This window comes from Oryctolagus cuniculus, chromosome 18 (assembly GCF_964237555.1).
Source record: "Oryctolagus cuniculus chromosome 18, mOryCun1.1, whole genome shotgun sequence".
In the NCBI taxonomy this organism is placed as follows: domain Eukaryota; kingdom Metazoa; phylum Chordata; class Mammalia; order Lagomorpha; family Leporidae; genus Oryctolagus; species Oryctolagus cuniculus.
Genome location: NC_091449.1, coordinates 66,189,178 through 66,312,078, shown reverse-complemented (window position 1 = coordinate 66,312,078; position 122,901 = coordinate 66,189,178). Strand labels below are relative to the sequence as shown.

The 122,901-nt window shown below is 58.0% G+C and overlaps 2 protein-coding genes across 4 annotated transcripts in view; both read right to left on the bottom strand.

Moving 5' to 3' along the window:
- Positions 1-29,188: 29,188 nt before the first annotated feature.
- On the bottom strand, positions 29,189-97,250 carry USP10 (ubiquitin specific peptidase 10). Its single transcript, XM_051847334.2, has 14 exons — positions 97,113-97,250; positions 68,323-68,391; positions 60,491-60,551; positions 56,078-57,097; positions 46,394-46,485; positions 45,815-45,924; positions 45,369-45,424; positions 45,094-45,197; positions 41,139-41,238; positions 40,535-40,709; positions 38,886-39,051; positions 36,824-36,968; positions 34,651-34,716; positions 29,189-30,197 (listed from the first exon to the last, which is right to left on the bottom strand). Exons 1-14 carry the CDS (start codon positions 97,131-97,133, stop codon positions 30,010-30,012), a joined length of 2,373 nt encoding a protein of 790 aa, XP_051703294.1. The 5' UTR covers positions 97,134-97,250; the 3' UTR covers positions 29,189-30,009.
- A 19,960-nt stretch (positions 97,251-117,210) lies between these two features.
- Positions 117,211-122,901, bottom strand: part of KLHL36 (kelch like family member 36) — a 19,028-nt gene continuing 13,337 nt past the window's right edge. For all 3 annotated transcript variants that reach the window (XM_051847336.2, XM_008251504.4, XM_051847337.2), the window contains exons 3-5: positions 121,913-122,901; positions 119,762-119,919; positions 117,211-117,909 (exon numbers count right to left, since the gene is read on the bottom strand). The exon at positions 121,913-122,901 is cut by the window's right edge and continues 85 nt beyond it. In XM_051847336.2, the coding sequence (XP_051703296.1) occupies positions 117,354-117,909; positions 119,762-119,919; positions 121,913-122,901 (1,703 nt within the window). In that variant the 3' untranslated portion in view covers positions 117,211-117,353. The remainder of the gene's footprint in view (positions 117,910-119,761; positions 119,920-121,912) is intronic.

Sequence of the window (122,901 nt, the reverse complement as noted above, 5' to 3'; positions counted from 1 at the left end):
CTGGGCAGGTACAGTCGGGAATCAGTGCGGAGCCAGAGGGCATGATGCAGATCATCTTCCCCAGAAGAGCCCAGGGCCCCGGTGTCCTGACGTGGGCCACCGTGTGCAGCCCTGGGGTCCACGCCGCTGATGGTGCAGAAGCCCCTGCAGCGGCTGACCGTCACAAGCCCCTCCTACACACTGGCCGGCGGCGGTGTCCCTGGGAGCCAGGCCCCGGGCTGCACCCTACTGGTGAGCAGGCGTAGGCTCTCTCTGGAATCTCAGTGTCTGGGACACCCAGGTGGGTCAGAGGACACGGCGTGGCGGGAGGATGTAAGGACAAAGACCACCTGTGTGACACACCAGTTCCAGCCAGGCGCTCTTGCCCAAGACTGCAGTGCAGTCAAAACACAGCGCTGGCGCCGCGGCTCACTAGGCTAATCCTCCGCCTGAGTTCTAGTCCCTGTTGCTCCTCTTCCAGTCCAGCTCTCTGCTGTGGTCCAGGAGGGCAGTGGAGGATGGCCCAAGTGCTTGGGCCCTGCACCCGCATGGGAGACCGGGAGGAAGCACCTGGCTCCTGGCTTCGGATTGGCACAGCGCCAGCCATAGTGGCCATCTGGGGGGTGAACCAACAGAAAAGGAAGACCTTTCTCTCTAACTCTGCCTGTCAAAAATAAATAAACAAACAAACACAATGACCTGGCCCACGCTGTGGGTAGCGGGTGGGGCCACTGCCTGCATGGGTGCCAGTTCGAGTCCCGGCTGCTCCACTTCAGATCCAGCTCCCCGCTTATAGCCTGGGAAAGCAGTGGAAGATGGCCCAAGTCCTTGGGTCCCTGCACCCGCGTCGGAGACCTGGAAGAAGCTCCTGGTTCCTGGCTTTTGATCGGCCCAGCTCCAGCCACTGTGACCATTTGGGGAATGAACCAGTGGATGGAAGACCTTTCTCTGTCTCTCCCTCTCCTTGTCTGTAACTCTACCTCTGAAATAAATAAATAAAAATCCTCAAAAATAAAGAAAGAAAACCAGACAGTGAGCACCCCGGAAGCCAGTACCTTCCTCATACGCGCGTCAGAACAGCTCACTCAAAAACTCCTCAGTGGACGCTGTGTGAGCCCTGGTGACTAACACGCTATCCCTCACCCAGCTCTCCCTCTGCTCGTCGTCAGGGACCCAGGCCACGCTCTCCCTCATGGGGCCCCTCAGGGGGCTGCGGTCAGTACTGCCCGGGGCTGGACGCCCACGCGGGGCACCCCAGGGTGGGCAGGCGGTGTGGGCTGTCTGTGGGGTCGCAGCGGCGCGGTGGAGCGCATGCCTGCGCTGGCCTTCCCTGCAGGGCAGTCTCGGGGTAGTCAGAGTTTTTATGTGTGGCTGACTCCCTGGCACAAGCCTCCAGAGAAGCAGGTGGCAGATGCGTGACCCGTGACAGCCCCGCGGGTGGGCTGAGTCACCACGCCTGCCCAGCGCCCAGGAGGGGAGACACAGGCACACCTCGGTGCAGGCAGCGAGCCTGCTGTGAGAACACCTCCCACCGCATCCCCTCCTCACGGGGCTGGGCTAGGCGCCCGTCTTTGCAGCCTTGAGTTTGCATCCTGACCCCCACCCAGGCCCCAGCCGCGTGTCCCCACTCACGTCACCTGAACTCTGAGCTACAGCTGCTGGCCGGGCTGGATCACCCACAGGCCAGGCGGAGTCCTTGGCCTGCTCGCGGCGCCAGTTAGGCTGGGTTCAAATGCCAGCGCCCCCTCTTCCCCGCTGTCCGTCTTGAGCGGTCAGTTGCTCTGTGTTCAGTGTCCCTTCCGTAGAAGGAGGGCCACAGAACCGCCCCCCTGCCCGCCCAGCTTTAAACGCTAACCATGGAGGCTAATAAGAACAAGGCCAGCGCGCACCAGCGCCAGTTAATCTTAGCTATTAGGGCCAGAATGCAAAAAGAGAGAAAGGTTAGTTTGATCAGCTTTTCCATCATTTTGCAATCTCAGAATGTAATTTCCCCAAAAAAATCCTGTGAATTTGGACGAGACGGTGTGTCATGGGCCATGCAGAGCTCCGGGCAGTCCTGGCTGGGAAAGGACCAGGAGGCTCCTCGGTGTCCCCCGGGGAAGGGGGCAGTCCCCAGCAGCCCGGGAAGTCCCAGCCCAGGGCCCTGTCACCACGCAGGGGGGACTGCAGTCATGGGGACTTTGGGACAAAAAGAAAAACCCCTCTGGTCACAGTGAGGAGCCCGGGCCCGGCCACTCTCCCTGGCTGATGGAGGGACCACCCGCCTCTGCTCCAGGTCCCAGGTGCGTCACCATTCGACACCTCCAGCCTCCCCCTCCTCCCTCCGGGTGTCTCTGCGGGGCTGACGGCCCTCGTCCTCACACCCCTCCCTCGCTCACCAGGTATTTCCGCCAAAAGCCCTTGAACTGGACCTGAGGAGCCGTGGCGGAGGGCGCCAGGTTCCCGCTCATTCCCACCATGCCCACCCGGCAGCTGCTGTCACCAGGCCTCGGCCCGGCATCAAAGACCATGAACAGCTGGGTCACAGAGACTGGGCGTACCAGGCTGCTGGGCACGCGTTTTAGAAGGAAGACGGGGCCGGCGCCGCGGCTCACTAGGCTAATCCTCCGCCTTGTTGCGCTGGCACACCGGGTTCTAGTCCCAGTTGGGGTGCCGGATTCTGTCCCGGTTGCTCCTCTTCCAGGCCAGCTCTCTGCTGTGGCCCGGGAGTGCAGTGGAGGATGGCCCAAGTCCTTGGGCCCTGCACCCCATGGGAGACCAGGAGAAGCACCTGGCTCCTGGCTCCTGCCATTGGATCAGCGCGGTGCGCCAGCCAAAGCACCGGCCGCGGTGGCCATTGGAGAGTGAACCAACGGCAAAGGAAGACCTTTCTCTCTGTCTCTCTCTCTCACTGTCTACTCTGCCTGTCAAAAAAATAAAAAATAAAAAAATAAAATAAATAAAAATAGAAGGAAGACGGAGGAGCAGGGACGGTGGCAACAGCCATGGATTGGCAAGTGCCAATCGTGTGCCGCCTGCTGGGGGCAGGGGAACTGGGCCGGGCGGCACACCTTACACTGCCACGCAGCTCTTGGGGTCCCGGTCAGTGAGTGGACCTGCGTCAAGATCCCAATGCGCTGAAGCTGCAACCGACAGAAACCCACCCACCTGAGCCCCCGCAGAAAAGGGGACCCCGGGTTATGGGGCAAAGCAAGAGCAGCCCGACAGCGACAGCAGCACATTCGGCCGGGCGGAGCCGGCACCCTGCAGAGCGCTTCCTGTCCCGCCCCTGCCTGTGGGTGTCCCACATCCCCTGGGTCCTAGGGGCCAGTGCAGGCTGTGCCTCACCACCTCCCAGTCCCAACCTGCGGGAGACAGAATCCGCGTGGCCCTGCTGGGAGCACAGCCCTGGGAGAACAAGGAGACGTTGACGGGTGGCACCCACGCTGGCCCAGGCCAGATCCCGGGCAACACCCACAGCCCAGAGCCCACGCTAGGGTCTAAACACGCTCCCCACAACTCGGACATGGACGAGGGAGGCTTTCGGGAGGCGATGGAGCCAGGGTGAGGACCCCGTGCTGGTCCCTCTGCAGGTGGCAGCCCCTCCCGGGAGCCCAAGCCCGCCGGCACCGTGAACTTGCCAGCCCCAGGACGGGAGTAAGGAAGTCTGTCATCCTCAAATTCCCCACCGTCAGGCATTTTTTGTTACAGCAGCACACATGACTAAGCCCGCGAGCCTGGTGGCCAGGAGGGCCTAGGATTTAGCACCCCCTCGGGACACGGGCAGGAGGTGTGAGTGCCCCAGACCCGTCATCTTCGGCTGGGATGACGCAGTTCGTTCCCTCTGCTTCCCAGAGGGACTCCGGCCGGCCAGGCGCGTGCTGGCTCCAGTAACGCGAAACATACCCGCCCGCTTCCCTTCCCGGCTCACAAACCGTCTCTGCTGTTGGCCACCCCTCCGAAACACGCGCTGCCCCGCGAGCCCAGCCCCCGGCCTGCTGCCGCGGAAGCAGATCCAGACAGGCCCCTGAGACCCCCGAGGGGAGACGCAGGCAGGCGCCGGGGAAGGCACCGCGGCCGCACAGAAACTGGCTGTTCGCAGGAACACCCGCGCCAGCGGCTGAGCCACCGAGACACCATGACTCACGGAGGAAACCCGCACCGGCTTCGCGCGGGGCCAAGCGGAGGAGCTCCGTTAGCCCACCGCGAAGGGGGCATGTACCCAGCAAGGCACAGAGGCGGGACACCAAAGCCGATGTTTTCCAGCAAATGAACAACAGGGTCTGGGAACCGGAGCGCATTTCTAACTGGTGCCACTCACGGAGGCCTAGGCTCCAGCTTTGCTGGAGCGGTGCTGAGCGAAAGGCAACGACAGAAGGTTCCAGAAGGCGGCCAGGCCTCACTCCCGGCTCGGTCCGGCACGTCCAGCACGGCGGCCTCGCCGGCGGCCCTCCCCTGCCGCCCGGGGCTCTGCCCAGCCCCCCGCTGGCCACCTGCAGCCTCCGCGCGAGCCCTCCAGCGCGGTGCCCTGCCTGGCGCTGCCCCCTGCCTGGCGCTGCCCCCTTGCTTTCCACGGAAAATCAAAATCCCAGGGAGGCGCTGGCACCGTGGCGCAGTGCCTTAAGCTGCGGCCTGCAACGCCAGCGTCCCGTACGGGCGTCGGTTCGAGTCCCGGCTGCTCCACTTCCCAACCAGCTCCCTGCTGTGGCCTCGAAAGCAGTGGAGGCTGGCCCAAGTGCTTGGTCCCTGCACCCACGTGGGAGACCCGGACGAGGCTCCTGGCTCGAGCCTGGCCCAGCCCGGGTGGTTGTGGCCATTTGAAGGGTGAACCAGCTGATGGAAGATCTCTGTGCTCTCCCTCTCTGTGTAATTCCTCCAAATAAAATAAATGTTAAAAAAAAAAAAATCCCAGCGAGAGGCCCCGAAGGCCAGGCTCAGGTCACGCGCCCTCTCCAGCAGATGACGCGAGCGCTTGTCCCCCAGTGACGTCACATCGCCAGCACCCGTGTCCCTGGGCCCCAGCGCTTCCGCCATTTCCCCACGCATCGTGCCACCGCGCCAGCCAGCAACAACTCAAGGCACACGGGGGATCCACGCCTTGGGGCTCCCCTTCCCTGGCTCCCCCCTCACGCGCCTTCGGCGAGGAACCCAAAGGCCGACAGCCAGCCAGGCCAGGGGGATGGGACTGCCTGATTGGCCGGCAAGGGCCACGTGCTCCTTGCAAGAGAGTCTGTGATTGGCTGTGCCGGTCACATGATCAGAGGGCGGACACCCCACACACACAAAGGCCACCGACGAGCCAGGCCAGGGGGTGGAACCACCTGATTGGCTGGCACAAGCCACGTGCTCCCAGTGAGCGTCTGTGATTGGCTGTGCTGGTCACATGACAGAAGGGAGGAGCAGCTGGGAAGGGCCTGGCCAGGAGACTGGCGGGGCAGGGGAGGAGCCGCGGCTGTGAGGGTAGAGGGCGACGCACGTTACTGCGCTGAGCTGCAGGCCCTCGGGCAGCTGGGGCTCAGGGCCCCGGGGCCCCACAACGCCGGACCTGCCGTCTGGGAGGCGGCTCCTGGCCCTAAGGGGGTGGTCCCCGCTTCCTCCCGGGCGCTGCGCGGAGAGTCGCCTCGCAGGAGGCGCGGGTGCAGCCGGCGTGGCCGCCCCCAGCACGCTGCCAGCCGGGTCCTGAGCGGGAGGCCTTGCGCGTGTCCGCATCCCGGCGCGGACACGGAGCGAGCGCGCGCGCCGCGGGGTCTGGCCTCAGATGCCGCAGCAGCCCACGGGGACACCGGCGCACTCGGGAGTCTCCCCGCCGGGGGAAGGCAGGGAAAAGCCAGGAGGCGCCCAGGGACCCTGCTGCTTCCCTGCCTGCCTTCCCCACCCAGCCCTGGCCGTGGCAGACCGCTGGGATGGCCCTGCACGAAGGCTCCTGATCTCCGGTGACAGCGCTGTCACTCACGCCAGAGGCCGAGCTCCCGCCTCTCAGCTTCTGTCCGCAGAACTTGTAGGCAAAGAGAATGGGAACTGGCACATGGCCTCCCGGATGTCTCCCTAGAGGGAGGAGGACATGGGCCCCTTGTTCTGACTCCTTTCCTGGGATGTGCATATGACGGCTGGAGTAGGGCAGCCATCTGGGACCATGAGCTGCCTTGGGAGCAGAAGCCAGAAGGGCGGATCCGTGAATCCCTGGCACCGGGTCTCTAACTGTGTGGCTCTCCTGGAGAAGTACTTGTTGACGCCTGTTTAGGCAGGGAAGGCGTGGTCTTTGGACTCAGCGGATCCGGATCCGCCTCCGGTTAAAAGTGGAGACAGAGCCTGTGTTTGTTGTTGTTTCTCCCTCTGCCCCGAGGTCCGCATCTGTTCCTCTTCCCCACGGGGACCCGCGGAGCGGAAGCTCGGTCACATCTGCACGGGGAGGGGGGGGCGGCATTGCACAAGCCCCTCGGAACCTCCCGCTCACGCTGTGTTGTCATCACCGCCCGGGACAGCGCACGGCACCCAGGCCTCGCCACACGCTGCGACTCGGGGAGCCAGGCAGAAGGCCCCGCCGGGCGCCTGCAGCACCGCGGCCACGCCCGTGGCTTTCTCCCGTAGGGGTCGAGCCAGAGGCGTGCACGAAGGCGGGCCGTGAGTTTCACGCCCAGCGTGTGGTGTTTCTAGAAGGTTCTTTTCTGTTTTTTAATGAAGCTGGATGTAAGTCCAAGATGCCAATTTTTCTTTTCTTTTTTTTTTTTTAAGATTTATTTATTTATTTGAAAGAGCTACACAGAGAGAGGAGAGGCAGAGAGAGAGAGAGAGAGAGTCTTCCATCTGCTGGTTCACTCCCCAATTGGCCGCAACGGCCGGAGCCACGCTGTCTGAAACCAGGAGCCAGGAGCTTCTTCCAGGTCTCCCAGGTGGCTGCAGGGGCCCAGGGACTTGGACCATCTTCTACTGCTCTCCCAGGCCATAGCAGAGCTGGATCAGAAGTGGAGCAGCCGGGACTCGAGCCGGTGCCCATATGGGATGCCGGCACTGCAGGGCGTTAACCCGCTGCGCCACAGCGCCAGCCCCTCTGGAAGGTTCTAGGTCTCCAGGCACAGCCCACTTCCCTTGAATGCCCCCCCCCGGCCTCCAGCAGTGCCCCCCACGCAGTTCCCAGGTCCCTGCTGGGCCTCAAATCCCAGCTGCACCCCTTCCGGCTGCAGACCCTGACTGGCCCCTCGGTCTGTTCACATGTGGGCGTGAAGGGAGGGGGCCCCTGGGAGCCCTCGGCTGCCAGCGTTTCCCCTCCCACCTTGTCCTCCGTGCAGGGGACGCCCTGACCCCGCCGCACACCGGGGGAGCCTGGCTCGTGGGCAGGTGCAGGTGCGTGGGGCCGTCCCACAAACACAGGCTCTGCACCCCGCACCCTCGGGACGGGACCTGCGCGCCCCCAGGCCCTGGGTTCTCTCCTCTCCCCAGGCCCCCAGCCCGGCCTCCTCTCACAGCTCCCATCTACAAAGACCGGGCTTCCGAGTGCGCACACTCTGAGGCTCCAGCCCCCAGCCGGGACCTGAGCCGGCGGTGCGCCCCAGCCAGGGGACGTGGGGGACACAGCTGAGGTGCTCAGGCAGAGCGCCGCGTGGTAAGCGAACACAAGTGGCAGCAGCGTGACCATTACCACAGAGCCAGAGCAAGGGGGAGGGGGAGGGGGAGCAGGAGCCCCTCCCCCCACCCACAGAAGAGCCGGGCCAGCGCTGGGCGGGGAGCGCGGCCGACCCATCAAAGAGTCCCAGAGTGGGGCCCTGGGGTGCCCCGTGGGGGAGGGGGAGGCAGGCACCCAGGGCCCGCCCTCCGCTGCCTGCACTGCCTTGAGGAGCAGCCCCAGGAGTCTGACCTTGGTCTCCGGGGAGGTGCACTGGTGCCCCGCCCCCACCTCTGTGCCACGGGGCTCCTGCTCTCCCCCGGGTGGCCCCGAGGCAGGGTGCTCTCCAGAGGATGCTGGGCCCTCCCAGTCGGGGCTGCCTGCACCCCAGACACCTGCACGGGACCCAGAGCGGCCTCGTTCTGGGGGCCAGGACTAGGAAGGAGCCATCAGCTCCCTGCTGCCCCAACACGGACCTGGGCATCCAGTAGGCGCTCCCTAAATGTTTGCTGCCTGGGACTGAGTCCTGGGAAGGCATGAACATGCCTGGGGCGGAGCCTGCACCAGGACAAGCTGAGGTCTCTTTCTGGTGACGGAGCGGCTCCTGTGTCCCCACTGGCCGGGCGGTACTGGCCATGATGGGAGACAGACCCCTGGGGCCCAGGCAGGCTCTTGGGGGGAACAAGGCGGCGTGAGGCCTCCACACACGCACGTGCCCACGGGTGCTGTGACCTGGGCACAGCTGCGAGAGTGACCTCGCTCTGCTCCCTCGTGCTCCAGTCCCGGGCATCATGCGAGTCACCGCCATCTGTCACTCACTTGGTCTTGCTTTGGCCAAAGCCAGAGACGTGTCTCCAACCGCAGAGACCGCGTGGTGACCAGGGACCAGGGACCCCCCCCCCCACCAGCTGCCTCCGTGTCCTGGCCTCCGCGGTGTGGCTGAGCCCCTCGGCCCCGTCTCCAGCCCCTCACACCGGGGTTGGCCCTGGGGGTGGAGCCCTGAGACAGTGGCAGCGCCACCTAGAGGAGGGGCGAGCAGGCGCGAGGGCACTGCAGACAGTGGCAGAGTGGCAGCCCTCAGAAGGCGACCATGGAGCGTCACTCACGTCTGGGCTCTTTGTTGCCCGGCAGGGACTGACATCACGTCGTGTGATGACAAACCTTATCAACGGCAGAAGGTTCTGGAAGCCACACCTTTCCCCTGTGACCGTCCACTGCGAGGTGCTGGGGGTTTCTTTCATGGGCTGGACTGTGTCCTCCTCACATTTCCCATGTTGGGGTCCCAAGCCCAGGCCAGAGTGTGCCTGTGGCACAAAAGCAGGAGGCTGGGGGGCTGGCGCTGCCTCCGCCGTCATCCCACACGGGCGCTGGTTCGAGACCCGGCTGCTCCACTTCCCATCCAGCTCAGTAGATGTCCTAAGTCCTTGGGCCCCTGCACCGCGTGGGAGACCCGGAAGAAGCTCCTGGCTCCTGGCTTTGGATCGGCCCAGCTCTGGCCGTTGTGGCCTCAGTGAGGAGTGAACCTGCACATGGAAGACCCCCCCCCCCCGCCTCTGCTTCTCTGTAACTCTGCCTTTCAAATAATCTTCTAAAGACAATCACAGGAAAGCGCTGTCCTGCAGGGGTCAGAGGTCAGAGGGTGGGCTGGCTGTGGAGCCGCTGGTTAAGCCGCAGCCTTGGCAGCCAGCATCCCTCATCAGAGCGCCAAGTCCCGTCCCAGACACTGCACTTCTGATTCAGCGTCCTGTAATGTGCCTGGGAGGCAGCAGAGGTGGCCCGACCGCCTGGGCCCCGGCCACTCACATGGGAGACCCACATGGAGCTGCTGGCCCAGGTCTGGCTGTTGTGGCCATTTGGGGAGTGAGCCAGAGTGGAATGTTTTCTCATTCTCTCTTTCTGCCTTTCACATAATAAAACAAATCGTAAAATAAAAAGAAGCCTGAGATGAGTCTCGCTGGTCCCTCCGTGGCTCCGGCGGTCCGCTGTCCCCGCTGTCGCAGCCCCTAGGGCGGCCTGTGCGCCGTGGCTGGTGGCCCCTCCTCCATCTCCCGTGCTCACGCCACCTCCTGACTCAGCCTCCGCTCCCGCACAAGGGGCTGCGTGGGTCGGCTCCGCCTCCTCTCCCCAGCCCGGGGGCGATGCCTGCGTCACTGGACACCCTCCTGCAGCCTCTGGAGGTGAGCTCATCGGGTGCAGGGTCTGCAGGTGTGGTGGGGCGCGGCTGGGAAGGAAGGAAGCCGCTCCCTGCCCAGAGGTTAAGGTCAAGACGAGCTCAGATGCGAGGGCACAGAGGCGCTGGCCAGGGTGTAGCCTGGGGCTGAAAGCCCTGGTAGTCAGAGCTGCCGGAGCACTGGGAAACGCAGCCCTCCCAGGCCGCAGGCGAGGCCCGGCCGGCTCATCCCTGCGTCCTGTGACTTCCCCGCCCTCCCTCTGGGCCGGCGTGCATCCCAGCCTCCTGCACTTTTTTTTTTTTTTTTTAAGATTTTATTCATTTATTTGAAAGGAAGAGTTACAGATAGGCAGAGGCAGAGGCAAAGAGAGAGAGAGGTCTTCCATCACTGGTTCACTCCCCAAATGGCTGCAATGGCCAGAGCTGTGCCGATCCGAAGCCAGGAGCCAGGAGCTTCTTCCGGGTCTCCCACGAGGGTGCAGGGGCCCAAGGACTTGAGCCATCTTCCACTGCTTTCCCAGGCCATAGCAGAGAGCTGGATTGGAAGTGAGCAGCTGGGACTCGAACTGGTGCCCACTGCAGGCAGCGGCTTTCCTCACTACGCCACAGCGCCGGCCCTTCATGTAGTTTTAAGTCACTGTGTTTGTGGGGCCTTCTCCCTCCTGTCTTCGGAAGGTGCTGCCCGGTGCAGGGCGGGAAGTTTAGGGTCTCCATGGCTTCCCAGGAGGAGAGGAGGAGCCGCCCCCAGACTCTCCTGTGCAGCACGGGGGCCAAGGTTGGTTTCTGGGGCTGCCCTGCCCGAGTGGCCCAAGCCTGGCGGCCAGCAGCATGCTCTCATGCAGACCGCAGGGCCCTGCGCCTCCCGAGCTCAGGGGGTGCATGTGGGGGGGCTTCCTGCCACCGGGGGTGCCAGGGGATCTCCCCGGCAGCCCCCCTCCTTGGCGTCAGGCCGCCTGGCCCCACGGCTGCTCTATCGTGAACACTCAGGCCGTGTCCGTGGTTTGGTGTGAAGGAAGGAGTCGCTGGCCTGCTGCGCGAGGGTCTGGGGCTGACGAAGGGCTGCGGACACGGGGGACCGGAGGGCGAAATCCCCAGCGCTGCAGGTCCCTGGTGTGGCGCCTGGCTCCACGGCAAGTGCGCCTGTGTCGCGTGCTGTCCCTGTGCTGTGACCAGGTCCTCCTGTTGGGCTGGGACGCAGGGGCGCAGCCAGCCCGGGAGCCGGCGCTCGGCTCAGGACGAAGTGGTCAGAACTCTGCTGCCTGCCTGACGCCCGCTCCCCTCCCCTCCCCCGGCTCTGCCCCAACCCAGCAGGACCCAGACCGCGACAGAGGCGCTTCCCTTCCCTCCTCACACTCACTCTCCTGGGCTCGCCCGTGGCTGGCTTCGCGAGCGGCCTGGTCATCTAGGAACTCCAGGGGCCGACAGAGGAATGAACGGCAAAGCTCCCACCGCGCTCCTCCGAACAGCCCGCTCCACAGCAGAGCCCTGCCCGGCACCGGCCGGCGGCCGCACGCTCAGCAGCTGGCTGCACCCCTTGCTCTCTCTGAGCTGACTCCTACCCCTTCCACCTGCAAAAATCCTCCCGCGGGGGCCCGGGCAGCGGGCAGCAGGTGCACCACGGCCCGCATCGCCAGCGTCCGCATCTCAGCAGACAGCTCGGCCTGGCCCCGCCCCGGCGGCTGCTGTCTGTCCTTTGGGGAGTGAGCCAGCAGATGGAAGGCCTCCCCCGCCCCGTCTCTCTCCCTCTGTCACTCCCTTTGAAGTAAATAAATATACCTTTAAAAAAAATCCTGCCGAACTGCTGGGCAGAAAGAGTGCATTTTGCTTGGAGACTGTTCTTTCCCAAGACCGCCGGCGACCCCGGATGCACCTTTTCCTGCCAGCAGCGTCGTCTCTGGTGAGCTGGTGGCCAGTGGCTGGGGCCTGGTTTTGTCCAGTGACATGAGGCCCTTCCCCCAGGCCTTGGCCCCCCCACCCCAGGAAGTGCAGGCTGACCTCACCTCCACACCCTCCACGTGATGTGCACAGACCCACGGTCCACACTCCCGTGTTCGGGGCAGGGTTCCATTCAGAAGTCAGGGGCTCTGCCTCTGGCCAGGTGTCCCCCCCCCGGTCACGCCAGGAGCTGGGGCTGCCCGTGCTCCCGGTGACGTGTATGTGAGGGGCACCCCCCGGCCCCCCACCCAGGGAGTGGACCCAGGGGCGCCCGCTCAACGCCCCCAACACTGCTGGAGCCGGGGCAGGGTAGGACCTTGCCCCCTCCTGTGGTCACTGGGCTTTACTTCGTCCCTGGCTGGCAGTAAGTCGGAAGGTCAAGTTCGATCGCTGACTCTCGATGCGGAAGGCGGGACTACAGGACGCCGGGCAGCCCCTTCTCTGCCTCGCAGCTCTCGGGCTGCTTCCCTCCCGCCCCAGCTCCAGCCGCACGGGCCCTCAGCGGGTCGGCTCCCTCAGACAGCGGGAGGAGAGCAGGTCTCTGGGCCTAAACACCACGGCCCCTGCCACCGACCCAGGCCTCCCTGGCGGGGGGATTCCTGGGCAGCACCCAGGCTGAATGCACAGCTCAAGGGGCTCTCACGGCGGCCTGTGCGCCCATGACCACCAGCTCCGTGGCCACACGCAATGAATGCTCCAGCCCCTCTGCCCTGCCCCTGCCCCCCCACCCTGGGGATTCCCGCCCACCTGTTTGGCTGCACTGCCCCCTGTTCGGTAGCTGAAACCACACGGCACAGTCAGGGGGCACTCAGTTCCTTTCTTTCCCCCTGCACCGACCCCCGAGATGTCCCCAAGTCCTGTCCACCGGACGTGGGAGAGGACACCAGCTGCTCCCCTCCCTGCGGTCTGCTGTACCCTGGGGGGCCGCAGAGTGGCGCCGGGGCGGCTGCAGCTCCAGGACCGGGTCCCAGCCCACGAGATCTGGCCATGTGCCTCAGTTGGCCTCCTCTGGAGCATGGGACTACCAGAACCAGCCCCGATGGAGGAACAGCCCCCTGCGGGGAGTGCACCACAGCTGCCGCCAGCCACCACATTGCCGCAAGGTGTGAACGCAGGTCTCCAGAGATGGGGGGTGGTCCCTGACTGTCCCTGTGCCTCCCCTTCAGTCTTCCCTCTGCAGCCAATCCCAGCCAGGCAGCCCCCTGCTCCCCGGGGTCTTCTCCCGGCCAGCACCCAACTCCCTGCCCCGCCCCATCCCCGCCCACACTCCATTCTCACCGGACGTCCTCTGGGCCTTGGCACCGTCCTTCCTCACCCAGGCAGCTGCACGCCTCTGTGCAGGCGTGAGGCTGGCGAGCCAGGCAGGTGCTCAGTGCCGTCGGCCATCTTCCACGGCCACAGCTGCTTTCTGCCTCTCTCTCTGCACGGATCACACGGATTCTGATGCTCACAGGTCACAGCTGAGCGATGGGTTCCAGGGCTCTGCTCTGCAGGGAGATGCGTGTTCCCAGCCCCGGGGTCCCGCGGCCTCGAGGCAGGCAGGCGGTGGCCTCCGACCTCCTGACTTGCAGCTTGGTCATGTGACTCGTTCTGACCAATGGGCTCTGCCAAGGTCACAAGGGGAACGCGCGGCAAGTGACCCAGCAGCCGCAGATCTGCAGCCTGGAGGCCAGGCCAGGCCCAGCAGAGCCCAGGGGACCCCACACTCTCCCCTCCAGAGGACCCAGGTCAAGCAAGAATGAGGCCACAGACGGGTTTGTTACTGGGTGTCAGTGTGGCGACAGCTAACTGGGCCACGGTTCCATCTCCTGTCGCTACCAGCACCTACAAGGCAGAGACCCTGTCTGCCTGGCCACCCCCAGCCCCAGCACAAGGCTGATGTTGAAGGAGAAGGAAATCCAGACACAGGAAGTGCAGGCCTGGGACAGCTCAGGGCCCCGCCTTTCCCAGCTGCCTGCCTCGGGTCTCCTTTGGTGAGTTCATCAGATGCCGCCATGGTGAGCTCAGACAAGGAAGTGCACTCTGGCCCAGGGGTTACCCTTTTCCAGTGGTCATCAGGGACAAACCAGAAGTGCGCTGTCACTATTCGGCCTTTCCTGAACCAGCTGCCTCGTGACTGCTCTCAGGATTTTCTCTACATCCCTAATGGAGCCCTGGAACCGATCGCTCAGCTGTGACCTGTGAGCATCAGAATCCGTGTGATCCGTGCGGAGAGAGAGGCAGAAAGCAGCTGTGGCCGTCGCAGATGGCAGACGGCACTGAGCACCTGCCTGGCTCGCCAGCCTCACGCCTGCACAAGGAAGTAACGCAGATTCATGGGAATGAGATAAGCTGCGCAATTCATCTACAAGAGGCCAAGAAATACGCAAGGAGGAACGAAGAAAAGACAAGTTGAAAACAAGTAGCACGTTGGTAGGTTTGAACCCAGCTGTACTGGGACTTGCATTAAACGTGAACGTTCTAAACACCAAGTAAAAGGCAGAGACTTTGTTAGACTGCCAAGAAGCAAGGCCCAGCTACATGCTGTCTACAAGAAACCAACACTTTTTTTTCAAGATTCATTTATTTGAAATTCAGACTTACACACACAAACACAGAGAGAGAGACAGAGACAGAGAGACAGAGAGAGGAAGATCTTCCATCCACTGGTTCACTTCCCAAATGACTGCAATGGCCAGGGCTGGGCCAGACCAAAGCCAGGAGCCTGGAACTCTATCCAGAGACTCACACATGAGTGCAGGGGCCCAAGGACTTGGGCCATCTTCTGCCACTTTCCCAGGCCATAGCAGAGAGCTGGGTCGGAAGTGGGGCAGCTGGGCCTTGAACTGGCGCCCATATAGGATGCCGGCATCACAGGTGGCAGCTTTAGCAGCTATGCCACACTAGAACGCCAGCCCCAGGAAATGACAAATTTAAACAGAGAAATTTATGAGGCTGAAAACAAACTAATAGGAGAAATCAACAAACCCAAAAACTTATTCTTTAAATCAAATCTCCAGGCTGGCGTTGTCGCCCACTGGGACGAACCTGCAGCACCAGCATCCCATAGGGGCACCAGTTCAAGTCCCGGCTGCTTCACTTCCGATCCAGCTCCCTGCTATTGTGCCTGGGAGAGCAGTGGGCCCAAGTGCCTGGCATCTGCCACCCATGGAGGAGACCTAGAGTTTCTGGCTCTGGTTTCAGTCTGGCCCAGCTCCGACTGCTGTGGCCATTTGGGGGGCAAACTAGTGGATGAAGACCAGCTCACTCATGCTCTCTCTGTCTTCCTATGTCACTCTGTCAAATAAGTAAATAAATATTTAAAAAAATAATTTGAAAAAAAAATAGCCCCTTATAAATTAAAGCAATTGACATTGTAGTTAAAACCCTCCCCATAAGGAAACCCCGTGAGTCACTGGTGAATTCAGCCAGGCTCTCCAGGAAGAAACCACACCAAGTCCGACCAGGTGTCCTGGAGTCGCGGTTAAGCCACCCGGGATGCACGCTCCATATCAGAGTGCTGGTTTGAGTCTTGGATTCTCCATTTCTGAGCCAGTTTCTGCTAATGCACCCTGGGAGGCAACAGGTGGTGGCCCGAGTGCTTGGGCCCCTGCCACCCACGTGGGAGATCCGGATGGAGCTCCAGGTCCCAGCCCTGGCTGTTGTGGGCATCTGGGGAGTGAAGCGGGGGATGCAAGATGCTGTCTAGGCCGGCGCCGCGGCTCCCTAGGCTAATCCTCCACCTTGCGGTGCCGACACACCGGGTTCTAGTCCCGGTCAGGGCACCGGATTCTGTCCCGGTTGCCCCTCTTCCAGGCCAGCTCTCTGCTGTGGCCCGGGAGTGCAGTGGAGGATGGCCCAAGTGCTTGGGCCCTGCACCCCATGGGAGACCAGGAGAAGCACCTGGCTCCTGCCATCGGATCAGCATGGTGCGCTGGCCAGAGCGAACCGGCTGTAGCAGCCATTGGGGGGTGAACCAACGGAAAAAGGAAGACCTTTCTCTCTGTCTGTCTCTCTCACTGTCCACTCTGCCTGTCAAAAAAAAAAAAAAAATGCTGTCTTGTCCTGTCTCTCTCCCTCTCTCAGCTGCTCTGCATTTTAAGTAGATGAAAATAAATAGGGGCCGGCACTGTGGCGCAGCAGGTAATGCCACCGTCTGCAGTGCCAGCATCCCATATGGGCGCTGGTTCAAGACCCAGCTGCTCCACTTCTGATCCAGCTCTCTGCTGTGGCCTGGGAAAGCAGTGGAAGATGGCCCAAGTCCTTGGGCCCCTGCACCCGCGTGGGAGACCTGGAAGAAGCACCAGGCTCCTGGTTTTGGATCTGCACAGCTCTGGCCATTGCGGCCATCCGGGGAGTGAACCAGCAGATGGAAGACCTCTCTCTCTCTCTCTCTCTCTCTCTCTCTCTCTCTGCCTCTCTTTCTCTCTCTGTGTAACTCTGACTTTCAAGTAAATAAATAAATTAAAAAAAAAAAAAGAAATGAAATTCTGTGAAGATAATCCCCCCACTTGCTACCAAACCCAGACGACGACACATACCAGAGAGGGAAGAACTACAGCCCGGGACCCTGTGCAGGGACAGATGGCAGGGCCCCCAGCAAACACAGCAACCCAGCGCGGGGGTGCAGAGCAGCAGCCGGCCCGCACCCCACCCTGCTCCACCCGACACCCGCCGGCAAAGTGCAGGGCTTCCCAGAGAGCGGGCTCTGCCGTGCCTGGACCTCTCGGCAGCACCGGAAAGCAAGGGCGCACGCAAGGCAAGCACAGCCACGACCCCACCTAACAGCCCCCGAGCAGAGAGGCGGGGGTGTGTCCCAGGACCCCCACCAGAGATGGGGGCGTGTCCCAGTCCCCAACCAGAGAGGCGGGGGGCGAGTCCCAGGACCCCCACCAGAGAGGTGGGGGCATGCCCCAGGACCCACACTAGAGATGGAGGCATGTCCCAGTCCCCAACCAGCTAGTCTGGGGCGAGTCCCAGGACCCCCAGTAGAGATGGGGGCGTGTCCCTGTCCCCCCACCAATGGGAGACATCTGAGATCCCCCACCAGAGAGGTGAGGGCATGCCCCAGGACCCCCACTAGAAATGGGGGCGTGTCCCTGTCCCCAACCAGCAACTTAGGGACGAGTCCCAGGACCCCCACCAATGAAGCAGGGGGGCATCTCTCAATCCCCCACCAGAGAGGCGGGGCACCAGTGGCCAGGGCGGGGCGACACGGGCCTGGATTGCAAGACGCGGAGCAGACAGGACTCTGCAGCACCTTTGCAACTTCCCCGCGAAATCTAGAAGTTGTTCCACGTCTCGGTGCTCACTAAAGCCAATCAACACGCTTCATGACACCCACGTGGGCCACACAGGTCGGCCCGACCCGCCCACTTGTCAGTCAAGGCCCTGCCTTCCCGTAAGGCACCTGTTACATCCGGGCCCGGGGGCCGGGAGAGCCGCCGTTTGCTCCTTCTGCCTCGGACCTCGCTGTGAGGGGCCCTCGGGCCCCACCGCGTGCTGTGCAGTGCGAGGGCCCCGGCCCGGCCGACGGCCGCCCCCGAGGTAGCGGGCTGGGCTCCCGGTTCCCCGCGGGGTGTGGGCGCTCGCGGCTCCCGTGGGCGTCTCGGCGCGGGGCGGCCGCGGGAGCGCGGAGGGTGCGTGTCCCCGCGCCCCCGTCTCCGCGTCGTGTTCCTCCCTGCGCGGGGCACAGGTGCGTGGGTGAGAAGTGCGCACACTCCGTGCCCGCGTGAACAGGAAGGGCCCGGGGCCGCGGCGGCCGTCCGCGTCAGCTGGCCGAGTGACCCGGCCGCCCTCGGTCGTGTCCAGCCGCGAGGACCAGGAAGACGCGGCCAGCACCGTGGCCGCTGCGGGCGGACCCAGCCTTGCGGGGTGGTGCGGGAGACGCACGGCGCAGGGCGTCCCGGGGGTCTACAGGGACGTTCCAGAACCGGCCAGCCTCGGCGGCAGGACACAAGCAGGGGCCCCGGCCGCTCCTGGCCAGTGCACCGGGAAGGCAGTGAAGGACGGCCCAGCGCCTCGGGGCCTGCTGCCCACGTGGGAGACCCGGATGAAGCTCCCGGCTCCGGCCTGCCCCAGCCCCAGCCGATGTCTCCATTTAGAGAGTGACCCAGAGGACCGAAGATCTTTGTCTCTCCCTCTCTCAACTCTGCCTTTTGAGTAAAATACTCTTAAAAAAAGAGACAAATGGGGGGCCGGCGGTGTGGTGCAGTGGATTAAAGCCCTGGCCTGAAGCGCCGGCATCCCACATGGGCGCCGGTTCTAGTCCCGGCTGCTCCACTTCCGATCCAGCTCCCTGCTATGACCTGGGAAAGCAGTAGAAGATGGCCCAAGCCCTGGAGCCCCTGCCCCCTCGTGGGAGACCTGGAAGAAGCTCCTGGCTCCTGGCTCCTGGCTTGGGATCAGCTCAGCTCTGGGCATTGAGGCCATCTGGGGAGTGAACCAGTGGATGGAAGACCTCTCTCTCTGTCTTTCTCTCTGTCTCTACCTCTCTCTTTAACTCTCTCTTTCAAATAGATAAAAATAAATCTCTTTTTTTTTTTTTAATTTATTTGACAGAGTTAGACAGTGAGAGAAAGACAGAGAGAAAGGTCTTCCTTCCGTTGGTTCACCCCCCAAATGGCTGCTATGGCTGGAGTTACGCCAATCTGAAGCCAGGAGCCAGGTGCTTCCTTCTGGTCTCCCACGTGGGCGCAGGGGCCCAAGGACGTGGGCCATCCTCCATATGTAAATCTTTCACCATACACACACACACACACACACACACACTTCTTCGGCTTACATTAGACTGGAGATAGGCAAGGCTGAGCGTGACCACTACAAAGGCCCCGAGTGGAGGTGAAAACCTAGTGGGTGGGCAAGCACACTGCCCCTCGGCTGAAGCTGAACGTCTCCCCAGACGATCCATACAGAGCGCAGCTCCCGCCAAAATCCCAACAAGCTTTTTTTCTTTTGTAGAAACTCAGTGGAGCCTAGAATCCCCAGGGGAATCTAAGGCATCTCAAACAGAGCAGCTGGGCAGGGGGTGAGTAGGCGGGCATCCTGCGTCAGAGCTCCAGTTTGAGGTCCGTCTGCTCCATTTCCCACCAGCTCCCTGTCAGTGCACCTGGAAAAGCAGTGGGAGCCGGCCCAAGCGCTTGGCCTGTGCCACCATGTGGGAGACCCAGATGGGGTTCTTGGCTCCTGGCTCCTGGCTCCAGCCTGGCCCAGTCCTGTCTGTGCAGCCATTTGAGGAGTGAACCAATGGATGGGAGATTTCTTTTACTCTTTTCTCCTTCTCTGTCATTCTGCCTTTCAAACAAATCTTTAAAAAAAGAAAAATTCAGTTCTACATGCAGATGGACTGGCGTGGAGCAGTGTGCCCGGCCCGGGAAGCAGTGTCTCATGGCAGACCTCTCAGCGCTGTGGGGGAGGGAGTGTGTGTGTGTGTGTGTGTGTGTGCAAGGAAAAGAGAGAGAGAGCTCCCATTGGCTGGTTCACTCCTCAATTGCCCACAACAGCCAGGAGCCCAGGAGAGCCAAGAGCTCCATCCAGGTCTCCCGCATGAGTGGCAGGGACCCAGCCAGGACTCCTGCCTCCGGGGGCGCATATTAACAGGAGCAGAGCTGGGGCAAAGCCAGGCATTGTTATATGGGATGTAGGTGTCCCAAGCAGGGTCTTTTTAAGTATTTATTTGAAAGAATTAGAGCTTCCGTTTGCTGCTTTGCTCCCCACATGGCCCCAGCGGTTGGGGCTGGGCCAGGCTAACGCAGAAACTTCGTCCAGGACTTGGGCCATCGGCCACTGCTTTCCCAGGCACGTGAGCAGGGAAGTGGATGGGAAGCGGAACAGCCGGGACTTGAACCGGCGCCCATGTGGGACGCTCACAACGTTCGCAGCACAGGCGGCGGCTTACCCTGTGAGGCAGCAACTCGGTTCCTCCCAGCGTGTCTGCACCGCTAGGCCAGACACCTCCCTGGGAGGACCTGATTGGCTTCTGGGTGCCTGTGACACAGTGCACTGGGCTGCCACCAGCTCCCATGTGCTACTGTCACTAAGAACGGAAGAGTTCATTTTATGAGGCCGACACAAAGACCATGTCCGTCAGGAACAAAGACGTGAATATCTACAACAAAATATTAGTAAGTGAAAATATTAGTAACATGAATCTATAATGTACTAAAAACATCAGTGAAACCTCATGCCCAAGCTGGTTTATCAGGAGCAAGGCCGCTGGGATATTTTTAAAAATCAGCATTACCCATCCTTTTCCCAAAGATGAAGAAAACCGTAAGATTATAAACAGACAAAAAAAAAAAAAACAGGCGAAGTTAATATCTAGTCATGATCAAGACTCCTAGGAAGCAGGAGGTGGGCATTTGCGGCGTCCCATGGGTAAAGGGCCTCAGGGGACAGATGGGAAGTCAAGCCGGGGTGTTAGGAGACAGTGACCCCCAGAGTCACGCAGACCGCAAGCGGAAGACGGCTCCCCACTGGCCCACGGCGGGGCTGCCTGTGCAGGTTGTGTCGAGGGCCTGATCCGGGCACAGCCTATCACATTTCCACGTGCGGACAGTTGTAACAGACAACAAAACCTAGAAGACCATTTGCGGTCAGATTTAAGTCTGATGGGGGGGAAGCCATTGTAATCCATAAGCCGTACTTTGGAAATTTATATTCATTAAATAAAAGTTAAAAAAAAAAAGAAATAACACTTGACAGAGAATCATAAAAAGTCATTACAAAATAAATTCCAATATGGCAGTAAAAAAAAAAAAAGATTTAAGTCTGGTAGAATCACCGAAGGCCCGTGAGTTCAAGCAGAGTCGAAGAGACCGACTGAACGAGAGGCGCGGTGTTAGCGAAGCGTGTGTCCTCCCCAGGTGGGTGGATCGGGCTGGCAGTTCCCTCCAGGCTCCAGCCTGTGTAAAACTCAGTGTGCAAAGGCAAAGGGCCTGGGAGTGGTTAAAAAAATATATGAAGAAGAAATCTGGAGGCGTCCTGCCCAGCCCCCGCCCTGCTGCGGGCTCACCTGGCCCGGGACTCGGTCGGTGCCTCCAGGCCTCCCGCGTTGTGCCTCGGTTGCTGGCTCACGCTTCCTCCCCTGCCAGCACACCCTTCCTGGAAGGAGCTGTTGAGATCTGATCTCCCTGCAACTACAAGCGAAAACCAGGTCCACTCAGCGCCCAGTAAATGCCTGATGAATGAGTGAACGAGAGTGCTAGATTCTGATTCTGGTACCGGTGGACGGTGCGCTTGGGGCACGTGGCTGTGGAAAGCGAAGTCTGCCGTGTGGTGGGGAAAGCTTGGCCAGATGGGGTCCCTGGTGCCCCCACAGCCGGCTTGCACGAGAAAATGCTCCAGTTACCGTCTCCTGGCTGTGGACAGCACGCCCGGCCTGAGTGCGCCCTGGAGACGGCTATTAAGTACCAATTAGGATTCAGGCCGCACCATGGAGGGCTTGGAAACTGTTTTCACATTATTTTCCAAGTGTCTGATGAAACCCAAGACATATTTCCCAGACATAGTTTCCCCTGAAGTTAAAACCCGTAGTATTTAAAGGAGAATTTAATCCTTAGGTTTAGGTTTGTTTGTGCTGAACTCATCTGGATGGAATGGCAGCAGGGCCCCAGCGCTGGGCTCCCTGTAATAAACGTGGAATGAGACGCTTGCGTTGGGATGCCTGCCACTGAGCCTCCCGTCAGTCCTCAGCCCAGTGCTTGAGTTTCAAGAGGGCATAAACTTGGCAAGGGTATTCCTCCATTATTGGAATTGAGATAAGTCTCTGGGTTGCAACAAGGCCAGGCCGCAGGCCTCAGAACCCACGGCCCTCGGTCTGCAGAGAGGTGGGTGCAGGCAGGGGCTACGCCAGCGCCCCGGCACTCACAGCACCTGGGCACAGCCACACAGGAAGAGAAGGAAAACGCCCATTGTGCAGAACTTCCTGGAAGACAAACCGGACAGCTGGGCACAGCCCGGCCCCGACAGGCACAGGTCCCAGGGAGGGTCCCGGCTGGGGCGTTTCCGTTCCTCCTGCCTCCCGTGGGGCTGAAGTGAAGGCGGGCTGTGCGGTGGCCTGGCCAAGGCCCCCTGCCAAGGCTTCCGGTGCAGCCACGGGGCAGGGTCCCCCCAGCAATCAGAATCCTGCACTGGCTGCAGAGCCATCCCGGGGATGGATTCTGCGAGTCCTGCGTCTCATGGTGACCCGGGAGTCACAGCTGAGCCCCAAGGCCTCATTCACCCGGGGGCTAATCCCGCCCCCCTTAAGATTTTAGTGATGAGAAGATGGTTTGCAAAAGCTTAGGTCAGCCTTTGTGTTCAGCACCCACTAACCGGGGAGGAGCACTTGGTCCAGAATTATTCGCGTGTCTTTGTCGGTGACTTATCCGTGGATATGAGGTTACCACAACAGGCACATTGTCTTTTTCTGGGAGCACCAACACCCTCTACTCCCACCAAGCACACATCTGCCCCAGACCGCAGTGAGAAACAGGACGCAGGACACCAAGAGTGTCTGAGGCTCAGGGAGCCCCAGCTGGATCCCAGGGCTGCCCACCACAGGGCTAGGACGGCACACGGGGAAGGAACTGCTCACCTGTGACCTCGCAGGTGGACCTGCGCTGCAAGGACCACAGTCGTGATGGGCTGTGTGGCGGTGAGAAGTTCTCATCGGTCCTCTGGCTCTGCTTCCCACTAGGGCTGCCTGTGCCCACAGGAGGGGGCAGCATCTGGAGACATCCTTGGTTACTGCAGCCGCAGCGGGGAGTGCTGCCGGCTCCGTGGAGGGAGGCCAGGGGTGCCGGGAAACCTGCAGTGCCCGCCCGGGACGGCCCCACCACAGGGCCCCACACTGGCAGTGCTGGTGCTGAGAACTGCCACGTGCTACCAGGGTAGGGGAGTGGTTGCTGCTAGGGGCGGGGACCGAGGCAGGATCCAGACACGTGCTGCATTCCCACAGGTGTGGCAGTGGGTCAAAGCCAGCGAGCTGCGCACGCTAGGAGCTTTGCGCAACGCTCTATCTCAGCGAGGCGCGGCTCGCAGGCCCGGGCCCCGCCCTCCGCCTCACCCTGCCAGCCCTCACTTAAGTAGGCCAGAATGTGTGTGAGTCAGTGGACCACTTTATTACAGAGAAAGGACAGGGTTTGGCTCCTGGCTGTTCCAAGGCAAATACAAACCATATGAACGCCGACTCATGGTAGCCGCTTCGCGCTCTCACGTCTCCCAAACCACTGTGTCGCAGCGGGCACCAGGCAGCGCGTTCCCGGCTCCCGGCTCCCCTCACTCTCCCGCCCTGGCATCACCGCTGCGGACACAGCCTTTCCCCGGGAAGGGCGCCAGCCCCACCCACCCCTGCCGGCGCGTCCACGGCAGGTCACTGTGCAAGCCCCACTGGGCCAGTGGGTCAGTCCTGGACGGCGGCGGAGCCACGGTGGGGTGAAGCGGGGCGGGTGCCCTCTGAGGTGCAGCCTGGGAAGCAGCGGATGATGGCTCGAGCACTTGGGTCCCTGCACTCCCACAGGACACCGGGGTGTTGTTCTAGGCTCCTGGCTTCTGCTGGCCCAAGCTCTGTCGTAAGCTCCTGGAGGATCTCCCCCCCTCTTTAGCTGTCTGCTTTTCAACTAAAAACTAACAACATTTTTTTGTTAAGATTTATTTATCTTAAAGGCAGTTATAGTGAGGCAGAGATCTTCCACCCGATGGTTCACTCCCCAAATGGCTGCAACAGCCAGAGCTGAGCTGATCTGAAGCCAAGAGCTTCTACGTCTCCTATGTGGGTGCAGGGACCCAAGGACCCGGGCCATTTTCCACCGCTTTCTCAGGCACATTAGCAGGGAGCTGGATCAGAAGTAGAGCAGCCGGGCCGGCGCCACGGCTCACTAGGCTAATCCTCCGCCTTGCAGCACCGGCACACCGGGTTCTAGTCCCGGTCGGGGTGCCGGATTCTGTCCCGGTTGCCCCTCTTCCAGGCCAGCTCTCTGCTGTGGCCAGGGAGTGCTTGGGCCCTGCACCCCATGGGAGACCAGGAAAAGCACCTGGCTCCTGGCTCCTGCCATCGGATCAGCGCGGTGCGCCGGCCGCAGCGCGCCGGCCGCGGCGGCCATTGGAGGGTGAACCAACGGCAAAAGGAAGACCTTTCTCTCTCTCTCTCTCTCTCTCTCTCACTGTCCACTCTGCCTGTCAAAAAAAAAAAAAAAAAAAAAAAAGTAGAGCAGCCGGGACTCAAACCGGTGCGCATATGAGATGCCAGCATCACGGGTGCATCGCTGACACCAGGGTGGTGGATGAAGGCGCTTATCTTCGCAAAGAGCGAGGTGCACAGACAGCAGCTGCTTCAGGCCGAGGGGTGTGGTCGGCTCATGCAGCCTCCGGTGGTCTGCTTCATGCCGAGGGTGTGGTCGGCTCATGCAGCCTCCGGTGGTCTGCTTCATGCCGAGGGGTGTGGTCGGCTCACGCAGCCTCCGGTGGTCTGCTTCATGCCGAGGGTGTGGTCGGCTCATGCAGCCTCCGGTGGTCTGCTTCAGGCCGAGGGTGTGGTCGGTGGTCTGCTTCATGCCGAGGGTGTGGTCGGCTCACGCAGCCTCTGCTGGTCGGGGGCTCTGCTTCCCCTTTCGTCACTGACAGGCCAGCCACTGTGTTCTGGGATTTCGGAGGTGGCAGAACGGGCTGCAGGCAGTCTGGAAGCTATGTGCAAGTGGCCGCCACGCTGCTTACTCAGGGCCTGGGGTTCCTGTGGGGGAGAGCCTTGAGCTGGCCCGTATGAAGGCTGGGCCTTCTCTGCTCTCTGCGTAGAAGACGCACGGCCTCATGAGTCGTGTGGTTTGGGCCCTAACGCACCCTTCGTCACCTCAGGGAGCCAGTCTATGCAGTGGCTGATTTGTAGTCACCAGAGAAGGCCAAAGGCACTGCTGGAGGCTGGGGAGTCACTGTGGCTCAGGGTACAGGACCCAGGGAGGGGCTCGGATCAGACCTCACAGCCTCGCAGGCTGGGCTGCATGGGGCCTGGTGTTGCACTGGGAGGTGTGCATACCCCTACCCATCCACCCAGTGCAACAACCTGAAGCCACAAGTGAATTTTGCCCACTGCACAGCTAACTTACATCTGTTCAAAACGAGGGCAAAGTTTGGGGCAGGTCTTGTAGCACAGACCTGCCGCAAGTCGGGATGCCTGCACACCATGCTGGAGTGCTGGCTGGAATACTGGCTGCTTCACTTCTGATCCTGCTTCCTGCTCGGGCGTCCTGTGAGGCAGACGCCGCCTTAAGTATTTGGGCTTCTGCCACGCGACGTGGGCGCTCCTGGCTCGCCTCACCCAGCTCTGACTATCGTGGCTGTTGGGGATGAACCGAGGGATGGAGAGTCTCTTCTTTCCATTGCTCTGCTGAGTAGATGAAAATAGACTTTTTCGAAATGTGACGCATTTTAGGGCCGGCACTGTGGTGCAGCTGGTGAAGCCGCTGCCGGTGGTGCCCGTGCCCCACACTGTGGGGAGCAACTCGGACTAGACTAAGTTACTGGAATTAAGACTTATTCTATGCATCTGCTCTCCCACAATATGGCGCTGGGAGAGGAGGAAACAACTTCTACGCAGCTGCCTCTCGCCAATTTGATGAGCTGCAGGAGCTGATCCTGCTCCTGATTGGAGGAGAGCAGCGTACTCGGCGTGTGGGTAGCAGAGTTGGGATTGGTGGAAGAGGACTATAAAGGAGGAGAGAGACGGCATGCACGAGGAACATCCGGATAACATCTGAGCAGCCCCCGAGAGAGCCGGCCGGCGGTGTGCCGCTCCCCTGCGGAAGTGGGGAAAGTGGCAGGGGGAGCCGCCCCTCCACGGAGGTGAAGGGACGGTAGCCAACCCGGGAAGGACCAGCAGCAAACCCGGGGAGGGCCGAGCAGACGAGGGAACAGCGCAGGGTCCTGTGTCGTTCCTCCGCGAATGGGGGAGCGACACCACACTAGAGCGCTAGTTTGTACTCTGGATACTTTGCTTCCAATCTGGCCAGCCGCTAACGCACCTCCGAAAGCTATGGAAGAGGCCCGAGTGTACGTGGCCCCCGGCCACCCACGCGAGACCTGATGGAGTTCTGCTCCTAGTGCCGTCTGGCCCAGCCCTGGCTCCTGTTGCGGGTATCTGGGAAGTGAAGCAGTGGATGAGAGACCTGTCTGCCTTCCAAACGAATAAATAAGGAAACCTGGAGCCTCGACTTGAGGCCCAGCTGCTCTACTTCCGTCCTAGCTCCCTGCTAATGCACCTGGGAAGGCAAGGCAGCAGACGGCCTGAGTGCTTGGGCCCTGGAAATCCTGAACTCACGTGGGAGACCTGGATCTCAGCTGTTTCAGCCATCTGGGGAGTGAACCAGTGGGTGGAAGTCTGTCTCTCCATTTCTGTCACTCTGCCTTTAAAAAACCTTGCATGTCACTGAAGACAGCCTCTCTGGCCTCGCGTGTGGATGTCGGAGGTGTGAGTTCTGGAGAGCTGAGCAGAGCCAGCCTACTCCTGCGCACAGGGGGACGGTGGGGCAACTGCAGCTGGCACTGCACCGCCAACCTGAACACGCGGCACGCAGGGTCAGAGTCTGCAGACACAGAACTGCTGGTCGCCTGTCACCGAGTCCCCAGACACGCCGAGGGCACCCACACGTTCCTTGGGAAGTGTGCACGGGACAGGGCTTCACACACACACAGGCTCAGCGGTGCTGGTGTGAGAGAGAAGCGGTAAAGGAAGCCCCTGAGTAGGCCCCGTAAGACCCAGCAAGCCCTTCAGTGGAGTCTACAGGGAACTGGAACAACCTGAACACAAGCGCTCGGCGTGGAACTTGAGCCCAAAGAACCCTGTAACGTAAATGCCAGAGCAGCCAAGATAGCGTCAGTTTCCTTCAGCGCAAACAGTGACTCAAACTCCGGCTTGCCCTGGCTGCTGCTGAGGACGGCACGGCTGACAAACTGCTACTGTGCAGGCAAGTGACCCCTGTGATGGCCGCAGCGCACAGCGAGACAAAGCTCCGAGTGTGAGGAGCAAAACACAGGCACAACTGCAGAGCCAATTTGCAAAGTGTGGGCTTCCAAGAAACCCGCACCCGCTAATGCAAGCACGGAGCACCGCTGTGGAGCGGTCGGGAGGAGCAGAGGGCAAGGCGGTGCCTGGTGGGTGTTCACCCCTGAACCGCCTCACGGCCGGGTCAGCAGCTGCGAGCAGGCCAGGGACTTTTTCCAAGCAAGTGAAGGGCGATAAACGGACATTTCAACAGAAGCCTGGTGAACTGCTGGGTCCTTCTGCGGCACCAGCACCGGGCCGCGTGTGTGCTAAGTCCACCAACTCTGCAACGTGCACGGAGGACGCTGGCCTCAGCAGCCATGGACAAGGTCTTTTCTCTCAAGCTGGGAACAGGGCGTCTCAGGTCTCGTGTCTGCTGTTTTGCCCACAGACTGAGCACTCGCAGAGGAAGTGGGACCCGGCTCACCAGCCGTGCTGGCACAGCGCAGGAATCGGTCACGGGCTGGCACACACTAGTTGGTGGCTATACAATACCAAACCCACCAGTTTAATCAGTGAATTCAAACAACCCAAAAGCCACTGGCTGTGAGTACACTGAGCTGGCCTGAGGCAGCAGTAACTACACGTGCCCCAGAGGAGGATGGTTCCACAGGGTTCCTGTGACGACCGTCACACTGAGAAAGCAAAGCCAGCCACTTGCTCACTCTGACGTCAGACAAGCGGCACTGCATCCTGTCCTGCCCGCCCGGATGTCGACACCCAAGCCTTGCAGTTACACAGGAAAGGCAGGCCTGGAGCCATGGAACCGCTCAGCTGTCAGCGTCACTCTTAGAAGCACCTACAAAGCTGGAAGAAATGCTAATGAAGGGAAAACTCCAAGTTCATGGGCCAAGTCCAGAGAAGCTCAGTGTGAGCGCCCTGAGGGATTCACAGACTGAGGGAGCACAAGACACCGACGTCGGGTGCGGAACCTCGAGAACGTGGGCGGTCGGAAACGGGGGGCCCTGGGGAATACCTGGATTTGCTGGGTTACCACCTTCTCTACCCCTGGCCATTCACTTCAAGCGTCACATGCTCACTTTCCAGCTGGCATTCCTGCCCCCCCCCCCCGTGTTTCCTGTCCCTTCCCGGTGTCCCCTCCTGTCCACAGCTGCTGGTGTGCAGTTCTGCTTCAGCAAAACAGAGCCAAGGAGCCGTGTCTGGCCCAGACGCGGTGTCCAGAGCCGGGTGGCACGGCGTCCTCAGATTCCCCGAATCCGCAGGGGGTGCTGTCAGGTGAGGCCCTGGGGAGTCCTTAGACTTGATGAGGTCAGGAGGGTGCAGCCCTCACCGTGGGCCCAGAGGTGAGCCCTGCAGCGTGAGGAGTGCAGGGAGGCGGCAGCTGTCCATGGGGCAGGAGTGGGCCCTCGTGGGACGCCAGCTCTGCTTGCTCCATGGCCCTGCTCCTGCAGCCTCGCTAACTCTGAGCAAGAAACACGGCTGCCTCAGCCACCTGGCCTGGGCTTCGTGCCATGCTGGCACAGACACGGACTCTCCACGCAGTCTTGCCAGTGCAAACTTCCACCTTTCTACCACCCCGGCCACATGCGAGGCAGGAGGATCCTCAGCTGACCAGCAGGGGGCGGGAGGAGGCAGCCCAGCCATACTTCCCCAGGGCAGCGGCCTGGGGTGCAGCAGCACCACAGCCCACAGGCCGGGCAAGGCACCCCCGCGTCCCAGGGTCTTTCCAAGGCACTTTCTCAGCATCTCCAACATCCCAGAGGCCTGACAAAATACACACCTTCGCCACTGGAGACAGCCGGGGGTTTTCCCGCTAAATACACAACATGTTCCCCATGTGGAAGCAGACTGCGTACCCCGGAACCCATGCCCTGTCCAGCCCCTCCGTCCAGCTGCCTGGGAATAGGCACTCCCAGACCAGACCAGACCAGACCAGAGGGCCCTGCTCTCGCTCCATGCCGTGGCAGAAGACAAGCCGTCAAGTCCTGCAGGCGCATGGTCTGGCTGCAGGGTCACGGTGCGTTCGTCTCACCTCGGGCTGGGTCACGGCTCGGGTGGGTGGCTTCCCCCAGAGCCAGCGTGCTGTCCTGACTCCACGCGCTCCACAGCACTGCGCACGGCGTTTGTGAGCCGAGCAGAACTGGGCCGCAGCAGGCCGAGGAGGCTGAGGGGTGGCCTCAGCACCCAGACTGTAAGCAGGCACCTTGGAGCCTCAGAGTGGCAACACCAGATGCTAGGGAGGAGCGTGGGAAGGTGGCCCAACCACACTCAGACCAGTTCCCGTCAATTCCAGCACACGACTGGGAAGGCCGCCTCACGGCCACTTGAGGGGACTACACTGCCCTCGTGGCAGCGACTGAAAGGATGCCCAGTCTGCTAGGACACGTGAGGTGGGAAGGCAGGAAATGGGAGAGACCCCCTAGCCCATAACTGAAGACTCGGAGCCTCAGCTGGCCCCGCTCCGCACAGCACACACACACCAAGGCCATCGGCACTCTCCCTCTGCAGGCCAAGTCCAGTCCCCTGGACCCGCCACAGGGAAGGGCACCTGCAGTCACAGAAACACAGCCACTTGAAACCACCGTTGTGATTTTTATTGATGGGCGACAACTTCATACTGGCAGATATCACTGAACTGTGTACAGGCAGGGACGCAGCGTTATGGAGACAGCAGAGTGAACACAGCAGACCCAGGACGTCCGCCTCGTTACGTTGCCCACTGTTCATCACGTGTACACAGAAGAACGCAACTGGAAATCTGTTAATGGCAATAAAGTCACAGTCACCCATCTACGGAGACCGACACCGGGCCCCACGCGTGCGGGCTGCGTGTTACGGGAGCAGGTTCTCGTCGCCCAGCTGTTAAAGGTGCTTCTCCCGTCAGGAGCCAGCAACTGCTTTTCTGTTTGTTCATCTTCTGAAGTGAGAACTATTTCTTCTCTGATAGCTGGCTCATTTTTATCATTTATCAAAAACTAAAGGGTGAGGAGGGAAAGTGTGATGGATTAAAAAATTTATTTTTTAAGGAAAGATAAAATTCATTTTCACAAATTTACAAGTGTTGCTGCTGGTGCACGGACTGGAGAGCACAGCGAGCCCCCTTCTCATGGCAGGAACCAGCACTGCTTCACAAGTCAGGTGTGTGTGTGTGTGTGTGTGTGTGTGTGTCTGGACCAGGCAAGTCTGTCTCCACCACACGATTTTGATTTGGAAGTTAGAAGTCGACATAAACTATGTTGCGCAAAACCCCGAGGCGTCTCCTCTTTTTCCCAGCCCATTTCTGCAAAAGGGAGCGAGGTTTTTTCTTTTAAAGAGCCACTAAAGAGAGGCAGGCAGTTGGTGAGAACTGGTGTTCTACAAAGCGGGCGTTGGGCACACACAGCACACGCAGGGTTACAGCAGGTCCACGCGGCGGTAGTACAGGAGGTAGGCCGTGCGCTCGGCGGCTGGCTTCACCACCTGGTACTGGGTAATCACCCTGACCGACTGGTCATCGATGCGCAGCCAGCCGTTCAGCCCAATCTGGAAGACATCGGTGGTGTAATGACCGCCCGTCGCGCTGTTGCCATGATGGTAGACCACTGGAAGAGAGCACACAGACTGCTCAACGGCGCCCACGGGACCCCAGGTCCTCCCACATGCGGCTGTCTACACTGCAACCACGTCCACAGCTCCCAGTCACGAGGGATGTGGAGCGCTCAGGTAGGGGTAAGAGATCTCCATTCAGAACACACTCCAACGTCCCCGCCAGCTCTGGGGACCACACAGCTGAGCCCCCGGTGCCAGCCCCACTTCCAGGCTGTCCCCTGGAGACTGTGGGAGTCTGGGACGAAGACTCGGAGCCGATACAAACAGCATTTGTATCAGAAAAAAGCTGGGAAAACTTAATGATCCACTAGAAGAAGGAAGACGGAAAAGTCAATTTTGTTCTGCCATGACTTTCTCACAGCAGAGGACGGCTGGTGCTGGGTCCTGTGCGTGCTGTGGCCCCACGTCCACGGCAGGGGACACCCCCTCCACACACACACATGCCCACACACCAGCAGGGGCGCTGCAGCAATGGTATTAGGAATTACTTTTTTCCTTTTAAAAAACTACCCATTTTTCTATAACAAAGTTTTAATAAAAAAAAAAAAAACCACTTGCTATTTTACCTTAATAAAAAAAATTCTCTAAGTCAGCCAAAAAGATCCAGCGAAGGCCTCAAGCACACACAACTGCTGCCGGAGGTGCTGGGAGGCACAGCCCCAATGACACAGGGCGGCGGGAGAGTTCTGGGGAAGGCAGTGTGGCCCAGCGGCTTGTCCCACCAGCACCAGCACAGCGCTGAGCTGAGCCCTCGCAGGGACTGCAGGGACTGCGGGAGCACAGGCCTCCAGGGCCACTCTGGCCAGGGCCTCCCGTGGCGGACGACAGCACTTGCACAGCCGGGCAGCTCCCGTCTGGCCAGGCCCATGCACGCGAACGTCACAAGGGACCTGAGAGACCTGACTAGTCAGCCCGGGGACAGCAGACTGTGAGGATGACCGTGGGATGGGGTCAGCTCCAGGTCAGCAGAAGTGACCCAGGGGGCCGCCACAGAGCACAGGGACGAGCTCGACACCAGCACCCCTCTCGGGTCCCAGGTCCACCTTGAGGACTTGCCCGGGATGCGAGAGGGGTTTCAATCACTGGTAGTTCTTGTGCGACGGCTGCAGTCCGCACACACCCTCACGAGAGAACTGCACTCCACACACACTCACGGCTGAATCAGCAGGCCAGGTGACGGCGCAGGAACAGGGCCTGCAGCTGTAAAGGCCACCTGGCGGGAGCACAGCCAGGTTTTCTGAGAGGCTTCAGGTTCTCAAAACACATTAAGAGTACTCCATCTCCTTGGTCCCAGAAACAGTCATTTTTAAAGCACTTCTTAGGAACGATGCTGCGGTGTAGTAGGTTGTGGGGAGCAATCTGGACTGGACTGAGTTACTGGAATTAAGACTTATTCTATGCATCTGCTCTCCCACAATATGGCGCTGGGAGAGAAGTAAACAGCTTCCGCACAGCTGCCTCCAGTTCAACCAATAAACTGTAGGACTTGCTCCTGATTGGAGGAGAGCAGCGTACTCGGCGTGTGGGCAGCCGAGTTGGGATTGGCGGAGGAGGACTATAAAGGAGGAGAGAGACGGCATGCACCAGGAACATCTATGGGGAACATCTAGCTGAAGGAACACCTGTGCAGCCCCCCGAGAGAGCCGGCCGGCGGTGTGCCGCTCCCCTGTGGAAGTGAGGAATGTGGCAGGGGGAACTGCCCTTCCACGGAGGTGGAAGGGATAGTAGCCAACCCGGGAAGAACCAGCAGCAAACCCGGGGAGGGCCGAGCAGACGAAAGAACAGCGCAGGTTCCTGTGTTGCTCCTCCACGAAGAGGGGGAGCGACAGTAGGTTAAGATAACCCAGGTGCTTGGGCCCCTGCCACCCATGTGGGAGACCCAGATGGAATCCCAGGCTCCTGGCTTTGGTCCAGTCCAGTCCCGGTCATTGTGGCTATTTGGGGAATGAAACTAACAGATGGAAGATCTCTAACTCTGCCTTTATTTATTTATTTATTTATTTTGACAGAGTGGACAGTGAGAGAGAGAGACAGAGAGAAAGGTCTTCCTTTGCCGTTGGTTCACCCTCCAATGGCCGCCGCAGCTGGTGCACCGCGCTGATCCGATGGCAGGAGCCAGGTGCTTCTCCTGGTCTCCCATGGGGTGCAGGGCCCAAGTACTTGGGCCATCCTCCACTGCACTCCCGGGCCACAGCAGAGAGCTGGCCTGGAAGAGGAGCAACCGGGACAGAATCCGGCACCCCGACCGGGACTAGAACCTGGGGTGCCGGCGCCGCAAGGCGGAGGATTAGCCTATTGAACCACGGCGCCAGCCTCTAACTCTGCCTTTCAAATAAATAAATCTTTAAAAAAGAAAGTATTCCTTTATTGGCATTTTTAAAAATATTTATTTGAAAGGCTTAATTTCAAAGGCAGAGAGAGAGAGAGGGAGGGAGGGAGGGGCCTTCCATCTGCTGGTTCATTTCCCAGATGGCCACAGTGGCCGGAGTTGCGTCGATCCAGAGCCAGGAGCTTCTTCCGCGTCTCCCATGTGAGTGCAGGGCCCAAGGACTTGGGTCATCTTCTACTGCTTTCCCAGGCCATAGCAGAGAGCTGGATCAGAAGTGGAGCAACTGGGACTTGAACCGGCACCCGTATGGGATGCTGGCACTGCAAGTGACAGCTTTACCTCCCCTCTGGCATTTTACAGAGTTCTAACCATGCAATGACCTTACTGGCAGACAGGGTGCGCTCACACAGGGCCCTTGCCCACAAGACAAGAACTCCCAAGGCCACCCATGACTACCAACCTTCCATGCAGGCCCCAGGGAGGCTGAGGCAGAGAGAGGGCAAAGAAGTGCCCAGCTCCTGCCGGGACTCCATGCCAGACTGCCGGAAGCCAGGCTGGACCCTGGCTGGTGGCCAAGCCTGAGCATCAGCCAAGGCCTCGAGGGGAGAAAAGACGGGACCAGCTGCGTGGGCATGAGACAGTCACAGAGTAACCGCTGGGGAGGAGAGAGAAGACGCGCCTTCCAGTGTGGCCCAGGGCCCTCGGCCCTCAGCCGCAGGCCAGGGGCCCGATTTCCTCACATGCTAACAGGGCCTGGGGCATGCAGGAGCCGGAAGCCGTCCCCTGGCCCTCCAGGTCCGATTGGTGACTCCTAGAGTTTTGGTTTATTTTTCATAAGATGAGGATGGCACCACTCACCTCTCAGGATAGTTCTAAGGAATAAAGAGCTGATATACAAAAGGGCTCTAGTACGCAAGTTCAATAAATGCCACAAAAATGGCCAGAAAAGCCAACACTGCCGCAAACGGCAACAACGGAAGTCTCGGGCAGGCACCTGGGGCCGTGGTGAACGCTGCGCCCCACCCTGCAGGGCCTGGGGCCAACACCACCTCTGGCTCCTGACTCCAGCTTCCTGCTAAGGCACAGGGGCAGCAGTGATGGCTCAAGACACTGGGCCCTGCCGGTGCCGTGGGAGACCCAGATCCCCAGCTCCTGCGGTCAGCCTCAGCCTGGCCTCAGCTGTCAAGTGGATTTAGAGAATGAACCAGGAAGAGAGCCCTCTCGTGCTCTCTCTGCCTATCAGATAAATAAAAATAAATTTTTAAAGCAAGACTCAAGGGCATTCAAAAGTAAGATTATAAGAGGGATGGGTCAGTTCAAGTGCCGGCTGCTCCACTTCCGATCCAGCTCTCTGCTGTGGCCTGGGAACGCTGTGGAAGATGGCCCAGGTCCTTGGGCCCCTGCACCCATGTGGGAGACCTGGAAGAAGCTCCTGGCTTCAGATTGGTTCGGCTCCGGCCATTGTGGCCATCTGGGAAGTGAACCAGTGGATGGAAGAAAGACCTCCCTCTCTGACTCTCCATCTCACCGTGTGTAACTCTTTCAAGTAAATTAATCAAAAAGAGAGAAAGATGGACAGTAGGGAAGACAGAAGAAAGGCAGAAACTTGGAAGACGTGGCACTGCAGAAGCCAGGAGCTGGGCAGGCTGGGCAGGCTCTCGGGCAGGGGCACATGTGCCCTCCCGAGGGCTGCCCATGTCTCCCTGGGGTGTCTGGCAGCCAGGGGCCTGTGAGGTCCAGGCACCTGTAAGCATCGCTGCCAGCACCAGTGACGAGAGCAGGAGCAGCAGCTCGGGCTGCACCCACCTCACCGGGCCAGGTACAGACACCACAGCAGCGGCCACAGCGCAGACCTGTCCTCAGGTGACCAGCAAGGCCGCCTCTGGCCAGAGAACGCGCACTGGGAGAGGGTGTGGACGCTGGCTCAGCTCAGGGCCTCAGTGACACTGGTGCAATCCCAAGCACTGAATTTCAGATGAGAGAAACGCTCTCAAACGACTCAGTGCCTTACAAAGCCCTCCAGGCTGACTAATCCAGGAGGCGGCATCGCAGCCCCAGTGGCTGGGGACACACCTTATCACTGCTGTAGTAAGGAGCAGGTCACACGTGTCACTTACCTGCAAACAGCCTATAGGTTCTGTGGCATTTAAAATTCTTGTTTTTAACCCCTGGAGAAAGCAGTTCTGAAAAACAAAATATTAACAGCTCCAATCCATAGGGGCACTTACAGAAGGCTCAGGACAGCCCAAACACACGGCTAACACGCACCCGATCAAGTAAACCGCCCCGCAGACCAGTAACGAAACAGAACTCCACCCCCTGCTGGCATAAACACTGGTCCACGACGCCAAGCGCCGAGCAATGCGTACTAACACGCCCAGCACACAAGCCAGCGGCTCGGGGAGGAAGTGAGCAGTGCACAGTCCCCGCGCGGCTTCCTCACAGAATCCCTGAGCACAGAGGTGCCAAACACGGAGAAACACAGCAACCAACCAACCTGTCCCAGAAAACCCAAGGGCTTTGCACTGTGTCCCCATGTCCCTTCTCCGATGCGGTTTCTCGGAAGGCAGCTGATACAAAAACACCCTTCCCAAGCCCCCAGCGGGCAGGGGCGGGGGGCAGGGGCGGGGGGCGGGGGGCAGGGGCGGGCTGCGGCCGGGGAGGCCTCTGGCGAGGCTGCCCCCAGGTTTCCCGAGAGACAGAGCAGGCGGGAAGGATGATCCGCACAAGCCGATGCCCCGGCCTCCTTCCCTGGTCCTCAAATGGGATCAGAAGGCCTGCTGCCGAGGGCGAGGTCCCGGCTGCAGATCCAAGAGGAGCTGCGCGGCAAAACGGGCCCAGCAGCAGCGCCTGCTGGCTGAGTCGGGGCTCCGCGAGCGGGCCTGGAAGACACTGCCCGAATCTGAAACTGACGGCAGCACGAGGGGCTTCTGGAAGTTCACAGAAAACGTGCATCAACAAATCAGGTACCGTCTCCTGAACTTTCTTCAACTTTTATATATTTACTTGAGAGGCAGAGAGAGGTCAAGGCCCCAGCAGCCAGGACGGGGCTGGGAGGAAGCCAGGAACCAGAAACACCCAGGTCTCCCACGTGCCTGGCAGGAACAATCGCATGAGCCACCACAGCTGCCTGCTTTGAGCTCTGGGTTAGCAGGACGGTGGAGGCCGGAGCCGGGAATCAAACCCAGGCACTCCCACGCAGGACGTGGGAGCCAGCGGGCCAAGCACACGCCCCTTCCCAAGTGCCTCTGGGCAGGGTCCCTAGGGTACAAGGAAGCTGACCACACACAGAGGCCGGCAGCAACTCAGTCACCTGCACTGGGAAGTCCGGGGAACAGGTGTGGGCGCTATGCTGGGGGAGGGAGCCTCCACGCTGCGGCTTGCTCCTCCCAGATGCAGAGGGACGGCGGTGTCCCCGCCTGTTGCCCAGGTCCCCTGCCAGTCTGGGCGTCACATTCCCAGGCAAGCCCCAGGCACGCCCCACGCACGTCCCACAGCTCTGAGGCTTTCCAGTTTCCCCTCAAGCTGTGCTGTTATCAGGAGAACTTCAAATGTGCCAGACCTGCTGAGGCCTGACTGCCTGCGGACACCAGAGGGCAGAAGGAACTGCCAGTCTACGGAAAGCGTCCAAATTCACCGGTGTCCATTTGACCAGGCCTGTCCCGCAGGCGTCAGTACCTCCTACGAGGGAAATTATCACATTCTACTCACTCATAAAATGCTTACGACAGGGCAGGTGCTGGGACGTGGTGGTCAGGCTGCCCCGTGGAACTGGGAGCCGGCTTCGGCAAGTTCCGGCCGCTCTGCCACGGACCCTGCTTCCTGCTGAGTCAGCTGGGCAGGCAGCAGACGAGGCCAAGGGAGCGAACGGGATGGAGCTTCTGGCCCCTGGCTTCAGGGTAGCTTAGCCCGGCGGCTGCAGGCATCTGGGCCGCGCACCAGTGGCTATCTGTATCTCTATCCTGCTGCCTTCGCAAGCCAATCTTTGCTGAAAAATTGCACACATGGTTCTGAAAAACCTGTCAAAAATGCTTATAGAAAACTGCTCTTTTGATGTACAAAGCCTGTTTTATCTACAGAGATTACAGGACTGTTTCAACTTTGCCTACCTTTTATCTAGCTTTTAATGAGAACTTTAATGTAAAGTTCTACTGAAACAAGAGAAGACTTTTTACAAAAGGACCAGCCAGCTTCCTAACACGGCCCTGCGCAGCGCCAGCGCCAGTGCCGAGCTGAGCTTGCTGGCCCGCAGGGGCGCAGCCCACACACGACTCGCTCCTGAGCCATTACCTTTACTGATCTCCAAGTCCACAGGATAGTCAATATTTTTGATCAGCTTCTGACAGCCACCCGTCTTCTCGTACACAAATCGTTTCAGGTGCAGCACGAGAACAGGCGGGAGCTTCTCCAGGGTCACTCTCCGACTTATCTCCACCTGACAAGGCACAGAGCACACCAGGACGCGCTGGACGGCCGGGAGCAACAGACGCCCGTCCGAGCCAGCCCCACGGCGCGTGTCTCCCACCCTTCCCTGCAGCCGGAAGCTCCCAAGCTTCCACCCGGCTCTCCCTAGAAAGCACCACCCCCAAACCAGCAGGGAGCTCACGGCAGGACTCCACTCTGGGGCCTGAATGACAGCCAGCAGTACCTCCATTACTCGTGTTCGCCTGCTCTGCAGGAACTGTCACGGGCTCATATGTGGGGGACAGACACTTGAAAGTGACAGTAAGAAGGCAGCACACGGGACACAGAAACAGTATCGGGACTCTAGAGGGGCCTGGCTGCGTCTCCCAGGGCATCAAGCCTCAGGGAGACAGACCATGCCCCGCACTGGCTGCACTCACCCACCGCCACGTCCCAGCCACCTCTCAGCTGGCTAAGGGAAGGGCAGCCGACGCCAGGCCCTCGCTCTGAGAGAGGCTGGATCACGTCACCTCCGGGACGCTGTGTGGGCTTCGGGATCTCAAGCTGCACCACTTCCTGCCACTCCTGAAATGCCTAACCCCACACCCCCAAGTGTGCACGCTGGGTTTCTAGCAACTCGAGGCGTACTTTCTTATCGCCCAGCACAACCGGACATGCTCCACACAGCAGGTACTCTGTAAGCCCTCCTTCACACGTTCCCACAGAAAAAAGTGTTTGACCTAAAAATCCAGTAAAATTAACCCAGGATTTAGAAGATAAATTTCAGAAAAATCTCATGCTATTTGCCTTTTCTATGTACATCCATCCAAGCTGTCCAGTCTCTCCTCACCCGCTGCGTTCCAAGGCTCGTGGTCTCGTGGTGCACACACACCACCACATCCAGCACTACGGGCGCCCGCGGCGGCCTCTGGCACACGGGCTGTCCGGGAGAACTGCCCTGGCCTGGCACACTCACTGCGGCCGCCTCAGGCCTGCCCGCTCCACCCCTGCAGTCCTGATGTGACCGGCAAGGGCCAGGGGAGGAGAAGCACACACCACAGGAGGGCAGGGAGCCCTCTCCAGGGGTCACAGCTGCCGCAGCAGGGAGCCCACAGCCAGCCACGGCTGCCCCGACACAAACCCTGCCCCGCCCCCCGTGAGGTCCCAGCGCCAGACTCTCTCAGTGTCCTCCCTTAAGCCAGCAGCCACGTTCCTGTCTTTGGCTCCTACCATGTTTATTTTTCAAACAAAATCACCCGCGAGAAGCAAGTCAGGAGACACAGCGGAGACTGGGCTAACTCCTGCAGATCCCGAGAGCCGGGCCTCACGGGACGCAGTGGGACCCTCTGTGCCGGCTCTGCGCTCGCACGCCGGGGGCACAGCGCAGTCTTTCTGAGCCGGGCCACTGCGTCTCTCCCGGGGCCAGCACACACTGCCCACAAGCTGCACGCCTGCCCCTTCCCCAGCACACCTCTGAGCGCTCCCTGCCGGAGCCACACAGGGCGGAGCCTGGCTGTGCTGACAAGGACACACGGCTGTCCTCTGCCCCGCCACCACTGAGGATGGAGCCTCGAGGCGTCCTCTTTCTCACAGGAAACCGGAGGACACAGGTGTCGGCACACTTTTCTATTTTTCAGTGCCCTTAAAGATCTATCATAAATACAAAACAAGTGTTTAAAACTCCTTTTATCCTAACCCATCTATTAACAACTGTACTCCAGATCATGGACTGGAGTAAGTGTCCCAGACTCCGGGACGGGCAGTACTGAGTCCCGAGACGGTCAGACGGCAGCTCGGGGCCAGCGAGTGCGGAGGGGCGGGAGCACTGCTGGGCTCATTCTGGAACCGTGGGAACGTTCAGTCCAGAGCTCAGCAGAGCTCAATGCCACCGCCGATTCCCAAGCCACAGTGTTCGGCACACGGGGTTCAAGGTCCACGGTGAGTGTACCTCTTGTTTGGTTTTTGTGGTGTACCCTTGGACAGACTCCCTGGCCACCAGGCTCTCCAGGGCGTCCTGGACTGTGCGTATCTTGTCGGACTGGATGTCCAGCTGCAGCGTGAAGAAGGGCTGCAGAGTGGCCGATTCTTTCGAACTCTGCTGGTAAACCACAGACCTGAGAATGGAAAGCAAAACAGAAAACTCAGGAGACCACTGCCTACCATTTTCCCTCAAGATGAACCAGAAGAGGAATAAACATGGGAGATCAGATTATTCAGTTTTACCCTAAGACCAGAGAACAGAAAAGCAACAAATCATGAATTTAAAAATAATTCCGCTACACTCCACTGCCTACACATTTCCAGTGACTACAGCTACCAGGGATAACCTTCCCAGCTCAAGTGCTCCGTGCGTCCCCTCCTGCACGCTGTGTCCCCTGCACAGGTAACACGTGAGCCCCTCCACGGCCTCCAGGTGGCTCCTTTCAAGTCTCAGCTGTTCCAGCACACAGGAAACCCCAGCGTGAGCCGCCTATTTTTAATGGCATTTTCCCCCTATAAAAAGTGACTTACAGACAGTGGGGGCGTAGGACGAGTGTGATAAAAACAAGTTAGCACTGCATTCCCGGAGAAAAGGGTTACAGCCTTCCAGGAAGGGTGCTGGCCCAGCCTTGTTTTCCATCTCGTTTTCTCCAGTGTCCATGTCTCCGTGGGAGCTCGACAAGCGCTCGGCAGTCTGCAGTGAGGGGCCAGCAGGTGTGGCCAGGTGCCTGGGCTCTGCCCAACAGAGGCTGCCAAGACCATGCGGCCAGCTCCTGTACCCAGGGTCAACAGAGCAAATCTTTGCTCTGGAATGCAAAGATCTGAGTGTGGCAGGCCCAGGAGTTTCAGAAAGGCACAGTGGGGAACCAGCAGTGAGAGCCAGCGAAGACACTGACAAGTGGGCTCCGGTCTCCGAGATCCCGTGTTTTCTCAAAACACAACAAAACAGAAAAACCAGAAAGCCAAATCTTGGAAGAAAGTCTTTCAACTGGCCTGAATAAAGAACTGTGGCTGACGACCAGAGAGCTGGGGACCTATAAGGTTTCCTTCCCTCTACTTTACCACGTCTTAGAAGATTCATTTATTTATTTGAAGGGCAGAGTGACACAGGAAAGACAGAGAAAGAGAGAGGTCTTCCATCCACTGGTTTACTCTACAAATGGCCGCAACAGCCAATCCGAAGCCAGGGGCTTGTTCTGGGCCTCCCGCGTGGGTGCAGGGGCCCAGGCTCACGGGCCCCCTTCCACTGCCTTCCCAGGCGCATTCTACAGCACTGGATCGGAAGTGGGGCGTCGGACAGGAACTGGCGCTCATATTGGATGCCAGCACTGCATGCTTTGGCTTTACTGGCTGTACCACAGCAACGGCCCCCACTTTACCATTTTTCAAAAAGAAATACTAACAACCATGACCACAAAGACAACACAGAGGCTGAGGCTGGCGGCCACGACAGAGCCCTCAGGGCAAGCGAGTGGACGCTGACGCCTTCCATCTGGCCTCTGAAAAGCTGAGGAGTGGCGCACAGGAGCAGAGACCCCCCCCCCCCCCCCGGCTCAGGCCCTTCATCCCCTGGCAGCACAGCAACGCCCAGACCCGCTGTCCCCGAAAAGCACAAACCTGATGTGTCCACCGAAAATGCAGGTGATGGGCGTCTGAACAAAGTCGGCCTGCCGGGTGACCGAGGTCTTGTTCCTGGGGCCCACCTGCTCCCACTCCTCCTCACTGCCTTCGCCTTCTTCCTCCTGCTCCTGGGTCCCGGGGCGGCTTCTGGGCCCATTGGGAATGGCCAGCTCTGAAAGGAGAGTCTGCTCAGGCGACTGCTTGCAGCAAAGACCACAGGAAGCGAGCAAGCCGGGAGCCTGCGTGGCTGCAGGAGGAGGCCAGGGCGCTGCCCACGCAGGGCCGCCACCAGCAGGGCAGCGGCCGAGCCGGCACCACAAGACCTCGGAGAGACGCAGGGCGGTCTGGAGACCAGGCCGCGCGGTGCGGCCACCTCTGGCTTCCCAGGACGCGCCTCAGCACCACGGGACTCGATTCCCGACCAGCCGAGGAGACCGCACACACGCCGCGCGCGTGCGGCAGGCGATGCACAGGTAACCGGAGCCCCACCACCAAGTGAGCCCGTGAATTCTGGCTGTTGGGGGAGGGGCCTACACACAAGCGAGGGACACGCGTGGAGACACCGCTCGCGGGGGAGGGCCCTGGCTCCCGCGGGACTCACGCTCGCCGTGCGCCGCCAGCAGCTTCTTGAGGCCCAGCATCTCCTCGTGCAGCCCGTTGAGGATGAAGCCCAGGTACTCCTCCGCGTCCTCCTGCCGGCCCTGGGGGCACACGAGCACCCCGGTGTCAGCCGCACGCCCGCGGCCTGCGGGCCCGGCTCCCCCGCCGCAAACCGCGCCTCCACCGCCATTCTTAAGCCTACACACAAAGTACTTCCGAAAACTGGCCTCTGCGGAGCTGAGGGCCTGGGGACACGAGGCACACTGAGCCGTGGGGCAAGCGACGTCACCGTTAGCTTCTTGGTTTTTGCTTTTTCCATAGTTTCCACGCTATTTATACCTTATAGCAAAAATGGTATTTAAATGAAGAAAAAAAATTAAAAGGCTGGAGAGGGGCAGGTTAGGTTAGGCTGCCGCAGGGAACTGGCGCCCCTGTCACAGTGGGAGTCTGAGCCCGGTTACTGTGCTTCCAACTCAGCCTGCCCGGCTAGCTGAGGAAGGCAGCAGGTGACGGCTCAAGTGCTTGGGCCGTGCCAGCCACCTGGGGGACTGCTGCAGGCACTCGGGGAGCGAGCCAGGGATGCGGCGTGAACCAGAGGATGCCGGATCAATCTCTTTCAAATAAATAGATCTTTTAGGCCGGCGCCGCGGCTCACTAGGCTAATCCTCCGCCTAGCGGCGCCGGCACACCGGGTTCTAGTCCCGGTCAGGGCGCCGGATTCTGTCCCGGTTGCCCCTCTTCCAGGCCAGCTCTCTGCTGTGGCCAGGGAGTGCAGTGGAGGATGGCCCAGGTGCTTGGGCCCTGCACCCCATGGGAGACCAGGAAAAGCACCTGGCTCCTGGCTCCTGCCATTGGATCAGCGCTGTGCGCCGGCCGCGGCGGCCATTGGAGGGTGAACCAACGGCAAAGGAAGACCTTTCTCTCTGTCTCTCTCTCTCACTGTCCACTCTGCCTGTCAAAAAAAAAAAAAAAAAAAAAATAAATAGATCTTTTAAAATAAATAGTTTCTTTTTTGCTTAAATGAAGTCGAAGACCAGGAACCAGGTGCCTGGTGCCACCCCCCGTACACCCCCGAGATGGGTGTTCAGGAGGAGCTATGACGTCAGCAGCCCGTACGTTCTCTCCTGTCTCTGACAGGCACCTACGAGAGAAAGGACTCACGACGTATGTGAGAAACGTCCAGCTGCTAGGGCTGGCGCTGTGGTGCAGCAGGCTAAGCCAGCATCCCATAGAGGGCCAGCGGCTCCATTTCCAGCCCAGCTCCTTGCCAATGGTGCAAGTATCTGAACCCCTGCGACCCGCGTGCGAGACATGGAGTTCCAGGCTCTCGTTTTTGGTCCGGCCCAGCTCCGGCCATGGTGGCCAGGTGAGGAGTGAACCAGCACACAAAAGGTTTCTGTGTCCTCCTCTTCTTGTCACTCTGCCTTCAAATGAATAAACAAAGACTCAGGGGCCGGCGCTGTGGTGCAGCAGGTAACGCGCCACCTGCGGGGCCGGCATCCCGTATGGGCGCTGGTTCCAGTCCTGGCTGCTCCACTTCTCACCCAGCTCCCTGCGGTGGCCTAGGAAAGCAGCAGAAGCCCGAGTGCTGGGGCCCCTGCGCCTCTGTCAGGGACCAGGAAGAAGCTCCCAGCTCCTGGTCAGATCAGCTAGCTCCATCAACTGCAGCCATCTGGGGAGTAAACCACTGGATGAAGACCTCTCTCTCTCTCTGCCTCTGTCTCTCTGCCTTTCAAATAAAGAAATCTTTGAGCCGGCGCCGTGGCTCAATAGGCTAATCCTCCACCTTGCGGCGCCGGCACACCGGGTTCTAGTCCCGGTTGGGGCGCCGGATTCTGTCCCGGTTGCCCCTCTTCCAGGCCAGCTCTCTGCTATGGCCAGGGAGTGCAGTGGAGGATGGCCCAGGTGCTTGGGCCCTGCACCCCATGGGAGACCAGGAAAAGCACCTGGCTCCTGGCTCCTGCCAGGATCAGCGCGGTGCGCCGGCTGCAGCGGCGGCCATTGGAGGGTGAACCAACGGCAAAAGGAAGACCTTTCTCTCTCTGTCTCTCTCTCTCACTGTCCACTCTGCCTGTCAAAAAAAAAAAAAAAAAAAAGAAAAAAAAAAAGAAAAAAAAAAAGAAATCTTTAAAAAAAAAAAAAAAAAAAGGCTGAGCTGTTCTGTACAGAGGCACAGAGCAGCAGGCTCCCAGGAGTCGCGCCAGCTCCCCACCGCACTGCTGTGTTTGACTCTGCAGTTTATCAGGAGTTCGCGATTTCCTTCTTCAGCGCAGACCACGCTCCCGGGGTCGGCACGCTCCCTGCTGCCGGGCCCTGGGGAGCTGCGCAGGGGTTTATCTGCACTCCCCGACAGGGACCACGGGCACAGCCCACACGGCCGAGCTCCGGCCCAGGGCTGCCCTCTCTGGAAAGGCCTTGGCCTGAGAACCTGGAGTTCAGCAGAGTCCCTGCCGTTCCGAGAACGGTGAAGAGACCGCGCCCACCCCGTGTGTGCAAGCAGCGTGCTCGCGCTTCCTCCCGCGACCGTGGCGTTCTGCTTCAAGCAGGGAGGGGCACTCGTGGGACTCCCCTCCCGAGAAAACCCAGGGCGCCAAGTCTCCGACCGGCTTGCCTGGCACACAGCATGCGGAGCTGCCGCTGAGGCCCGGCAGGTGAAGGCCGTCGCTCTGTGAGGCATCCCATATGGGTGCTGCTTGTGTCCCAGCTGCCCGACTTCCAATCCTGCTCCCTGCTAACGGCCTGGGAAAGCAGCGTAAGAAGGCCCAAGTGCTTGGGCCCTGCACCCACGTGGACGCCCAGAAGAAGCTCCTGGCTTCAGCCCAGCTCCGCCCTGGCTGGTGCAGCTACACAGAGTGAACCAGCAGAAGAAGATCCCTGTCTCTCCCTACTGTCTCAGTGACCCGTTCAAACAAACAGTAAATCTTCAAAAAGAAAAACAAGACAACACACTGGGCGTCACAGGCGGGCCTGTGGGGCTGCCCCAGCAGAAGGGTCCGGCGTGCCCTCCAGCCCTCACCCCGCGTCTTCTCGCTTCTGGGTCCGCTTCATGCTCTACTGCAGCACTACAGTGCGCCCACCGCACGCCGGCTGCAGTCCCCCGAGAGCTCCCAGTGCCTCAGCGAACTCTACCCGAGCACAGTGCCGCGGGCGCCGCCTCAGGAAGCCCCGCCCCGAGCTGGGCAGGCCTCCTCTGGCTTTTCAAGCACCTGGGTGTCGTCCATCTCGCGCTTCTCTCATCTGTCCACGCAGACGACACAGTGACCCCCACCAGCCAGCTCTCCGGGCCAGACGACAGACCGGATTCCCTTCTGCATCCCAAGCAACACCGCACATTCCCAGGGCCAAAGCTGCACAATGGGCCCTGGAAAAGCTTGCAACTCGACGCTGCCTGGTGGTCGCCCGCGACGCTGCCCAGGACGGAGCCGGGAGGCCAGGGAGCCTCACTGAGTGGAAGGGCGTCCTCAACGCCCCTTCAGCCGCAGGCACTCGTGCGCCAGGTAAGCCCATCCAGAGGGAAGAAGGAATGCCTCCTGAACCGCGTCAGCACGCTCCCAGGCCTGCGTGCTCCGGCTCCCAAACACTACGGTAAGGAATCCGGGTAAAGGACACCGCGCGCCCGAGGCCTGGGCTCGAGGAAGACGGAGCCAGTGACCGTCCCTGTCCTCCGGGGCCCACACTCCACTCCACCTGAAAGGCGGGACAGCACACTGGTCAGGGCCTTCCCAAGAGCCAGGCTCCCTGTGACAAGCAGACAGCGCCGTCACACGCGCAGTGAGGACGCAGTCCCTCCGTAGAGCGCCCGCCCTGGCACTTGGCACACCGTAGAAGCTCCATCAGCCGGCAGCTGACTCAAACCCAGATCTACTCTGGCACTCCCAGGAAGTGTGCCCTCTGGTGGCGGAGGGCAGGCACGGACCAGCGACAGTGAGCGGACGACGGCAGCAAACAGCTCAAACCTTTTCCGACAGGCTGGACTTGATGACGGTGAGGAGTCGATAGATGTACGTGGGTTCAAAGGCAGCTCCAGGGCGGATGTCCCTCACGATTTTATCCCCAAGAGCTAGAAAGCAAACCAGACACAGACTGCCTTAACTAGGACGAAAGCCAAACCATCAAACCCTGCTCCCCTCCCACAGCTGTCTGAGCCGCGGCTGAGCTGACCCAGCCTGCTCTCGGCAGCACCCTCCCAGCATGCAATGGCATCGTGCGTCCTCACCTCAGCCGCACTCACCTTGTCGGGGTTTTGGAGGCACCGGCATATTGGTAAACTCGTTCATCAGCCGAACACTAGACACGGAGGGAGAACGTTAAGCAGTGCGTCTTCCACAACACCCCACTAGGGAGCCTTGATGGCTCAGCAGAGTGTCTATTAGGGTGACTACAGCAGGCTCAGGCAACCAATGCTGGGACACTGGTGCACTCTGAATGCTCTCGACCTGCCTTTTGGTACATTTTAAGCTGATACACACTGAAATGTCCTCTACTCAACCTAAGCAACACAGACAAACAACGCTCCAACCCTATTTCCAATGAACCTCCACACAAAACCATGAATGGCACATTAAAAAAAATGACAGGACTCCTTCGTGGGAAACCAGGAACCTCCCTAAACTATTTCAACAGTAGTTACCAAAGAGGACGCACCCCAGCCCCGGGCCGTCTTCAAGCCCCACTTACAAGCTGTCTATCATGGGTGTGGACGTGCAAGGCCTCTGCGCCTTCGAGTACAGAGGAAGGAACTTCATCAGGTGATACATGGGCGGGCACGCAACCAGGGCCTGCAGCGTCTGCGCACGGGCGTAAGGAAGCGTGAAGGAGACAGAACCGACACAGCGAGCGGCCTCGAGGCCCACAACAGAGCAGAGAAAACCCAAACTCGACTCGGACGTGCACACCGGAGGGAGCGAGCCCAGTGTTCACTCGGGTAACTGCCCTGTGTCGTCCGAGGAAGGATGGACCACGCGGTCAAGCTGATTGATCAAGTCAGGAACTTGATTCCACCCAGATCGTCAGATCAGCGCAAGGCTTCCAGCTGGGAGGGGTCACTGCTCTACGACTCGGCATCGTTGTCGTGAGAATAGAGCCTGCCTGGTGCCGTCACGTGCAGGTAACAAACCCTCTTTGTAGTGGGTGGAAAGCTGGGCTCAGGAGTAACCCTGTTTACAAACAAGGGAGGTGGACCAGGTAACAGCAAGCGAAAGGCGCCCGGAGGAGCCGCGCCGGTGGCCGGCGTTGGGCACAGTCCAGGAAGGATACAGCATTAATGTAGCACCAGTTTCCTTTATTGATCAGCCCGCGAGGCTGCAGCGACACTGGCTTATGGATCAGCGTCACATTCTCCAGTAACTCTGCAACAGAGCAAAGGGGCATGTTTGAGACGTTAGTGACATGAGTGGACAACACTGACGGTCGCAGGCCCCTCACTGCAGTGCTAAAGCCCTTCAGGAAAGCACACACAGGAAGCGCGTGCCCTTCACTCCCTGTCAAGCACGATATCATGGCTGAAATCCCTTTTCACGTGAACGTTTCCCCAAACCCAGGAGGAAGCTGAGCAGCGCCGCCAGCACCAGGGAACAGCTGGGATGCCCCGGACAGCGAGGCCCGCAGGCGCGAGACAACGGGGACAGGGCAGACCCCGCATGGCCTCACCTCTCCGTCCTCGGCACCGACGTCCTTTGGGGACAGCAGACTGCTATGAAGGACACCACCTGTCCACTCTAAAACCCACGCAGCAAGTCCCATCTGCAAACAAGCTCCGCCCCCTGGGATCCAGGCTGCGGCACCCCTCTGCGTCAGGGCAGAGGAACTCCGGAGTTCCTAGCTCCCGCTGCGAATCCCCCACACGCAGCGTGTCCTCCCCAGTCCGCAGCGGTTAACCGGCAGACCCAATCCTTAGCGCAGCGCAGGAGTGCTGCCACTCCCCTCCCCCAACGATACGGAAAGGCGGCTGAGTAACAGCAACCGGCCCTGAACGCCAGCCCGCGGCCGCAGCACACTGCCCCCTTTACTTGTACTGAGGACACATCTGGGGTTGGCATCCACCTAGGACCTGACACAACCAAAAGCCTTTCTCTTCTAGAACACAGCTGTGCTACCACGTCCCAGACTCACGTACAAGTCGAACGAACAAAGTACTTTGGAAAATTCAGATGCGCACGCGCACACACACACACACGCTCCCTCCTGCAGGCTGCAGAGCCCACACAGTGTCCACAGACAGCTCGCGGCTGCTCTCTCTCGCAGGGAGGCAGACCAGGGCCTGCAGTGACAGATCAGGCACACCTGAGTCTCGAGACCTGGTGTGACAACACCCAGCAGAGACCATGTGCGCTGCTCGTCACCGTGGGAACAGACCTGTCAAGGCGGCACCACCGTCTTCTCCATCCCACAGGTGAGGAGATGGAGGGGACCAGGCCCAGCGACCAGCGACGCCCAGAGGCAGGGCCCTTGCCCACTGTCTAATGTGCTTCCGTAAAATCTCTGCGACTTGAAGGTTCCCACAGACGTAAGAACGTCCACCTCCAGGGGTTCTGACTAACCTGTCTGCTCTCACAAGCGCCCACCACTCCAGGTGCGTCGGTCACAGTAGGGTGACCAACACTGCTCACCAGGTCACACAGCGTCGCCACAGCAGAATGCCTCCGACGGAAACACCAACGCAGCAGCTACAGTGAAGTGTGTGAGTAACTGTAACACCCAGGAGCTGCCTTCCTGACACAGGGGCCTCGGTCTGGGTCAGGCTGCCCGCCCTGGACCCCTGCAGCAGGCGAGCGTGCAGGCCAGTGCCTGGAGGGACCGAGCTTTGCCGGCTACGCACCACACAGAGCAGGCCAAGCTGAAGGGTCGGGACCAACGCTTAGCCTGGTCCTAGGAGGGCAACAGCAGGCCGCAGGGGCCCAGGCGCCGACAGAGAGCAGGAGAGGCTCACTGGCTGGGACATGGCAAACGGACGGGGTGCTTGTTCAGGAAGCGATAAGACAGCTTCAGAGACTGGTGAGACACAGGCTGACACCGCCAAGGAGGACATCACACTCACAGACCAGCGCGCGACATATTTGCACCGCACAAACCCCGGTGCAGGGCTGGAAGCAGACGCCTGACAGACAAACAGGAGAGGGGCCGTGGACAGCAGCAAGCAGACACCAGCAAGTGTGCCATCAGCCAAGTGGCACGGAACCTGCAGGACCGGGCACTGCGGTTCCCAGGTGGGGGAAGGAGGAAACGGCACCCCTCACCTTCTTCGTGCTGCGGGAGGCAGAACCTGCTAGGACAGGACGGCGGGGTGTCTGAGGCGGTCACTCCTGATCAGCAGATGCCGCTGCGGAACGCGGAGGAGCCAGCCGAAGCCAGGCATCACAGAACACCTGAACTTTCTCCCACGCCAACTACCCTGAGACTACAGAGCCAAACACACCAGGGAGCTGACACGCGGAGCAGCTAAGCTACTGCTTGAGACACCTGCCTTCTCATGTGTTTATTTTTGAAAAGATTTACTTATTCAAAAGTCAGAGTTATAGAGAGAGAAAGGGAGAGAGAGGGAGGGAGATCTTCCATCCACTGGCTCACTCCCTGGAAGACTGCAACGGTCAGGGCTGGGCCAGACAAACCAGGAGCTTCTTCCGGATCTCCCATGTGGGGAGTAGGGGCCCAAGCACCTGGGCCACGTCCCGTTGCTTTTTCCAGGACATCAGCAGGCAGCTGGACCAGCGCCTGTACGGGATGCCAGCACTGCAGGTGGCAGCCTTACCCGCTACGTCGCAACGCCAGGCCCCTGCCACGCCAGTTCAGCGTGCCTTCTCTGAGTCCTGACTCTGCCACTTCCAATCCAGCTTCCTGCTGACGCATACCCTGGGAGGCAGCAGGTGACGGCTCAGGTCCTTGGGTCCCTGTCACCCACGTGGAGAGACACGGATCGCGTTTTGGGCTCCTGGCTTCAGCCTGGCCCAGTTCTGGGGAGCAAAATAGCAAACAGAAGATCTCTCTCTCTCTCTCTTGGACAAAATTATTAAAAAAAAAAAAAAAAAAGCCCAGATGACGGTTAATAGCACTGTCAGAAGCCAGCGCTGTGGCGTAGTGGGTAAAGTCGCCACCTGCAGTGCCAGTTCAAGATCCAGCCGCTCCACTTCCGATCCAGCTCTCTGCTATGGCCTGGGAAAGCAGTGGAAGATGCCCAAGTCCTTGGGCCCCTGCACCGGCGTGGGAGTGCCAGAAGAAGCTCCTGGCTCCTGGCTTCAGATCGGCCCAGCTCTGGCTGTTGCAGCCAACTGGGGAGTGAACCAGCAGATGGAAGACCTCCCTCTTTCTCTCTGCCTCTCAAATAAATAAATATTTTAAAAAACAACAAAAGAAAGAAATGCTGTGTCATCAAAGATTTTTTAAAAAGAGCACTTTGAATTCATAGTGTTAAGTTTTGAGAACTAATTTGGAGTCAGGTATGAAACAGTGAAGTCTGGCTGGGAAAGCAGCCCTGGAACACAGCCCCCTGCACGTTCTCAGGCGAGCAGCACACAGGACATCCCACGCCAGCCCCTGGGCGCCAACGCAGGATCAGCAGATCAGACGGCACCCCCAGCCTGCACGCCAGCCTCTGCCTCAGATCAACGCCAGCTGCAGGGAGAGGCGAGGCAGCCACAAGGAGCAATTCTGCTGCTTCTCTCCACGGTGTTAAGGTCAAGGCTTTGAGTATCGCCTAGTGGTCTGTCCAAGTGACAACATCGCACACGGCACAGCCCCAGCACAGCGCCAAAGCCCTGGAGCCGCACAGAGCAGCACCTCCGGGGAACGCACCAGCCAGGTTGTGCCAGGTCTTCAGAAGGCTCGGAAAGAGCACTCTGGCACAACCTTTTCTTCTTTTTCTAAGATTTATTTATTTGAAAGAGTTACACACACGGAGAGAGAGAAGAGGCAGAGAGAGAGGTCTTCCATCTGCTGGCTCACTCCCCAGGTGGCCGTAACAGCCAGAGCTGGGTCCATCTGAAGCCAGGAGCCAGGAGCTTCCTCCAGGTCTCCCACGCCGGTGCAGGGGCCTAAGGACTTGGGCCATCCTCCACTGCTTTCCCAGGCCACAGCAGAGAGCTGGATCGGAAGAGGAGCAGCCGAGGCTTGAAGTGACGCCTATGTGGGATGCTGGCACTGCAGGCGGCGGCTTTACCTGCTATGCCACAGCGCCGGCCACTGGTACAACATTCTTAAGCGCAGAATAAATCTTTACATACTCAGAAAACAGAAAAAACAGACTGAACGGTCCAAATTTCACTTGACAACTACTGTTATTCTAGAAAATTTTTCTCTAGAAACAAGTCTTCCATAAACCAAAATACAGTCCCTCTGTGTCATCAGCATCTTCTCACGGTCCCAAGCAGGCCTGGCCAACTCCAACAGCCCCTCCCGAGCTCTCCCACAGCGCACCTGCCACCTCTCCCCGTGGCCCTGTATTAGAGGCCTGTCTCCTGGACAGGAGTGACCTCTCCCCGTGGCCCTGTATTAGTGGCCTGTCTCCTGGACAGGAGTGACCTCTCCCCGTGGCCCTGTATTAGTGGCCTGTCTCCTGGACAGGAGTGACCTCTCCCCGTGGCCCTGTATTAGTGGCCTGTCTCCTGGACAGGAGTGACCTCTCCCCGTGGCCCTGTATTAGAGGCCTGTCTCCTGGACAGGAGTGACCTCTCCCCGTGGCCCTGTATTAGTGGCCTGTCTCCTGGACAGGAGTGACCTCTCCCCGTGGCCCTGTATTAGAGGCCTGTTTCCTGGACAGGAAGCTCCACCGAGGAGCCCACATGCTCTCTGTGCAACAGCATGCCTCCCACCCCTCACCCTTCTTGGTCCCCCAGCTGTTTCTGCTACCCTGTGGGCTACACGGCGGTCTCCCAGCCTGGAATCCCCCCCATATCCCTCTGCTGCTTTCTGCTCCTGGACCTTAGCCTACCCTCCCAGCAACTGCCCCAGACAGTGCCCGGCACTCAGTGAGCATTCACTAAATGGTCACCAAGGACGGCCGAGACATCTGGAGACGGAAGCACTAGTTATGCAAATAGCTCCACTCCAGCTAGCTAGGAAAGGCCCAGGAGACTCCAAGGCTGTTTTATCCGGTGGCTGGGAGAGCCCGTGCGCGCCGGCAAGGAGCCCAGGCCTGGCGAGCGGCCTGGCTCTCTGCTGCATCCGCTGCGCCCCTGGAGCAGAGCCCAGACTCCTCCCTGCAAGGGAGTGAGCTGCACTGGTGCATGGCCAGAGCGAGGGCCGCAGGCACGGCCGGCACACCAGCACGCCGGCCCTCTCCCTGCACACACTCCGTCATCTTCGTCATGAGATGCAGCTGGCAGAAGGGACAGGAAAACGCAATCACTTGAGGCAAGAGTTGGAGAAAACCAACTACTTCCAGGGTCCCCAGGAGAGACATGAGCTTCAATTCCCTGAAAATGGAAGTTACGAGCGTTCTGTATAAACTAATGACACTCCACTAGAAACATATGCTTAAAAATGAAATTTTATTGCCTACGCTTTTCTCTCAAATTCCCACTATTCAAACAATGTGTAGTCTAGTTTTGTATCATGTTGTATGCAGGGAGCTGTTCCCACCTAAATAACTTCAGTAACCATAAAATAAACTGGACACCAACAGGTGCAAAGTGCGTCAATGAGCCAGCAGCAACCTGGCACGCGCCCAGAGACGCCCACAACTCCTGGTCTGGGACGAGCAGGCGGGTGACGGACGGTCAGCTCACCACAGCACCTGCAGGAGCCCGTGTGCAGAGGGCTTCAACTCCACTCTCACCAGTGCCACTCTCGGTCATATTTAAAGTGCCCCTGTCAACACCACCACCGTCTGACGCACAACCAACACCGCAATGGAAGGTGGGAGGTCGCCAGAACCCGGGGAGGAAGGGCGGTTCTGCTGTGCAGCGACCGGCTGACCCCAACTCCCAGGGACAGAGGGGACGGCAGGGCCGCGCTCAAGCAGAACGAACCCACGTCTGCTCGTTCCCCTCAGACCTTCTTTCAGGAACGACATCTGGGAGCCAACCAGAGTGACAAACCACACCTAGTGCCGGCAGCCCATATGGGCACGGGTTCGAGCCCCAGCTGCTCCTCTTCTGATCCAGCTCCCTGCTGTGGCCTGGGAGAGCAGCGGAAGACGGCCCAAGTCCAGAGACCCAGAGGAAGCCCCGGCTTCGCATCGGCGCAGCTCCAGCCGTTGCAGCCACCTGGGGAGTGAACCAGAGGATGGAAGACCTCCCTCTCTGCCTCTCTGTAGCTGCGCCTTTCAAATAATAAAATAAACAAATCTTTTTTTAAAAAAAGAATAGGCTTAGTGTCTGAATTGTTCTATCTCCCTCTCTCCTCAGAGGTAATGCACACAATGGTAAACACTCAGGAGAAGCAGGCAGATCCTAACGGCTGTCAAGTTCCACTGCAGCCACAACAGGCCTTCCAACAGAACTGGCACTTCACCCAGTTAAATGCTGCTTAAAACCACGAGCCTCGGGGCCTGTGCTGTGGTGCAGGGGGTAGAGCCGCTGCCTGCAGAGCGAGCATCCCGTATGGGCACTGGTTCCAGTCCCAGCTGCTCCACTTCCAATCCAGCTCTCTGCTAATGGGAAAGCAGTAGAAGATGGTCCAAGCCCTTGGGCCCCTGCACCCATGTGGGAGACCTGGAAGAAGCTCCTGGCTTCAGAACTGCACAGCTCTGGCCACTGCAGCCATTTGGGGAATGAACCAGCGGATGGAAGACCTCTCTCTCTCTCTCTCTCTCTCTCTTTCTCTCTCTCAGCCTCTGCCTCTCAAATAAATAAATCTTTTTAAAAAAAGGTAGTATCAAGTTGTCAGCAATTTCATTCTATGTCTCCAGGGCTCAATAAAAAGACTTAGAATGAAATACTGTGAAAAGAATCACTTTTTTTTTTTTTTTTTTTTTTTTTTTTTTTGGTGTGTGTGTGACAGGCAGAGTTAGACAGTGAGAGAGAGACACACACAGAGAAAGGTCTTCCTTTTCTGTTGGTTCACCCCGTCAAGTGGCTGCTACGGCCGGTGTGTTGCAGCCGGCACACTGCGCTGATCTGAAGCCAGGAGCCAGGTGCTTCTCCTGGTCTCCTATGGGGTGCAGGGCCCAAGCACCTGGGCCATCCTCCACTGCACTCCCAGGCCACAGCAGAGAGCTGGACTGGAAGAGGAGCAACCGGAACAGAATCCGGCGCCCCGACCGGGACTAGAACTCAGGGTGCCGGCACCGCTGGCCTAGTACACCTTTCTAACAGGCCTACTCAAAACTGGACTGAGAAAATGAAGCGGCTGGGATCGGGTCAGCCACAGACACTGGGCACAGGCAGCCGCACTCCTGTCACCCTACTTTCATCGTGTTTCACAAAGCAAACTAACAGTGAGATTTCAACACGTGCAGAGGTGGTAAGCTGTATCACGTCACATTTAAGGTCACATGACAGAGCATTGAAAACATTGAAAATGAAGTTCTTTCTTACCTTAAGTGCACACAGAACATGTCCCAGGGATGGGAAGTTTTTATTTGTGAAGTAATATTTAGCGAGTAAAGTATAATTATAATCCTCCTATGACTTAAACACATATTTTAAAAAGCACGCATTTCTCATTTTAGGTTAAAAATAAACGTCCAGGGGCCGGCGCTGTGGTGCAGCGGGTTAAGGCCCCGGCCTGAAGCACCAGCATCCCATGTGGGCGCAGGTTTGAGACCCGGCTGCTCCACTTCTGATCCAGCTCTCTGCTGTGGCCTGGGAAAGCAGAAGAAGATGGCCCAAGTCCTTGGGTCCCTGCACCCACGTGGCTCCTGGCTTCGGATCAGTGCAGCTCTGGCCGTTGCGGCCATGTGGGGAATGAACCAGCGGATAGAAAACCTCCCTCTCGGCCTCTCCTTCCCTGTGTTAACTCTTTCAAATAAATAAATAAATCTTAAAAAAACAAAAACAAAAAAAAAAAAGTCCAACGTCTTCACTGACACACAGGCCGGCGCGGCCCTCTCCTGGCTGTGAACAGTACACCCTTGCAATGAGCACCTTGTATAAGCTCTGATACAAAACCACACAGCTCTTTAACAGGCTTATGAAGCCCAAAACACTGCTGCCTGGCCTGCTGACTGCTTCCTCCTGTTAGGAGAACTCCCGAGCACGAAGATTGTTCAAAGTGCTGCATTTTGCGTGGGGATAAAGCGCTTTCTTGAGAAAGTCGCCGGCTGTCATCGCACTGCGATCACAGGTGCGCCATCTCGGGAGGGATCCCACCTTCCACAACAGGGCACGCTCTCTGCAGCTCCCTGCTCATCCTGACGCACACGGGCGTTCCAGGAGAAAACCCTGGGGAACCGGGCAGGAAGTCTCAAGAGTCATGGAGAGAATTCCTGGGAGACTCAAACCCGGAGCGAGAGCCGCCGCCTCCTGGGCGCCACGACTGCACAGAGCTCTGGACCCGCGACTCGGCTGCACTTCACCGCCAGCCGCCCAGCGCACGGCCCCGAGTCGCCTGTCTTCTGGGACGCGCCCCATCAGGCACACTCCTCGCACTTCCAACTCCTTCTTTAACGGAAAAGCAACCTGTGAGTCACGCGACTCTGTGCTGGGAACTGCTCCGACTTCAGAGCCTTAGCACTGGAAAGTTGTGGGGAGCAATCCGGACTAGACTGAGTTACTGGAATTAAGACTTATTCTATGCATCTGCTCTCCCACCATATGGCGCTGGGAGAGAAGTAAACAGCTTCTACACAGCTGCCTCCAGTTCAGCTAATAAACTGTAGGACTTGCTCCTGATTGGAGGAGAGCAGCGTACTCGGCGTGTGGGCAGCCGAGTTGGGATTGGTGGAAGAGGACTATAAAGGAGGAGAGAGACGGCATGCACCAGGAACATCTAAGGGGAACATCTAAGGGGAACACCTGTGCAGCCCCCAGAGAGCCGGCCGGCGGAGTGCCACTCCCCTGCGGAAGTGGGGAATGTGGCCAGGGGGAACTGCCCTTCCACGGAGGTGGAAGGGATAGTAGCCAACCCGGGAAGAACCAGCAGCAAACCCGGGGAGGGCCGAGCAGACGAAAGAACAGCGCAGGGTCCTGTGTCGTTCCTCCACGAAGAGGGGGAGCGACATAATGGTGCCGTGACTCGGATATGAAGCCTAGGCGGGGTTTAGTGTCGTTTCTCCACGAAGAGGGGGAGCGACAGAAAGTGAAATGCTCAGTCCCGCCTGCTCCGCCTCCTCCCGTCCAGCTCCCTGCTGGGGCCTGGGAAAGCAGCGCAAGATGCCCAAGTGCTGGGCCCCGCACCGCGTGGGAGACCGGAAGAGGCTCCTGGCTCCGGACAGGCCGAGCTGCGGCCGTTGCGGCCATCTGGGGAGTGATCCAGTGGCTCAAAGACCTCTCTTTCTCTCTCTTCCTCTGTCTCTCAAATAAATAAATAAATCTTTAAAAAATAAAAACTTTTTAAAAAGTTCATGGAAAATGGAATTAAAGACAGGCTTATTTAAAAAATAAAAATTAAATTAAATGCTAACTTTGGGCTAAATTCATAATTTCTCTTTTCCTGTCAAGAGCTGACTTCGGTGTGATAAAACTCTGAATACAATCCATTTACTCAATACAAATACAAAACAAAATAAGCATTGAAAAAAGGAAAAACCCCATGTCATTCACAGAATAACGTATCTTAATATAAAAAGAAGTAGTATAGGGACTGTCTCGTCAACGGTGCCTGAGAGTATCACCGCGCACGGCGTGGAGCACAACTTCCAGGCAGCAAAGCCTGAAGGGGGCTGGTCAGGGGCACAGATTTTCCCCTCAACACAAAGGTCAGGCACCCCGTGCCGCCCCGGCAGCTGACGGCTAAGCCCTGGCACCCTCCGGGAATTCACCCTGACGCCAGGCCCAGCCGTGAGGTCCTCCGTCCGGCGGCCGACGAGACGGCCGCCCCTGCGCTCCGAGCGCCGCTCTACCATACCTGCGATCCTCATGGCTGCGGGGTCCTCGGACGCCGGAACCACCCCCTCTTTGACTTCCACCTGCTTTTCGGACACCAGGGGGGACGTGGCAGGAGGGGAATACTTGGTTTCCACATAGGCCACAGGCGAGGAGGGCGAGGGCTTAGAGTCGTGAAAGAGGCTGGCCCAGGACTTGGCGGGCTGGCTGACAGCAGTGGCGCCTGCCGCAGACACGGCGCAGTCGGCAGGGAGGGAGGCGCTCTCGGGTTTGGCTGTGTCCGAGTCTGTGTCCCCCACAGTGTGCACCTCCACCCCGTTGGCAGCTGGGACCTCCCCCGAGGATTCAAGTATTTGTCCATTAGCAACTCCAAGGTTTTCAGTAGTATCGGTACCAACGTGGGGCTGAACCACCGCTGTCCTTAACAGGCCTTCTCGGCCAGTCTCCACCGGGAGACAAGACTGCTCCACCTCAGTCCCCTGGACCCCCTCGGGCTGCCCTGCAGTCCTGGGCTCGCCGTCCAGCACAGTGTCACTGACAGAGTCCGTGGAGTCCCGCGGGCTGTGACAAGTCCTGGACGGGACGCACGGGAGCATGTCGTCCAGGAACTCCGCGTCCTCCGTGCCCACGCTGTTCGGGGGCGTGGAGTTGGCGTGGCCATTGAGCAGGGCTCCCGTGGGAATACTGTCATCACCGCCATCCCTCAAGTAACTGTAATAGCCAGGGGGCCGCTTCTTCTTCTTTTTCCGCTCCCTCTGTCCAAGACCGCCCGGGCCGCCATCATTCTCTGAGGCGTCTGCCTCCACGTGAGAACCATGACCCAAGGCTGGGGCAGGGCCTGGGTGCTGGCAGTCGACAGTGCTGTGGCTGGCTTCCTTGTCTGTGCCCTCAAGGGTCTTGCTGGAAGCCGGACACCCAAGAATGAACTCGGGAGCCTGAGGGTTCAGCGTGCTGGAAACACCGCAGCCGGGGGCTCTCGGCAGAGCGGCGCTGGGCTCGATGACCTCATTGACTCCAAACTCAATTCTCTGATAGTCTTGTCCTGCCAACGAGAGGATTCACAAACTTCCCGTTAGTGAAGCACAACCCACAGAAGCACTCCTAACCACTCATCTCCTTTTCTAAAACGAAAACCATTATCCTTCTCCTAATTAACAGGCTATTCTTTACTGAAAATAATAACTACAAAGTTTTACTTAAGCGAGCAACAGAAAAAACAGAAGCCTGAACATATCTTAGCTCTCTGCGTAGCTCAAGAAGACTTCCGGAAGGTAAAGTCAAAATGAATCCGTAATAGAAAGCCAACAGCAGGGACAGGGCTGTGGCGTTATCGGGTGAAGCCACCTAAGGGCACCATATGGGCACCAGTTTGTGTCCTGGCTGCTCCACTTCCCATCCAGCTCTCTGCTGTGGCCTGGAAAAGCAGCAGAAATGGCCCAAGTCCTTGGGCCTCTGCACCCACGTAGGGGACCTGGAAGAAGCTCCTGGCTTCAGAGTGGCCCATTTCTGGGCACTATGGACATTTTGGGAATGAACCAGTGCATGGAAAACCTCTCTCTCTCTCTGCCTCTCAAATAAATAAAATAAATAAAAAGCAGACAGTGCTGTGCCTGTTTGAAAACACCCTCAACATGAAGTGACCTCACCACAGCTCTCTCCACGCCTCTGACAAGGGAATGTGCGTTCTGGAGAAGTTACAGAGAAACAATCATGAAGACGAGTGCTGGGACTTAACTACTGCCACACGGGCCTCGTGTGGAGCCAGGAGCCACGCAAAGAGCCCCCCGCTGCAGGATCTGCCAGGGGCTCTCCCAACGGGGCCTCCAAGACGGCCTCAACTGATGGCCGCAAACAGCGCCGGCGTGGACGCGCCATCACGTCCACTCATGAATCCCTCCTGGATCAGCTCCAGGGCAGTGAAAATACTTCCCAAAGCACCACGAGATAAAGGCAGGCCTGGGAGTTTCTGGTGACCATGGAAGCCCTCCAAGACCTCCTCCCACGAGCCACACACTCCACACTCCAGTCACGCCCTGACTCCCGTCTGGGAAACCAGGGCGGGGCTGCCATCAGCAGCATCGGCAGGGTCGGGCACCGCAGGGCTCTCACACCTGATGGAAAAGTGTGCGCTCTGCAGCCAAGGGCAGCGCGTGACCCTCAGCTCACGATTCCCTCCCATCTAAGGCGAGGGGCCAAGGTGCCGTCAAGGACACATTTCAAGAAAAGAATCGGAGTACTCAGTACTCAGAAGAGAGCACAGATCCAGAGGCGGTCGTGGGGGCAGAGGCAGCGCAGCTCCCTGGGCGGAGTCTTCGCTGGTTCCGACATGGCGGCTCCTGCAGCGTGAGGGGTGCGGATCCTTCTCCAGACAACACAAGTTCCTGGGAAAGATCCCTGGTGATGGTCCCCCAAGAGCAAGTTTGCATCAGAAGCCACCAACAGAACGGTCTGGTTCCTCTGGCCACTGAGCATTTCATTTTTGATTGCTTGGAACACAATCACCAGAGAGATGAGTTTACTGTTGCACCCAGGGTCGGCTGTCCATTTCACATTCAGGTGTCACTTATTCCAGCATGTTCCGAGCTGCAGTGCTACACGGCCTCAGACAGCCTGCAGGGAGTCACCCAGGAGGTGGCCCCTTCGGGAACTGTGGCACCCACTGTGCAGACACAGGGAAGAAGATGCACGGAGCCTCGCGAGCTCACGCAGGACCGTCTGCCACACAGGGCCCTCCGCACCTCAATTCACAACCTCACCAGATCACAAACATTCTAGAACTTGAAGTGATATGAACCGAGCCGCTTCGATACGCCCAACTGTGCCCAAACATTTACCCAACAGAGCGTTCGACAGGCTGGGGAGGCGCAGCCACGGCGCGTCCATCGGAGGGGGAGGGGAAGGCCTGCGAACAGCTTCACATTCAGTCAGTACACGGGGTAGATGAACTGCACGCGCTGGTTTACCGGGGGAAGGAGAACCAGCTCAGACAAAACAAGGACACGCTAATGCAGCCTTTCTCAGAGTCTGCTCACTGCAGGCAACGCAGCACAGTGGCCTGGTGTAGGTGGGGTGGGAGGGGTGGGGGGTGCAGGGTGATTAGCAGGGCAGGGCCCCTGCCAGGGAGTTTACCGCAGACAAGAGCGCCGTGACGCTTTATCAAACGAGCACTCTGGACACAGCAGAGCACGTTCCAATCAGAAGCTAGAGAAGGTCAGCAGAACTTGGCGTTAGCTGATCTGGAGTGTGGGGTGGGTGAGGCACAGGGCATTCTGGGCACTGGGAACTGTCTCAGGAAAGGAGGACAAGTGCATGCTGGGAAGCAGCCTCCTGCAGGCTTCGAGGCATCGGGAAATGCATCCAGCAAGTGGACTGAGGGCTCCGACATCCCAGACCCCGCTGCACCACAGACAGACGGACAGACAAGCACGCCCAGACGCCAGCAGCTCAGCACAGGCACTAGAGAACAAAGGGGCTTCTGGGACAAGGGGCCTGGTGCCCACACGCAGACAGGCGGCAAAGGTGCCCGCTGGCTTCTGCCGAACACAGACGGACTTGGAGGGGAGAGAGCACAGAACAGAGGAGCGGGCTCAGCTAGTCTCTGAAGAGGGTGGCGACACCCGGGGAGCGAGGCTGCGACTCAGCAGCAGGAGGAAGCACCGCGACACCGCAGCAGGCCTGCTCCCCTGAGGGCACACGGCCAGCCCAGACGCCGAGCGCGCAGCAGGGAGCAGGCACCGGGCCGGGGTCCGTGTCACTGCGTGGCCTGGGCTATTACTCGCTGTGTATTTCTCATGACATACTATCAGTTACTCACGAAGCTGCTAATGTGACTGAGAGAAGGAGCACGGATCATCTTTGCAAGGCTCGATAATGCAAATCCCCCCGCAGGTCTGACCACCCTAACCCAACAGGGGACCCAAATCCCTGGCTCCCAAAGCAAACACTCAGAGGCCAGCAAGGGCCGTGGAGGTAATCCAGACTGCATACGTCCCAGGGCCCTGGGCCCCATTAAGCACTGTCTCCTACTCAGCTCAGCGCCCGTGACACAGACCACCAGAGCAGCCGCCCAGGACAGAGGTCACCTGAACGCCCGACACTGAGCAGGACAGGCTGGCACGAACGGACGCTGCAGGGCCAACAGCTCCCAGCTGGCCTCAGACCCTGCCTGGAGGCCAGCGATGGCCCCAGGAGCGAGACAAGAAATACCCAGAGCACAGCTCCGGCGTGAGGCAGCACTGAGAACCGCTCCAGGAAAGCGGAACCCTTCCCTCCACGACACGGCGCGCCTCCGGCACCGACTTTAACACAGTCAGCAGGCACAGCGACTCAGCAACTCAAGCTTCGAGCCACGAGGAAATGCGCAGCGAAGCCTGGGCCAGCCCGTCCCGCTCGCATGGCCGGGACTCAGGGAGGGGAGCGGGGAGGAGCGGCTTACCATCGGGTGGTTCCTCCGCAGCCCGGCCGTCACACAGCACTGCTCCACCGTAGGGAGGAAGCTGCACGAGCAATCAGAGAACGCACTTTAATGTTAACATCCGATGCATGCTATTTGACACGGTGACATTTCTGTACAGTTCTTTATCCTGGCCGCTTCACCCTAAGACACTTCTTCTATCAGAATAACATGAATGGAAAATACAAACCACCTTCGTTTAACTGAAAGGAAGAAATACTACCAGAAAGCACTCAGATATTTAGTAACAGATTAAAAAGTGATCTAGTAACAGATTAACAGATTAAAAAGTGAAGTCCTAAGAAATACAAGGCCGGCGCCGCGGCTCACTGGGCTAATCCTCCGCCTTGCGGCGCCGGCACACCGGGTTCTAGTCCCGGTCGGGGCGCCGGATTCTGTCCTGGTTGCCCCTCTTCCAAGCCAGCTCTCTGCTGTGGCCCGGGAGTGCAGTGGAGGATGGCCCAGGTGCTTGGGCCCTGCACCCCATGGGAGACCAGGAGAAGCACCTGGCTCCTGCCTTCTGATCAGTGCGGTGCGCCGGCCACAGCGCACCGGCCGCGGCGGCCATTGGAGGGTGAACCAACGGCAAAGGAAGACCTTTCTCTCTGTCTCTCTCACTGTCCACTCTGCCAGGAATGAAGGAATGAAGGAAGGAAGGAAGGAAGGAAGGAAGGAAGGAAGGGAGAAAGAAATACAAATGCACTCCAACAGACATGTCAACCAGCTCCTCAGGGGACAGACGGACACTTCCTGTGGGTCCACACCTGCTCCAGCACAGCTGGCAGGGCAGGGCCAGGTGCGTGACCAGAGAGCAGAGAGGCCCGTGAGGAATCACGACGCCCTTCAACCCAGCCACACACTGACAGCTGGACGCCATGTTCCTGGCTTGAAGAGACGGCATGCATCAACAGCATCGCTGATTTTTCTTCTTCCTAGCTGCTCCGTGGTGTGTACTCAGGAGCCGGAACACCAGGGCAGGTGTCTATCCACAAGTGAAGATGTTGTGTGGGACACCCACATCCCATTCTGGAGTACGGGGTTAAGGCTTGGCCTGGCTAGATTCTGGCTTTCCGCTAATGCACACCCAGGGAGGTGATGGTTCAAGTACCTGGGTCCCTGCCACCCACACGGAAGACCCAGACTGAGATCCCAGCCCTCAGCTCTGGCCAGGCCCAGTGCTGGCTGTTCTAGGCATTTCAGGAGTGAACCAACAGGTGGCAGATCTCACTCTACGTGTATCAATAAATAAAATATAAATGATTTATTACTCTAAAAACAATTAGATGGACTGGTTTCGGATGCTCCGTGCGGCCCACAGGCACAGAGGCAGCTTGGTGGTCAAGCACTCCTGGGAGGTTCTGCAGACCGCGGCCAGGGAAGTGGCCTCCTCTGCGGATCTCTACAATGGCCTCTGTGCAGCCAAGTCCATGACCACAAAGACAAGTAACAAACAGGAAACACAGGTGCCCACCACTGTCAGGATTGGAGGGCTGCACACATTCCAGTCACCCTGGGACTCAGGGTAGAAGCACTACACTGACGGCGGCCACTCACGCCTCCTCTGTAGCCAGCCATCAGGTGCACGGTAGACACGGGAGCAGGAGGGCGCGTCTGCGGGGGGCAGTGTACCCCCAGGGCCAGACGGCTGTAGACACTGTGAGTAGGGGGTGGTGCAGAGGTTAAGATCCACTAAAGGGGCCAACACTGTGTCACAGCAGGTTAATGCCCTGGCCTGAAGCGCCGGCATCCCATATGGGTGCCGGTTCGAGACCTGGCTGCTCCACTTCTGATCCAGCTCTCTGCTGTGGCCTGGGAGAGAACAGAAGATGGGCCAAGTCCTACACCATGCCCTACACCCGCATGGAGACCTGGAAGAAGCTCCTGGCTCCTGGCTTCGGATTGGTGCAGCTCCAGCTGTTGCAGCCAATTGGGGAGTGAACCATGGATGGAAGACCGCTCTCTCTCTCTCTCTCTAAATCTTTCAAATAAATAAATGAATCTTAAAAAAAAAAAAAAAGGATGCCACTAGAAACCCACGTCCTGCATCAGAGTGCCTGGGTCCTCGTCTGGGCTGTGCCCCTTCCAGTCGCCTGTAAACGCACACCCGGGGAAGCAGCAGGTCCCCGCCACTCATGGAATTCAGACTGAGTTCCAGGAGCCTGCCTTCAGAGGCACAGTCTCAGCTGTTCTGGGCATTTGGGGGAGTGAATCAGTGGACAGAAGTGCTCTCCCTGTCTGTCTCTCTACCTCTCAAATAAAAATACATTTAAAAAGTTAACATATTTGGAATAGGGGCTGGGCTAAACTTCTACCTTTGGAGCCGGCACCCCACCTGGGCAATGGTCCGTGTCCCGGCTGCTCCTCTCTGATCCCGCTCTCTGCTGTGGCCTGGGAAGCAGTGGGAGATGCCCAAGTGCTTGGGCCCCTGCACCCGCGTGGGAGACCCGGAGGAAGCTGCTGGTTCTGGCTCCAGATTGGCTCAGCTCCAGCTGTTGCAGCCATCTGGGGAGTGAACCAGCAGATGGAAGATATTTCTCTCTGTCTCTCCCTCTCTCTGTCTGTAACTCTACCTCTCAAATAAATAAATAAATCTTTTTTTAAAATTTGGAATAAAAAGAATAACTTTATTCGTTTTGCAAATGACACTAGCATGTCCCCTCCCAGTGGCAGAAACTATTATTTGGGGAGCAAAAAAGTAGAATCATTGCACCATCAAGAAATTTTTTTTTAAGTTTTGTTTTGTTTTGGACAGGTAGAGTGGACAGTGAGAGAGAGAGACAGAGAGAAAGGTCTTCCTTTTGCCATTGGTTCACCCTCCAATGGCCGCTGCGGCCAGCGTGCTGCGGCCGGTGCACCGTGCTGATCCGATGGCAGGAGCCAGGTACTTATCCTGGTCTCCCATGGGGTGCAGGGCCCAAGCACTTGGGCCATCCTCCACTGCACTCCCTGGCCACAGCAGAGAGCTGGCCTGGAAGAGGAGCAACTGGGACAGAATCCGGCGCCTCGACCGGGACTAGAACCCGGTGTGCCGGCGCCGCAAGGCGGAGGATTAGCCTAGTGAGCTGCAGCACCGGCCAAGATTTATTTATTTACTGAAAGCCAGAGTGGTGGTGGTGGTGGGGGGGGGGGGGGTAGTGAAGAATGGGGGGGAGGGGGGAGGCAGGCAGGCATGCTACCTTCTACCCACTGGTTCATTTCCCAAATGCCCAGAGCAGCTGGGGCTGGGCCGGGCTGAAACCAGGAGCCTGGTCTGCCATGTGAAGTGGCAGGGACTCAAATACCCAAGTCACTACCCACTGCCTTCCCCGCGCCTTAGCAGGAAGCTGGATCACAAGAGGAGCAGCCAGGACTCAGGCAGGCATGGACACGGGGGCTGCACCCCATGTCCACCCCGGGGACATGATTACTCTCTGGGGGTGGACACTTCGACGGTGGTCAGTACCCTAGGTTGGAACACCCCCATCCCTATCGGAGTCCCAGTTCAGCGCCACAGTCCGGTTTCAAGCTTTTAGGGAATGAACAGCAGATGGGAGCACTCTCTCTCTCTCTATGTTCAAATTTAAAAAAAAAGGGGGGGGGGGGGACAAGAAGAATCAGTTTCTAGGTCCAAACAGCTTCACAACCACACACATCAGCATGACGTCATCTATTTGCAGAGGGAGCAGAACACTGCCGCTGGTGGGGCTGTGGTAACCACCCTGTCACCCAGCTCAACAGTCCCCGGAACTACCAAACATCGAGAGCAAAACACGTATGAACAGAACATGAACTTGTATGAAGAACAAACAGAGGCAGGAGGACAAACACGTGGATAGGACAGACCAGACAACAAAATTTTAGAAATGAAAACAAAAGCATAAAATTCACCCCCAAACACAAACTAAGCCAACATCAAACACTGTAAGCTAGTTAAGTGAGACACAAACAGCGCCCAGTCTGGTCTGGTGCAGGCCACATCCTTGCCCCTGGACCAAGTGGCCATGCTACAAAGCCCCTTATGGGGGCAGGCGCTTGGCACAGCAGGGAGGTCACCCCCTGGGACACCCAAATCCCACATAGGATGTGGTATGAGCCACAGCCGGCACTTCAATTCAGCTTCTTGCTAATACGCATGTGAGAAGCAGCAGAAGATGGCCCTGCCACCCACAGGGGAGTCCCTGCCTCCTGGCTTCAGCCTGGTGCAGTCCTGGCTGTAGCAGACATTTGGAGAATAAAACCAGCCAAGGGAATATCGATCCTGGGGCTGGCACTGTGGCGCAGCGGGTTAAAGCCCCAGCCTGCAGTGCCTGCATCCCATATGGGTGCCAGTTCGAGTCCCAGCTACTCTACTTCCAATGCAGCTCTCTGCTATGGCCTGGGAAAGCAGTGGAAGATGGCCAAAGTCCTTGGACCCCTGTACCTGTGCGGGGGACCAGGAAGAAGCTCCTGGCTCCTGGCTCCTGGCTTCGGGTTAGCTCAGCTCTGGCCATTGTGGTCATTTGGGGAATGAACCAGCCGATGAAAGACACCTCTCTCTCTGTGTAACTCATTCAAATAAAATAAATCTTTTTAAAAAAAAAAAAAAAGGAATACTGATCCCTCTCTGTCTCTCTGCTTTTCAAATAAAAATAAAGTTCCCTCATGGTGCTGCCACCATGTCTCCTCATCTCGATCCAAAAGACCCTCTTCTGAAATCACATTAAGACCCCAAATTGAGAATAACTGCCTTAACTGAAAACCAGTCCCCCAGGCACGCCCACAGACTGTGCTGAGGCAGAGCTGTGAGACCCTGTGCTGTTCCGGAGGGAGCGCTTGCTCCCTATTTCTGAACACAACACGTCTGCGATGGCTTCACACACGCTCACTGAACAAGCTTACTATCTTTCTTCCACTGTAGAAATTTATTTGGAGCCCACACTTGTTTATTCACTATAGCACAGTTCTAGAAAATACATCAGCTACTTTAAAAAAAAAAAAAAACAACATTAGTATGTACGGTCACACACAAAGTAACCTGATTCTGATCAAGCTCCTGGCCACCTCCTCTTGCCTGTGGCATTCCAACTACACAGCTGAGAGGAGGGAGCCTGGCAGAGAGGATGCGAGGACTCCAGCACCACACACTGCCCCAGCTCAGGGAGCAACGCTCTGTCGGGGTTCTAACAGCCCGTCAAGCACCAAGAGCACAGCGAGACTGGTCCACGCTGCAGCCACACCACAGCGGGTGTGCGCAGACGGTGGCCATGATCTTACCTGCCATCAGGAGGCCAAAGCGGGGCTCGGTGGTGACCGCGGGAGCCCAGCACTCCTCACGCTCACTGTCCCCTCACACCGAGCACTTGCTGTGGCCGGGAAACACCCAGTGGCCGGGGATTAGCTAGCCACCATGCAGGCTCCTGAACTGTAACTGATACAGAGCCGCGGCTCTGGTCCTCGTGCTGGTCCTGGGATGAGGGCATCCACGCTGGTCCCCCTTCCGCGGACTCGGATGCGTCCCCAACAGGAAAGGCAGAACAAACGCTTTACCACCACAGGGAAGGGAAGAATTTCTTAAAGATATTTTTTAAAACTAAAGTTCACGAGCCATGAGGGGGAAAAAAACAATATACTTGATATTGAAGTTAAAAACTAACTCCTGTCACACACAAGGCACATCAAATGTGAAGCATAAAGGCCTTTGTGCTAGGAAGACATGACTGCAACATGCAAAACTAACTAACGATCACGAATCCCACAAACCCATCAAAAAGAAAAGACGGGGCCAGCGCTGCGGTGTAGCAGGTGAAGCTGCCGTGTGCAGTGCCCACACCCCATGAGCACTGGTTTGAGTCCAGCCGCTCTACTTGCAATCCAGACCCCTGCTGGGCCCCAGCACCCACGTGGGAGACCTGGAGGAAGTCCCCCGCTCCTGGCTTCAGCTCAGTGGCCACCTGGGGAGTGGACCAGTGGCAGTAAGACCTCTCTCTCTCTCTCTGCCTCTCTATAACTTTGCCTTTCAAATAAATGAATAAATCTTTAAAAAAGAAAAGAAAAACAAAGACAAGCCACATGATTTTAAGATACGGCTGTGGAGAGGGGTGAGGCCATCGAGACACGCTCACCTGGGTGAACTTGGGACATGGCAGGCAGAACACTGAGGACCCACTCACACAGCACACTGTGGGCAGGTGTACAGATGCCAACGTGCAACGTCAGCAGGGATTTTTAAACATCCAAGCTAGAAACCTCTCCTGCGGTGCTGCTGTAGGGCAGACTAGACTACCCAGAGCCTCAGGAGAGCTACGGTGCTCACCTTCCACAGAGCCCGCACACAGATCCTGCGGAAGCCACACAGGAGCGCCCACAGGGAGACACTCACTCCAGCACTGCACACGGGAGACATGCACCCCAGCACTGCACAGGGAGACACGCACCCCAGCACCGCACACGGGAGACACGCACCCCAGCACCACACACGGGAGACACACACCCCAGCACCGCACACGGGAGACACACACCCCAGCACCACACACGGGAGACACACACCCCAGCACCACACACGGGAGACACACACCCCAGCACCGCACACGGGAGACACACACCCCAGCACCACACACGGGAGACACGCACCCCAGCACCACACACGGGAGACACGCACCCCAGCACCACACACGGAGACACGCACTCCGCACCTACAGTGCCCCAAAGGCAAGTGAATGCGCATTCAATCAATGGCACAGAGCAATTAAATCACAGGACAAATGTAGTGGCATAAACAAATGTGAAGAATGTTAGCTTAAATTAAACAACAGGAGCCAGCACTGTGGCGCAGCGGGTTAATGCCCTGGCCTGAAGCGCCGGCATCCCATACGGGTGCCAGTTCTAGTCCTGACTGCTCCACTTCCAATCCAGCTCTCTGCTATGGTCTGGGAAAGCAGTAGAAGATGGCCCAAGTCCTTGGGCCCCTGCACCCACATGGGAGACCTGGAAGAAGCTCCTGGCTCCTGGCTTCGGATCAGAGCAGTTCTGGCCGTTGCGGCTATTTGGGGAGTGAACCAGCGGATGAAGGACCTCTCTCTGGGTCCCTCCTCTCTCTGTGTAACTCTGACTCTAAAGTAAAAAATAAATCTTTAAAAAAAATTAAACAACCAAAGGATAAAATCAGCAGAGCGATCACAGGACAGGGTTTACTGTGCGGTGTACACACAGGTAGCAGAGAGGAGAGCAGTCAGGGGCCACACTGCAAGGCCGGCAGAGTCCGAGTCTCCGGGAAGGAGACGCCCGTGGCAGCGATCTCTTTCTCGAAGACGTCAGGGCAAACAGTGAAATGCCACCATCAGTCACGTGTAGCCGATGGGCCTAGGAAGCTCCTGTTAGCGTCTATTTTTCAGTACAGGGGAATCGTGCGCTTAAAAGTAAACACGTAGCCGGCGCCGCGGCTCAGTAGGCTAATCCTCCGCCTAGCGGCGCCGGCACACCGGGTTCTAGTCCCGGTCGGGGCGCCGGATTCTGTCCCGGTTGCCCCTCTTCCAGGCCAGCCCTCTGCTGTGGCCAGGGAGTGCAGTGGAGGATGGCCCAGGTGCTTGGGCCCTGCACCCCATGGGAGACCAGGAAAAGCACCTGGCTCCTGGCTCCTGCCATCGGATCAGCGCGGTGCGCCGGCCGCAGCGCGCCGGCCGCGGCGGCCATTGGAGGGTGAACCAACGGCAAAGGAAGACCTTTCTCTCTGTCTCTCTCTCTCACTGTCCACTCTGCCTGTCAAAAAAAAAAAAAAAAAAAAAAAAAAAAAAAAAAGTAAACACGTAACCACCACTTCACACCTGCACACTTCACTCACTGCAACAGCTTTATCTTACCTCAACGGAAGAGCGAGGAGTCACAAAGAACTGATTGAATTCATCAGGACTAAAGTCTCCAAAAATATACTGAAAAACAAAAAAGGGCATTGCTGGTCAGATAAAATACACGAGTTACACACACTCAGGAAAACACGCTACGTCTCCTGACACTACCTGTGAAGCATTGGGTGCAGAATACCCCACACCCTCTCAACTCAACAAACGGAGGGCAAATCCGCGTCCAGAGACAGTGTCTTCCCACGTAAGAGGGAAAACACCACTGAAGCTCTTCTACACGCTGCCGGCCTGAGCAAGCACGTTCTGAGGCAGCGGCTTCTGCACGCACACGCACACGCACATGCACACGCCGCCTCGCCCGACTCTTCCTGCAGAGGGCACAGGTCACAACAGGGAGACAGGGAAATCCCAAAAGGGACAGCCAGACCTGACTAGCAGCCTTTATGAGTCTGTAATTTCTAATTTTAAAAATGTGCTTGAACAAGATGCAGGTCCACGTGACTGCAGACACAGCCTCGTGAACCCTCAGATTTCACAGAACTCTGACTCTCCGGCTACACCACACGGACGTGAGCTTGGCAAGCACCGCACAGCTCCTATCCCCCCAGAGCTTCAAGAGAACCGTACGACCAGATTCCCGCCGTCGAGGCGCTGGCTCATTCACTCATTATTCAGAATCTGCTGAATGGCACAGGCAGCGTGGGACTGGGAGCTGAGAGTACAGCCGAGGCGCCTCCGCTCCTGCACAGCTCAGAGCCTGCCGCCTGGCGAAGGAAGCGACGAGCACGCGACTCAGAAACCGCGAGTGACCATGCAGGGGTACACTCGTTTTTACTGAAAACGCGAACCCGCAGCAGGCATCCCATCCAGGGGAACCATTTCTACAAGGCTCAAGGCAACATTCACCCAAACCGTGAGCAAACAGCAAAACCAAAACCATCTTCACATGGTGTCTACACACACCTGCTCAGGTCCACAGAGATACCGTGTGCTGGGGGCCGGCGCCGTGGCACAATGGGCTCATCTGCCATCTGTGACACCAGCATCCCCTGCTGGAGTGCCAGCTCAAGTCCCAGCTGCTCTGCTTCCTGCTAATGTGCCTGGAAGGCTGCAGACGGTGGCTCAGGTGCCTGCGGCCCAGCTACCCACGTGGGAGACCAGGATGGCGTCCCCCGCTTCTGGTTACCGCCTGGCTCAGACCTCACTGCTGCAGCCGTCTGAGGAGCAAACCAGCACATGGAAGTTCATTCAGGCTCTCTCGCTCACTCTCTCTGTCACTCTGCCTTTCAAATCAGCAAATGAATTTTTTAGAGTTTATTTATTAATCTGAAAGGCAGAGTTACAGCCAGAGACAGGGAGAGACAGAGGTCTTCCATCCATCTGGTTTATTCCCCAGAGGGCCACAACAGCAACAGCTGGTGCTGGGCCAACCCAAAGCCAGGAGCCAGGAGCTTCTTTGGGGTCTCCCACCTGGAGGCAGGGCCCAAGCACGTGGGCATCCTCCACTGCCCTCCGACGCGCATTAGCAAGGAGCTGAATCAGAAGTGCAGCAGGTAGCACACAAACTGGCGCCCACATGGGATGCCGGCACCACAAGTGGAGGCTTAACCTACTACACCACAGAGCTGGGGGCCCTGCAAACAAATCTTTTACACAAGAAATTCTGCCTTCACAGTAACAGTGAAAACAAGCAGTCTCCAGCAGTTTACAAGGACTTCTCACACGCTCTCACTGTAGGCTCAGACCGACCTTCCTGTCATCTCCAGCAGGGGGAAAGTTCACTGATCTCAGCCCGGCACAGCCCAGCCACCAGACAGCCGTGAGGAGCTATCCAGGAACGAGGGCAGGAGACTAAGCTGGAGAACTCTTCAGGAGGGCTCGACGGGACAATCAGCAGAGAGCAAGGGGCAATCTCTCAAGGTTCCAAGAGAAAATGGTTTGTTCCTACAATTCTAGAGCACTTTGCTTTACAGAATTCTGTGCTAGGGCTAGATAACCACTCAAGCGTAAAAGAAAAACAACATTCTCCGACACCCACAAACCTTTTTCTTGGGGGGCCATTTAAAATTTCTAGAAAATGAATCCAGGAGGGGCCTGCAGCAGAGCAGGTCACCAGCTGCCTGCGACGTCGGCATCTAACGTGAGCGTCGGCTCACAGCCCAGCTGCTCCGCTTCCGAGTCAGCTCACTGCTCATGTAGCCTGGGAAGGCCAGACCACGCGCAGACTCAGAAGGAGATCCAGGCTCCTGGATTTGGTGTGGCCCAGTCCTGGTCTCTGTGGTCTTCTGGGGAGTGAACCCGAGAATGAAAGCGCCCCCTCACGCGCTCTCTCTCTCCACACACACATACACATATGTAATTCTTTTCCGAGGATTTAGTTACTTATTTGAAAGGCAGCATCACAGAGGGAGAGCCAGTGTGACCTTCCACTCCCTGGAGCACTCCCCAGACCACCGCCAGCAGGGACTGGGCCAGGCTGAACCAGGAGCTGGGAATCTCATCCAGACTGTCCAAGCACTGGGCCGTCTTCTGCTGCTTTCCCAGGCCATCAGCAGGGAGCTGGATTGGAACTGGAGCAGCCAAAACACAAATCGGCACACTAGCTGTGGGATGTTGGTGTCACAGGCAAGGCTTAACCTGCTGCACCACAACACGGGCCCTGTAACTCTTCCTTTCAAATAAATCAATTAAATGCAAAAAAACAGGGGGAGGCGACAGCAGTGACACACTGATCTCATCTGAGCCCTGGCTACGGCCTTCTCTGAGGCCAGGAGCTGGGGTTTCTACTCCTGGGGCAGCGAAGCCCCACACAGACTCCTCCCAGGGCTCTGAACTGCACAGGAAGGATTCGGCAAAGGCCAAGCCACTGAGATCTCTAAAACACATTCCCTCCAACTGCAGTCAATGTTTTACAAATGGTAACTGTTTCTTTCTAGGCAAAGTATCCAGTACCTAGAGTAACCATCAAACACTCCCATGGAATGATACAATAACATCCCCAACAAGGCTGCAAGCTGCCACTTCAGTACTGGCAAAGCCACATGCATCATTCCAAGACGGAGCCAGGAAGCAGTACTGTCAAGAGGCATTTATTATCAGCGCTGTTCCAACGCAGCAAACAGAAGTGGCACTTATAAGTTAAAGCACAGCTTACATAAATTTGGTAGGGGGGGTGGGGGGGTATTTTTAAATACGCTGATAACCTGCAAAAGCAAAGCAAAGGCCGAATATTTACCCCGCAGCAAATTCCAGTGAGTGGACAGAAACTCGCTGCCCTGCCATTTCAGCGACAAGGACTCCCCGGGAATGGTTCTGCCCGGTGGCTGCAGACAGGCCTGTGTGGCAACAGTGACAAGCTGGCCAGGGGCAGCCAGAACAGCCCACTGCAGGCCTCCTCCTCTAAAAGCCTCTCTCCAGTTTTCAAACAGAAATCTGGGTGTTTGCCAAAAGAGGGCTGTCACCGAGGGAAAGACAGCCTGGCGCAAAGTCCCAGCAAGGCCTGACCCTGGACTGTGTCCTGGGCCAGAGCACCCTGGAGGTCAGCTGGCAAGGCCGGAGGTGGGCGGCAGGGAAGCACGGCACTGGTATGAGCAGGAAAGTGACAACGGCGCCAGCGCTTGTAAGGAAGTACCCGGACGCTTCGGAAACGCACGCTCAGTGGTCGGGGGGAGGGCCGGGCACACGTCGCCTGCCCTCACCTCAAAGGTTCATAAGCAAGTGTGTGTCTGTGAGTCAGTGTCTGGGTATACCTGTGTGTTTACACAGCATACAGAGAAACTTCTAGCACACAGAAATGATTAAGCAAACAGGGTTAAATCTGAACACCAGGCCAGCCTGGGGAAAGGAGTACTTGGGAGTTTTGTGTACTATTTGTGCTTCATAATTTCTGTAAGTCTGAAATCATATCCAAATAAAGACTCTTTTTAAAAAAATGACAACAAAATAAAATAAAGATGAGCTGGGGGACAGCAGTGTGGTACTGGTTAAAACCCCAGCCTGCAGTGCCGCCATCCCCTATGCGTCCCGGCTGCTCCACTTCTGATCCAGCTCTCTGCTATGGCCTGGGAAACCAACAGAACATAGTCCAGAATCTGGGGCCTCTGCTCCCACGTGGGAGACCCGGAAGAAGCTCCTGGCTCCGGATCAGCTCAGCTCTGGCCGTTGCGGTCATCTGGGGAGTCAACCAGCAGAGGAAGAGCTCTCTCTGTAACTCTATCTTTCAAATAAATAAAATAAATCTTTTTAAAAAGCTGCTAAAGCTGAAAAGCACCGTGACCTTGAATGCACGCATCCTCCTTCCTCTGGAGTCACAACACTCGTCTTCAAGCCTGCTAAGCCTGGGGTGGGGATGGATCTTGCTTTTAGGTAAAATAAAGAAAAATAATTCTGTGCCTGACTTCACAGGACTCATAAGTTAGTGGAGAAGGAAGTGCGACAGGCCACATGCATTAGCTCTGCCTTGAAGAACAGAGGGGAGTAAAATACAGGACAAAGCTGCCGGAACGGGGAAGCCCACGCCGTCTGCTGTGAGGCTCAGAGCAGGCACCAGGAGGCGCCGCGGGGACTCTACTCCCCTGCAAGCTCCTGGCTCAGCAGCAACCCCCACCAGAGTCAGAGGACTACCAGGAGAGGAGCAGAAGACACTGCCTCCCCGCGGGCCACACCTCAGAGGCTGGCGAGCACCGGAGCTGTGCAACCCTCCGTATCCAACTCAACTCCACCTCAGGCAGGCACAACCCCATCTCTCCAGAAAAACCATGTGGAGAAAACATGGACACTTGGGAACGACGGCAAGCCCACAGCGTGGCTGGAAGGAGCTCTGTACGCCTCCCCGAGGCACAGGCAGCCAGACGGGCCACTTCAGGAGGAGACTGGGGCTACCTCGGCACTGGAGGGCCTAGGATTACCTCCCCAGGGAAGGGGTTGGGCAAAGCTGGAAATGCCAGTGTTCACGGTAAAGGAGCACCAAAGACATGACCGTCAGAAAGCGTGTAAATTCCTTGACCAAAGCCCAGGGAAGGCCGAAGGAGGACAGCTGGGTCTGAGGGCAGCTCAGAGCTGAGCTGAGAGTGCCGGCGGCAGCAGCTCCCTTCGCGGGAGCCCAGATGTAGCACTAGGGGGCGCCCAAGCCCAGCACGCTGAGCTGTTCACTAGCCAAGGCATTATCTCTCTGGAAACCCAAATAGGATGTAGGTTGCCCCCAAAGGGATGCTGCCACCTGCTGTGCCGGCATCCCATGTGGGCGCCGGCTGCTCCACTTCCACTTCCGATCCAGCTCCCTGCTGATACGCCTGGAAAAGCAGTGGAGGGTGGCTCAGTACTTGGGACCCCGCCACCCATGTGGGAGACCCAGACGAAGCTCCCACCTTCTGGCTTTGGCCTTCCCCAGCCCTGGCTGTTGCAGCCATTTAGGGAGTAAATCAGCAGATGGAAGATGTCTCTCACCTGGTCTCTGTGTAACTCTGCCTTTCAAATAAATAAATAAATTTTAAAAGAAATACAGGTTTGAAAATGTCATCAAGCTAGCGACATACTGTACAACAAGGATGACCCCGAAAACAGCCAATCAAAAGCAGCCAGACTCTCAATGTGTGATTCTGGTCATGTGAAATGTTCAAATCAGGCAACCCCACAGAGACAGAAAGCAGAGCGTGGTTGTCAGGGGCTGGGAAGCCTCAGCCCACAGGCTGCAGAAGGCAAAACCATTTGGTTTGACCCTGCCAAGGCAACAGCAGGTGAGACTCAAAACTCAGTGCATCTACAGCAGGCTAATTTTTAAGTTAATTATTTTGTATGGCCCACAAACCATGTTATAAATATTCAAATGGCCCTTGACAGAAAAAAGGCTCCCAGCCCTGCTTGAGTGGGTGGTGAACCATTCTAAACTTTATGGAAATGGGCGCCAACCCTGAGCGCATTAAAGCCACTGAGAGGCATACACTGGCGTGGAGAGCAGGGCATGTGAACTACATCCCAGTAAAACACTGAGTAAGAAACCAGGTCATCGCTCCCTACTGAGCTCTCCCGAGTTCCGCAGGGGTGGAAGGGAGAAGCCCACTCGCATCTACTACTGGATGCACCCAGTGGCTTCACCCCCAGGAAGTGGCGTGGGCTTCTGGGGACACCTGGAGACAACACTGTTCAGCCAACACACAACAGGCATTTTGTTGATTTAACAATACTCATTGTGCACTAGATTATGAAAGTCAAGTCTAAGTAGACAAGCAGAGGATTCAGGATATCAGGACACGCACAGTTTTGTTCCAGGTCAAGCAAACGGCAAGCTGCAGCGAACGATACAAATGACAAATGCAGAAAGAGGGAGAAAGGAGAGCGAGGCAGAAGTCCCTCCACCAGCTGGGCTCCATCAGGATTTGGTTTTCCTTTCCTGGAACAGTGGGTCCCGAGGACAAGGGAACAAAGCAGACCAACAGGATGCCAACTGCAGACAGCACCCTCCCGCAGCGGAGACGCGTCAAACAGAGTGCAGGCTTCGTGGTACTGCTGGGTAAACCCCACCGGGGACACCCGCAGCCCACACTGCAGTGTCTGGGAGAGTCCCAGCTCCTCCACTCTATGTTCTTATTTTTTTTTTTTTAAAGATTTATTTATTTGAAAGTCAGAGTTACACAGAGAGAAGAGGAGAGGCAGAGACAGAGAGGTCTTCCATCCACTGGTTCACTCACTCCTCAGATGACCACAACAGCTGGAGCTGCACCGATCCAAAGCCAGGAGGCAGGAGCTTCCTCCACGTCTCCCACGCAGGTGCAGGGGTCCAAGGACTTGAGCCATCTTCCACTGCTTTCCCAGGCCATAGCAGAGAGCTGGATCGGAAGTGGAGCAGCTGGGACTCGAACTGGTGCCCATATGGGATGCTGGCACTGCAGGCGGTGGCTTTTCCCACTACGCCACAGCGCCAGCTCCAGTTCTTCCACTTTGGACCCAGCTTCCTGCTACTGTACCTGGGAGGCAACATATGATGACCCAAGTACTAGGGTCCCTGCCACCTAAGGTGGGAGACCTGGACGGAGTTTCTGGTTTCAGACAGTGTTGTGAGCATCTGGGAAGTGAACCAACAGACGGAAGATCCATGTGTTCATGTGTGTGTGTGCATGTGTGTCATTCTGCCTCTCAAATAAATCTGAAAAGTACCACAAACAGTGTCTACATTCATGGGTCTACATATTTTGTTCTACTGAAGTCCTCCCAAAATGCAGCCCTCTCACCTTTCAAAGTATAGTTTTTAAAAGACCACCTGTATATTCTTTAAGTGGCTTCACTGAGATTCTAGGATTTGTTTTTAACACACTCTGCCCAACTTTCCTGTCCTGTGTATCAGGACTAAATAACCTAATAGCGGTTAGGTTTTAACTTGCTTTGCTCAATCAAAACTAGTACCAAACAGCAAGGTAACATCCATAGCTCCCAGCATTCATGATGTGCTGTTAAAACTGCTATCGTATGGAACAGAGCTGACAGACCAGGGAGTGAGTTCAGTGAATGCTACGTGGGACAGCCCCAGAAGTTCAAGGACCCCCCCCCTTTCCCATCCATTACAAACCACCACGGCGTCAATCCTGATAGGAAAAACATGCAAGAAAGCAGCAGAAAATCAATAAAAAAAAGAAAGAATTTCAGAAACTGTGCTGCCTTTGCTAGGAGTGTGGTGAACAGGAGCACAGGCTGGGGGGGGCATGGGGAGACGCGCACTGCGGGCCACCACAGATGCGTGCACTTGTTCAAACTCACCCTGCTGGGTGCTCTCCACGCTCCAAAGTCAGTCACATCCATCAAGCTCCATAAAGTTCATTCTAAAATCTCGTAGAGGAACCACGAGAAGTGAATCTGTCTCACCCGCAGTGGTTAGTTACTGCAGTACCTGCACACAGTAAGTGCTGCACAGAAGAGGAGGAACCCCGCTGCCGCCGCCAGGGTCACACACTTCGGGGCAAGGACGGCCTCCATGCCACACAGCCCAGAGTCCACTTCCAGAGGCTGGAGGCCGACCAGGTCCACCTTGACAACTCCAGCTGGCGTGTTTTATTTACTCTAACTCTTACTTTAAACAGGCAGAAAGACCGGGACAGGGAGCAAAGCTAGGAGGCTGAGCTGCATCAGGTCCCGCGCGAGTGACGGGAACTCAAGCACTTGGGCCATCCCAGAGTGCACGTCGGCAGGAGGCTGGAACAGGAAACTGAGGCAGGATTCGAGCAGACACACTGGGTCTTATCAACCCTGGCTCCAAACACCTGCCTCGCACCTGGTTGAATTATCACCAGAGATGCGCTCATCGTAAAATAGTTTTTTGAATAATAACATTTTTTAAAATATGACATTCAAACATCACCAAGACTTAAGCTTTACAGGAAACTAAGGAAATACCTACTTTACCCTCAAGGAAAGTAACACAATTACCACTCAATCCACCTCCCACACTGAAGAAAACCCATCTTGACTTTTTTTTAAGATTGTTTTTATTTATTTGAAATGGACAGTGAGAGAAGGCAAGACAGAGACAGAGAGATCTTCACCCGCTGGTTCACTTTCCAAATGGCCGCAACAGCCAGGGCTGGGCCTAGCCGAAGCCAGGAGTTTCATCCAAGTCACCCACATGGGTGCAGGCACCCAAGCACTTGGGCCATCTTCCACTGCTTTCCCAGGTGCATGAACAGTGAGCTGGATCAGAGGTGGAGCAGCCACAACACAAACCAATAACCACAGAGGACGCTTGCTGGCCCCAAGAGCTCTTAAATCTGCAAGGAAAACAAGGGCAAAACAAGCCATGAACGTTTCCAGAAAGCTTCGGGCAGGTCGAGCCTTCAGAATGGCACTTCTAGGGGCAGGCATTGGCACGGCTGTTAAGACGCCACTTGGCACACCCTCAGCCCTCACCAGAGGCTGGGCTCAGGCCCCCGCCCACTGCTGATTCCAGCTCCCCACTAACGCACTCCCCGGGAGGCAGTGGTGATGATGCAAGCACCTGGGTTCTCCCACCCACGCTGGAGACCCAGGTGAGCTCCTGTTCCCGGCTTCAGCCTGGACCACAGTGCAGGCACCTGGGGAGTCACTCAGGTGAAGAGATAACCCCCCCTTCTCCATGGTGGCCTTTCTACTAAATATATATTTTCCTGACTGCTGTCCCAGGTTTATTGAAAAACATGAAATCACAGCAGAAAGATTCAAACGGCTCCAAAAGCACTCTGAGATTCACCCCATGCAGGCTGAGTGACCGGCAGCTGCCCGGAGGCCAATGGCCAAAAGCGTCCCCATCTCCTCTGTGTCCGGATCCACTGACTCCGCCTCTCGGCTGAGCCCTCAGGAACACCACTCTCTCCCCTCCTGCGGCTCGAGGGCGATGCCTCTCACCAGGCCTTCTGGCTCCACTTCAGCAGGTGTGTGGCACAGCCGGCTACCTGGCTTAGAGCTTCTTGCGTGGAATGATGGTGATGTCACACACACATTCGCTGGTGTGGGAATCACTGCCCAGGCACATACCAACACGGCTGTGTTCGCGTCAAAATCATGGTTTTCCAAATATTTATTTATTCATTTGAAGGGCAGGGTTACAGAGACAGAGGGAGTGAGCTCTTCCATCCTCTGGGTCACTCTCTACAATGGCCAAGACTGGATCAGGCCAAACCAGGAGCCTAGAACTCCATCCGGGTCTCTCACGGGGGTACCGGGGGCCCACGCACCCAGGCCATCTTCCACAGCTGGGCTTGAACAGTCACCTACATGGGGGGCCAGCAGCACCAGAAGCAGCTAACTAACCCAGCGCGCCACAACGCCAGCCCTGAAACAACGTTTCTTAAGTCCGTTTTTATCCTCACCTCCACCCACCCCTATGGGAAGAAGGCTTTCATTTGCCTCATCCTTCCTGCCTCCCTCCATCTTTCCTCAAACTGTGCTTTTGGACATTTTCACTAAAAACTGCCAATCTGGTCTCAGACTTTTCTGTCAAAGACAGGACACCAGGTTCCTACCGACAAAAAACACTTGCCTCTGGAGGTACAACAAAACCGAGGTGACTGACCGCGTCCCGTGTCAGGGAGGGTGCAGAAGCACAGCTCTCACACGCTGCTGGCACGGGAGTACGTGGGACAGCCACTCTGAACACTCTTGGCGGTTTCCTATAAAACAGCGTAACCCATGACGCAACACCTCACCCCCGAGAAACAGAAACCCAGGCCCACGCGACAACTCGTACATGAACGTGGGCAGCAGCTTCATGTCTCACAGTCAATCACCAGGACCATCACGAGTCCCGGCGGCTCCACTTCCCATCCAGCTCCCTGCTAATGCACCTGGGAAAGCAGCAGCAGACGGCCCGAGTACGTGGCCCCTGCACCCGCCTGGGAGATCAGGATGGAGTTTAATGCTCCTGGCTTTGGCCTGGCCCAGCCTCAGCTGTTGCAGCCAGATGGGGAGTGAACCAACAGATGGAGGATCCCTCTTTCGGTGTCTCTCCCTCTACCTCTGCCTTTCTATAAATAGCTGAATCTTTAAAAAAAGGGGGGGGGGGTTTCAACAAACTGCAGAAGTTGCAAGTCGCGTAAAGGGAGCGCTACTCAGCAGTGAGGAGCAAGGAGCCCGCCCACAGCGCACGGAACTTCAGCAGGGACGCCAGGTACGAGGGGCTGCCAGAGCAGCACGTGCTGCCTACGTCCACCCCGTCAGTCACAGCAAAGCAAGGCAGCGCCCGCGGGACAGGAGCAGGGGCCCGCGGCAAAGCCTAACAGGGACCTGGTAGGCAACGGAAACGTCCCCTTCTGGAGGGCAGAGACCGCGCTGCATGCTTTTACGTCTCCCATTCGGATTCACACCTCGGGAACACGGATCTTGTTAAAGACCGGGTGAACGGGCAGCCGTCTGCTCCTTAAAAATCAGCTCATGAAGACTGAGGACAAGTTTTCACCCTTCGCTCTTGCTCTGCATCTGCAAACATCCACACACAGATGTCTGAAAAAAAGATTTCCCCAGGGGCCAGCGCTGTGGCACGGCGGGTACAGCCGCAGCCTCCAGTGCTGGCATCCCAGTTCTAGTCCCGGCTGCTCCTCTTCCGATCCAGCTCTCTGCTGTGGCCTGGGAAAGTAGAAGATGGCCCAAGTCCTTGGGCCCCTGCACCCACGTGGGAGACACGGAAAAAGCTCCTGGCTTCGGATCGGCGCAGCTCCAGCCGTTGCAGCCAACTGGGGAGCGAACCAGTGGATGGAAGATCCCTCTGTGTGTGTGTGTGTGTGTGTGTGTGTAACTGTGACTTTCAAATAAATCTTTTTTTTTTTTTTTTTTTTTTGACAGGCAGAGTGGACAGTGAGAGAGAGAGACAGAGAGAAAGGTCTTCCTTTTGCCGTTGGTTCACCCTCCAATGGCCGCCGCTGCAGCCGGCGCACCGCGCTGATCCGATGGCAGGAGCCAGGATCCAGGTGCTTTTCCTGGTCTCCCATGGGGTGCAGGGCCCAAGCACCTGGGCCATCCTCCACTGCACTCCCTGGCCATAGCAGAGAGCTGGCCTGGAAGAGGGGCAACCGAGACAGAATCCGGCGCCCCGACCGGGACTAGAACCCGGTGTGCCGGCGCCGCAAGGTGGAGGATTAGCCTATTGAGCCACGGCGCCGGCCCTCAAATAAATCTTTAAAAAAAAAAAAAACCCTTCCCCTTCTCTGGTCCAAAGACTCCTACTGCACACAGCAGCACCCGCACTGCTGCCTGGTTCACAGTGTCCAGCCTCCTTTAGGCCTCTGTCCTGTCTCTCAGTCACCTCCAGTTTGTTCTGTCCAGTTTGGCCACTATGGCCACTAACATCCTCTGACCACAACTCAAGCTCCACACCCACACCCACGCACACTCATGCACACACACCCACGCACACCCACCCCCCCCCCCCCACAGTCATCAACACTGAAGCAAAGCTGCCGTCTAGTTAGGCAGGCACTCCAGAGCAGAGCAGTGCCAAGTGTGCTGCAGGATCTTCCACTTAACAGAATATGCTGAACCAAAACCAACAAAAGCCGGCTGCTCAAGGTGCCTGCCAGGAAAGAAAGGCATCCCTGAAGCAGCGCTGCCGTGTAGAGGAGCCCGTGGAAAACGAGGTCTGGCAGAAGCGACTTGCGCCCTGTCTGCCAAGAGTCTCTAAATATCCTGAAAAATCGAGAGCTGCTAATGAGAAGCAGCCATGTGAGCACCTGCCCCATTCAACAAGGACACACAGAATCTTCCTCTCAATGGACAGCTCTGGTTGTCAGTGCAAAACAGAGTCCCCTAGAAGGCCTGGCAGCAGAACGACAGGCCGCTGAGCATCAAGGAACGTAAGCGCAGTACCAACAGCCGCGGGTGCTGACCAGGGCCACCAGGGAAGCAACAGCCAGCACGGCTTTCTCATGCACTTCCACCTGACGATCTGGAAAACACCCTCCAAGGACTCCGGTTATGCAAGTGCAGTGTATAAGCCAAAGCTGCACGTTCACTGTTGTAACTGACAAATCTCTCTTAGAAAAGTGTAACTCAAGACTTCAAAAAAAAAAAAAAAAGCTCTTCTGGTAAATGTGTAGAGCCTGAGGTCTGAGAACCCTGGAAGAGAGATTTTTCACCTCATCAGTGAGAAGAACTGCCTGAGAAGCCAGCCAACTGCCAAGGTGCCCAGCGGGCCGTCCAACAGGACCAATCTCCAGGACTGAGGCCAGCAAGGCTCTCAACCTGCGACACCTTGTAGCAGCCCAGGGGTCAGCTGAGCGGGGAGGACAGGTCTCCCCAGCACCTCAGAGGCTCCCTGAGTGAGTCTCACCTGCAGTCAGGGTCAGCGCCACTGTTCAAGAGCACGCAAAGGACCCAAGGAAGAGCTCTTTCCACTCCAGACAAACGACAGAGGGAGAGAAACCTGTGCAGAAAACAGAGCTGCTGGATTCCACAAGAAATGAGGAGGGGCCGGCGCTGTGGCGTAGCGGGTAAAGCCGCCACCTGCAGTGCCGCCATCCCACATGGTCGCTGGTTTCGTCTAGCTGCTCCACTTCCGACCCAGCTCTCTGCTATGGCCTGGGAAAGCAGTGGAAGATGCCCAAGTCCCTGGGCCCCTGCACCCACGTGGGAGACCCGGAAGAAACTCCTGGCTCCTGGCTTCAGATCGGCCCAGCTCTGGCTGTTGCGGCCAACTGGGGAGTGAACCAGCAGAAGACCCCTTCAACCCCTCCTCCGGTCTCCCTCTCCCTCTCCCTCACCCTCTCCCTCTTTCTCTATGTAAGGCTTTCAAATAAATAAATAAATCTTTAAAAAAATAAATTATGAAATAATTTGAAATGCACTTTATATGCTGATGGACGATATCCACAACGGATGTCTTCAAAATGAAAATCCCGGGGGCCAGCACTGTGGGGCAAGGGGTTAACCTGGCCGCTCCATTTCTGACCCAGCTCCCTGTTAATGCACTTGGGAACACAGTTGGAAGACGGCCCAAGTACTTGGGTCCCTGCCCCCATGCAGGAGACTCAGATGAAGTTCTAGACTCTTGGCTTCAGGGTGCCCTAGCCCCAGCCATTGCAGGCGTTCGGGGAATGAACCAGAGGATGGAAGATCTCTGTCTCTTCCTCTCTGAAACTGACTTTCAAGCAAAATAAACAAACCTTAAAAAAAAAAAAAAAAAAAAAAAAAAAAGACTGACTATCCCCATCCACTCTGTTCTTGGAAAAAAAAAAAAACTGTAAAGCAACTAAACAGAAATAACAAACTCCAAAGCAACCTTTCAGAAATGTCTTTTAGACGGAAGTCTTTGGTAAATGAACTACTTTCTCCCACTTTCACCTTCAACACCCCACCTCCTCAAAAGCAAGGGTCGGCTCCAGTGCAAAGCCTTCCCCCTCCAGCTGTCCCACATCTCCACCGGGTATCCCCAGGACCCCCTCACCAACACCCTTCCAATAGCCTCCCCCCCCCCCCCCGGGGACTCCAGGACCAGCCCAGCCCTCCCTCTTCCCAGCAGGCAGCTCGGAGATATTCCACAGGGACACAAGCTGTTCTCACAGCTTCAGCTGTGTGGGCAAGTCACAATCTCACAGCTTCAACCTGGGCTGCCCAAACCAGGCCTCTTCCACTTCTCTGTTCCAGTGTAACCTTAAATTCAAAAGGTACCTCAGAAATCGGCTTCCACATCTGTATCAATGAGACACCTCACTGTTGTTCTGATCTCTTAGGTGAGAAACACCGCAAATTATATACTCTAATGCGATCAGAAATTCCAAATTTCTAGGACAAGCTCAACGGAATATCCAAATGTTCAGAAAATATTTAGCAAGAACAAAAGCAACTAAAGGAATTAAAATAAGGACCACAATTAATTAATCCATACTAAAGGCGTATACAATCGAGAAACAGCAGGAGCTCAACGAATTAAAAAGCGAATGTGCAATCAGCAGGATCCCCCTGGTTCTGCAGCAGCCACCCATCACTGTGAGTGTGCAGTGCACAGGTCATCCCTGGTTCTGCAGCAGCCACCCATCACTGTAAGTGTGCAGTGCACAGGTCATCTCTGCCTCCCCACGCATGACCTCACTTCCCGGGCACTGCCTGCACTTTCTCACCGTTCCTGTTTGCCTTCCCAAAGGCAGCTCCCTCTTCCCCACTGCACCCACCAAGCCCTCCTGGCCCTCGCCGGCTCAGCACAGACATCACAGGAAGTGCTCCCAGCCACCTCTGTGAAAGCACTGCTCGGGGCTCCCGGGACTTTTCATTCACCTGATCCTCTCCTGTCTTTCTGTTCTAGATCCAGCCTACAAAAGCACAGTATCTGCTGGATGAGTGATAATGATGAAAAAACTTGAGGTTCAGAGACACCTGCCCAATCTGGAGCCCCAGACCAGACTGGGGCTGAGCTCAAGGCACAGACAGGGGGATTTAAGCAACAGTAACATTTAAGGAAAACTGAAAGATACAGACATCAACAGCCAGAATCCCCGAGGAGGAAGTGAAATCTAGAAAAAGAGATGGGGTGGTATTGGCTGGGGTCTGTAAGAAGCGGGTAGCCATCACTCCCCTACCCCTACTGGACAGTGGTCAACACAGCCATGCAAGTCCAGAGGGAGCCCAGGGCATGCCAGCCTCCCAGCCACAGTGCTTGGTTCAGGGTGACCCGGGGCCCCACGCTCAGGCTCCACCTAGAACTCTGGGCAGAAATTCACTCTCAGGTCCAGGGCTGCCATGGAGGCTGTCCTCCAACACCAGGCCTGCACCTGCAGGGGCCATGCCGCCCCAGGACTGCACGGACAACAGGAGTGAAGAGGTGACCGTGTGAAGTCTGAATCACACCAACAGTCTCTGGAATTTCTAACTGCATGGGCGGTCAAGTCTCCAGCTCACTGCGTAAGCCAGTGAGAACGCTGAGCTTTCTTGTTATTTAAAAGCATCTTAACCAATACAGGAGTGGGATAAGCAAAAACAGATAAAACAATATTCAGTAGCAGCAACTGGAGGATTCAGAGGCAGTAACACCAGCTACTCTCAACTCCAGGAGTCACCCACTGTCTAGCCCACTCCTAACCAAGGCTCGCTGCTTACCCACCTCAGGCTTGCAATTACTACCACACAAATCCCCAGGCGCACCAGCTGTCTCAGGACTCACCCAGCCCGTAACGTGCTGCCTGCTTCTGTGTCTGCCTCACCTAGGACCTACACAGGGTAAGAACACTGCGGCTGCCGTCCTGAACACTGGCCGCAGGAGCTGGAACTACCTGCCATCACCAAGCCCACCGGCAAGTGGTTTATACACAGACCTTCCCAATATTGTCCAAGTGCTTCATGTGTAAAACTTACTTTTGAAATTAGTTTTTAAATACAAAAACAAAAGACCTTGCTTTAAATAGCCACTGACAATTGTCCTACTGTCACTTAGCAAAACACCCCTCCCCTTCACCCCAAAACTCTTCAGCATACAATGATGTGGTGATTCACAACCAGAGACAACTAAAAACTGATTTAAAAAATGCCAAACAACCCAACGTTTTGGACAGCTCTCACATCTGCTAGTTTACTCCACAAATGACAGCAACAGCTGGAACTGGGCCAGGATGAGGCCAGGAGCCAGGAACTCAATCCAGGTCTCTCATGTGTGGCAGGGACCCAACCACGTGAGCCATCACCAGCACTTTCCCAGGGTGCACATCGCAGGAGGCTGGAGCAGAGCAAGGACCGCAGTGTGGGATGCAGGTCCCTAAGCCACACTCTAACCACTGGGCCTACCGCTGCTGTCAGCATGCGTGAAATAAATCTGTGAGCACTCTACAGCGTTTAACAACTCTGGAAAAACACTTTACTCAGCATATTCAGTGCAACCCCAGGTTATTAAAAAGGGCCCCACGTTGCAGGCTGGCAGCCCCCTGCCTGTCCTGCACCAGCACCCAGAGGCTTCCGTCCTGCAGCCCTGCAATGACCCTTACACCACACGCGGCCGCCGCAGTGGTGCCTGTGCAAAGCTTTCCAAGTCTCCCAGACCCTCCCAGGCTAAAGGCTCTGGCAGGACTGTGCCGCCGTCCCCGCCCTCGCCACTGCCTCGTCCCCTCCTCCCCTCCACGCTGAGCACTGCGGCCCCACAGCTCAGCGCCTGCAAACCGAGTCCTGCACAAATTCTGAATGACGGCCCCCAGGACTCTCCAGGACCATGGCCCTCACTGGGGGCAGGAGAGCTGATCGGTCAAGCCTTTCTCATGCTTGACTGGGGTAACTTCCACCAACTCATTCACCACATACTCACCACACACTTAGCACGTTGCAGGCCCTGGCAACACAGCAGCAAAAATCCTCCCCTCACTGAACTTCCTCTGGGGAAGCAAACACCAGCAGAACAGCAGCACCGGCTGAGTCGGAGGCCACGGCCACGGTGCAGTGGCAGCAAGCTGGGGGCGGGGGAACTTTGAGCAGAGGCTCCCAGAAGCGACTTGTTCGCCCCCCAGTTTGTGCCACATGGCCTGCCTGAGACGTAGCCAAGCTCAGCAGCTAACCAGAGGGTGAGCGACGACTTTAGAAGAAATAAAAACTGCAATAACTGAGGCGGACGCTAAAGCTCATGGCGCGCACAGGCACCCGCTCGCCCCAGGATTACAACGCTCTGGGGAGCTCGGGGCTGGAAGACAGTGCTGTGCAGGTCAGCAGACGGCTGCCGGGTTCACGGCCCAGGCGGAGAGCAGCTTCCGCACACGGAGCCTTCGCAAGACGCACACCCGGCCCACTCCCACGACGGCATTTGCATCAGCTACTGCTGTCTGAACTCAGGCCTACATTTGTTGAGAAACTGTCCAGATAATAAACAAAACAACTGAGACATCGTATTTTAGGGACACCAGTCCCCTGAAATAATTTAAAAACAAAACCAAACTAGACCAGAAAGGCAGGTGCTTGCCCTCGTGGTTAAGACACCCCATGTCAGAGTACCTGGTCTGCCTGCCTTTCAAATAAATCATTCATTAAAACGAAACAGAGCACTACAGAAGAGAAATAAGAAAAACACTGTAAAACCCTAAAGAAGTCTTAAAAATCACTTGAGCGTTTTTTTTTTGGTTTGTTTGTTGTTGTTGTTGTTTCTTTTGGGGGGGGGGGGGCAGCGATAGCTCCTATCTGCTGATTCATTCCCCAAAGCCTGCAACAGCAGAGGTTGGGGGCTGGAGCCAGAAGCCCAATTCAGTTGTCCCCCGTGGGCGGCAGGGACCCAACTACGTGGGCCATCACCTGCCACTTCCCATGGTGTGCATTAGCCAGAGGCTGGAGTTGTGAGCCACAGATGGGTATGGAATCCAGGTACTCCACCGTGAGACACAGCTGTCTTAGCCACTACGCCAAACGCCTGCCCTCATGCATTCTGTTTTCTTTCTTTTACTATGTATTTGAAAGGTAGAGTGACAGAGATTCAGATCTCCCATCCCCTTGGTTCACCCCCACCCCCACCCCCACTGAAATAGCTGCACCAGCCAGGGCCAGGCCAGGCCAAGCTAGGACTCAGCCACTTCATCTTGGTCTCCCACCTGGTGGCCGGCACGCTGCTACTGAGCGCTCACAAAACAGCAGGGAGCTGGCTCTGAGGCACAGCCGGAGACTGAACTGGCACTCCAATTTGTCACGCAGGCACCTTAAGCAACAGCTTGGCCCACATCTGTCCCTCTGCCCGTGCATTCTCATCCCAGAAGCGCCGACCTACCCCGAAATACCCAGGAAGCAGCCAGCTCTTCTTCTTCATTGTTAGTCAGTTTTCATCTGGTCTGTTGGGTTTTTTTCTTTTATTTGAAAGAGTTAGAGAGAGATCTCCCACCAGCTGGTTCACTTACCCAGATGGCTGCAACGGCTGCAGCTGACGTAACCTGAAGCCAGGAGCTTCTTCCCAATCACCCACATGGGTGCTGGGGCCCAAGGACTTGGGCCATACTCTACTGCTTTCCCAGGCACATTACCAGGGAGCTGGATCAGAAGTGCAGCAGCCGGGACTCGAACTGGCTGCTCATATGGGATGCCGGCACTGCTCACTGTGCCACAGTGCCGGCCCCAGCCATCTCTCCTTAGCTTATTACCACAGTCACTTGTACAGAGGGCAAAGCTGTCCCCCAATGTTTTGCAAGTTGTATCTTCCTCTCTACTAGAAACTCCCCCCAAAAACAGATGGAGGCCTCAAGACACAACTGACAATCAGGAGTCTGCTATTATTTTCCTTAACTGGTCCTTCTGTCAATTAACTCATCCCTTGGACAAGCCCTGAGCCTGCTGCGCTACGCAGTGGTGCCACTGGAAGACTCAAGAAGACCATCCTGAGCCCCACCCACCCACCCAGGGCTCAGCTGCGTGGGCTCATCTTGGCCCCCACACAATCCTGCTGTGCAGGGCCGCTTCCTGCCTTACTCTGCACGGAGGGCCAGCTGCCAACAGGAGGAAAGAGAGCTCATCTAAAAACCAGCATCCAAAGGGAACCCAAGTCTGGCTCCACACACCACATGCAGGCTTCCTTTCCTCCCCGCAGACACTAGTGAGGACTCTGCTCTGCGGCGCTGCAGACAGAGCACGGCCAGGACACCTTTACTCCTGCCCACCTGGAGCAGCTGCCTGTCTACCACATGCAATGGGAGAGGCCAGGTCTGCCCATGTCCAAGCGAGTCCCTGCTGGGAACCAGCCCCCATCACCATGTGCGAAGTTCAGGTTAACTCTCCAAGCTTCCAGCCAAGGAAGGCTTTTTAAGTGGGTTTGTGTTTTTAAGGGCATGTATCACTAACTAAACTACAGTCACAGATCAAGAAGAAAGTTCACGCTCCAGCACTTACTTGAAATGATGCTGCTGTGGCCCAAGAGTCAGAGTTAGGCAAGAAGCGAGAAAGAGCCCAGAGTAAATACTCCAGCCCCCATGAGTGAAAAGTGCAGACAAGAATCGCCTCAGCTGACAAAGCTATAACCTGCAACAACGAGCAAGAACTGCCGAGGACAGCTGTGAACGCTCGTGCAAGTCTCCATGCTGCCCACCAGGCTGCAGCAGCAGTCAGCCAGCTCCAAGGACCCAGGATGGCTGACAGTCCTGCATTCCAAGAGGGGTGGGGTCTGCTGTCCCACGCTGACCACAAGGTTCTATCTCAACACGTGAGCACAGCACTCACGAAGTCAGGGACGCTCCTGCGGGTTTAGAGAACTCACTTGTTCTTAGATTTGAAAAAGTGTGTGGGGGCCACACTGTGGTGTAGGCTGAGCCTCTGCCTGTGGCACTGGCATCCCATATGGGTACCGGTTCAAATCCCAGCTGCTCCACTTCCGATCCAGCTCTCTGCTATGGCCTGGGAGAGCAGCTGAGGATGGCCCAAGTCCTTGGGCCCCTGCACCTTCGTGGGAGACTGGGAAGAAGCTCCTGGCTCCTGGCTTTGGATCGGCGCAGCTCTGGCTGTTGCAGCCATTTTTAGGGAGTGAACCAGAGGATGCAAGACCTCTCTCTTGTGTCTCTCCCCCTCTCTCTAACTCTGTCAAAGAAACAAATAAAATCTTTAAAAAAAAAAAAAAGGAAAAGACAAAGTGTGTTTTGGGGTAGGCATTTGGGGTAACAGTTAATACGCTGCTGGGGTTGCCTGCACCGCTGACTGGAGTGTGCTGGTTTGAGTCCCAGCTCCAACACCAATCCTAGCTTCCTGCCACTGTGCGCCCTGAGAGGCCGCAGGTGATGGCACAGGTAAGTGGAGTCCCAACTACCCACCACAGGAGAGATCTAGATTGAGGTCCAGGCTCCTGGCTTTGGCCTAACTCAGCCTCTGCCACTGTAGGCTTTTAGGGAGTGAACCGATGGGTGGGAGATTCCTCTCTCTCTCTCTGCCTCCCAAATAAACAAGTAACTTTTAAAATGTGTAAATGTGTTTTGCAACCTATAACCCCCAACTAAGTCTCCTGCACAAGCAGTGTGGCATAATTGACACCAGTCACTGAGTCGGCTATAGAACAAACTTTGCACAAAGCCAGAGCCTCTTTCCGAAGCAAACTGCGGGCTCTTCACGGGCTGTGCCGCCTCACCACGGCCCCACAACTCCACTCGGCAGCAAAGCTGGGTGCTGTCAGCCTCAGGGAGGTGCGCATCTGCATTTCTGGTCTTGTCCACACCTGAGCTCGACCAGAGGGGGCAAGCTCTCCACAGCCTAATATTCCTGTGTCTGGTAAAACGAGCAAGCTGCACGCTGACCCACACAGAGCCCCTGGGGCTGGGGCCTGGCGGAGACCCCTGGGGAAGCGCTTTCCAGCACCTGGCGGCCGTGCACCGGGGTCCTTGCTTAGGATGTCCGCGTGGCACTCAAGGCTCAGGGCAATGCTGATGTTAGAATAGAGTCCAAATTACGAAATACACAGTGACTCCACAGTTCTAAAACCTAACCGAAAGCAGTAAAGGAAACAGGTGAAAACATTAACAGCCGTCATCACAGAGTCCTGGGATTTTCCGTGGGATGCACTTTTCTCAGTATTTTCTAGGTGTACTATCAGGGGACAAATGTTTGTAAGGGTACAACATCCCTAAACACCTTCCTAACTATGCAGCTATCACCGAGGATATCCAGGGCAAGTCTGCCTGACATGTCCCCAAAAGAAATGTCCACCTCCTCCCTCCATTTTACAGGGTTTGCAGACCCCCAGATGTAGAGAATAATCCAAAGAACCAAACCCTCATAAGCAGAAAGGATCCCCTGAGCCCCCGGCACACTCTGCGCCAGCAGCACTAGGACAGACCCTGAGCTTCCCCTGATCCAGCCGCTGGCTACAGCGTTCTGTGCCTCTCCTGTCTGACCCCTTCACCCCACACATCCATTCCACCACAAACCTCCGCGTGGCCCCAGCAAGACCCAGGCTGTGAGACTGCTGCTCTGCGGATTCTTCCCCACACGCCTGCGTCTCCGTGCGGCTCAGCCTGAGAACTCCAGCTCAAAGGACCTTCCCAGCAAAGGCCTCCCAGCTTCCCTGACACTGAGCCACACTCTCTTCCCTGCTCAGCCCATCCTCCAGGCAGCCAGCTCCCGGATCGGGCCACACCGCCCGCACTGCCCAGCCTCGTCAGAGGCCCAGGAACCCTCCTCTACGGCATGCAGCGACACCATCAGCGTTCTCCACGTTAGGCGGGGTGTGAGTCAAGGCTGCACTCTGGGGGTTCCATGGCCTGAGGCCCCCTGCTGTCAGGACAGATGCTGCAAGCGCCAGCGAAGGCCACACGGCAGGAGCTGCCCCTTGCCACAGGCTCCCTGCCTCCTCCTAACTGCTCCAAACCCCTCCCAGTGCACACTTCCCACCACGCCACGCTGTGCGTCTCAGCCAGTGTGTCACTCTGTTCACTTTCTGCAGGCCACATCCAGAGACTCTGTCCCCTTCCTGGGGACATATTTCTCTGGACTGACACAGGCAGTGCAGTGATGATGCCGTTAGCCACCGTCCCCGTATGGGAGACAACGCCTCTGCTCACGGCTTGGTTCTCGGCACCTGGTACACCACAGCCACCATTTGCCTATCTGCTGAATAAACAAGTGACCCACCGGATGAGCGCACGTGCTCCTCCAGGCTGCTCCCCACACTAACCTGAGATCCTCCTACCAATCAGCCTGGTGGCCCCACTGCCCTGGGAAGCCTAAAGCACAGGAAGGCTCCTTAAGGCTCTCTCTAATCCTCTCCTTTGTATGTGCTTCTGCATCAAAGTATGTAATCTCCTACACATTAACTCCAAACAGAACAAAATGCTCCCCTTAGAAGACCCAACTGTGTGGTTATCAGAGTCCAGAATGGCTAACAGCAGGGGGAGACCAAGTTGGGAAAGGGGGGTTTTCCTCTTTGCCTGCACAGTACCAGTGCGAAGAGACCATGACTTTGAGAAGATGGGAAGAACTTCCCCTTGGCTATCAGTTCCCTAGGGTACACTCGGCAGGGCCCCACCATTCTACGCTGGGAATGGGCCCAGCAGTCTGACCACCATGGTTACTGTACATCTGCTCCTCCAGTTCCGTGCTCAGAGACCAGAAGGCCTAACTTCAGGTGTCCAACAAACCGTCTGGTCTCGACAGCCATCTAAGGGAAATGATGGACAGGGATGGCGCGGGTGCAGCAGGTTAAGTCACCACATGCGACAGCCCGAGTCCTGGCTGCTCTGGTTCAGAGCCAGCTTCCAGCTAACGCACTGGGAAAGCAGCAGAGGACGGCCCGACAGTCACAGGGAGGCCCAGACGGAGTTCCAGGTTCCTCGCGTCGGTCAGGTCCAGCCCTGGCTGTTGCAGGCATCTGAGGAGTGAATCGGCAGATGAAGATCCTGCTCTCTCTCCACCGTTCAAGTATATAGAAATTTACAGGAGAAAAGCAAACAAGAACATTACAAAACCTTTAGCCATAGAATTCCAAATGAAGTCTAAGCTAGCTGGTACCGACTAAGTTTGAATGAATGAGATAAACTGAACTGCTTACATCCACAGCAAGCACACGACCACGTGAACAACGCAGACTAACTCCTTGGCTGAAAAGCAAATGGGGATTTCCTATACAGAATCATCTATTAAGTGCTCCCGGCGGGGCCGGCGCTGTGGCTCAGCAGGTTAGTGCTCTGGCCTGAAGTGCCGGCATCCCGTATGGGCGCTGGTTCAAGACCTGGCTGCTCTGCTTCAGATCCAGCTCTGCTGTGGCCTGGGATAGCAGTAGAGGATGGCCCAAGTGCTGGGGCTCCTGTACCCACATGGGAGACCGGAAGAAGCTCCTGGCTTCGGATGGCACAGCTCTGGCCATTGCGGCCATCTGGGAGTGGGCAGGGGGGACCCTACTGTTACCTTCCCACCCCAGCCAACTGGTCTACAGGAACAAGCCTGCAACTTAAGCTCTCTGTTTTGTGCAGTTTCAATGCTTATTTTTCTCTATATGTAGCTCTGACAGCAGGGCACATGGGACACACCTAATGCTCATTAACATTTACACACACACGCATTTTCTCATGGTGGTGTCAATGAGAACTGAAGTCTGGAGCTATCTTAGTATATCTTTAGAGCTTAAGTTTTTTGTTTTTTGTTTTTTTTTTTGACAGGCAGAGTGGACAGTGAGAGAGAGACAGAGAGAAAGGTCTTCCTTTTGCCATTGGTTCACCCTCCAACGGCTGCCGTGGCCGGCACGCTGCGGCCGGTGCACCGCGCTGATCCAAAGGCAGGAGCCAGGTGCTTCTCCTGGTCTCCCACGCGGGTGCAGGGCCCAAGCACTTGGGCCATCCTCCACTGCACTCCCTGGCCACAGCAGAGAGCTGGCCTGGAAGAGGGGCAACCGGGACAGAATCCAGCGCCCTGACCGGGACTAGAACCCGGCGTGCCGGCACCACAAGGCGGAGGATTAGCCTACTGAGCTGCGGCGCTGGCCTTGAGCTTAAGTTTTAAGACTACTTTGCTAGGGCCAGCACCGTGGGCACAGTAGGCTAAGCTTCTGCCTGCAGTGCCGGCATCCCATATGGGCATTGGTTCTAGTCCTGGCTGCTCCTCTTCTGATCCAGCTCTCTGCTTATGGCCTGGGAAAGCAGTGGAAGAGGGCCCAAGTCCTTGGGCCCCTGCATCCGTGTGGGAGACCCAGAAGAAGCCGCTGGCTCCTGGCTTCAGATCGGCTCACTTCAGCCGTTGTGGCCATTTGGGGGGTGAACCAGCAGATGGAAGACCTTTCTGTCTTTCCCTCTGACTGTAACTCTACCTCTCAAATAAATAATCTTATTTTTAAGTTTCATTTACTTATTTGAGAGGCAGAGTTGCAGAGAGAGAGAAAAGTATTCCATCTGCTGGTTCATTCCCCAAATGGCTGCAACGGCTGGAGCTGGGCCAGTCTGAAACAAGAAGCCAGGAGCTTTCTCTGGGGCTCCCATGTGGGTGCAGGGGCCCAAGCACCTGGGCCATCTTCTGCTGCTTTCCCAGGCCACAGCCGGGAGCTGGATCAGAGGTGGAGCAGCTGGGACCTGAACCAGAGCCCATAAGGGATGCTAGCGCCACAGGCATCCGCTTTACCCAGCAGGTGACAGCACCAATCCCAGTAAATAAAATCATTTGGGGAAAAAAAAAAAAAAACTCTGCCAGAAAAAAGCAGAGCCTAACTGCATCTATACCCAATATACATAGTAGGTATATGTTTCTTCATAAAAAGATGGACAAACAAGGAAACAAAAATCTATCCCCAGCAAAGTTAAAGAAAGGCAACATTAGGCAGTCGGCCATGAACATCAGAGACTGCAGGCACAAGAGAGGGGCCACCTGCCTATTCACCGCAAGGTACTTCAGTGCCTGGCGTCCCGGTTACGAGACCCTAGGAAGAGAAGCCGTCACTTCCTGTGCAGACACTGGGAGGCAGGCACTCCACACTCACGCTTCTGACAGGCTCGCCTGACTTGAGGACAAGCTCCGACCCTCCCCAGCCCCGCCACACCTCAGCCACCCCATCCCGGGAGACGGCTCGCAGGGGTGCAACGGAAAGGCAGCAGACAGCCCAGCTCTCTGGCCTTAGGCTGGAAATGGGGTCATGGCGGAGAAGCTTCAACAAGTCAGAAAACACGCAACCCTTGAACAGTCTACCATCTGCAGACTTCCCATCTACATGTGAGATAAACTCCGCATTTTCAGCAAACAAACCTTGTATGGGGGCCGGCACTGTGGCACAGCAGGTAAAGCCGCCGCCTGCAGTGCCCGCATCCCATACAGGCACCAGTTCCAGTCCTGGCTGCTCCACTTCTGATCCAGCTCTCTGCAGTGGCCTGGGAAAACAGTGGAAGGTGGCCCAAGTCCTTGGGCCCCTGCACCCACGTGGGAGACCTGGAAGAAGCTCCTGGCTCCAGATCGGAGCAGCTACGGCGGTTGCAGTCACCTGGGGAATGGACCAGCAGATGGAAGACCTCTATCTGTATCTCTGCCCCTCCTTCTCTCTCTGTGTAACTCTGACTTTCAAATAAATAAATAAATCTTACAAAGGGGCGGGGGGGGTAGACAGGCTGGTGCCATGGTGCACTAGGTTAATCCTCCGCCTGCGGCGCCAGCATCCCGTATGAGCACTGTTTCTAGTCCCAGCTGCTCCTCTTCCAGGCCAGCTCTCTGCTGTGGCCCGGGAGTGCAGTGGAGGATGGCCCAAGTGCTTGGGCCCTGCACCCCATGGGAGACCAGAGAAGTACCTGGCTCCTGGCTTCAGATCGGCGTGGTTCCAGTTGTTGTGGTCATTTGGGGAGTGAACCAATGGAAGGAAGACCGTTCTCTCTCTCTCTCTGTCTATAACTCTACCTGTCAGATAAATAAATAAAAATCTTAAAAAAAAAAAAAACCCTGTATGCATTCCCCAGCTGTGAGGTGATTATGTTCCCACACAAGCTCTTTTTGTTGTTGTTGTTAATGTTTATTTATTTATTAGAAAGTCAGAGTTACACAGAGAGAGGAGAGGCAGAGAAATGGGTCTTCCATCCGCCAGGTCACTCTCCAATTGGCCACAATGGCCAGAGCTGTGCCAATCCAAAGCCAGGAGCCAGGAGCTTCTTTTGGGTTTCCCACACGGCCATCTTCCGCTGCTTTCCCAGGCCATAGCACAGCAGAGAGCTGGAGCAGAAGTAGAGCAGCCGGGACTCAAACAGCCACCCATACGGATGCTGGCACTGGAGGCAGCAGCTTTACCCGCTACGCCACAGCGCTGCCCCCCCGCCCAGCTCTTAACCCAGCCAGTACTGACAAAACGGTCCCGGAAAGACCTCTGCGTGACCACACCGATCACCAGGAAAAGTGCAGCCCAAGCACATGCGAGTCTTTGGAAACGACACCTACACTGCTGAAGTGGCACTAAAGTGACAGATGACAGTAATCCAGCGGCCCCAGGCCAGCAAACTCCACCGCAGACAGATTTGTCTGCTTTGTGCCACGGTGATTCCTGCATGTGCGGCAGTGAATAGAAGCGGGGCAGCCGCGTGCAAATTCAAGAGCAAGCACGTCCTAACCCTTCACTCTCCAGCAGGCCAGCAGGAGCGGCGCCCTCAGCAGCCAGGCTTAACGGGGAAGCAGACCTAGCAAGAGTCACCTACAGGTCTGAAATCTGCATTAAAAATATATAAAAAATAAAAAAGCAAGAGGCCAGTGTCACGGCGCAGGAGGTAAAGCCATCGTGTGTAATGCCAACTTCCAACATGGGCACCGGTTCGAGTCCTGGCTGCTCCTCTTGTGATCCAGCTCCCTGCTAACGGCCTGGGAAAGCAGCAGAAGGTGGCCCGAGTGCTTAGGCCCCTTTACCCGTGAGAGACCCAGAAGAAGCCACTGCGGCCATCTGGGGAGTGTCCAACAGTCGGAAGGTCTCTCTCTCTCTCTCTGTACATCTTCCCTTTGCTCTCTGTAACTCTTCCAAACAAATAAATAAATTTAAAAAAGAAGGCAAAACGAAATAGCCTCACTGTAACTAATTCGAGTGGAGACGACCCCGGTTCCCCCACCCCTTGAGTGTGTTCTGAGCACGGCATGTGCCCACGCCCCCAGGTCTGGGCTGAAAGCCGGCGTCCAGCCTCAGGGCCACGTCCCTTCCCCTGACAGCGCTGGAACACGGGCCCGGCGTCTGCTCTGGAGAGGAACCCAGAGGGCAGGGGGCCACGCTTCTCTCAGGGCCACTTCAGAACACTCTGGGCCCAGCCACACGGAGGACAGGCCCTGGATGGGGGCCGCTGGCACCAGACACGCCACGCCCACTCAGGTGACAGAGAACACACACCTGTGGCATCGCATCTAGTCTCGGGATGCGCCCTCTACATACAGTCAGTACCCCAGCACACTGCAGGAATGTCACCACACCCGGCGGGTCCCCACAGCCCCCAGGGGATGAAGACTGGGGGGGGGGGCGCTCAGCGCTGTGAGGCTCCGGGGCAGGGAGGCGTCAGCCAGGCACTCGCAGGTCCCTCGGGACCACAGACACTCATGGAGCAGACACACTTACTCTTCAACAGGGTTCAACCCTCCCAAGCCAGCGGCACTCAAAATGTTTCCAACTTCACTGCTCCACTTCCGCGCAGGGAATGGGCTCAACCAACACTTCCCAGTATGATGGAAACAGGCTACAATCCACACAAAACTGTAAAACTGTAGCCTTAACAAGTCGGTTGTAAAGGAGGCTAACTGGGGCTGCTACTGCGATAGCTACCTCGTACCGGGTCAGCCTGCCTGGCTCGGGGCTCGGCGATCGCTGCTGAATGAATGACGGGGCCCCAAGCGCCCAGACTCTCGGGACAGCGTGACCGAGACCCGGCCGGTCCAACAGCCAAACCCTGCTCAGGACGCCACTGCTTCCTTCCACCACTCTCTTTTAGACAGGAAAGGAAGAGGGGTCCAACCGCGCTCGGCCCCGAGGCGCAGGTCAGTCTCGCGCTGGCCAGAGGCACAAGTCCCGGGCCACGGACGCAAAGGCCATCGCCAGGAGGCACGCGTGGCCTCCGCGAACGAGCCCGGGCACCGAGTATAGGAAGTGCGGGAGCCTCTGTGCACGCGAAGCCCGCAGAAACGCACGCCAGGCCTCCCGGGGGAAAAGCCCGCGACGCACCGGCTGCCCGGCGACCCGAGTACCGGGAAGTTCCGACGGCACGCCGGAGCGGGCGCCCCAAGAGCGGAGCCCCCCGAGAGGTGCTGTCCGTGCATATTTAAGGAAAGGCCCGCGGCCCGCCCGGGGGAGCCGCCGCCAACAAAGCGGCGCGGCAAGGCGGGAGCTGCCCCGCCGCCCGCCCCGCACCTACTTTGTGCCGCTCTCCCACCTCTCATTCAGAGGCGCGCGGCGGCCGCCCAGGCGCCGGCGCCGGGGCCCGGGGCTCAGCCGGCGCCCAGCCCGGGGTCCACGGCCGGCGCGACCCCCAGCCCGCGCCCCGCGCCCCCAGCACCTCCCCCCCGTGCGCGACAGGGGACCCCCGCCGCCGCGCCCCCCGCCGGCGCCGCCCCGGGCCCCGCGGCACCCGCACGCCCGCGCCGCTGTCCTCAGCGGCCCCGGCCCCCGGCCCACCCGCGCCGGCGGGTCCCGCGGGGTCCACGGCGCTGGGGGCGGCCCGGGGGCGTGGGGCGCGGGGCGCGGGCGGCGGCGGCAGGCCCGGGCGCGCCGACGGCGCCGCCAGAGACCCCGGGGCCGCGCCGCGCCCCGCTCGCCCCGGGAAGCCGCGGGGCCGGGGACTGGGGAGCGGGAACCGGGCGGCGGCGGCGGCCCCGGGGCCTAGGCCCGGGCGGCGGGTCCCGCGCCCTCCCCCACCCCACACGCTCGCTCCCGGCCGCCCGCGCCCGCGCGCGCTCCCCCAGGCTCGGGCCCCTTCCGGCCGGGGGCGCGGGCCGCCGGCTACCTGCGGGCTGCGGAGGGCCATGGCGGCCCGTTTGAATGGGACTCGGCGCGGCCCGGCGGCTCACGCTGCTTCCCCCGCCGCCGCCATCTTCTCGCCCGCACATACACACTCGCATCGGCCGCCGCGCCTGCGCACTGGCGGCGCGCCGCGGGGCGCGGGCGGCCGGGGCGCTGCTGCGCGTGCGCGGCCGGCAGGTGGGCGTGCGCGGGCGCCTCCGGCCGGGCCGGGCGGCCGCGGGAGCCGGGCCGGTGGACTGTGAGCCCCGCCGGCTCGGGCAGGTGCGGGCCTGATGGGGAGAGGGCGTGCAGGTGCAGGGGGAGCTAGTGCCCCCAGCCCCCGGGGCCCTCGCTGCTCCAGGAGAGTCTCCCTTGGCTGATCAGACCCCCGAGGAGGGCGTCTCCAGATTAGCGGAGTCGCCCTCCCGTGCGTTCGTTCACTGCTTCCCTCGCGGTTCTGCCGGGGCCCTGGCTCCGAGCCACGCCTTACGCGGGCATTGCAAACCCAAAGCCAGAAGCACCGAAGCCAGGCACACAGGTGAAGCGCCTGCCGTGAGGCCTGGCCACCATCCTGGGTCCGGGGAGCCCCCCGAGCGCGGGCTGCCACCGTGTGTGCGGCTGTCACGCGCCCACGGGGAGCCCGGGTCGAGCAGCCCCCGGTGATGCATCCTGCAGCCGGCGCAGCCCCAGTGGCCGGGCAGTGTGCGGAGGAAGCGCTACAAAGACGCCGCAGTGAGATACATTGGGTCTCGGTGGAATCCCCAGTGTTGCAAGCTGGTGTTACTGTTTGTTTTCAGGATTGGTTGTCAGAGTTACAGAGAGAGAGAAATCTTCCATCCGCTGGTTCGCTCCCCAGATGACCCAAGCGTCCAGGACTGGGCCAGGCCGGAGCCAGGAGCCAGGAGCTGGATCCGGGTCTCCGACATAGGGGGCCCAAGTACGTGGGCCGTCTTCCGCTGCTTTCCCAGGTGCATTAGCAGGGAGATGGGCTGGAAGTGGAGCAGCCGGGACTTGAACCAGAGTCCCTGTGGGATGCCCGCTGCTGGCCCCTGCGGCTTGTTTTGTGATAGACAGATCAGAAATCGGGTTACATATAGATGATGAGTGAATTACTGCTGACTTTCATCACGTGATGATGATGTTGAGCTTGTGAAGAGAATGCCCCCAGGCCAGCATTGTGGCGAAGCTGGCAAAGCCACCATCTGCAAGACCAGCATCTCATATGGGTGCTGGCTCCTGTCCTGGCAGCTCTACTTCAGATCCAGCTCCCCACTAATGGCCTGGGAAGAGCGGCAGAGGATGGCCCAAGTGCTTGGGCCCCTGCTACCCATGTGGGAGACCTGGAAGAAGCTCCAGGCTCCTGGCTTCAGCCTGGCCCAGCCCTAGCTGTTGTGGTCATCTGGGGAGCGAACCAGATGGGAGATTCTCTCTGTCCCTGCCTCTCTCTCTGTAACTCTGACTTTCAAACAGATAAATAAATCTCAAATAAATAAATGAAGAACACCCTCATTGTTAGGAGATTCGTTCTAAATTTAGTTGTGAATATCATAATGCTTGCAAACTTTATAATAGTTCAGCAAAAAAAAAATAGAATTCATATAAACACAAACATATATAGAGAAAGCAAATATGGCAAAATGTTAACAGTTACTGGAGTAAGAGTTGTTATTTTTCAACTTCCTCTGTTTGAAAATGTTTTTAACAAAATGCGGGGGAAATAGGATCTATCATTATGTCTGTTCTATGATTACAAGTGCATATGGATAGACACTGGAAGGGACACCAAGTCCAGTGACAATTTATAGTAGTCCATGTTTTTATAGTAATGTTGCTTCAGCAAAAAAGATTTTTTATTATGATAATGAGGCGGGCATTTAGCCTGGATTTCAGTGTCCACGTCCCACATCAGAGGACCTGAGTTCAAGCCCCAGCTCCAGCTCCTGACTCCGCCTTCCTGCTAATACAGACCTCGGGAGGCGTCGAGGACGATGGCTCAAGCCATTGGGTTCCTGCCACCGTGTGGAAGTCCTGGGTTCGGTTCCCCACTCCTGGCTGCAGCCGAAGCCCAGCCCTTGCTGCTGTGGGCACTCGGGAAGTGAGCCAGCATAGTCAGTCTCTCTCTCACACACATAATTTTTTAAAAAGATAAGTTTAAGAATTAAATAAGGGCCAGCGCCGTGGCTCAATAGGCTAATCCTCCGCCTAGCGGCACCGGCACACCGGGTTCTAGTCCCGGTCGGGGCACCGGATTCTTAATTTATTTTTATTTTTATTTATTTATTTTTTTTGACAGGCAGAGTGGACAGTGAGAAAGAGAGACAGAGAGAAAGGTCTTCCTTTGCCATTGGTTCACCCTCCAATGGCCGCCACGGCCGGCGCGCTGCGGCCAGCGCGCTGCGGCCAGCGCACCACGCTGATCCGATGGCAGGAGCCAGGCACCTATCCTGGTCTCCCATGGGGTGCAGGACCCAAGCACCTAGGCCATCCTCCACTGCACTCCCTGGCCACAGCAGAGAGCTGGCCTGGAAGAGGGGCAACCGGGACAGAATCCGGCGTGCAAGGAGGAGGATTAGCCTAGTGAGCCACGGTGCCGGCTGGGGCACCGGATTCTGTCCAGGTTGCCCCTCTTCCAGGCCAGCTCTCTGCTGTGGCCCGGGAGTGCAGTGGAGGATGGCCCAAGTGCTTGGGCCCTGCACCCCATGGGAGACCAGGAGAAGCACCTGGCTCCTGCCATCGGATCAGCGCGATGCACCGGCCGCAGCATGCCAGCCGTGGTGGCCATTGGAGGGTGAACCAACGACAAAAGGAAGACCTTTCTCTCTGTCTCTCTTTCTCACTATCCACTCTGCCTGTCAAAAATAAATAAATAAATAAATAAATAAGACCACACTTAATTTTCTTTTTTTTTTAAGATTTATTTCTTTATTTGAAAGGCAGAGATGTTAAAGAGAGAAGGGGAGAGGCAGAGAAAGGTCTTCATCTGCTGGCTCACTCTCCAGGTGGGCACAACAACAGGGGGGCTGGGCGGAGCCAGGAGCTTCATCCGGGCCTCCCACGTGGGTGCAGGGGCCCAAGCACTTGGACCATCTTCCACTGCTTCCCCAGGCCATGAGCAGGGAGCTGGGTCAGAAGTGGAGCACCCAGGACTCACCGCAGAGCTGGCCCCACCACTCATCATTTTCGAGTAATTCATGAAGCAGTTAACACATGACGGCAAAAGGAGGAAATGCGAGTTGAGGAGGATCCAGGCAAGCCTGTGGGCCTCAGGACCCAGCAGGCCCAAGTACTAGGCCAGGCTGCTGGGGCAGTGGGAGAGCCTGAAGTTCACAGCCAGTTTCCCATACTCACCACCTTTCCTGTGAGATGTGGGGGGCAGACTGATGGCCCACCCTGCCCACCCCAGAGATGTGCACGTACCAGTCCTGGGACACAAATACGTTTTGGCAGGTGTGACTGAGTTATCACCTTGCAGTGGGAAGTGACTGGGGTCATCCAGGTGCATGAGGGTCCTTCACAGGGAAAGAGGAAAGAGCCAAGGGAGGCAGACGACGGGCCACTGGAAAAGTGAAGTAAAGAAAGAGATTTGGAGATGCTGAGCTGGCTGCTGGAAGACAGAAAAGGGACTGGAGCCAAGGAATGAGGTGCCTCGGAAGCTGTAAAAAGTAGGAAAACAGGTTCTCTCCCAGAGCCCAGGGAGCAAGGCCCTGCCACGCCTAGATTTCAGCCCAGGGAGACTTCCGTCCTGCCCGGCTTTCAAAGAAATGATTGGTGCTGGTTCTGGGTGGTTGGTTGCAGCAGCAGCAGTGAGAAACCCTGAGGTGTACAGGGCGTGGACAAGCACCTTGCTAGGAGAAAATGAAGCCACGAGCCAGCCAGGGTGCAGAGGTGGAAGCCTTACCAGCCACTCCACAGTGAAAAGGGTTTTTCATTATTATCCAAGAACTGCGTGAGCCTTGCCCGAGGAGGTGACCTTTGAACTATGTCCTCAGGAGTGTTTGTCACAGGGACTACGTTCCCCAGATAAACCCAGAGGATACTGACAAACAGGAGTTAATCCTGGGCAGAAGATTTCAATTTAGTCTCTCCTGCTGGGAAAAATTGTCTCCTAAACTCTGATCATAGAGAGGAGCGCCAGGAGTTGTGCCACCTTGGGCAAGTACCCAAGCCCTCTGGATGTCAGCTTCCTCCTCCGTAAAATGGGAGAACACACCCGAGGATGCAGGCGACGAGTGAAGGATCATGGCGCGGCATGTCAGCTGCTTAGCAGGAACTGCAGCAGCCAGAGCTTCCCAGAGGGTGGAATCAGCACCGTTACCCGCTGCGTGCTGTGGTCCCTGCACTAGACGGGCCTGGTGCATTTCACAGCGGGTATTGCCCAGGACGCCAAGTCAAGCTTTCAGATGCAAATTGGAATTGGAGAAAACTCAGCTCCACGGGGTGCCCAGTCAGGTTCCCAGTGCCTGCAGACTCTTCTCCCGAGACAGGGGGAGACCGGAACAAATGAAATGTTTTTTAAAAATAATGGATAATGGCATGTTCAGCACTTGAAAGATCTGCATGAATCAGTGTTTTCCAAATGACTGGTGCAGGATGTGAAAAAAAAAATCATGCACAAGTAAAGGATCCATTCAAATGCAAGATAGGTCCGTGGATTTTAACCTAACAGAAGACACACAAGTGCACTGGCATGATTTCACGTTCCACTGTGTAATTTCCCTTTAAGAAATTCGCCTGCTTTTGGCGTAACAACAACAACAAAAATATCCACAATTATCTAAAAGGCTGCTCCTTTTAGGAATGTACTTTTTAGGAAAATACTCCTTCCTGCCTCGCTCAGCTGCTCGATCCGTGCCAGGATGGGTTTCCTTCATGGGTTTCACCCAGAGCAGTGCCGCATGTCAGAGGCAGCGGCTGATGGGCACCCAGCTGTTTTCTCACGGATTCACGCAGGAAAGAGACCCAGAAACACAAAACCACACCGGTCTTCTTACCAAAACGTTTGGTTTTAGAAAACACTTATTCTTCACACAAAAGTTATTGACAGGAGCCGGCACTGTGGCGTAGCAGGTGAAGCTGCGCCTGCAGCACCAGCAGCCCACATGGGCACCGGTTCTAGTCCCGGCTGCTCCTCTTCCGATCCAGCTCTCTGCTGTGGCCTGGGAAAGCAGTGGAAGATGGAACAAGTCCTAGGGCCCCTGCACCCACGTGGGAGACCTGGAAGAAGCTCCTGGTTTCAGATTTGGTGCAGCTCCAGCCATTGCAGCCATCTGGTGAGTGAATCAGGGGATGGAAGACCTCTCTCTCTCTCTCTCACTCTCACTCTTTCTCTCTCCCTCTCTGCAACTCTGCCTTTCAAATAAATAAATCTTTTTTTTTTAAAGTTGTGGACATTGATAGGTGATGAGTTTATTTATTAAATGACTTGTTGTAAGTATTTCAGTTTTCATTTGCAACACGGTAAGCAGAGTCGGCAGAACTCACAAAGGCGAAGCTTCTCTGCAGTCAGCAGTAGTTTTAAGAATGGAAAGAGAGAGGAGAGCTCCAGCTCCCGGGGCCCAGCAGGCCGCCTCCAGCCTCCAGCAGCCCTCCGCTGCCCTGGAACTCTCCTGCCCACAGGAGGCTCCACCCTGCACTCACCTGGGCCCCCTCTCTGCTCTCTCCCGCCTCCGCCTCCGCCTCCGCCTCCGCCCCTGCGTGGGCTTCTCTGAGCTTCCTCACTCTAGGATCTATTTTCTGTGGCTCTGTCTGTCCCCTCCGCTGCACCTAAGTGCCAAGAAGTCAGCCGCCTGCTCTTGTTCCCGGGTTTCTCCGGGACCTGGAGCCGTTCTGGTTGTTGGGGAAGCTGGTCAGAGTGTGCGCGGTGAACGGATGAATGAATGACCTTTAGTTCTCAACACCCAGGAAGGCGCGCGCTGCAGGTTTCCCCACAGCGGGGCTGGAGAGGCTGAACGCAGAGCGGCGCACCGAGAGGAACAGACGTGCCAGAGGCAGAGCCCAGACCCGGTCCCACGGCCTGGTCCTGAGAGCCTGGCAGCGCAGGTGAGGTGCACAGGCATGCTGGAGGGACAAGCATGGCGGGGTTGTGCCTTGCAGGACCACTGGCAGCCTGGCTAGGACAGCTCCCCGCTTGTTTGAAGCAAGGGCCATTGAAATCTGTGCTTATGAGGTTCGCTTTAAAATAACTGAGGACACGCAGAAGGGACACAGCTGTGAAATCTTGACTCTGCGCATGCTGGCCCTTGGACTTCGGAGAGGTTGGGGCCAGGAGCCGGGGGCAAGGAGCAGGTGCTGGCGCAGGGTGGACCCCGGCAAGCACGTGGGGAGACAGAAGTGGCTCCAGGAAGAGCAGAGGGTCTTGTGGCCCAAGGTTCTGGAAGCTTCTGATGAGGGCCTCATGCTGCTGGCAGCACCTCAGGGGAGGACACCCAGGACCTAGTCAGCAAGGGGGCTCCCTCCTCCCACCACCTGACCTGACCTCATCCACCTAACTCCCCACAGCCCCGCCTGCAGGCCCAACATGGCAGGGGGAGGTCCCTGCTGGGCCCATCCCAGGCCTGGTGTCCCCCCCCCCCCCCGCAACGCTGTGCCTCTGTCTGCCTTCGCCTGCCTCTGTCCCAACCTGGTGCCCACCCCCACCCACCCCCGCACTGTGCCTCTGCTGTCACCTGCCTCTGTCCCTGTCCTGCTCTGGCTCTGCGTCACTTAAACCAGGAAGACGGTCCCCCAGCCGGGGCCAAGTCTCGTCTCACGCTGTCCACTTCAGGCCCTGCAGGAACTGCCCTGTGGCCTGTGCTCCTCTTTCAGCATTGAGGGGCCCCAGCTCAGCAGGCAGCCCCAGGAGGGGGCACCTGTCCCGCCTGTCCCGCCCCTCTGCCTCTCTGTGGTCCAGCCCCCCCCCCCCCCCCCCAGCGTCTGTCAAAGGGACCAGCTCACCACTCTATTTGCACTCTTGCTGGCTTGCTTGCTTGCTCTCCTATTTTTGGTGCAAGCCTCTCGCTAAGTCGGCTCTCTGGCGGTGTCCTGACCTCCATCTCTGTCCCTCCCCTGACAGTGCCCGGCCTTCAGGCCTCACCACCTTGACCGTGGCCAGAGCAAAGCTGCTAAAGGGAGGGTCCCAGCCCCAGCCTTCCCGGGTCCCCAGCGTGCACACAGCCCCCGGAGAAATCACTGATGGTCTCCGGCTGGGCTTCCTCCCCGAGGAGCAACCGGAAGGAAGCAAAGTGAGGGTCGGTGGCTGCAGGGCTCTGCACAGGGCACCCACGGCGAGCGGAAGCGGTCGCTAAGCCTTTCTTCTCCCATTCATCCGAGGATCTCACTTCTCATCGGTTTGCACCTGATGCGGGCCTTTTCTTTGCCGCTAGCCTACAGAAGTGTGTGTCTGCTTCTCCCGCGTGACAAGAGCAGATTTTACAACCAAATCATCAAGAGAAAGGGATCCACGCGCCCGCTCTCCAGCACCGGCTCTACAGCTGGGAGAGCCTCTTTCCTGAGTGCGTGCGAGCACGGACGGAGGGGGGATGGACAGGCTGACTGTGGCATCTGTGGGGTCCACACTTGGTTCCCGGGGGCCCGGCGTTGGTTAAGCCACGGTCCGAGCACCAGATCCCATATCGGAGCCCCCGTTCAAGTCCTGGCTGGTCTGATCCAGCTCCCTGCTAAGGCACCTGGGAAGGCTTCGGGCGATGGCTCAAGTGCTTGGACGCCTGCCACCCATGCAGCAGTCGCAGACGGAGTTCCAGGCCCCTGGTTTCACCTACCCCAGCCCCTGCTGTTGCAGCCATCTGAGGAGTGAACCAGCAGAGAAAAATCTCTCTCTCTCTCTCTCTCTCTCTCTCTCTCTAACTCTGCCTTTCAAACAAAACAATACATCTTGAAATACAAAAACAAACATAAAGAACGCAAAGGCCTCAATTCCCAGCTCCCGGTTCAGCCGCAGGTAGACTGGGCAAGCCTCCACTTCCTCCCCTGCACCATGGCCATGGTGGTGCCCGCTCCCCAGCAGGATGAAGAGGGCGCCGTCGCCCGTAGCAGCGCCAGCGAGAACAGAGAAGGGTCGGTGGAGGCAGTGCCAGAGCTGATGCTACTGTGGGCAAGGAGCGGCGGAGGACGCGGGGGAGGTGTGTGCCTGGGAAACCCAGGGCAGGCACGCGGTGCTGTGCCGAGTGGACGTGCGGTGACAGAGCTGCGGCACCGGCTCCGGCTGGAGGCAGGGTGTGCTGGCCGGCACCGACCCGGGGTGAGATCTCCGCTGAAGATTAAAGTGGCTGCCGAGTCTCTTTGTACAGAAAGATGGCATCCGGTCAGTCTGGGTGGGGGAGGAGGGCAGCAAGCCTAAAGGAGCGCCTCGAGATGGAGGGACCTGCGGATTCTCAGCGGCCTGTGGCTGAGTCCCAGGCTGATGCTACCGCGCGGGCTCCTGGGTGCAGCCACGCCTGAAGCTGGAGAGCAGGCCTGGAATTCCCGGTGACACCAGCCTAGTGGGGGCTGCAGAGGAGCCGGGTAACAGGAGGAAGGGAGAGCTCCCAGGTGGTACAATCTGTCGGCTGCTCGACAGGCGAGAGACGTGACCGGCACCTCCCCTTGGGGTCCTTCTGATTGGTCGGATTGCTCCAGGAGAGGCAGTGCAGACGGCACAAGGATCCTCACTTCCGCCTGTTCCCAGTCTCATAGGAGGGGACACATAAGCACCACAAGCCTCGGGTGACGGCCTGTCTGTGGGTGCTGGGGCACCCTGGTCCTTGTCTCTCATTTGAAGATGACCTGTGAGCCACATGGCAGGGAGGTCAAGCACAGGCCTGTGCTGGCTGCACAGCGTGGTGTTAAGATCCCATCTGGGGGCCGGCGCCGCGGCTCACTAGGCTAATCCTCTGCCTAGCGGCGCCGGCACCCCGGGTTCTAGTCCCGGTCGGGGCGCCGGATTCTGTCCCGGTTGCCCCTCTTCCAGGCCAGCCCTCTGCTGTGGCCAGGGAGTGCAGTGGAGGATGGCCCAGGTGCTTGGGCCCTGCACCCCATGGGAGACCAGGAAAAGCACCTGGCTCCTGGCTCCTGCCATCGGATCAGCGCGGTGCGCCGGCCGCAGCGCGCCGGCCGCGGCGGCCATTGGAGGGTGAACCAACGGCAAAGGAAGACCTTTCTCTCTGTCTCTCTCTCTCACTGTCCACTCTGCCTGTCAAAAAAAAAAAAAAATAAATAAAATAAAAAAAAAATAAAAAATAAAAAAATAAAATAAAAAAAAAAGATCCCATCTGGGGGCTGGCACTTTGGCGTGGTGGGTAAAGCCATTGTTTGCAGCGCCGGCATCCTATGTGGGCACCGGTTCGAGTCCCAGCTGCTCCTCTTCTGATCCAGCTCTCTGCTATGGCCTGGGAAACCAGTGGAAGGTGGCCCAAGTGCTTGGGCCCCTGCACCCACGTGGGAGACCTGGAAGAGGCTTCTGGCTCCCGGTTTTGGTTTGGCACACCTCCAGCCACTGTGGCCATCTGTGAACCAGTGGATGGAAGACCTCTCTTTCTCTCTGCCTCTGCCTCTCTGTACGTCTGCCTTTCAAATAAATAAATAAAACCTTTAAAAAAATCACATCTGGAGCAGACATTCGTCCTCACAGCACAGAAGCCCATGAAGATGCCCGGATCCCATATCAGAACCTGGACTCCACACCTGGTCCAGCTCCTGGCTCCAGCTGCCCACCAGTGCGCACCCAGGCAGGCAGCAGTGGGGGCTCGAGTAGTTGCCTCTACGTGGGAGACCTGGGTTGAGTTCCCAGTGCCTGGCTTCAGCCTACACAGTCCCAGTCATGGGCATTTAGTGAGTGAATCAGAGGATGGGAGCTTCCTCTGTTTCTTAAAAACAAACAAACAAACAAAAAAAAACAAACCTCCTGACTTCTGGTAAGTGCTCCTAGGCTTGCATTCCAGCCCTGGCCCCCCGCAGGCGTGTCGGTTTCCAGGAGCTCCCAGCGTGGCATTGCAGGAGGCATTGAACGCGGAGTTACCGTACACGACGCCGGCTTGGTGACGAAGTCATCAGGAGTGGCGGGGAACATTCTGGAACTTCCAGACAGGCACACGCTTGGCAACTAACCAGCTTGTCATGTGCTTTTTTTAGTGGAAGTTTGGGAAACGTGTAATTACTATTTGATAGGTAATTACTATTCTGTGCTTGCTCTATGGTTGCCTGAAACCGATTTGCATATAAGATGACACGTGGTTAGCACTGCTGAGGCATCGGTTATAAACTCACTTTGATTCAGCGTCGTGGGTCGATTCCGGGGCTGGTATCTCCCGGGAGAGGAAGGAAAAGGGGTACCTTCCGTGTGCCACGAGCATCCCCCAATAGAGCCGCAACCTCCAACAAGCTGGATGAAGAACCAGGGACAGAGGACAGGGACGCTCTGCCTGCTGCAAGGGTCCGGTGTGAGTGGGACGCCCCCAGGCAGGACCCCCGCGCCCCACATCCATCAGGGCCCCGGGTCACAGGCTGAGCTGTAGCCCTCCCCGTTCCCAGTCTTCCAGGCCTGGGCTTCTGCCCGTGAATCTCTCTGCATGTTAGGAACTGAACGGGACTCAGCCCCCTACGTTCACACGGGCGTCTGGGCCTTCCAGTCTCACGGCAACTGTTGACGGATCTGCTCGGAGACCCGACCTAGTTATGGCGGCTAGGAGGTGGGGCCACAGGAAGGTCTTTGGGCTTGTCCTTGGAAGCTGGCTCTCACCTGAGGCTGGGGGCCGGCATGGTGGCCCAGCAGGTTAAGCCAAGCTCAGCCTCGCCTCTCTCTCTGCTTCCCGGCTCAATGCAGGATTCTTCCTCTGCTCGCTCCACTGTGAGACCAGACTAAGGGGGCTGAGCTGCAGCCTCCACGCTGTGAACGCAAAGAAACCTTTCCTGCCCAATAGCTCCTCTGGGGATTTTAGTGAAAGTAGCGAAAGCTGACGGATGCAATATTGTACATAACTGTGTCCTGTCCCCTAGCTGGGGAGGGGGAGATGTTCCAAGACCCCTCCCCCGCCGTGAATGCCTGAAGCAGTGGATGGAGCTGAACCCCACATAGCCTACGCTTTCTTCCCTATGCGCACACAGCTCTGGTAAAGTTTAATTAAGCGATAAATCAGGCACAGTGAGCTGCAAAACTAACAACAATACAAGTAATAAAAGTTACTTAAAACTTATCAATTGATATATTAAATGGAGAGTCCCAGAAGTATTTTGGAAAGAAACAATGCCCGTGACAAGCCAGTTAGCCCGTCTGGACGGCAGGTGCACAGGGCAGCGCAAGCCTCTCGGAGGGAGTTCCCCTCACGGCGGGCTCGCACTGCCCGAGTCTGTTCTGGGACGTGGTATCGGGCAGGGTGCTCCAGGCAAGCAGAACCTTCAGATGTGTGTGTGCACAGAGAGACGTTTGCTGTAAGTGACTCGTCCGCAGGGTTGCACATCTGCCGCCAGCGGTCGGCAGACCCGGCCAGAGCCAGTGCTGCAGCTCGAGCCTGCCCGAGGGCCGTCTGCTGAGGTGGGCGTCGGACACAGCGTAAGGTGCCCCCTGGGGCAGGGCAAGCCACTCTTGCAACACCGGCATCAGGTATCGGAGTCCCGGCTGCTCCGCTTGCCACCCCGCTCCCTGCCCATGTGCCTGGGCAGACAGTGGGAGGTGGCCCGAATGCTTGGGCCCCTGCCACCTGCGTGGCAGACACGACTGGAGTTCCTGGCTCCTGGCTTTCAGATCTGACCCAGGCCTGAAACAGACCGGCTGCTGCGGCCATGAACCTGGGGGTGGTACTCTGGTCTGTTTCTGTCCCTCTGCCTTTCAAATACATGAATGAATTGCTAAATTGTAACAAGCAAAAAGAAACCTTGCAGGTGTGCAGTGTGCACACTCTGTCACTACCAACAGAGGTGGGGCAGGAGGCAGGAGGCAGCCAGGGCCAAGCCAGCTTGGGAAACACGGCTGAAGCTGGGTTAAACAGCAGCTTTCACGGCTGAAATACACAGGTCCCCAAGGCGTCCGCCTCCGGAGCTCCCCAAACAGTGGCCGCTCCTGAACCCCTTTGGGCAGCTGCTGAGCGGACCTGGGCTTTGCAGGCCACACCCTAAGGACACAGATCCTCACCCATGTCAGCCCACGGCGGGGTGGGGAGGCATTGGCAGCTAAAGACACCAACCCTCTCACCCAGGAGACAGAACCAAAGGCAAGACCTCCGCCCCGACTCACAGCCCGGGCTCTGTCTGTGTGCCTGTTCGGAAAACAGGTGTCACTGAGCACAGCCTGGCGGGGAGGTGGGGGGGGCTGGGTGGGCCTGGGTGCCGGATTGCGCTCCAGGTATCTTGCATTCCCGCCTGGTGCACTCTGAAATCCAGGAGAGCTTATAGGAGTGATGTATTTTTAGCACCTGTGGAATCGGAAAGCGCTGGACCAGGGCCCCCGGAGGGATGAATCACCATCGTGGCCGGCCTGGTAAACGGATCCCAGCCAAAGAGAGCACGAGGCCACTAGGGCCACCGGCCGGCGGATGCTGGAAGCCAATTGCAGGGGCTGGGCCGAGCTCAGCGCTTCCCGCTGCTGTCAACAGGAAGCACACAGAGGCGGCGTGCTGGGGCCTGGAGCAGGTGTGTGCCCAGGGCCTTCCAAGCTGGAAGCTCCGGCTCCCCCAGGCCACGCTGTACTCGGCATAGAAGTCTGCGCTCTGGTCTGGCTTTTGGCGAGAGCCAACTGGGCACAGCTCCGGGCAGCTGGGCAAGGACTCCCAGCCCAGGGAGGGCCTGTGGTTGGTGGAAGGAGGTAGACAGCCTCGGGAGAGCCGGTGGGCCCGAGAGTCTGCGTTCCTGGGAACCTTCTGGGGCCGCTGGCCCAGGAGCACCCTGCTCCAGTGCGCCCTCTGGAGGATGCCCTGAGGTTGGCACTCACACAAGCTTGCAATGAAGTTGCCTGCAGTTGCCCCTTTTTAGCAGAGGCTGGATCAAGCTGCGGCTTCCAGGAGGCCAACCGATCTCGACCTTCATCCTAATCGGTCGTGGGAGGGGAGCCCTACGGTGAGGGACCTCCCCGCTGAGCCCCAGCTGAACTCCCATCCCCAGAGTTCAGATATGGCTGAGTCGTCGCTCTCGGCCCCCAAGGCTAGGTGCTAGTTTGTTTCACAGCTTTGGATCCCTGGAGAAACTAATCAGGGATGACTGGTCCAGGTGATGTCATCCCCGCTCCTCCCCTCCCCCTTCTCCTCCAGTGCTTTCTACTCCACTAACCCCACCCTGCCCCTGCCCAAACTGAGCTGCAGGGGGCTGGGACTCCTAGGCCACAGCACCTGCCACGGAGGGGCCCAGCTGGCTGGGTGTTGGCGCCTGTGGACCCCCGGTCCCCACCTGACCCACCATTCACTGCTCCTCTCCTCCCCAGGGGAGCGCAAGCTCCTGGGAGCAGGTGTCATGCTGCTGGGCTCAGCATGGCACCCCCCATGTCTGGGACAGGCCTTGCCTGGTGCACAGCTGGGGCCTGGCAGCTCCATCACACACGAGTGGGCACAGAGGTCATTCGGAGCCATCCAGCTCCGCGGAGGAGGTCAGTTTTGCCCCTGTCTTGTGTCCCTGCTTGCTTCTCTGTGGCCTCTGCTTAGAGCTCTCTGCCCCCAGACACGTCTGCCTCTGGTGGACCCTGGGGCACACAGGGCTGAAGCCCACCAGTGACTTTAAGCAGTGGCCACTGTAGAGTACAGCAAGTGTGTCCTGAGCTGCAGAGCTGGGTTAAAATCTCGCCTCCCCGCTGTGCCAGGTGTCTCTGATTGTCCCCATAGAGGCCCCTGACTTCAGCCACAGTGGGAGTGGGCGGTCAATGCAGGCTCAGGCTGGCCACATGCTGGCAGTGTCCCCCTTTGTCACACACTGTTCGTTTTTTTGCCCCACAGACCCCAGACTGGGCACGCAAGTTCCATGCACAGCACAACCCCCTGAACACACCTTCTACTGTGGTCTTGAGCCAATCCTCGGACACCCCTGCCAGCAAGAGACGTCTCCTGTGCCCTGACCCTGGAGGAGCCCCTGAGACGGCCGCAGGAATGCAAAGCGACAGTCCCCAGCTCCCCACGTGGCTTCTGCTGATTACACTGGGGACCTACGGGCTGGTCGCCGGAGAGGTCTGGGTAAGCTGCAGGGGAGAGGTGGGGGGAGAAGAGGGAAGGAGGGGGAGAGGAGCAGGACACACTGGAGGGCCCAGCTGCTCCTGCCGTCCCGCCCCAGCCCCCAGGAGCCACCACCTGGCCAGAGCAGCAGGTGAGAGTGCAGCGGCCTCAGGTGAGTGCTGCTCGCCGATCTTGGGCTCCTAAACGACCACGACGTCTTCAGCCGCTGCGTGAGGGGTGGGGGTGTCCTGTTCCTCCTCCCTGCTCTCACCTCTGCCCCCCACAGGAGCCACCAGCCTCCGAGGGCTCAGCTCGTCTGAGATCCGAAACCACAGGCAGCTCACGAAACGTGGCTTCCCTCCAGGCTGGGAAGCGGGCAGGGTCACTTCCACCCACCTCTGTTCTGCAGCAGGAATCAGAGCCCAGGTGAGGAGCCTGGCGCCCGACACACGGTCCTGCAAGGGGACACTTCACTGTGGCTCGGGGCAGAGTCCCATGCAGCGTCCAGGAGCGATGGTCCCCGGCCAGGTACCCCCCTCCACCTTGCCAGGGCCGAGTGGCCAAGGGACACGGGGGAAGGGGCCCGCCCATGACGGGGCTTGGCTGCTGGTGGCCGTGCCAAGGCCCCCCCCCCCACCCCGCCCCGGGCAGCGGCCGTCCTCTCCCTGGTCTTGCCAGCGTTCTCAGCGTCTTCCTGATGCGTCACTTGTCAGAGGCCACGTTCCCCCAGCTTCTGTTTTCTTTTCTAATCAAATTACCCCAATTGACACAACTGCAGGCAAACAGTTTCATTTCAGGTCACAGGGACTTAGTGTGGCAATCAAGGGACTGAATGGAATTCCTGGATAAACACAGTAATTAGAGATACAATGGAAGCAGACTGGATATGTCCCAGCCTCCAGCCGCACGGAGAGGAAGTGTGGTTAATTTCTAAATTATATTTAGGCTCAACATGCAAGGCGTTCTTTTTCGTATGGGCAGAGAAAACACAAATAAAGAGCATTACAATAACCACACAAGATTAGAGATGGGATTATAAAATAAGCCAGACCCTAGCAGGCAAATTATTTTAATGTGTTTCAAGAATTGAATGCTCTTGAAAACAAACAAGAAAAAAAAAGCAACGTGCAGAAAATTAAAAAGAGGCAAGACACAGAAAAACTTTGAAAGCCATAAAATTACCAGCACAAAGCGATGAATTAAAACACAATTACAGAGTGCAGTGTTAGTGGCCAGAACACACCGACGTTACCCAATCATCGGACATCTTAGCTGAGTTTGAAAAGGACCGGTGGTTGTTGGTTAACTAGGCTGATCCAAAGGACACTAACCCTTCTTCCAGCACAAACAAACCTGCCCTGAGGGCTCCACGCACCTTGGGAAAGGGGATTCCTTTCCTCAAAGGAAACGGCAAGGAGGGTTCCCACCCCCACGCAGGGAAATGTGCACATTCCTTCAGCTCCTGATTAAGGCAACCGAGGGACAAGTCCACGAGACCCCAGCGCACCCTCAGAAGCCACAAGTTCTATGCATTCTACAAAACCCAGGGAGAAAGCACCGCAGTCTCTGGCTGAGGGCGGCCGCTGTCAGCGGCTTTAGCTTTTGTGCATTTCTTGTCAAGGAATCTTAAACCGAGGGGCTGGGCGGGAGTAGACCAGGGCCCCAGCCACACCTGTGCTCCAGAAGAGGCCGCCTGAGGGGGCCTGGGGCATCTCCCCGTCTGCAGAAGCTTGGGAGGGAGCGGAGTCCTCGGCCAGGCAGTGCCCTCTGGGGTCAGGTGGGGGCCCAGGACGGTCACACCCACAAGCCATGTGTGACAGGAGAGACCCTAGCGCTGACCACAGGACATCTGTACTGGGCACAAGCCCAGGGCCTGGAGGTGTTGGAGGTAGAAGCCCTACCAGGCATTCTACAAAATGGTACGTAGCAAACTGTATCGAAAAAGTATCAAAAACAGTTTTTAACAAACTAAAACTGCAGGGCTGGGCGGGGCCCACGTCTGAGTCTGCAGGTGCCTGTGGGGGCCACCCTATCCTGTAGGGTCCACCTATCCTGTAGGGTTTATCCCCAAGGCCAGGAGGCCACTTCCCTCTCCTCCCTCCCAGAGACCCCAGCTGCAGCTGCCCCTGCGGGGTTGGGGCCAGCAGGCTCAGGGTGCAGGCGGAAGCCCTGAGGGTGCTCCTTGGGCAGGTGCCAGCCGGGCCCCACCCCACAGAGTGCCGAGGTCTGCAGAAGGTGGGCAGGTGATCTCCAAGGTGTGGCAGGGATCCCGCCACTCCCCACACCGCTGCGAACCACCCAGAGCTCACTCCCGGCTCTGGGGGCCTCAGGGTGATGGGCTTAGCCCTTTGGTTGTCACCCCGCACGGAAGAGCCTTAGAGTGAGCCTGGTGTCTCTGCCAGGTCGCCAGGAGGTCACCGTATCAGTAAGGGGCGGGGAGGGGCATCTGGAATGAACACACACCTGACTGTGCCCCAAGCCTGGGAAGCCTGCCTGGGTCTGGCCGAGGCGACAGGGGTTGAAAACGCAGCCGAGCACCGAGGAGGAGGCAGCCTGCGTCCGTGAACGCCCAGCGTCCTCGCGTTTCCTCCCCTCCCTCCCTGCTATCTTTTATCACATCTATGTCGGGAGCTCCCAGGGTTCCAGTGTTGGCCAGGACCAACACCTACACCTCACATGAACTGATGGCCGGAATCGTCTAGAAATGAGGAAAATCGAAAGCCTGCCAGGCTTATTTCATTTTTTTAAAAAAATTTATTTATTTGACAGGTAGAGTTGTAGACAGTGAGAGAGAGACAGAGAGAAAGGTCTTCCTTCTGTTGGTTCACCCCCTAAATGGCTGCCACGGCCAGAGCTACGCCGATCCGATGGCAGGAGCCAGGTGCTTCCTCCTGGTCTCCCATGCAGGTGCAGGGCCCAAGTACTTGGGCCATCCTCCACTGCCCTCCCAGGCCACAGCAGAGAGCTGGACTGGAAGAGGAGCAACTGGGACTAGAACCTGTGCCCATATGGGATGCTGGCGCCGCAGGCGGAGGATTAACCAAGTGAGCCATGGCGCTGGCCCTCAGGTTTATTTCAAAAGATAGAAAAGATACAGGTATTCTCAAAGGTTGAACGGAACACCTTGGAGCACCTCAGTAGGTTGACAACAGCGGGAAACGTGGCTGCCCCCAGCCCGAGGCCCACAGCCTCCGGCTCTGTGGATGTACACCTGCTTAAATCCGGTGCCCGGCTCTGCCCGTCTGGGTTAAAGACTGTTTTCTCCCGTTTGCAGCTGGATGGCAGAGGGAGTGAATTTCCGACACAAAACGGTAACAGCGTGGGCATGGGGCATTAAGCCCAGCATTAAGATGCCAGTTTAGACGCCCTGTCCCGTATCCAAGTGCCTGGGTTCGAGGCCCCGCCTCACTCCTGACTCCAGCTTCCTGCTAATGCGGACCCTGGGAGGCGGCAGGCGATGGCCCAAGCGACTGAGTCCTTGCCACCCAGGGACCTGGATGCAGCTCCTGGCTCCCGGCTTCGGCCTGGCCCAGCTGCAGCTGTTGTGGGCACCTGGGGAGTGAACCAGCAGGTAGGAATGTGCTCTCTATCTCCCCCTCCCTCTCAATAAAAACAAACAAACAAAAACAAAAACAAACACAAAAAAACAAGAACAGGGCCTGGCACTGTGGCATTGGCATCCCGTATGGTCGCCAGTTCATGTCCCAGCTGCTCCTCTTCAGATCCAGCTCTCTGCTGTGGCCTGGGCAAGCAGTGGAAGATGGCCCAGTGCTTGGGCCCCTGCACCCGTGTGCGAGGCCTGGAAGAAGCTCCTGGCTCCTGGCTTCGGATCGGCGCAGCTCCAGTCGTTGCGGTCCTTTGGGGGTGAAACAGTGGAAGGAGGACCTTTCTCTGTCTCTCCCTTCTGCTGTCTGTAACTTCAACTCTCAAATAAATAAAATTTAAAAAAGAAACCAAAACCCCCAAAAACAAAAACACGGGCAACACACACGTGGCCCAGGTACCAGCCCCCTTGGCTCTCCCGGCCTCTCCCTCACCCCAGCAAGCTCAAAACCCGTCCTTCGCAGCGTGGCAGCACCAGCCGTGCGAAGTGGGTGTACAGAGGAGACTCCTCAGTCCTCGCCCTACAGGGACGCTTCAGCCTCAGCACTGCGGGCGTCTAAGCCACGAGGACTACGAACTCCCTCGAAGCAGCGGGAGAGGCACCGCGCGGTGATAGGTGAGGACGTGCACACCCCGCGGACACTGCCAGAGGCGAGCCCCTCCCTCCTGTGCGGGGACAAGTCCCTGCAGCAAACGGAGGAGCTGCTGAGGCTAAAGCCAGCGGCTGTCCCCCCGTCCGCTCCGCTCCCCGCGAGCTGCCCCTAGATTCTGGTTGAACGACTGCCTGTTTGCTCCTGGCTCGGGCTGTGCTTGGGAGAACAGGCCTCCCAGATAACGGCGTGCCTTCCACAGGGTCTCTGAGTTACAAAACGTCGCCATGAACAGGAAGGAGCGAGCTATTCCAAAGCCCGCAGGCATTCTGCAGAACGCTTTTCACGGGGGCTGGAACCAGCTATGAGACAGAATAAAATGAGTTTGGGGCTCGAAGGAGTTTGTTAACGCGGGGTTGATGCAAGGTTCCATGTGTGCAGGACTTATCAGGGCCTTTGGCGTGCCCAGGCCTGTTGGCTTGCTTGTCTGGACGCCTCTAGAAGCCACTGGGGACTCCCCGGGCAGGTGACCAGCTACAAAGGCACACGGCTCCCCCAGCCACCAACGGAGACAGGAAGCTTAGGCACAGAGCTTTCAACTCTCATTTTGCTTCCATTTCCCCCGGGCTGCGACAGAAACAGACCCATCCGCAAACCCAGCAAGGGAGATGAAGTGCAGGGGGCAAGATCCAGGAGCTGGGAATCAAAGCAGAGGTTTTTCTTAGGCTGCCGTCCGCATGAACGCTAAACCTGCACACACGCCCTGCTCTGCAATCTGCCGTTTGCCCAGGTACCGTCCCTGGCTCCTGAGTAAATCCGACTCCACGCCTGCCAGACGCAGCCACCGGGGAGCCCTGACTGGCACCTGGGCCAGCCACTGCCTGCAGGAGTCGGGCGGTGGAGAAGCCTGGCCATTCTGCATCCCATCCTGTTGCTGCACGAACGCGGGGGGCAGACGAGGACCTGCTGAAGCAGCTTCCCAGCGGCCGCACACCGCTGGGCAGTGGCAGGTCGCTGGGGCGGGGCCCACAGATCCCAGCAACCTTCAGGGCATCAGCCCGTGTGTGCGGGGCGGGGCTTGCCGAGGCTTCTCTGGGCTAGAACCGCAGCGAACGCTTCCACGCCAGGGTGCTCCCCTCCCTTCCCTGAGAGGCAAAGGCAGGCAGGTCTGGGCGCTCGGAGCATCCACGAGAAACAGCGGGTTCACCGGAAACTGGAAGGCACAGAGCAGGCATTAGACTAAGAGCTCCACGCCACTTTCTCTCTTGGTTCCCTGGAACCTTTCAGAGCTCAGGAACCTCACTGGCCAGAACAGGGGAGCGGGTAGCAGTCTGAGTCATGTGACGGGAGTTCCCGTGGCAACAGCTCCTTGGCAACAGGTCCAGGGAGCTGGTGGCCCAGGGCTGCTCCCTGGCCCACCCCCACCATGGGGTCCCTGCATCCCCATTGATGAGACACACACCTATGACCTGGCCAGCAATTCTCAAACACGGCTGACGCTCAGAATTCCAGGCACAGTCACAGGGGCCTCTGGGCAGCCCCTTCCTCCCTAAGCACCCCACCCCCGCAGCTTCAGGCCTGAGCGTTCTGGGGGCGGGACCAGGGATCTGTAGTTCCTGTACCTCACGGGCCAGGGCATCAGAAGTAGTCACTGACCACCCCCAACTGCCGCCGAGTTTTACTACAAGAACTTCGGCATACACAGGGATGGTGATGGGTCACCCAGGGTACAGGGCCCGTGCAGACAGGAGCGGGTATTTCCTGCCTGGGCCCAGGGTTAAGCATCTAAGTATTCAAGCAAGAGAAGAGGTAAAGTTATATAGAATATTTAATCGGTTACTATGATATCATAGAAATATTCAGAATCATAAAAGTAAAAAAAAGCTGCTGTGTAGTACATAATGTCTTCGGGATCCTAGGGAGCGGCCGCCGGTCTACACCCGCTCTGCGCGCTCACTGGCCGCGCTCCTGGAGTCGCTTCCCCTTGCCCTTCTTCTTCTTGTCCTCCAGCCGGGGCTTCAGGGCGCACACGCAGGCCGACACGCCGGCGATGGCCTTGGGCAGGTCGGTGCCTCTGCTCCACTTGTCGGCCTCGCGGTCGTACACCTGCACCGTCTTGGAGAAGGCGGTGTTCTCCCAGCTGTAGCCGCCCAGGATGTAGATGCGGCCCTGCCACACGGCCACGCCCGACTCGCTGTTGGCGTGCAGCAGCGGGGCCACGCGCGTCCACTGGTTGCACTGCGGGCTGTAGGCCTCCACGCCCAGCACGTCGAAGCGCTCCATGGACTCGATGTTGTCGTCGCTGCCCCCGATGGAGTAGATGGTGTCGCCCAGGCAGCACATGCTGTGCCAGCCGCGCGCCGTGGTCATGGGCCGCCGCTCCTCCCACACGTCCGTGCGGTGGTCGTAGCACAGCAGGTTCTTGCGGTAGGGGCCGATCTGGTAGTCGTGGCCACCGGAGATGTACACGAAGTCTTTGTAGATGGTGCCGGCGTGGCCGTACGTGAACCTGCGGCAGACACAGACAGGGAGGGAGCTCAGTGCCGTGCCAGGCTCACCCTCCGGGAGGCTGGGCCTGTCTCCGCCTGTGCAGACTGGGGACAGGGGGCCCCCGCCAAGGTCCTGAGGATCTAAGGTAGCGCAGGGAGCAGGCAGCCCGTGCACACTTGATAGGCACGGCTCCCACGAGAAGAGCAGGGCGGGTCAGCAGGGGCCCTACGGTCAGCCGCCCACGCCCAGCCCAGCTCTGCCCCTCTCTGCATGTCCGCTCTCCCAGCTGGGAAGTGGGGGCAGCAACAGAGCTGTGCCCCTTCTCGGAGCTGAAAGCAATGACGACGACGTGCAATCCCGGCACACGTGTACCTGACCGAGCCTCCCACCACAGGGGAACGCGTCGTGCAGCTCCAGCTGTGACGCATGCTGGGAGACACAAAGCTAGACAGCACGGACCAGCGGCTGCCAGGGCGGGGCAGCAGGGACACGCAGGTGCGCCCGGGGTTTGCGGTTAGGGCAGTGGGACCACACGGGAGGGTACGTGTCGTCATGATGTCACCAGGAAGGCAACACCGTGGGAACCTTGCGAACCTTAATGTACAGCGGGGCGCACTGGGTACCGACACGGCACCCACACGGGCTCAGTAACCACAGCCGACGCCCGCACCCTCGGCACCTTCCCTTCCGTTTTCTGCAAAGCTCAAACTGCTCTAAAAGTTCAAGTCCACTGAAAAGGGGGAAAAAAGATAAACAAAGGTTTAAAAAAAAGCCGCAGAAGGGCAGCGTGGGAACTCAGGAGCGCGGTGAGTCGGCTGGGGCGGGCGTGGGGAGGAGAGGCTATGGGGTGACATTCACGGAAACAGTCCCGGGGCGGACAGGTTTCCATGCAGGGTCCTGGCTCCGGCCTGGGCCCTAAAGGCCCAGTGTTGCAAACAAGTCAGTTCCTGCGAGGAGAACCAGGTGACCATGGGCTGTGCTTATTCCAGCTCTGTGGACCCAGCACCCACTACGGGCTGCAGGCACACAAAGCAAGCGCCCGGCCAGAGAACGCAATGGCCACGGATGCCCTCCTCCGCATCAGGCTTCCCTTCTCCATGTCGAAAGCGTGGGAGGGCAGCCTAGGGCTGGCTGGTGAGGGGCCCAGTGACCTGCCTCTTCAATGCCATTCTAGTCTACGTGAGCCAGTGGACAGGGCGCCTCCTTCCGCCTCGCTCCAGGAGCCATCACCAGGCCGCCAGGAGTTTTGGTGCCCGTGAATCATCTCAGCCACGGTGTCTGGGCGCCGCCCCTTGGCTTCGTGGAACCCTCCCATACGGGTGGTCACACAGAGCCAGAGGAGCCGGGAGCCACGCCCGAAGGAGACCTTAACGCCGGGCGCTCCTCCAGCTCCTGGGGACCCCTGCGGCTGTCGCATCGCAAGGCTGACGCACACCTGGAGGCAGGAGGACCCGGCGGAGCGCGGAGAGCTCTGGGCCTCATGAGTGGCCTCTTGGCCAGGCCTGATGGCAGCATGGGGCACAGTCGCCACCATCATCCCCGCCCCCGATGGGGACCAACGACCGAGAGCGGGCTCAAGGCAGATGCTCCTGTCGGACACCTGGGATGCACACCCCCACCTCCGAACTCGTCCTGCTGGGTTCAGAGAGAACCTCCAGCACTCCCTCGCCGAGACTCAGGGACCAAAGGGGGCCACGCCGGCCACAGACCTGACGCTGCTCTCGACGGTCCAACAGCCCGGGCCCGCCTCCACCGCTACCGGGCTACTCAGCGCTGTTTACAATGCTCCCCCTGGAACTGGAGGCCAAAATACCCAGAGAGCAAGTGGACCGGACGGGACCCCACAGACTGACAGCGCCGCCCCCAATCACCTCGGCAAGCCGGCCACGTAGGACCAGGAGTCGGTCCTGGGGCTGTACATCTCCACCGAAGAGAGCGCGCCGTTCTCGTTCCGGCCACCCACGGCCACCAGCTTGTCTGCGATGGAGGCCAGGTAGAAATCCACGCGGCGCTGGTTCATGGAGGCCACCTGTGGAGGTGAGACACCTGTACCTTCCCTTCCCCACACCCAGGACAGCACTGACACCCAGCACTGGGCCCGGCGTGGTGGCACAGCCTTAGGTTAAGACAATGGCCATGATGCTGGCATCCCATATGGGCGCCGGTTCCCATCCAGCTCCCTGCTAATGCACCTGGGAAAGCAGCGGAACACGGCCAGGTGCTTGGGCCTCTGCTTCCACGTGGGAGACCCAGAGAGAATCCGGGGTTCCTGGCTTCAGCCTGGCCCAGCCCCAGCCATTGTGGCCATCTGGGGAGCGCACCAAAGGGATGGCAGATCCCCTCCTCCCTCCCATCTCTCGCTCTCTCTTCTTCTAACTTTGAAATAAATAAAGTCTTTTTAAAAATACAATAGAAATATAAAATCCTTCAATCCTTGTAACTCTAGGAGGTAGAGGCTTAAAGAAAAACATCCAGCACTGCTTTCTCCGTCCATGTCCCGCAGGATGCAGAGCCAGGGGGGCGAGGCAGCGGGCAGGGGGGTGGGAAAAAGGGGCTAAGCTTGAAAAAAAGGGGTGTTTCCAAGGGGCTGCTAGCAGCCCGAGGTTTCCTCAGGACGCCCTGAGTCCCTGAGCTGGGGACAGGGATGCACGGGTCCCCAGACCCGCCTGGCCACGCTGCGCCCTCACGCACTAGAATCCGGCAGCACGCAGTGCAGAAGGGCTGACCGGGGGTTTCCAGAAATAAAGATCCCCCTTCCCTCTCCTCCCCTTCAGCAAGCAAGAACGCTGATCGCGGGCTGCTGCCCAGGTGAACGCAGCAGAGTGGAACTGGACAGGCGAGCACAGTGCAGACACCCAGCCTGTGTTTTAAACAATCCCCGCAGACTGGGGCCGGCGCTGGGGTGTAATGGGCAAAGCTGCCGCCTGCAGTGCCGGCATGCCACATGGGGGCAGGTTCGAGTCCCGGCTGCTCCACTTCCGATCCAGCTCTCTGCTGTGGCCTGGGAAAGCAGTGGAAGATGGCCCAAGTGCTTGGACCCCTCCACCCACGTGGGAGACCCCGACAAAGCTCCTGGCCTCGACCTGGCCTACAGTCGGCCACTGCCTCCAGCTGAGGAGTGAACCAGTGGATAGACGATCTCTTTCTTGGTCTCTCCTCTTGGTAACTCTTTCAAAATAAATATGTAAATGTATATATAAAAAACCAATCCCAGCAGAGCACACAAGTGGGCGCAGCCACAGGAGGCCACGGACCAGGGCTCTGGGGCTCTGGGGCTGCACCCTCTGCCTGGGGCAAGTCTCAGCCCTCGGAGGGAGGCTCTCGGTTTGTGGGAGCTCAGACAACACCAAGCGACAACGCGGAGGTGTGAATATAACGACTTCCGTGAGGGCAGGGGTTCCTGGAGGGAGGGGGCGGCCGCCCTTCGCCAGGCACTTGCCAATGAACAGGCGTCCACCCCGGGGCCTTGAAGGCCCGCGTCTCCACGTGTACTTCCACGAGGGGAACCTGAGATGTGTGAACTCCCCCGGCTATGGCGCAGCCAGGCCGGGATGCCGTCTCACGCCTGCCATCCAGGCCCAGATGACACCTGCCGTGGGGCCGGGGGGAAACCTCTGTGTCCCCCTCAAACCAGCTCCTGAGACCTAGGGACACTGAACCACGGGCCTGTCCCACGCAGCAGCCACGAGCCTCGAGTGGCCACGTGCGTCAAATGGAAATTGGTGAAGACTCCGTTCTCCACCTGCCCCGCGGGGCTGGCGGCGGCGACGAGGTCGGATGGCACAGAGTTCCGTGGGGGGTGGGGGTGGGGACCAGCTCTGGACGAGTGGTCCAGAGAGCTGCGGCTCAGGCCCCGCTCTCGCTGGCACAGGCAGGCGTGGGGGAGGGACAGCGCTCCTCACTCTACCGTCCCAGCTCGGGCAGAAGCAGCAGGGTCGCCGAGGCCCGAGAGGAGGAAGGGCAAGCCGAGGCCAGGGCGGGGAAACCGCAAGAGTAAAGAAAGAATCCGGCTTTAATCTCACCTTGATCCACTGTTTACAGCGGGGGTCATACCTATAAAGGAGGCTGGAGGCCGCATCCCCTCCGTTGTCCCGGGAGAAGCTGCCGCCCGCGATGAAGATGAAGCCCCCCAGCACGGCGACGCAGTGGTGGCTCCGCCGGGCCGGCAGGGGTGTCTCCTTGACCCACTGCTCGCTCTTGGCGTCCAGGTAGCAAGTGTCATCACTGAGCTCCAGACACCGCTCGGACACCTCGCCGCCCACGAACAGCAGGCGCTCCTCGTTGGTGCGCAGCGCCGTGCGCGCCGTCTGCATGACGGGCTGGGCGGCCAGGCTGTTGTGGTACCGCACGGCCTCCTCGATGAAGCCCTCGCAGTTGGTCTCCCTGGGCAGCAGCGAGCACACGGCCGGCTTGACGCGGTGCAGCAGGTCGTTCTTGGGGATGAGCGGGAAGTGGATGTGTTCCAGCACCTGGTAGGCGTGCGCCTCGCGCTCCGGCTGCTGCGTCAGCCACTGCAGGGCCGCCTGCAGCAGGTCATGCTCGCACTCGCGCTGCACTTGGCTGCTGCTCAGGTACAGGCACAGCTTCTGCAGGGAGACGTTCTGCAGGAAGTCGGGCGTGAAGGAGAGCGTGCCGAAGTGGCTCAGGATGAAGCCGTCGATGAAGGCGTCCAGGCGCTTGAGGCTGTAGATGGAGGCCAGCTCCTGCAGGTACAGGTAGTTGTCCTCGCTCACCTCCTGCTCCAGGTACTCGCAGCAGAAGTCCACCACCGTCCAGATCTGCAGCAGGTGCGCCGTCTCCAGGACGTAGTCGATGTTGCCGCCGTCCAGCGCCAGCTCCCCGCCGTACAGGAAGTCCACCACGGCCTTGAGCCCGATGTACGAGGCGCCGATCAGCTCCACCTCCTTCTGGAAGGCCTCCCGCATGCCGATGGTGAACATGGAGTTGAAGTAGTCGCTGCACACGGCCAGCAGGTTGCGGTGGGCGGGCACGCGCTGCTCGTCCGCCACCA

What these genes read in the sequence shown, in the direction of transcription:
- USP10 (XM_051847334.2), bottom strand. Translation starts at nt 97,133, where the DNA reads ATGGCCCTCCGCAGCCCGCAG. An exon ending in TGCGGAGGAACCACCCGATG is followed by an intron (nt 57,098 to 60,490) that starts GTAAGCCGCTCC and finishes TCTCGTTGGCAG; the next exon opens with GACAAGACTATCAGAGAATT. An exon ending in CGCAGCCATGAGGATCGCAG is followed by an intron (nt 46,486 to 56,077) that starts GTATGGTAGAGC and finishes GCTCTGTTGCAG; the next exon opens with AGTTACTGGAGAATGTGACG.